The sequence below is a fragment of the Genypterus blacodes genome, unplaced genomic scaffold, assembly GCF_046128005.1.
Source record: "Genypterus blacodes isolate CSIRO-AG114 ecotype Tasmania unplaced genomic scaffold, CSIRO-AGI_Gbla_v1 ptg000141l_1, whole genome shotgun sequence".
In the NCBI taxonomy this organism is placed as follows: Eukaryota; Metazoa; Chordata; class Actinopteri; order Ophidiiformes; family Ophidiidae; genus Genypterus; species Genypterus blacodes.
In genome coordinates, this window is record NW_027466943.1 from 2,762,123 (window position 1) to 2,906,301 (window position 144,179).

A 144,179-nucleotide genomic window follows, 5' to 3' on the forward strand; every position below is an offset into this window, starting at 1 on the left:
CTGTAGTTACAAGAATCGATGACCCGCGGGTCAACATTTTTAGAAAATTTTCAATATTCCCCAATTTGTCCCAAATTTACACAAATTGATGGCATTTCTGCCTGGATGCTGCGTCTGAAATTGTAGCTCTCTATCTCCTTCCTTGTCACAGATATGGGCTTTTCAAGTTTTCTCCAGTTTCAAAAATCGATGACCCGGGGGTCAACTTTTTTCCAAAATTTTCAATATTCCCCAATTTGCCCCAAATTTACACACATTGATGGCATTTCTGCCTGGATGCTGCGCCTGAAATTTTAGCTCTCTATCTCCTTCCTTGTCACAGACATGGGCTTTTCAAGTTTTCTCCAGTTTCAAAAATTGATGACCCGGGTCAACATTTGTGGAAAATTTTCGATATTCCCCAATTTGCCCCAAATTTACACACATTGATGGCATTTCTGCCTGGATGCTGCGTCTGAAATTTTAGCTCTCTATCTCCTTTCTTGTCACAGATATGGGCTTTTCAAGTTTTCTCCAGTTTCAAAAATCGATGACCCGGGGATCAACTTTTTTCCAAAACTTTCAATATTACCCAATTTGCCCCAAATTTACACACATTGATGGCATTTCTGCCTGGATGCTGCGTCTGAAATTTTAGCTCTCTATCTCCTTTCTTGTCACAGATATGGGCTTTTCAAGTTTTCTCCAGTTTCAAAAATTGATGACCCGGGTCAACATTATTAGAAAATTTTCAATATTCCCCAATTTGCCCCAAATTTATACACATTGATGGCATTTCGGCCTGGATGCTGCGCCTGAAATTTTGGCTCTCTTTCTCCTTCCTTGTCACAGATATGGGCTTTTCAAGTTTTCTCCAGTTTCAAAAATTGATGACCCGGGTCAACATTTTTAGAAAATTTTCAATATTCCCCAATTTGCCTCAAATTTACACACATTGATGGCATTTCTGCCTGGATGCTGCGTCTGAAATTGTAGCTCTCTATCTCCTTCCTTGTCACAGATATGGGCTTTTAAAGTTTTCTCCAGTTTCAAAAATTGATGACCCGGGTCAACATTTTTAGAAAATTTTCAATATTCCCCAATTTGCCCCAAATTTACACACATTGATGGCATTTCTGCCTGGATGCTGCGTCTGAAATTGTAGCTCTCTATCTCCTTCCTTGTCACAGATATGGGCTTTTCAAGTTTTCTCCAGTTTCAAAAATCGATGACCCGGGGGTCAACTTTTTTCCAAAATTTTCAATATTCCCCAATTTGCCCCAAATTTACACACATTGATGGCATTTCTGCCTGGATGCTGCGCCTGAAATTTTAGCTCTCTATCTCCTTCCTTGTCACAGACATGGGCTTTTCAAGTTTTCTCCAGTTTCAAAAATTGATGACCCGTGTCAACATTTTAAGAAAATTTTCAATATTCCCCAATTTGCCCCAAATTTACACACATTGATGGCATTTCTGCCTGGATGCTGCGCCTGAAATTGTAGCTCTCTATCTCCTTCCTTGTCACAGACATGGGCTTTTCAAGTTTTCTCCAGTTTCAAAAATCGATGACCCGGGGGTCAACTTTTTTCCAAAATTTTCAATATTCCCCAATTTGCCCCAAATTTACACACGTTGATGGCATTTCTGCCTGGATGCTGCGTCTGAAATTTTAGCTCTCTATCTCCTTCCTTGTCACAGATATGGGCTTTTCAAGTTTTCTCTAGTTACAAGAATCGATGACCCGCGGGTCAACATTTTTAAGAAAATTTTCAATATTCCCCAATTTGCCCCAAATTTACACACGTTGATGGCATTTCTGCCTGGATGCTGCGTCTGAAATTTTAGCTCTCTATCTCCTTTCTTGTCACAGATATGGGCTTTTCAAGTTTTCTCCAGTTTCAAAAATTGATGACCCGGGTCAACATTATTAGAAAATTTTCAATATTCCCCAATTTGCCCCAAATTTACACACATTGATTGCATTTCTGCCTGGATGCTGCGTCTGAAATTGCAGCTCTCTATCTCCTTCCTTGTCACAGACATGTGCTTTTCAAGTTTTCTCTAATTTCAAGAATCGATGACCCGCGGGTCAACATTTTTAGAAAATTTTCAATATTCCCCAATTTGCCCCAAATTTACACACATTGATGTCATTTCTGCCTGGATGCTGCGCCTGAAATTTTAGCTCTCTATCTCCTTCCTTGTCACAGATATGGGCTTTTAAAGTTTTCTCCAGTTTCAAAAATCGATGACCCGGGGGTCAACTTTTTTCCAAAATTTTCAATATTCCCCAATTTGCCCCAAATTTACACACGTTGATGGCATTTCTGCCTGGATGCTGCGTCTGAAATTTTAGCTCTCTATCTCCTTTCATGTCACAGATATGGGCTTTTCAAGTTTTCTCCAGTTTCAAAAATTGATGACCCGGGTCAACATTTTAAGAAAATTTTCAATATTCCCCAATTTGCCCCAAATTTACACACATTGATGGCATTTCTGCCTGGATGCTGCGTCTGAAATTTTAGCTCTCTATCTCCTTCCTTGTCACAGATATGGGCTTTTAAAGTTTTCTCCAGTTTCAAAAATTGATGACCCGGGTCAACATTTTTAGAAAATTTTCAATATTCCCCAATTTGCCCCAAATTTACACAAATTGATGGCATTTCTGCCTGGATGCTGCGTCTGAAATTGTAGCTCTCTATCTCCTTCCTTGTCACAGATATGGGCTTTTCAAGTTTTCTCCAGTTTCAAAAATCGATAACCCGGGGGTCAACTTTTTTCCAAAATTTTCAATATTCCCCAATTTGCCCCAAATTTACACACATTGATGGCATTTCTGCCTGGATGCTGCGCCTGAAATTTTAGCTCTCTATCTCCTTCCTTGTCACAGACATGGGCTTTTCAAGTTTTCTCTAGTTACAAGAATCGATGACCCGGGTCAACATTTTTAGAAAATTTTCAATATTCCCCAATTTGCCCCAAATTTACACACATTGATGGCATTTCTGCCTGGATGCTGCGTCTGAAATTTTAGCTCTCTATCTCCTTCCTTGTCACAGATATGGGCTTTTCAAGTTTTCTCTAGTTACAAGAATCGATGACCCGCTGGTCAACATTTTTTCCAAAATTTTCAATATTCCCCAATTTGCCCCAAATTTACACAGGTTGATGGCATTTCTGCCTGGATGCTGCGTCTGAAATTTTAGCTCTCTATCTCCTTTCTTGTCAAAGATATGGGCTTTTCAAGTTTTCTCCAGTTTCAAAAATTGATGACCCGGGTCAACATTTTAAGAAAATTTTCAATATTCCCCAATTTGCCCCAAATTTACACACATTGATGGCATTTCTGCCTGGATGCTGCGTCTGAAATTTTAGCTCTCTATCTCCTTCCTTGTCACAGATATGGGCTTTTAAAGTTTTCTCCAGTTTCAAAAATTGATGACCCGGGTCAACATTTTTAGAAAATTTTCAATATTCCCCAATTTGCCCCAAATTTACACACATTGATGGCATTTCTGCCTGGATGCTGCGTCTGAAATTTTAGCTCTCTATCTCCTTCCTTGTCACAGACATGGGCTTTTCAAGTTTTCTGTAGTTACAAGAATTGATGACCCGGGTCAACATTTTTAGAAAATTTTCAATATCCCCCAATTTGTCCCAAATTTACACAAATTGATGGCATTTCTGCCTGGATGCTGCGTCTGAAATTGTAGCTCTCTATCTCCTTCCTTGTCACAGATATGGGCTTTTCAAGTTTTCTCCAGTTTCAAAAATCGATAACCCGGGGGTCAACTTTTTTCCAAAATTTTCAATATTCCCCAATTTGCCGCAAATTTACACACATTGATGGCATTTCTGCCTGGATGCTGCGCCTGAAATTTTAGCTCTCTATCTCCTTCCTTGTCACAGATATGGGCTTTTCAAGTTTTCTCTAGTTACAAGAATCGATGACCCGGGTCAACATTTTTAGAAAATTTTCAATATTCCCCAATTTGCCCCAAATTTACACACATTGATGGCATTTCTGCCTGGATGCTGCGTCTGAAATTTTAGCTCTATATCTCCTTCCTTGTCACAGATATGGGCTTTTCAAGTTTTCTCTAGTTACAAGAATCGATGACCCGGGTCAACATTTTTAGAAAATTTTCAATATTCCCCAATTTGCCCCAAATTTACACACATTGATGGCATTTCTGCCTGGATGCTGCGTCTGAAATTTTAGCTCTATATCTCCTTCCTTGTCACAGATATGGGCTTTTAAAGTTTTCTTCAGTTCCAAAAATCGATGACCCGGGGATCAACTTTTTTCCAAAACCTTCAATATTACCCAATTTGCCCCAAATTTACACACGTTGATGGCATTTCTGCCTGGATGCTGCGTCTGAAATTTTAGCTCTCTATCTCCTTTCATGTCACAGATATGGGCTTTTCAAGTTTTCTCCAGTTTCAAAAATTGATGACCCGGGTCAACATTTTAAGAAAATTTTCAATATTCCCCAATTTGCCCCAAATTTACACACATTGATGGCATTTCTGCCTGGATGCTGCGTCTGAAATTTTAGCTCTCTATCTCCTTCCTTGTCACAGATATGGGCTTTTAAAGTTTTCTCCAGTTTCAAAAATTGATGACCCGGGTCAACATTTTTAGAAAATTTTCAATATTCCCCAATTTGCCCCAAATTTACACAAATTGATGGCATTTCTGCCTGGATGCTGCGTCTGAAATTGTAGCTCTCTATCTCCTTCCTTGTCACAGATATGGGCTTTTCAAGTTTTCTCCAGTTTCAAAAATCGATAACCCGGGGGTCAACTTTTTTCCAAAATTTTCAATATTCCCCAATTTGCCCCAAATTTACACACATTGATGGCATTTCTGCCTGGATGCTGCGCCTGAAATTTTAGCTCTCTATCTCCTTCCTTGTCACAGACATGGGCTTTTCAAGTTTTCTCTAGTTACAAGAATCGATGACCCGGGTCAACATTTTTAGAAAATTTTCAATATTCCCCAATTTGCCCCAAATTTACACACATTGATGGCATTTCTGCCTGGATGCTGCGTCTGAAATTTTAGCTCTCTATCTCCTTCCTTGTCACAGATATGGGCTTTTCAAGTTTTCTCTAGTTACAAGAATCGATGACCCGCTGGTCAACATTTTTTCCAAAATTTTCAATATTCCCCAATTTGCCCCAAATTTACACAGGTTGATGGCATTTCTGCCTGGATGCTGCGTCTGAAATTTTAGCTCTCTATCTCCTTTCTTGTCAAAGATATGGGCTTTTCAAGTTTTCTCCAGTTTCAAAAATTGATGACCCGGGTCAACATTTTAAGAAAATTTTCAATATTCCCCAATTTGCCCCAAATTTACACACATTGATGGCATTTCTGCCTGGATGCTGCGTCTGAAATTTTAGCTCTCTATCTCCTTCCTTGTCACAGATATGGGCTTTTAAAGTTTTCTCCAGTTTCAAAAATTGATGACCCGGGTCAACATTTTTAGAAAATTTTCAATATTCCCCAATTTGCCCCAAATTTACACACATTGATGGCATTTCTGCCTGGATGCTGCGTCTGAAATTTTAGCTCTCTATCTCCTTCCTTGTCACAGACATGGGCTTTTCAAGTTTTCTGTAGTTACAAGAATTGATGACCCGGGTCAACATTTTTAGAAAATTTTCAATATCCCCCAATTTGTCCCAAATTTACACAAATTGATGGCATTTCTGCCTGGATGCTGCGTCTGAAATTGTAGCTCTCTATCTCCTTCCTTGTCACAGATATGGGCTTTTCAAGTTTTCTCCAGTTTCAAAAATCGATAACCCGGGGGTCAACTTTTTTCCAAAATTTTCAATATTCCCCAATTTGCCGCAAATTTACACACATTGATGGCATTTCTGCCTGGATGCTGCGCCTGAAATTTTAGCTCTCTATCTCCTTCCTTGTCACAGATATGGGCTTTTCAAGTTTTCTCTAGTTACAAGAATCGATGACCCGGGTCAACATTTTTAGAAAATTTTCAATATTCCCCAATTTGCCCCAAATTTACACACATTGATGGCATTTCTGCCTGGATGCTGCGTCTGAAATTTTAGCTCTATATCTCCTTCCTTGTCACAGATATGGGCTTTTCAAGTTTTCTCTAGTTACAAGAATCGATGACCCGGGTCAACATTTTTAGAAAATTTTCAATATTCCCCAATTTGCCCCAAATTTACACACATTGATGGCATTTCTGCCTGGATGCTGCGTCTGAAATTTTAGCTCTATATCTCCTTCCTTGTCACAGATATGGGCTTTTAAAGTTTTCTTCAGTTCCAAAAATCGATGACCCGGGGATCAACTTTTTTCCAAAACCTTCAATATTACCCAATTTGCCCCAAATTTACACACATTGATGGCATTTCTGCCTGGATGCTGCGCCTGAAATTTTAGCTCTCTATCTCCTTCCTTGTCACAGATATGGGCTTTAAAACTTTTCTCCAGTTTCAAAAATTGATGACCCGGGTCAACATTTTTAGAAAATTTTCAATATTCCCCAATTTGCCCCAAATTTACACACATTGATGGCATTTCTGCCTGGATGCTGCGCCTGGAATTGTAGCTCTCTATCTCCGTCCTTGTCACAGACATGGGCTTCTCAAGTTTTCTTTAGTTACAAGAATCGATGACCCGGGTCAACTTTTTTCCAAAATTTTCAATATTCCCCAATTTGCCCCAAATTTACACACATTGATGGCATTTCTGCCTGGATGCTGCGCCTGAAATTTTAGCTCTCTATCTCCTTCCTTGTCACAGATATGGGCTTTTAAAGTTTTCTCCAGTTTCAAAAATTGATGACCCGGGTCAACGTTTGTAGAAAATTTTCAATATTCCCCAATTTGCCCCAAATTTACACACATTGATGGCATTTCTGCCTGGATGCTGCGTCTGAAATTTTAGCTCTCTATCTCCTTCCTTGTCACAGATATGGGCTTTTAAAGTTTTCTCCAGTTTCAAAAATCGATGACCCGGGGATCAACTTTTTTCCAAAACTTTCAATATTACCCAATTTGCCCCAAATTTACACACATTGATGGCATTTCTGCCTGGATGCTGCGTCTGAAATTGTAGCTCTCTATCTCCTTCCTTGTCACAGACATGGGCTTTTCAAGTTTTCTCTAGTTACAAGAATCGATGACCCGGGTCAACTTTTTTCCAAAATTTTCAATATTCCCCAATTTGCCCCAAATTTACACACATTGATGGCATTTCTGCCTGGATGCTGCGCCTGAAATTTTAGCTCTCTATCTCCTTCCTTGTCACAGATATGGGCTTTTCAAGTTTTCTCCAGTTTGAAAAATTGATGACCCACGGGTCAACATTTTAAGAAAATTTTCAATATTCCCCAATTTGCCCCAAATTTACACACATTGATGGCATTTCTGCCTGGATGCTGCGTCTGAAATTTTAGCTCTCTATCTCCTTCCTTGTCACAGATATGGGCTTTTCAAGTTTTCTCCAGTTTCAAAAATCGATAACCCGGGGGTCAACTTTTTTCCAAAATTTTCAATATTCCCCAATTTGCCGCAAATTTACACACATTGATGGCATTTCTGCCTGGATGCTGCGCCTGAAATTTTAGCTCTCTATCTCCTTCCTTGTCACAGATATGGGCTTTTCAAGTTTTCTCTAGTTACAAGAATCGATGACCCGGGTCAACATTTTTAGAAAATTTTCAATATTCCCCAATTTGCCCCAAATTTACACACATTGATGGCATTTCTGCCTGGATGCTGCGTCTGAAATTTTAGCTCTATATCTCCTTCCTTGTCACAGATATGGGCTTTTCAAGTTTTCTCTAGTTACAAGAATCGATGACCCGGGTCAACATTTTTAGAAAATTTTCAATATTCCCCAATTTGCCCCAAATTTACACACATTGATGGCATTTCTGCCTGGATGCTGCGTCTGAAATTTTAGCTCTATATCTCCTTCCTTGTCACAGATATGGGCTTTTAAAGTTTTCTTCAGTTCCAAAAATCGATGACCCGGGGATCAACTTTTTTCCAAAACCTTCAATATTACCCAATTTGCCCCAAATTTACACACATTGATGGCATTTCTGCCTGGATGCTGCGCCTGAAATTTTAGCTCTCTATCTCCTTCCTTGTCACAGATATGGGCTTTAAAACTTTTCTCCAGTTTCAAAAATTGATGACCCGGGTCAACATTTTTAGAAAATTTTCAATATTCCCCAATTTGCCCCAAATTTACACACATTGATGGCATTTCTGCCTGGATGCTGCGCCTGGAATTGTAGCTCTCTATCTCCGTCCTTGTCACAGACATGGGCTTCTCAAGTTTTCTTTAGTTACAAGAATCGATGACCCGGGTCAACTTTTTTCCAAAATTTTCAATATTCCCCAATTTGCCCCAAATTTACACACATTGATGGCATTTCTGCCTGGATGCTGCGCCTGAAATTTTAGCTCTCTATCTCCTTCCTTGTCACAGATATGGGCTTTTAAAGTTTTCTCCAGTTTCAAAAATTGATGACCCGGGTCAACGTTTGTAGAAAATTTTCAATATTCCCCAATTTGCCCCAAATTTACACACATTGATGGCATTTCTGCCTGGATGCTGCGTCTGAAATTTTAGCTCTCTATCTCCTTCCTTGTCACAGATATGGGCTTTTAAAGTTTTCTCCAGTTTCAAAAATCGATGACCCGGGGATCAACTTTTTTCCAAAACTTTCAATATTACCCAATTTGCCCCAAATTTACACACATTGATGGCATTTCTGCCTGGATGCTGCGTCTGAAATTGTAGCTCTCTATCTCCTTCCTTGTCACAGACATGGGCTTTTCAAGTTTTCTCTAGTTACAAGAATCGATGACCCGGGTCAACTTTTTTCCAAAATTTTCAATATTCCCCAATTTGCCCCAAATTTACACACATTGATGGCATTTCTGCCTGGATGCTGCGCCTGAAATTTTAGCTCTCTATCTCCTTCCTTGTCACAGATATGGGCTTTTCAAGTTTTCTCCAGTTTGAAAAATTGATGACCCACGGGTCAACATTTTAAGAAAATTTTCAATATTCCCCAATTTGCCCCAAATTTACACACATTGATGGCATTTCTGCCTGGATGCTGCGTCTGAAATTTTAGCTCTCTATCTCCTTCCTTGTCACGGATATGGGCTTTTCAAGTTTTCTCCAGTTTCAAAAATTGATGACCCGGGTCAACATTTTAAGAAAATTTTCAATATTCCCCAATTTGCCCCAAATTTACACACATTGATGGCATTTCTGCCTGGATGCTGCGCCTGAAATTGTAGCTTTCTATCTCCTTCCTTGTCACAGATATGGGCTTTTCAAGTTTTCTCCAGTTTCAAAAATTGATGACCCGGGTCAACTTTTTTCCAAAATTTTCAATATTCCCCAATTTGCCTCAAATTTACACACATTGATGGCATTTCTGCCTGGATGCTGCGTCTGAAATCGTAGCTCTCTATCTCCTTCCTTGTCACAGACATGGGCTTTTCAAGTTTTCTGTAGTTACAAGAATCGATGACCCGGGTCAACATTTTTAGAAAATTTTCAATATCCCCCAATTTGTCCCAAATTTACACAAATTGATGGCATTTCTGCCTGGATGCTGCGTCTGAAATTGTAGCTCTCTATCTCCTTCCTTGTCACAGATATGGGCTTTTCAAGTTTTCTCCAGTTTCAAAAATCGATGACCCGGGGGTCAACTTTTTTCCAAAATTTTCAATATTCCCCAATTTGCCCCAAATTTACACACATTGATGGCATTTCTGCCTGGATGCTGCGCCTGAAATTTTAGCTCTCTATCTCCTTCCTTGTCACAGACATGGGCTTTTCAAGTTTTCTCCAGTTTCAAAAATTGATGACCCGTGTCAACATTTTAAGAAAATTTTCAATATTCCCCAATTTGCCCCAAATTTACACACATTGATGGCATTTCTGCCTGGATGCTGCGCCTGAAATTGTAGCTCTCTATCTCCTTCCTTGTCACAGACATGGGCTTTTCAAGTTTTCTCTACTTACAAGAATCGATGACCCGGGTCAACATTTTTAGAAAATTTTCAATATTCCCCAATTTGCCCCAAATTTACACACATTGATGGCATTTCTGCCTGGATGCTGCGTCTGAAATTGTAGCTCTCTATATCCTTCCTTGTCACAGATATGGGCTTTTCAAGTTTTCTCCAGTTTCAAAAATTGATGACCCGGGTCAACATTTGTAGAAAATTTTCAATATTCCCCAATTTGCCCCAAATTTACACACATTGATGGCATTTCTGCCTGGATGCTGCGCCTGAAATTGTAGATCTCTATCTCCTTCTTTGTCACAGACATGGGTTTTTCAAGTTTTCTCTACTTACAAGAATCGATGACCCGGGTCAACATTTTTAGGAAATTTTCAATATTCCCCAATTTTCCCCAAATTTACACACATTGATGGCATTTCTGCCTGGATTCTGCGTCTGAAATTGTAGCTCTCTATCTCCTTCCTTGTCACAGACATGGGCTTTTCAAGTTTTCTCTAGTTACAAGAATCGATGACCCGGGTCAACATTTTTAGAAAATTTTCAATATTCCCCAATTTGCCCCAAATTTACACACATTGATGGCATTTCTGCCTGGATGCTGCGTCTGAAATTTTAGCTCTATATCTCCTTCCTTGTCACAGATATGGGCTTTTAAAGTTTTCTCCAGTTCCAAAAATCGATGACCCGGGGATCAACTTTTTTCCAAAACTTTCAATATTACCCAATTTGCCCCAAATTTACACACATTGATGGCATTTCTGCCTGGATGCTGCGCCTGAAATTTTAGCTCTCTATCTCCTTCCTTGTCACAGATATGGGCTTTAAAAGTTTTCTCCAGTTTCAAAAATTGATGACCCGGGTCAACATTTTTAGAAAATTTTCAATATTCCCCAATTTGCCCCAAATTTACACACATTGATGGCATTTCTGCCTGGATGCTGCGTCTGGAATTGTAGCTCTCTATCTCCGTCCTTGTCACAGACATGGGCTTTTCAAGTTTTCTCTAGTTACAAGAATCGATGACCCGGTGATCAACTTTTTTCCAAAACTTTCAATATTCCCCAATTTGCCCCAAATTTACACACATTGATGGCATTTCTGCCTGGATGCTGCGTCTGAAATTGGAGCTCTCTATCTCCTTCCTTGTCACAGATATGGGCTTTTCAAGTTTTCTCTAATTTCAAGAATCGATGACCCGCGGGTCAACATTTTTAGAAAATTTTCAATATTCCCCAATTTGCCCCAAATTTACACACATTGATGGCATTTCTGCCTGGATGCTGCGTCTGAAATTTTAGCTCTCTATCTCCTTCCTTGTCACAGATATGGGCTTTTCAAGTTTTCTCTAGTTACAAGAATCGATGACCCGCGGGTCAACATTTTTAAGAAAATTTTCAATATTCCCCAATTTGCCCCAAATTTACACACATTGATGGCATTTCTGTCTGGATGCTGAGTCTGAAATTTTAGCTCTCTATCTCCTTCCTTGTCACAGATATGGGCTTTTCAAGTTTTCTCCAGTTTCAAAAATCGATGACCCGGGGGTCAACTTTTTTCCAAAATTTTCAATATTCCCCAATTTGCCCCAAATTTACACACGTTGATGGCATTTCTGCCTGGATGCTGCGTCTGAAATTTTAGCTCTCTATCTCCTTCCTTGTCACAGATATGGGCTTTTCAAGTTTTCTCTAGTTACAAGAATCGATGACCCGCTGGTCAACATTTTTAAGAAAATTTTCAATATTCCCCAATTTGCCCCAAATTTACACACATTGATGGCATTTCTGCCTGGATGCTGCGTCTGAAATTTTAGCTCTCTATCTCCTTTCTTGTCACAGATATGGGCTTTTCAAGTTTTCTCCAGTTTCAAAAATTGATGACCCGGGTCAACATTATTAGAAAATTTTCAATATTCCCCAATTTGCCCCAAATTTACACACATTGATTGCATTTCTGCCTGGATGCTGCGTCTGAAATTGCAGCTCTCTATCTCCTTCCTTGTCACAGACATGTGCTTTTCAAGTTTTCTCTAATTTCAAGAATCGATGACCCGCGGGTCAACATTTTTAGAAAATTTTCAATATTCCCCAATTTGCCCCAAATTTACACACATTGATGTCATTTCTGCCTGGATGCTGCGCCTGAAATTTTAGCTCTCTATCTCCTTCCTTGTCACAGATATGGGCTTTTAAAGTTTTCTCCAGTTTCAAAAATCGATGACCCGGGGGTCAACTTTTTTCCAAAATTTTCAATATTCCCCAATTTGCCCCAAATTTACACACGTTGATGGCATTTCTGCCTGGATGCTGCGTCTGAAATTTAAGCTCTCTATCTCCTTTCATGTCACAGATATGGGCTTTTCAAGTTTTCTCCAGTTTCAAAAATTGATGACCCGGGTCAACATTTTAAGAAAATTTTCAATATTCCCCAATTTGCCCCAAATTTACACACATTGATGGCATTTCTGCCTGGATGCTGCGTCTGAAATTTTAGCTCTCTATCTCCTTCCTTGTCACAGATATGGGCTTTTAAAGTTTTCTCCAGTTTCAAAAATTGATGACCCGGGTCAACATTTTTAGAAAATTTTCAATATTCCCCAATTTGCCCCAAATTTACACAAATTGATGGCATTTCTGCCTGGATGCTGCGTCTGAAATTGTAGCTCTCTATCTCCTTCCTTGTCACAGATATGGGCTTTTCAAGTTTTCTCCAGTTTCAAAAATCGATAACCCGGGGGTCAACTTTTTTCCAAAATTTTCAATATTCCCCAATTTGCCCCAAATTTACACACATTGATGGCATTTCTGCCTGGATGCTGCGCCTGAAATTTTAGCTCTCTATCTCCTTCCTTGTCACAGACATGGGCTTTTCAAGTTTTCTCTAGTTACAAGAATCGATGACCCGGGTCAACATTTTTAGAAAATTTTCAATATTCCCCAATTTGCCCCAAATTTACACACATTGATGGCATTTCTGCCTGGATGCTGCGTCTGAAATTTTAGCTCTCTATCTCCTTCCTTGTCACAGATATGGGCTTTTCAAGTTTTCTCTAGTTACAAGAATCGATGACCCGCTGGTCAACATTTTTTCCAAAATTTTCAATATTCCCCAATTTGCCCCAAATTTACACAGGTTGATGGCATTTCTGCCTGGATGCTGCGTCTGAAATTTTAGCTCTCTATCTCCTTTCTTGTCAAAGATATGGGCTTTTCAAGTTTTCTCCAGTTTCAAAAATTGATGACCCGGGTCAACATTTTAAGAAAATTTTCAATATTCCCCAATTTGCCCCAAATTTACACACATTGATGGCATTTCTGCCTGGATGCTGCGTCTGAAATTTTAGCTCTCTATCTCCTTCCTTGTCACAGATATGGGCTTTTAAAGTTTTCTCCAGTTTCAAAAATTGATGACCCGGGTCAACATTTTTAGAAAATTTTCAATATTCCCCAATTTGCCCCAAATTTACACACATTGATGGCATTTCTGCCTGGATGCTGCGTCTGAAATTTTAGCTCTCTATCTCCTTCCTTGTCACAGATATGGGCTTTTAAAGTTTTCTCCAGTTTCAAAAATTGATGACCCGGGTCAACATTTTTAGAAAATTTTCAATATTCCCCAATTTGCCCCAAATTTACACACATTGATGGCATTTCTGCCTGGATGCTGCGTCTGAAATTTTAGCTCTCTATCTCCTTCCTTGTCACAGACATGGGCTTTTCAAGTTTTCTGTAGTTACAAGAATTGATGACCCGGGTCAACATTTTTAGAAAATTTTCAATATCCCCCAATTTGTCCCAAATTTACACAAATTGATGGCATTTCTGCCTGGATGCTGCGTCTGAAATTGTAGCTCTCTATCTCCTTCCTTGTCACAGACATGGGCTTTTCAAGTTTTCTCTAGTTACAAGAATCGATGACCCGGGTCAACTTTTTTCCAAAATTTTCAATATTCCCCAATTTGCCCCAAATTTACACACATTGATGGCATTTCTGCCTGGATGCTGCGTCTGAAATTTTAGCTCTCTATCTCCTTCCTTGTCACAAATATGGGCTTTTCAAGTTTTCTCCAGTTTCAAAAATTGATGACCCGGGTCAACATTTTAAGAAAATTTTCAATATTCCCCAATTTGCCCCAAATTTACACACATTGATGGCATTTCTGCCTGGATGCTGCGCCTGAAATTGTAGCTTTCTATCTCCTTCCTTGTCACAGATATGGGCTTTTCAAGTTTTCTCCAGTTTCAAAAATTGATGACCCGGGTCAACATTTTTAGAAAATTTTCAATATTCCCCAATTTGCCCCAAATTTACACACATTGATGGCATTTCTGCCTGGATGCTGCGTCTGAAATTGCAGATCTCTATCTCCTTCCTTGTCACAGATATGGGCTTTTCAAGTTTTCTCTAATTTCAAGAATCGATGACCCGCGGGTCAACATTTTTAAGAAAATTTTCAATATTCCCCAATTTGCCCCAAATTTACACACATTGATGGTATTTCTGTCTGGATGCTGAGTCTGAAATTGTAGCTCTCTATCTCCTTCCTTGTCACAGATATGGGCTTTTAAAGTTTTCTCCAGTTTCAAAAATCGATGACCCGGGGGTCAACTTTTTTCCAAAATTTTCAATATTCCCCAATTTGCCCCAAATTTACACACGTTGATGGCATTTCTGCCTGGATGCTGCGTCTGAAATTTTAGCTCTCTATCTCCTTTCTTGTCACAGATATGGGCTTTTCAAGTTTTCTCCAGTTTCAAAAATTGATGAACCGGGTCAACATTATTAGAAAATTTTCAATATTCCCCAATTTGCCCCAAATTTACACACATTGATGGCATTTCTGCCTGGATGCTGCGTCTGAAATTGTAGCTCTCTATCTCCTTCCTTGTCACAGATATGGGCTTTTCAAGTTTTCTCTAATTTCAAGAATCGATGACCCGCGCGGGTCAACATTTTTAGAAAATTTTCAATATTCCCCAATTTGCCCCAAATTTACACACATTGATGGCATTTCTGCCTGGATGCTGCGTCTGAAATTTTAGCTCTATATCTCCTTCCTTGTCACAGATATGGGCTTTTAAAGTTTTCTCCAGTTCCAAAAATCGATGACCCGGGGATCAACTTTTTTCCAAAACTTTCAATATTACCCAATTTGCCCCATATTTACACACATTGATGGCATTTCTGCCTGGATGCTGCGCCTGAAATTTTAGCTCTCTATCTCCTTCCTTGTCACAGATATGGGCTTTAAAAGTTTTCTTCAGTTTCAAAAATTGATGACCCGGGTCAACATTTTTAGAAAATTTTTTATATTCCCCAATTTGCCCCAAATTTACACACATTGATGGCATTTCTGCCTGGATGCTGCGTCTGGAATTGTAGCTCTCTATCTCCTCTTTGTCACAGACATGGGCTTCTCAAGTTTTCTCTTGTTACAAGAATCGATGACCCGGGTCAACTTTTTTCCCAAATTTTCAATATTCCCCAATTTGCCCCAAATTTACACACATTGATGGCATTTCTGCCTGGATGCTGCGTCTGAAATTGTAGCTCTCTATCTCCTTCCTTGTCACAGACATGGGCTTTTCAAGTTTTCTCTAGTTACAAGAATCGATGACCCGGGTCAACATTTTTAGAAAATTTTCAATATTCCCCAATTTGCCCCAAATTTACACACATTGATGGCATTTCTGCCTGGATGCTGCGCCTGAAATTTTAGCTCTCTATCTCCTTCCTTGTCACAGATATGGGCTTTTCAAGTTTTCTCCAGTTTCAAAAATTGATGACCCGGGTCAACATTTTAAGAAAATTTTCAATATTCCCCAATTTGCCCCAAATTTACACACATTGATGGCATTTCTGCCTGGATGCTGCGCCTGAAATTTTAGCTCTCTATCTCCTTCCTTGTCACAGATATGGGCTTTTCAAGTTTTCTCCAGTTTCAAAAATTGATGACCCGGGTCAACATTTTTAGAAAATTTTCAATATTCCCCAATATGCCCCAAATTTCCACACATTGATGGCATTTCTGCCTGGATGCTGCGTCTGAAATTTTAGCTCTCTATCTCCTTCCTTGTCACAGATATGGGCTTTTCAAGTTTTCTCTAGTTACAAGAATCGATGACCCGCGGGTCAACATTTTTAAGAAAATTTTCAATATTCCCCAATTTGCCCCAAATTTACACACATTGATGGCATTTCTGTCTGGATGCTGAGTCTGAAATTGTAGCTCTCTATCTCCTTCCTTGTCACAGATATGGGCTTTTAAAGTTTTCTCCAGTTTCAAAAATCGATGACCCGGGGGTCAACTTTTTTCCAAAATTTTCAATATTCCTCAATTTGCCCCAAATTTACACACGTTGATGGCATTTCTGCCTGGATGCTGCGTCTGAAATTTTAGCTCTCTATCTCCTTTCTTGTCACAGATATGGGCTTTTCAAGTTTTCTCCAGTTTCAAAAATTGATGACCCGGGTCAACATTTTTCGAAAATTTTCAATATTCCCCAATTTGCCCCAAATATACACACATTGATGGGATTTCTGCCTGGATGCTGCGTCTGAAATTGTAGCTCTCTATCTCCTTCCTTGTCACAGATATGGGCTTTTCAAGTTTTCTCTAGTTTCAAGAATCGATGACCCGCGGGTCAACATTTTTAGAAAATTTTCAATATTCCCCAATTTGCCCCAAATTTACACAAATTGATGGCATTTCTGCCTGGATGCTGCGTCTGAAATTTTAGCTCTCTATCTCCTTCCTTGTCACAGATATGGGCTTTTCAAGTTTTCTCCAGTTTTAAAAAATTGATGACCCGGGTCAACATTTTTAGAAAATTTTCAATATTCCCCAATTTGCCCCAAATTTACACACATTGATGGCATTTCTGTCTGGATGCTGCGTCTGAAATTTTAGCTCTCTATCTCCTTCCTTGTCACAGATATGGGCTTTTCAAGTTTTCTCCAGTTTCAAAAATCGATGACCCACGTGTCAACATTTTTAGAAAATTTTCAATATTCCCCAATTTGCCCCAAATTTACACAAATTCATACCATTCCTGCCTGGATGCTGCGTCTGAAATTTTAGCTCTCTATCTCCTTCCTTGTCACAGATATGGGCTTTTCGAGGAATTGGATTTCGGGCCAAAATTGTCAAAATGACACCAAACTTGCACCAAAGAATCCTGGTGCCATGGGGATGTTGTGTGTGAATTTGGAGCTTTTTGTGTGTTTCCTAGGCCAACATATGGCCCATCCAAAAAAAGTCAAAGTGGATAAGGGTCCCCCTTACCTCCTCTGAAAAAAATGACCAAAATTTAAATTTTCTTTAAACTCATACCAATGAATCATCGTGCCTCCCAGAGTGTGTTAGGGGATTTTTTGAGCTCTTTAGTTTCTTCCTTGTCCAAAAATTTGGGCTTTTAAAGGAATTGGAATTTCGGTCAAAATTGTCAAAATGACTCCAAATTTGCACCAAAGAATCCTGGTGCCATGGGGATGTTGTGTGTGAATTTGGGGCTTTTTGTGTGTTCCCTAGGCCAAGATATGGCCCATCCAAAAAAAAGTCAAAGTGGATAAGGGTCCCCACTTACCACCTCTGAAAAAAATGACCAAAGTTTAAATTTTCTTTAAACTCATACCAATGAATCATCGTGCCCCCCAGAGTGTGTGTGTGGATTTTTTGAGCTCTTTAGCTTCTTCCTTGTCCAAGATATGGGCTTTTAAAGGAATTGGATTTCGGTCAATATTGTCAAAATGACACCAAACTTGCACCAAACAATCTTGGTGCCATGGGGATGTTGTGTGTGAATTTGGGGCTTTTTGTGTGTTTCCTAGGCCAAGATATGGCCCATCCAAAAAAAAGTCAAAGTGGATAAGTCCCCCGTTACCTCCTCTGAAAAAAATGACCAAAATTTTAATTTTCTTTAAACTCATACCAATGAATCATCGTGCCCCCCAGAGTGTGTGTGTGGATTTTTTGAGCTCTCTATCTCCTTCCTTGTCACAGATATGGGCTTTTCAAGTTTTCTCCAGTTTCAAAAATCGATGACCCACGGGTCAACATTTTTAGAAAATTTTCAATATTCCCCAATTTGCCCCAAATTTGCACAAATTCATACCATTCCTGCCTGGATGCTGCGTCTGAAATTTTAGCTCTCTATCTCCTTCCTTGTCACAGATATGGGCTTTTCGAGGAATTGGATTTCGGGCCAAAATTGTCAAAATGACACCAAACTTGCACCAAAGAATCCTGGTGCCATGGGGATGTTGTGTGTGAATTTGGAGCTTTTTGTGTGTTTCCTAGGCCAACATATGGCCCATCCAAAAAAAGTCAAAGTGGATAAGGGTCCCCCTTACCTCCTCTGAAAAAAATGACCAAAATTTAAATTTTCTTTAAACTCATACCAATGAATCATCGTGCCTCCCAGAGTGTGTGTGGGGATTTTTTGAGCTCTTTAGTTTCTTCCTTGTCCAAAAATTTGGGCTTTTAAAGGAATTGGATTTCGGTCAAAATTGTCAAAATGACTCCAAACTTGCACCAAAGAATCCTGGTGCCATGGGGATGTTGTGTGTGAATTTGGGGCTTTTTGTGTGTTCCCTAGGCCAAGATATGGCCCATCCAAAAAAAAGTCAAAGTGGATAAGGGTCCCCACTTACCTCCTCTGAAAAAAATGACCAAAGTTTAAATTTTCTTTAAACTCATACCAATGAATCATCGTGCCCCCCAGAGTGTGTGTGTGGATTTTTTGAGCTCTTTAGCTTCTTCCTTGTCCAAGATATGGGCTTTTAAAGGAATTGGATTTCGGTCAAAATTGTCAAAATGACACCAAACTTGCACCAAACAATCTTGGTGCCATGGGGATGTTGTGTGTGAATTTGGGGCTTTTTGTGTGTTTCCTAGGCCAAGATATGGCCCATCCAAAAAAAAGTCAAAGTGGATAAGTCCCCCCTTACCTCCTCTGAAAAAAATGACCAAAATTTAAATTTTCTTTAAACTCATACCAATGAATCATCGTGCCCCCCAGAGTGTGTGTGTGGATTTTTTGAGCTCTTTAGCTTCCTCCTTGTCCAAGATATGGGCTTTTAAAGGAATTGGAATTTGGACAAAATTGTCAAAATGACTCCAAACTTGCACCAAAGAATCCTGGTGCCATGGGGATGTTGTGATTGAATTTGGGGCTTTTTGTGTGTTTCCTAGGCCAAGATATGGCCCATCCAAAAAAAAGTCAAAGTGGATAAGTGTCAAAAAATGGCTGTATCAAAAAATCTGAAGAGCAAAACTGACAACGAAAATAAGATATTTCATGAAGAATGGACAGAGAAATATGCTTTCATCCTCCCCAGCTTTATAAATGCAAAGCCCACATGCCTGATATGTAACGAGGGTGTCTCTGTATGCAAAGAGTATTATATTAGACGGCACCACGAAACGAAGCATGCTAATTTCAAGGTTGCATTCCCTCCGAAGACAGAGGCACGACAGCGCAAAATCGAAGCACTGAAAGGAAGTTATGCATACAGCAGCAGGATCCTGGTGCGAGGCCTCACATCCCAACAGAAGGTAACGAGTGCATCGCTGAAAGCGTCGTGGGTACTCGCAAAGCACAACAAGCCGTTTGTTGATGCAGAGGTCTTTATGGAGATGATGGTGAAAGTTTTGGAGGAACTTGATACCGGCAAGTCGATGGATGGTGTGATCGGGTCAGTGAAACAGATGTCCCTCTCTGCGAGGACCGCTGCCGGCCGCATAGAAGTGCTGTCCGACGCAGTGCAGGGTGCAATTATCGACGGTGTCAGTCGCGCAAACTACTTCTCCTTAGCCATAGACGAGAGCACTGACAAAACAGATGTAGCACAGTTGTGCGTTTATGTTAGATATTATGATGGGAAGGATTTCAAGGAAGAGCTGCTGTCTCTAATTCCATTAGAAGGGCACACCACTGGAGATGTTGTATTTGAGAAACTGGAAGAGTTGCTTCAGTTGCATTCATTATCATTTGAGAGGGTTAACCTAATCCTAATCCTGCTATGGTGGGAAAGCACAGAGGTCTGGTGACTAGGCTGAAATAAATCGCCCCCCAAATCCATGGGCTGCACTGCCTCATCCACCAAAGTGTCCTTTGTGCCAGACTGAGTGGCGAACTAAGGGATATCATGGACAAAGTCATGAAAGTCATTAATTTTGTCAGAGGTACATCAAGCACCCAGCATAGGCTTTTCCGACAACTTGTGGCAGAGTCAGAAGATGCCACCGACGATGACTTGCTACTTCATAATGATGTGCGCTGGTTAAGCAAGGGGAAAGCGCTGGATCGCTTCTGCGTGCTATTGAATGAGATCAAGGCGTTCCTTGGAATGAGCAAGAGCATAGCAGCAGCTGACCACCTTATCCTGCTGGAAGATGAAAAGTTCATGTCCAATGTAGCGTTTTTATCTGACATATTTGGCCACCTAAACCAGCTGAACCTTCAGCCACAGGGGAGAGACAAAACACTCGTGGACATGGTTGAAAAACTGGAGTCATTCACGAGGATGCTTGAGATGTTTGAGGCAGACATATCCACCGGCAGGCTCCTACATTTCAGCACCTTAAAGAGGACAGCGGGAGAGGTGACGGAGCTGATGGTTGACTTCATCAAGAAGCTACGAGCCAACTTCAACTCTCGGTTTGATGACTACTCCATCCCCAAAGACATCATTGACTTTATACGTGACCCTGCAGTAAAAATAGCCGACAACTTCTCCTCCCTGGCAAAAGCAACGATCCCCTCTTTAGATCAGGCTGCGCTGGAAATTGAAATGATTGATTTCCGAACCACCTCAGTTGTGCGAGATCCGCTGAGAAGTGCGGAGTCTCTGTGTGCCTTTTGGGTTGGCCGACTATGCTCCGAGGAATACAGCAACCTCAAGAAAGTCGCACACTACATTCTGACAATGTTCCCTTCCACCTACGTGTGTGAGTCCTCATTTTCAGCCATGAATGCAATAAAAACGCACGAGAGGAATAGACTGACTCACAAAAATCTGGATAACTGCCTGAGGATTAAAGTGACGTCTATTTCACCAGATATCCAGAAAATAGTGACAAGCGGGAGATGCCACTTTTCACACTAGGTAAGTAATCTATACCAGTGTCTAATCTGAACTGAATTTTTAATGAATGTCTCGTAGGCTAGGCCTAATTCTTACGAAGCATACAGTAAATGTAACACTTCTGCTCTGTCGTAACAGGAGCTTCGAGCACTCCAGCCCATGGTCGAGCCTCTTTTTTGCACTGATTTGTTCCGATTTGACAGGGCAAGTGTATTACATTACATTACGATCATTTGGCGGACGCTTTTATCCAAAGCGACTTACATTACATTATCACCCTTCGCAGAGGGGGGAGCAATTGAGGGTTCGGTGCCTTGCTCAGGGGCACCTCAGCAGGGACTCGAACCGGCAACCCTCCGGTTCTTAAGCGGAAGCTCTACCCACTCGACTACTGCCTCCCTATTGTATTGTTATCAGTTTACATTTTTGGTGTAATAACTTGAGTAGGCTACGCTATGTTTGAAACTCGTGTTTTACTTTTCACAGTCTGTCTGCACCAGGGCACTGTCCACTGACTTAATTTTTTTTTTGCATGTTGAGCGTTCACGCTGCACCTCGCTGATGTGCTTATTCACCCTTGTATCCAAAAGAAACAAATAAGCATTATTGTTAGACTGAGGAAATTTTTCTGTTTTGGAAAATGAAGTTTGTAAATAAAGAGCATTTTTGAGAGTGGCAGTCTCGCCTCGTCTTCATTCGCTTATCCGGGGTCGGGTCGCGGTGGCAGCAGCCTTAGCAGGGAGACCCAGACCTCCCTCTCCCCGGCCACTTCGTCCAGCTCTTCCCGGGGGATCCCAAGGCGTTCGCAGGCCAGCTGGGAGACATAGTCTCCCCAGCGTGTCCTGGGTCTTCCTCGAGGCCTCCTTCCGGTGGGACGTGCCCTGAACACCTCACCAGCGAGGCGTTTGGGAGGCATCCTGATCAGATGCCCGAGCCACCTCAACTGGCTCCTCTCAATGCAAAGGAGCAGCGGCTCAACTCTGAGCTCCTCCCGGATGACTGAGCTTCTCACCCTATCTCTAAGGGAGAGCCCAGCCACCCTACGGAGGAAAATCATTTTGGCCGCTTGTACCCGCGATCTCGTTCTTTCGGTCACTACCCACAGTTCGTGACCATAGGTGAGGGTGGGAACGTAGTAGAGTCCGCTTCACTGCCGACGCCGCACCGATCCGTTTGCCGATCTCCCGCTCCATCAGACTGGCAGTCCGATTTCATGTTTTTTCATTTTCATTATCTAATCTAGTTCAAACAACCTCGCGGGCCAGATGTTTTTGCTCACGAGCAAAAACATAGGTCGCCTATTGCCGACCTATGCTCTATTCAGATTTCAATAGCGTTGAATAATGTGTGGATAAGAAATAATAATAATAATAATAACAATAATAATCAATATTGTAAATATTGATTCTTTAATGTATATAAAGCTATTATGATATCAATTTTAAACTACGTCAACTTTGAAGTTGAATATGTATATGTCGCCCTCTTGTGGTTAAATGGAATACTGCATTCTCAGCAGCTCTTCAGAAAACAGATAAAGAGAAACAAGTTGCTGATCACAAGGAGTACAAGTTGAGGATGTGTTTTTCGGAAACTACAATGTAAATAATTTGTATTTATTCTGAGTCGAGCAGCTGGACTGTAGTAGTGCACAGCAGGCCCTTGTAGCCACTAGACTCCGCAGAGTCTGTCCAGTTGTACCAGACGCTCATGCTTCCGATTCATGACTTCGTGAAAGTCTGGCACAACTGCTGCTGCAGGTCCTTGTAGGCAGTAGACTCTTCTGAGACTCTTTAGATTCTCCTGCATACAAGGACCAGCTGTGTGTCTGCAGGCCACCAGAGCACAGCTGAGCTGAGTTACTGGGACAGTCTGCTCGTTTGCTGTTGGGGAGGGAAGTGACACAAAGACTTTGAGGACTGTTCACTGGGTTTGACACCCCTGCTCTAGCTCTTTCCTTGTCCAAGATATGGGCTTTTCACACAATCGAACGATTTGGTCCATGTGGGAAATTTGACCAAAAATGTAATTGAATGATCCTCGTGTCCTGTAGATGCTGCGTTTGAACAATGTAGAGTTCTAGCTCTTAAATTGACCAAGATAGGGGCTTTTACCCTACCCTTTTAACCTACGCCAGGATCCTGTTTGTTGACTTCAGCTCTGCCTTTAACACCATCATCCCCTCACTGTTGCAAGACAAGCTCTCCCAGCTCCACGTGCCCGACTCCACCTGCAGGTGGATCAGAGACTTCCTGACTGACAGGAAGCAGCGCGTGAAGCTGGGGAAACACGTCTCTGCTTCACGCTCCATCAGCACCGGTTCCCCTCAAGGCTACGTTCTTTCCCCTCTACTCTTCTCCTTGTATACAAACAACTGCACCTCCAGTCATCAATCAGTCCAGCTCCTGAAGTTTGCGGACGACACCACCCTCATTGGACTCATCTCTGATGGGGACGAGTCCACCTACAGGCAGGAGATTGACCGTCTGGTGAATTGGTGGTGGGAGCCATCATCTCCCAGGACCTCAAGTGGGAGCTCAACATCAGCTCCCTCAGCAAAAAAGCCCAGCAAAGGATGTTCTTCCTGCGGCAGCTGAAGAAGTTCAGCCTGCCAAAGACATTGATGGTACACTTCTACTCTGCCATCATTGAGTCCATCCTCACCTCCTCCATCACCGTCTGGTTCGCTGCAGCCACTGCCAAGGACAAGGGCCGGCTGCAGCGTATCAAACGCTGTGCGGAGAAGGTGATCGGCTGCAACGTGCCGTCCCTCCAGGACCTGTACGCCTCCTGGACCCTGAAGCGGGCAGGCAAGATTCTGGCCGACCCCTCCCACCCTGGACGCAAACTGTTTTTAACCCTCCCCTCTGGCAGGAGGCTGAGGTCCATCAGGACCAAAACCTCACGCCACAAATCGAGTGTCTTCCCCTCTGCAGTGGGCCTTATCAACAAGGCCTGGGTCTTCCACTGACTCATAATAAACCCCTGCACATTCACTTTATTTAGCAGTATTCTTAAGTTAATTTATTACAATAATCCCCTGCACGTTTTTTAACACTCTATTCATCAGCATTCATTTAGTTGACTTAATTAATTCAGTGTGTTTTTAATTTAAGTATTCGCCGAGCTGCTGTTTGTACATGTTGTTTTATGTTGTTTTATATTTTGTTTTTTGTTGTCTTTTCTACATGTTATACGTTCGCAACTAGAACCACAGCAAATTCCTGTTAAGTGTATACTTAATTGGCAAATAAAGCAATTCTGATTCTGATTCTGATTCGTTACATGACTTTGTCATTGTGTTTTAATAACTGGTTAAAGGTTTAATCACTATCCGCCATCACACATCAATCAGTTCATCAATTTTGTATTTTTACTAACAGTTTTTCCAGAGACAAGTAACTAGGTCCCAGAGGGCGGTTTTAAACATGGCAACACACCTCACTGAGGCCAAGTTTTCTTTGCCAAGTCATGGGCTTTTCACAGAAATTACCAATATGGTCCATGGTTACACTGACATTTTGTGAGAATTTGAGTAAAAAATTAACCTCCTGAGAGCTCCACTGGATTTATTTTGCATGCATTTATAATTTATCCTTGCTGTTTTGGATTTATGGACCCAAAGTGATCTTTAGACTACTAATGACTGTCGAAAATGTTTAGACATGAGGACAACAGGTTCAAGTTAAACCCAATGGTGTATAAGGTGTAGGGTGGATTAAGTATAATGTCCATATATGAGGACACAAGGTCTTAGGAGGCTAACATTTCCCCAAACTTGCATCAATTTATCCTGATGCCATCTAGATGATGTGTTTGAAATTCTAGAGCTCTAGCTTTAGCTCTTTCCTTTGCCAAGGTAAGAGCAGCTATGTCTTTGTATCCACTTGATTGATCTCACTGATCAGTCTCACTCTGGCCTCACTTCATCTTGGGCGTGGCAGTGGCTCAGTCCATTGAGGACGCGGCGTGCCTTGGGAATCGGCACATCACATTGCAGTGCCCGTTCAACTCCAATCCACGCTTCAAGAGTCAGTCCCTTCACGTGATGTAACTGCCTCACGGGAGTTGCAGCAACTCTCCACCTGGAGCAGTTGACAGTTTGCATCGAGTCAATGCCCAGGCACCTGTACCCCCTCCAAGTGTGTGTGCGTTCAGGAGGGGGCGCACGTGTGCTAGAGGGGGTACATTTTAATTTAAAATCATGACAAGAGTCCTGCTGTTTGTGGTGTTCAGTATCATAATACTTTTACTACACTGCTCTGAGAACAACCTGCTTCAGTCAGAATTGAACCGGGGCACCGGAAACATCACCATGATAGTCAACAGTATTGCACTAATCATGCGCACCACAGATGTGTATACCAACGCATGCACTCTGTGGGCTTCTCTCTCTTTGATTTGGAGCAGCATTTTGAAAAGAAACTGTGAGCAGAGACATGGTTTGAACTCATAACCTGGTGGTCATGAGGCTGAAGCTTAACTCATTGAGCTACAGACTACTTGTGCACTTTGGTTTTCTTTGTTGATGCCATTCACATATCAAGTTGAAAGTTGCCACCTGTAGGAAACTAGCATAAGGACCAAAGAAGGAACGAAAGGAAGGATCAAAGAAACTCATTTCTCCTTAGCTCAGAGAGTAGAGCTGATGGTTGGTGATCACAAGGGGTTGTGAGTTCAAGTCCCAACCTTCACACTAACTTTGCAAAAATCCCGGTAAAATTAATCCCATTTTTTCTTTTCTTTTAGTCTTTAGGCAATACATTGAATTTGATTTGATCTTCTCCCCATTCTTTTTTATATATATTTGTGTTCTGCAGTTTCATTTAAAGAGATATGGCAACAGGAACAGTTAATCTGTGGTAATATAGGGAGGCATCTATTGCCTTAATCTAAACAAAATACCTTCACTGAAGGGCACAAAACATAATACATGGCCTGTGGTCTATATAGTTTTTATATGGAGGACCAGCTGCTAAGTCCCTGTTTCTGGCTCATTTTGAGGTCAGTTACAGTAAACAAAGACAAAAAGAAAACAAGAAAACAGGACATGGGTCACACCATGCCTACCATAGCTGAATAAGCCCATACAACATAACAAGATAACATATAAAGTTGCATTTAACTAATTTATTGAACGAATGAATTATTTTCTAAAGGAACAAAAGTGCTCCCAGTCCTCCCTCTTCCTTGTGGGCGTGGCTTGGTGCTAGGCGCTCTGTGAAGCATCCTGATAACAGAGAAACACAAGGATAAAAGATAGGCAAATTAGTTCAACATAATGTTCCTTCATTTTACCTCATCTCCTTCTTCCTCTTCAGGCATCCCCACATGCTGCCCAGTGTTTTGTTAGAAGATGACGTCATGATAATGGACCCGGTCGGAACACAGTGACTCATACAAAACTCTAATGTTTATTACATCAGATTGACGTCCCACACACACAGACCTAAACACGAAGCGTTACCATGGAGATTGGACTTCAGCTCCACTTAGGATCGAGCGATGAATTCACTTGGAAATACCAAAGCTTGATAAATGCAGCAAACATCCAGCAATCTGATGTGGAAACATTTAAAACAACACACACTCACACACACGTAGACAAACAGTCACACATACTCACCAGTCACACATACTCACCTCATATGAAGGTAAAGACCTGATGCATAACAAAGAAACAGGAAGATGGAGAGATTAAAGTACGGCGTGGCGCCTCCTCCACAGCAGGTTCAGGAAGAGTTACCAGAGCTTCATTGCTTTTCTACAATCCGCCGTGTGAATGTAAATATTTAGATGGTCCCTCCCCCTTCTTTGGTTTGCATCCCTCAGCTCGCTCCCTATGGTTGTAATACAAATAAAGAATTCATTAAAGAAATCCCATAAATCGCAACAGTTGTTCAACAAGGATGTGAAATGACAATCCATCATTAATTCATCTTTAAACTATTGATAATAGTATACACAATACTTTGGGACCAACTGATAGAAGTTTGATTATAAATAAATAAAACCTGCATCAATTTAGTGTCACATGAACAATATCGGTATGGAATCTTATTTATTATTATTTTTTTTTATGAACTACAAAAATCCATTCAAAAATTCATTTTGAATGGATTTTTTTAAATATTTCTTACTAACACATGAATTACGTCTTATATGCAACTTAGTTTATCACCACAAGGGGGAGGACTTGGTCAGCGGTCAAAGCAACTTTCATCTCTACGCTGTATCGTATCAAAGGTATTTAGAGGACTGTACACTTATATAACGCACATTTAAGACAGCAACCGTCTGAAGTAATTTTGACAATTTTTACCGAATTCCAAATCATTTAAAAGCCCATATCTTGGACAAGGAGGAAGCTAAACAGCTTAAAAATCTACACACAGCCTCTCGTGGGCACAAGGATTCATTGGCATGAGTTTGTAGAAAATTTAAATTTTGGTCATTTTTTTCAGAGGAGGTAAGGGGAGACCCTTATCCAATTTGACGTTTTCTGCTCGGGCCATATTTTGGCCTAGGAAACACACAAAAAGCCCAAAATTCACACACAACATCCCCATGGCACCAGGATTCTTTGGTGCAAGGTTGGAGTAATGTTGACAATTTTGACCAAATTCCAATTCCTGTAAATGCCCATATCTTGGACAAGGAAGATGCTAGAGAGCTCAAAGAATCCATACACAGCATCTGGGGGGCATGAGGATTCATTGGTATGAGTTTGAAGAAAATTAAAATTTTGGTCATTTTTTCAGAGGAGGTAAGGGGGGACCCTTATCCAATTTCACTTTTTCTGTATGGGCCATATTTTGGCCTAGGAAACACATAAAAAGCCCCAAATTCACACTCAACATCCCCATGGCACCAGGATTTTTTGTTGCAAGTTTGGAGTAATTTTGACAATTTTGACCGAATTCCAATTCCTTTAAAAGCCAAAATCTTGTACAAGGAAGAAGCTAGAGAGCTCAAAAAAATCCACACACAGCCTCCGGGGGGCACGAGGTTTCATTGGTATGAGTTTGAAGAAAATCTAAATTTTGTTCATTTTTTCAGAGGAGGTAAGGGGGGACCCTTATCCAATTTGACGTTTTTTTGGACGGGCCATATCTTGGCCTAGGAAACACACAACAAGCCCCAAATTCACACACAACATCCCCATGGCACCAGGATTTTTTTTTGCAAGTTTGGAGTAATTTTGACAATTTTGACCGAATTCCAATTCCTTTAAAAGCCAAAATCTTGTACATGGAAGAAGCTAGAGAGCTCAAAAAAATCCACACACAGCCTCAGGGGGGCACGAGGTTTCATTGGTATGAGTTTGAAGAAAATCTAAATTTTGTTCATTTTTTCAGAGGAGGTAAGGGGGGACCCTTAACCAATTTGACTTTTTTTTGGACGGGCCATATCTTGGCCTAGGAAACACACAAAAAGCCCCAAATTCACACACAACATCCCCATGGCACCAGGATTTTTTTTGGCAAGTTTGGAGTAATTTTGACAATTTTGACCGAATTCCAATTCCTTTAAAAGCCAAAATCTTGGACAAGGAAGAAGCTAGAGAGCTTAAAAAATCCAAAAACAGCCTCCGGGGGGTAACGGGGATTCATTGGCATGAGTTTGAAGAAAATCTAAATTTTGGTCATTTTTTCAGAGGAGGTACCCTTAACCAATTTGACTTTTTTTTGGACGGGCCATATCTTGGCCATTCACACACACAAAAAGCCCCCAAATTCACACACAACATCCCCATGGCACCAGGATACTCAGGATTCTTTGGTTCAAGTTTGGATTAATTTTGACCGAAATCCAATTCCTTTAAAAGCCCATATCTTGGACAAGGAAGAAGTGGACTATCTTACTGGTCGGCCGCAGTTTGTCAGACTGCAGGGATGCGTGTCTGACACTGTGGTGTGCAACACTGGGGCCCCTCAGGGTACGGTCCTATCACCATTCCTGTTCACCCTGTACACATCCGACTTCCAATTCTGCCCGGAGTACTGCCACCTGCAGAAGTTCTCAGATGACTCTGCAATAGTAGGCTGCATCACCGAGGGGAAGGATAAGGAGTACAGGGGTGTCGAGGACTCCTTCGTCGAGTGGTGTGAGCTGAATCACCTGCAGCTCAACACTGACAAAACCAAGGAGCTGGTGGTGGACCTCCGCAAGAAGAAGTCACCCCCCACACCTGTGACCATCAATGGGGTGACTGTGGACTCTGTGCAGGTATACAAATAGTGAAGAGGTTTATCCATGAGGCAATGTCAAGCCTGAAAGACTGGGAAAAATGGATCCCACATGATCAGACGACACGCCTGAAAGGCAGAGTAGAGAAACTGAGAGAACTCGGCAACAACCTCGAGGCCAGAAGGGCAGAATTCCTCACCGCACAAAGAATTGCAGAAGAGGAACGAAGAAGAGGAGTGCCTCAACCTGTGGCCGTACCACAACCGGTGGTACCACAACCGGTGGTTCCACAAGCAGTGGTGAGAATAAAGCCAACCAGTCTACCTAGGTTCACTGGGTTCAAGAGGAACTTCCACAGATGGAAGAGGGACTGGGGGAACCTGCAAAGGCAGGCAGAGCCGACCGGCTCAGTGGAAGTGCAGAAGTTCCAACTTCTTGACAGTGTGGACGAGAGGATTTGCAGAGACCTGCGACTGTCAACATACAACAGTGCTGAAGATGTACTTAGAGTGCTTGAAAACAGGTATGGAAACAAGCCAAGAATTGCCTTGGAAATAATTGAGGACCTGGAGAAGATCCCCTCTAAAGTCAACCCAACCGAGGAAGGTAATTGACCTGATTCAAGCTGTAGAGAAACCTGAATGATCTTACTGAACTTGAAAGCACTGGAGCAATCAATAATCCCCTGATGATCAGATTCATAGAGAGCAAACTGCCAGACAATATGAAGAGAGACTGGCTCGCATTCATGGTCAATCCAAGGAACAATGTCACACCTGACAATCACTTTGACATCCTTCTTACATACTTGAAAACTCAGGAGGACATTCTAGAGAAACTAGACCAACTGGGTGTGAGCGAAAAATCGGAAAAGAAGCCTACTTACCTGGAGAATAAGTATGCCTCCACAAAGTCTGTGGAGATGAAAGGCACCGTGAGAGGATCTTCTTTTGCAAGCGGTTCAAAGAACTAAAGCCTGGTGAGAAGCTAAATGCTGTTGAAAAGCTGGGAGCATGCAGAAGATGTCATGCAGAAGATGATGAATGTACAGATACTTACCTTTGCAGGAACAAAGATTGCAAGAGAGAAGGCTCCTCGGACCACCATTTCCTCCTTTGTCTGAAAGGAGGCTTCAAAGGGAAAGAATCTGAGAAAGTGGGAAAGCCCAGCACCAGAAAGCAAACATTCACAGAGGAGCAAGAGGAGTTGATATCTGAGCTCACCCCGGACATGGTAAAAAGATTCAGGAGAGCTTTCACAACATGGCTGCAAAATCACGCTGCACTGGAAGGAACCCACCTGGAGTGATGGACTCAAACACATGTGAGTTACCAGTTATTCTGATGCTTCTGGAAGAAACTACCAATGCAGGACATAGAATTGGAACCCTCATTGACTTAGCATCAGACACCAACTACATCACTCACAGAGCTGCCAGAAGACTGAAACTACGAAGTGAGAAGATCACGCTTATTGTCCATGGAGTTGGAGGCATGGCCATGAAGGTAAAGACCAAAAGATACTTACTCAAGGTGAGAGTCAAGACACCTAGAGGCACGGAGAGAGCTCATGAGCTGATCTGCTATGGCTTGGATGAAATTGCTAAAGTTTACAGAGTAATCAAAGCACAACAACTCAAGAAGTTCTTCCCTGACACCAACCTGGAAGACCTTCACAGGGGAGAGCATGTTGAGCTTCTCATCAGCCATCGTGAAGGAAGACTCGCTCCGCAAAGAGAAAAGGTAGTAGGAGATCTTGTCCTTTGGGACAGCCCTTTAGGAAAGACAGTTGGCGGAGCACATCCAGACCTCTGTGAAGTAGTGGACATGGCCCTGTACAATTCTGAGACTCACTTTGCACGATCGATGAGAACCACAGCAGTGAAGTATCAGGAAATTGCAGAGATTCAAGAATCCAGAGCTGAAACCAAGAGCACCGTTGCTGGGAGAGAGTTCTTAGACTGGTGGAGATGGGACAGCATTGGAGCAGCCTGCGAACCCATGTGTGGAGGATGCCGGTGTGGTAACTGCGAACCTGAAGGAAAAGACATGACTCTGAGCGAGGAGAGAGAGCTGGAGATTATCAGGCAAGGGCTCACCTATGTGAAAGCAGATGCTCACAGTCAGGAGTCTCACTATGACACAAAATACCCCTGGATTGAAGATCCAAGTTCCCTGCCCAACAACAGAAACGCAGTGGAGGCCACTTTTCTGAGGACAGAGAGGCAGCTCAAGAAAGAACCAGAGTGGCGTGTGGCATACACAACTCAAGTCCATGAGATGGTGGAAAGAAAAGCAGCAAAGAGACTCACCAAAGAGACCATTGCTGACTGGAGAGGCCCAGTATGGTATGTCAGCCACTTGGTGGCGCCAAACCCACACTCTGTCACAACACCTGTGCGGCTTGTATGGAACAGCAGCCAGAAGTTTAAAGGGCTCAGCATGAATGACCTTCTCCTGAAAGGGCCTGATGTCCTCAATCCCATCCGAGCAGTGCTACTAAGATTCAGAAGAGGAGTTCATGCTGCACTAGGCGACATCAAAAAGATGTACAATTCTGTGTGGCTTGAAGACCTGGAGATGCACCTCCACAGATTTTTCTGGAGGGACAGTGAGGATGGAGAAATTGAGGAGTACGCCATCACCAGAGTCAACATTGGCGATCGACCAGCTGGGTGCATCACCCAACTGGCCATGAGAGAGACAGCAAAGCTGCCCATGTTCACTCACCTGGAGGAGGAGCGTAGGATCCTTGAAGAGGATTCCTATGTGGATGACATCATGACATCCCATAATGACCTGGAGAAGCTAGACAAAACCACCAAGACAGTCGAAGAAATCCTGAAGGCAGGTGGATTCTTCCTCAAGCCGTGGGTCCAGTCAGGCCAAAGTGGGAGGCAGACATATGCATCAGAACATCCAGCATCGTCAGATCAAGTCTTCACTCTCCCCAACCAAATGAGAGAAGGAGACAACAAAGCCCTTGGAGTCGGGTACCTGGTCGAATCAGACAAACTGTACCTCATGACCTCGATCAACTTCTCAAAGAGAAAAAAGAAGATGAGAATGAGCCAAAATCTCCTTGGAGAAGAGGTGAGAGAAAAATCTCCAAACCCACTGACTAGAAGACAACTGCTTAGCCAAGTGGCTAGCTTGTATGACCCAATAGGCCTTGCGACACCTGCCAAACAGAAGGGAGCCATTCTAGTCAGAAAAGCATTTCAAGCTGGAGGTAAAACTCTCACACGAGACACATGGGACAAACCTCTCTCCGAAAGATTAAGAGAAGAAGCCATCCACCTGTTTGAGGAATACGCACGCCTCAACCAAATCACCTTCCACAGGAGCCTCACACCAGGCAAGAGGATTGGAGTACCCTGGGGGATAACGTTCTCCGATGGAAGCGACCAGAGCTATGGAGCTGTTGCATACTTCAGATGGGAGACTGAGCAAGGCATCCTGGTCCGGCTTATTGAGTCCAAAGCAAAGCTCACACCACTTGACCAAAAGGGAGAACCAGTGAAGGCTGAGGTCTGTGGTGCTGTCTTCGCTGCAAGACTCAGAAGATACATCTAAAAGCACAGTCGAATGCAGGTTGAATGTTGGCTCCATCTGCTGGACAGTCAAACCATGCTGGGTGCAATCCAAAGAGACAGCTATGGGTACCAGACCTTTTTCGCAAACAGAGTGGGAGAGATTCAGAAGTCCACATCAGTTGAAGAGTGGAGGTGGATTCCAGGTGAGCAGAACATTGCTGACATCATAACAAGAGGAGCAACCCCAGAAGACCTCAAAGAGGACTCTGTTTGGCAAAATGGCCCAGAGTTTCTGAAACGACCTGTGAAAGAGTGGCCGACAAAGTCAGCCAAAGATGTCGCTGCATACGCCAAAGAAGGTATAAACAAGCTCCAAAAAAAATGTTTTACAGCAGCACTGACCCGAGCCCAGGTGAAGAGAAACCAGCATGCTCCATCTGCTACTACGATGCAAATGTCTCAAACCACTGCTGCGGGTAAAACTGACCAAGGCAAGGACCTGCAAAGCAGCCCCAATGGAGAAGAACACCAAATCCAAGTCCGGAGACCACCTGCTGGTTCTGCAGTGGGAAAAATCCTTGACATCAGCAAGTTCAGCAGTTTAACCAAGCTGACCAGAGTCATTGCCTGGGTGTGTAGAGAGGCCACAAAGTGGAGGAACATGCTGGCCAGAACCTCAGCCACAAGGAAGCCAAAGAGGGAGGGAATTCCCTCAGCCCAAGAGATCAAATCCAAAGCCAAAGAAGCTGCACTTACCGTCAGGGAATGTGAAGATGCGCTCAGGGATCTCTTCCTTGCGGCTCAAGAGGAGGTAACCTTTCCAGACTCCACACTCAACAGACTTGCTGTGGTAAGGGATGAAAACACTGGACTTTGGCTCTGTGGAGGAAGATTCCAAATCTTTAATGACGAAGAAACTGCAGTAGCAATCTTACCTTGCACATCATGGACAGCCACTCTCCTAGCTCAAGAAGCCCACAACGCGCTCATGAAGAGATTGCAGGTACATTCCTCCGGATGAGAAGGAAAGCCTGGGTGGTAAAAGGCTGGAAACTAGCTCAAAAGATTGTTGACAACTGTGTGACGTGCAGGAAGGCCAAGGCCAGAAGATCATGAGTGACCTTCTGTTGGAGCGAATAACACCAGCCAATCCATTCAAGTACACAACAGTGGACTTGGTTGGACCTTACGAAGTGAAGGATGAAGTGAGAAAGAAGGTGAAACTCAAAGTGTGGGTAATTGTCTTCTGCTGCATGGTATCCAGAGCTATGCACACAGACCTTGTCTGTACATTGCATTACATTACATTACGATCATTTTGGCAGACGCTTTATCCAAAGCGACTTACATTACATTACCACCCTTCGCAAAGGGGGGAGCAGTTGAGGGTTCGGTGCCTTGCTCAGGGGCACCTCGGCAGGGGCTCGAACCAGCGACCCTCCGGTTCCCCAGCGGAAGCACTACCCACTGAGCCACTGCCTCCCCTTGTCAGTGACCAGTCAGCTGAAGGCTTCCTGTTAGCCTACCAACGTTTCACGGCATTGAGAGGGCATCCAAGGAAACTGTGGTCGGATCCTGGAAAGAACTTTGTCGGAGCCAGACCTGCCCTCAAAGAGCTCTACATGTTTCTGGACCGACTGGAAAAGTCAACGCTTGAAAATCAAGCCTCCAAGCATGGCACAGAATGGAGCTGGAGAATCCATCCAGCAGACTCGCCTCACAGGAATGGAGCCGCTGAAGCTGCTGTCCGCACTGTGAAGCGGGCTTTGCACAATCTGGGAGGTAATGGAGTCTTCACATGGGGTGAGTTTCAAACCTTACTTTATATGGCTTCCAACCTCGCCAATAAACGACCGATTGATGCCAGGACTCAAAGCCGGGAGGACTGTTTAGAATACATCAGTCCAAATTCACTTCTGCTTGTAAGAACTGGACCCAGAGGAGATCCAGGGGCCTTTGACTTTGATGGCTACTCTTACAAGAGATTAAGAGCCATCCAAACAAAAGTTGACCGGTTCTGGAGGAAATGGAGCCAGTTAGCAGGACCAAACCTGTTTGTCAGGACCAAGTGGCACACAGCACACAGGAACGTGGCCATTGGAGATGTCGTCTGGCTGGCTGACCAAAACGCCCTGAGAGGTCAATTCAGGCTTGCCAGAGTCGTCAATGTCAACCCTGACAAGGAAGGAATTGTAAGGGATGTGCATGTCAGAACCTTCCCCAGCTACCCAGTCTCAACTGTGAAGCCCACTCAAAAGGTGAAAAAGCACTCAACCAAAATACCTGCAATAGTTCTTCACAGCGATGTCAGACGGATCGTTGTCCTGCTTCCAGTTGAGGAGCAGCAACAAAATTAGAAATGGAACAACGGAAGAACAACTGAGTCCAGTACATCATGAAACTGGTGTGACCTCCTTGGGTTGAAGAACCAGGAGGTCAAGTGGGAGGTGTTGTGTCAAGTCCCATTGCATTGAGCCCATTCAGAAGATGCACTCAGGTGCACTCCAGTCCTGCAGGGGGCAACCACACGCCCTCGTTGGTGGAACTCAACTCTCAGGATGTGCTCTTAGGTGGACCATATTTGCCTGCGCACCCATGGGAAAGCATGGCATGAAATGTTTGGTAGTAGCTCAGAGAGCTCTCTCACCTGCTCCTGGACACAGAACACGACCACAGCTTCTGATCAGATGCAACTGGTAGGATAAAACAACTTTGAATGTGGATGATGTATTGATGTCATGCTTCTCCATGCCCTTTTGATTGAATTAGTAAGTCACATGCAATTTGAGTTGGATTGATTGAATTTAATTTTGCTTATGCTAATTGAAGCTATGTACTTTATTGAAACTTTAGTTAAGTATGTATATTGTTACTTTAATCATTAACTAGTTTGAAATCCTATGTTAATTTGAATGACCTCGTTTGCTTCGAGAGTCAAGTACACATTAGCATACATTTATTTTTTAGAAATACTGTAAAGAAAAGTGTTTATTGGTGTTTATTTGAGGTAGTGGAAACTAATGCATGTCTTTTCTGTTTATCTCTAAGGTTATCAACCTATTCCACTATTCTGTTTATGTCTTTGAAACTATCAAAACAAAACAAAACATCTTCAGGAAAATAAAATCACAGAATAAGAAGAATTGAGTTGTCCTTTGCATCCTTCAAAGATTGATCAAGCAGTTTTTCAAGTTTGGGCAGAATTATGGTCACATAAAACACACAGAACTTGACACTGGGAGTCCATTTGGACAACAAACTGGACTGGTCTAAGAACGCTGAGGCTGTTTACAAGAAGGGACAGAGTCGACTCTATTTCCTGAGGAGGCTTCGATCCTTCAATGTCTAATACCATGCTGAAGATGTTCTACCAGTCTGTGGTTGCCAGTGCCATCTTCTTCGCGGTCGTGTGAAGGGGAAATAGGGCGAGGTCAGCTGACGCCAACAGGATCAACAAGATCGTCAGGAAGGCTGGCTCCGTCCTGGGGACTGAACTTGATTCGTTGGAGTGTGTGTCGGAGAGGAGAATGCTGCGCAAGCTACGGAGAATCATGAACAATGACTCTCACCCTCTCCACCAGGTGCTGGCCTCATACAAGAGCACCTTCAGTAACAGACTCATTCCCCCCAGGTGTACTACTGAGCGCCATAGGAAATCCTTTCTCCCTGTGGCCATTGGACTCTTTAATAAAGCTACCTCGGGTCGAGGTGGGAAGGTGGGGACATAGGAATCTGAGCCCGCTCCCCCCCTCCCAACCTGCTTCACTGACTCTTATAGTATATTGCACTAAACGATGCTGTATGTCACATATACACATGTGTATGCTGTAGTTGTAGATTGTCATTACACATACCTCAGTCAGATGCACATTGCACTTGCACTTCCTTATGTACTTATGCTGTCATGTACTGTTCCCCCCATTGTATGTACTTCGTACCCCCTTATTGTTTGTACTTATCTTGTACTAATTATCTACTTGCATTCTTGCACTTTTTATTCATTATTGCACTAGTTGGGGGATTTCCGATTTCTGGGTCTTGTTTTTTTCATGCTGTACTGTAACTGTTGCACAGTAATTTCCCTCGGGATAATAAAATTTCATCTTATCTTATCTTATATCTTGGACAAGGAAGAAGCTAGAGAGCTAAAAAATCCACACACAGCCTCTGTGAGGGGCACGAGGATTCATTGGCATGAGTTTGAAGAAAATTTTAAGTTTGGTAATTTTTTCTGAAGAGCTAAGGGAAGACCCTTATCCAATTTGACTTTTTTTTGGATGGGCCATATCTTGGCCTAGGAAACACACAAAAATGCAAAAATTCACACACAACATCCCCATTGCACCATGATTCTTTGGTGCAAGTTTGGAGTATTTTTGACAATTTAGCCCAAATTCCAATTCCTTTAAAAGCCCATATCTTGGACATGGAAAAAGATAGAGAGCTTAAAATATCCACACACAACCTTTGGGGGGCACGAGGATTCATTGGTATGAGTTTGAAGAAAATTTTAATTTTATCCAATTTTACAAAAAGCCCCAAATTCACACACAACATCCCCATGGCACCAGGATTCTTTGGTGCAAGTTTGGAGTAATTTTGACAACTTTGACCGAATCCCAATTCCTTTAAAAGCCCATATCTTGGAAAAGGAAGAAGCTAGTGAGATTAAAAAATCCAAACACAGCCTCTGGGGGGCATGAGGATTCATTGGCATGACTTTGAAGAAAATTTTAATTTTGGTCTGTTTCAGAGGAGGTAAGGGGGGACCCTTATCCAATTTGATGTTTTCTGGACAGGCCATATCTTGGCCTAGGAAACACACAAAAGTCCCAAATTCACAAACAACATCCCCATGGCACTAGAATTCTTTAGTGCAAGTTTGGAGAAATTTTGACAATTTTGACCAAATTCCAGTTCCTTTAAAAGCCAAAATCTCGGACAAGGAAGAAGCTAGGGATCTTTAAAAACCAACACACAGCCTCTTGGTGGCACAAGGATTCATTGGTATGAGTTTAAAGAAAATTTTTATTTTGGTCATTTTTTCAGAGGAGGTAAGGGGGTACCCTTGAAGAAAATTAAAATTTTGGTCAGTTTTTCCAGAGGAGGTAAGGGGGGACCCTTATCCAATTTGAAGTTTTCTTGACCGGCCATATCTTGGCCTAGAAAACACACAAAAAGCCCCAAATTCACACACAACATCCCCATGGCACTAGGATTCTTTGGTGCAAGTTTGGAGTAATTTTGACAATTTTGACCAAATTCCACTTTCTTTAAAAGCCAATATCTTGGACAAGGAAGAAGCTAGAGATCTTAAAAAACCAACACGCAGCCTCTTGGTGACACAAGGATTCTTCGGTATGAGTTTTAAGAAGATTTTAATTTTGTTTTTTTTCAGAGGAGGTAAGGCAAAACCCTTGTCCAATTTGAATATTTTGGGATGTGCCATATCTTGGCATAGGAAACACACAAAAAGCCCAAAATTGACCCACAACATCCCCATGGCAACAGGATTCTTTGAAGGAAGTTTGGCAATTTTGATCAAATTCCAATTCCATTAAAAGCCCATATTTTGGACATAGAAGAAGCTAGAAAGCTACAAAAAACCACACACAGCCTCTGGGGGGCACAAGGATTGATTTGCATGAGTTTGAAGAAAATTTAAATTTGGTCATTTTTTCAGACCCTTTTCCAAATTTAATGTTTTCTGAACGGGCCATATCTTGGCCATTCACACACAACATTCCCATGGCACCAGGATTCTTTGGTGCAAGTTTGGAGTCATTTAGACAATTTTGACCAAATTCCAAATTCCGGGTCATCGTTTTTTGAAACTAGAGGAAACGTGAAAAGCCCATATATTGGACAAGGAAGGAGATAGAGAGCTACATTTTCAGACGCAGTATCGAGGCAGAAATGCCATCAATTTGTGTGTATTTGGGGCAAATTGGGGAATATTGAAAATATGACCAGCGGGTCATCGTTTTTTGAAACTAGAGAAAACTTGAAAAGCCCATATCTTGGACATGGAAAGAGATAGAGAGCTACATTTTCAGACACATCATCCAGACAGAAATGGTATCAATTTGTTTGTATTTGGGGCAAATTCGGGGAATATTGAAAATTTTCTAAAAATGTTGACCCGCGTGTCATCGATTTTTGAAACTGGAGAAAACTTGAAAAGCCCATACTGTGACAAGGAAGGACATAGAGAGCTAAAATTTCAGACGCAACATCCAGGCAGAAATGCCATGAATTTTGAGCAAATTGGGGAATATTGAAAATTTTCTAAAAATGTTGACCCGCGGATCATCGATTTTTGTAACTAGAGAAAACTTGAAAAGCCCATATCTGTGACAAGGAAGAAGATAGAGAGCTAAAATTTCAGACGCAGCATCCAGGCAGAAATGCCATCGATTTGTGTAAATTTGGGGCAAATTGGGGAATATTGAAAATTTTCTAAAAACGTTGACCAGCGGGTCATCAATTTTTGAAACTGGAGAAAACTTGAAAAGCCCATATCTGTGACAAGGAAGGAGATAGAGAGCTGAAATTTCAGACGCAGCATCCAGGCAGAAATGCCATCAATTTGTGTAACTTTGGGGCAAATTGGGGAATATTGAAAATTTTCGAAAAATGTATCTGTGACAAGGAAGGTGTTGTGTCTTATTTACATCACAGTTAATACAATTTACATGATTGAAATATCTATGATTGTATATTCATTTAAATGGTACAGAGAAATGTATTGTTGGTTAAGAATCGTTTTATTTGGAAAACCGGAAGTTTTTTATTCTAAGGTGCTTAACCGGAATTGTTCTTTTTTGATTACTATTCTTGACTGTTGTATTTGGAACGGCAAGTTCCAGGTCGATTCATTTTGTTCCATAAAATGTGAACAACAGCGTAAAGAGATGACTTTTCAGCATCTGTCATGATTCCAGAAGCCTTTACTTCGTAACATTTTGGTGCCGAAACCCGGGAAGTAAGGAATTACTGAACTTTTTGGAACAAAGTGAATAGCTAACGGCTCAGTTTAGCAGCTGCCATGACGGAGAAACTGGAGCGGATGCGGGCGACTATTCGCGCCACTACGACCAGGCTGTTAACCCGCCTAGAGAAGGAGGTGGGCAAGGAGAGACCAGATATTAACAAAATGCGTGAATTGCTAGCAGTTTTATCATCAAAGGAGGAATGTTTATTGGACTTGGACAAGGGAATAGAAGATGAGACGCCCACGGACGATCTGGATGCTGAGCTAATAAACACACAGGATTACATGGACCGCGTTCTCACTTGGAAGGTTCGCGCCACCACCGTCATCGGGTTACAGGAGACCGCCAGAGACACCAAGAGAGACCGTGTGAACGATGTAAGCAGCGTTTTATTTACATCACAGTCCAGACAAACTGTTAAACTTCCCAAACTAATGATAACAAAGTACGATGGTGAACTAAGCCAGTGGCAGGAATTCTGGTCACAGTATGCAACAGCTATCCATGGAAATGATGCACTATGCAAGGCGGAGAAGTTTACTTACCTCAGATCTTACCTGACTGGAGCAGCTGCCAGAGCTATCGCAGGCTTTCAAATGACGGATGCCAACTATGATGCTGCAAAAGAGTTACTCCAGAGCCGCTTTGGGAGGAAGGAGGTTGTGATAAGTGCCCATATGTCCAAACTACTGAACTTAACACCTGTTAAAAGATCTTCTGATGTTGCAGCTTTGAGGCACTTATATGATGAATGTGAGATCCAGATACGCAGCTTGGAGTCTCTTGGAGTGCAGAGTGACACGTATGGCTGCCTGCTATGTCCAGTGCTCCTACAGCTCATTCCGGAGGACATAGCACTTGCCTACACCCGCCAACCAAACTCAACCAACGAATGGAAGGTACCAGAGTTGATTAAGTTTCTGCAAAACGAGGTGCATTACATTACATTACGAGCATTTGGCAGACGCTGTTATCCAAAGCGACTTACATTACATTACCACCCTACGCAGAGGGGAGCAATTGAGGGTTCGGTGCCTTGCTCAGGGGCACCTCGGCAGGGGCTCGAACCGGCAACCCTCCGGTTCCCAAGCGGAAGCACTACCCACTGAGCCACTGCCTCCCTGCAAAGCAGAGAACGGGCGCTTCACTTTACCAGACCAGGCCACACATCGAAGGACCCAAGCCCGCAACACGAGCGTGTGGGTAAGCCGTCCTACGCCTGCGATAAACCCAGAAAGTGGAGCGTCCCTTCAGCGACCGCATTGCACACAGCTAACGCCGTGCCTCGGACCTGTGTATATTGTGACAGTAGTGACCACAAACCAGAGAACTGTCCTGAACATACAGTAAGTGCGCGCAAAGATAAACTGAGAAAACTTGGACGGTGTTATGTCTGTTTAGGCCCAAAACACATTGCAAAATACTGCAGAGTTAAGGTTTTGTGCAGCTTATGCCACCGGAAACACCACTTGTCAGTTTGTGAGCAGTCTGAAGCTAAGCCAGATATTGACACTACCAATAATGGCAGAAATACGGATGCTGTGTTGTCTTCAGTGACAAGCCCTGTAAAGGTGAAGACAAACACTCAGAACACAGTATTGCTTCAGACAGTTAAGACATGGACTGTAGGACCAAAGGGGAGAAAGATAACTCGCTGTCTGTTAGATGGAGGCAGCCAGCGTAGTTTCATTCACTGAAGCGTTGTCAGAGCCTTAGGGCAGTTGTAAGGCAAGAGACACTTAACCTCCATGTTTTTGGTTCCACCACTCCCGTAACAGAGAAACGCAATGTTGTGAGAGTTGAGCTTGAAAATATGTGGAACACTGAACAGAGACTTGAGATAGAAGCTGTAGAGACCTCTCAGGTATGTACTGCTGTAATAAAAGTGCCAACCGAGCCCATTCAAGCAGAGATAAAGAAAAGAGGGCTGCAACTTGCAGACTTTCCACTAGAGGGTGCTAATGAGCAAGAGTTGCAACTGTTAATAGGTGCAGACTATTACTGGCAAGCAGTTACTGGAAAGGTCAAAAAGGTCACTAAATCATTAGTGGCAGTTGAAAGCATTTTTGGATGGGCTTTAAAAGGACCAGTGACTACATCCAGTGTTACCGACCCCACTTGCATGCACATTAGTTTGACTGAAGACACCCAAATATCTAAGCAGTTACATGCATTCTGGGAGGTGGAGTCCCTGGGCATTGTAAACAACCAGGTAGAGAGCCCAGAGGACTCAGACATCCTACAAAGCTTTGAACAGACTACAACATTTGAAAATGGACGCTACCAAGTTGAGTTACCATGGCGATCTAACAAAGATCAACTTCCGGACAACTTTAGGGTAGCAAAGAAACGCTTTGAGAGCCTTATGAGAAAACTGAAAACCGACGCAACCTTGTTTGCCAGGTACAACAACGTAATACAGGACTACCTGCAGCAAGGAACCTGTGAAGAGGTTTCAGAGGGCAAAACTGTGGCAGGGAATGAAGAGACTGTAAAATATTACATGCTACATGCTGTTGTGAGAGAGGACAAAGCCACAACTAAACTCAGAGTGGTATTTGATGCATCCTCACATGATGAAGACAGCCCATCCCTCAATGACTGTTTACATACTGGGCCTAACCTAAACCGAAATTTGCTAGATGTGCTCGTGAAATTCAGATTGCACGAGATAAAGACAACGACGCTGTTAGGTTTCTGTGGATGCATAGACCTCTAGCTAAGGACTGTAAAAATGAGGTACGTGTCTTAAGAATGAACAGAGTTGTTTTTGGAGTCTCTCCCAGCCCATTCCTGCTTGCTGCCACCGTTAGAAACCATCTCAAACAATTTGAAACAGAACAGCCAAAGGTAGTACAGACTCTCAGGGACTCTTTGTATGTAGATGACTTTATTTCAAGCTCACCTTCTGTGCAGGAAGCTCTTCATGTGACAACCACAGCAAAGGACATTCTCTCTCAGGCAGGCACGAACCTCTGCAAATGGGCTACCAACTCACCTGATCTAAGAGCTATGTGGAAAGATACTGGAGACTTCACTGGAGATACAGAGTCCTGTGGAAATGTGCTCAAGGTGCTAGGACTCGTCTGGAGATCAGAGAGCGATGATTTTGTGTTTGATCAAAGGGGGATAATGGACATTTTAAAGGACAAGGAAAATACGAAGAGAAGTGTACTACAGACATCAGCTCGCATATTTGACCCAATCGGTTTTCTCACTCCCTTTACTGTCCGAGTGAAGTGCCTTTTTCAAGAAATGTGGGAGAGAGGGCTCAGTTGGGATGAACCATTACCCGCTGATTTGACTGAGAAATGGGAACAGTGGTGTATGGAGCTGCCACTGCTCCACCTGGTGGTTATTCCCAGGTGGTATCTCATTGAGATTCACCAAGAGTCACACACTGTAAAGTTGCATGTCTACTGTGATGCAAGTGAAAAGGCCTACAGTGCTGTGGCATATCTACAAGGACAAAACAAACGAGGAGAGACAGTTACCAGTTTTGTGGCCTCTAAGTCACGAGTTGCACCACTAAAGAAAATGACATTACCTCGCTTGGAGCTTATGGGGGCACTTATTGGAGCAAGATTAGGACATAGTCTTCTCAAACCACTCAACATGGAGAAGAACCAGCTCAACATGTGGACAGACTCGATGATCACTCTTCACTGGATCCGCAGCTCAGCCCAGCGGTGGAAGCCATTTGTGGCCAACAGAGTGACAGAAATACAAGGTCTCACAAACCCCGAGTTGTGGTCCCACTGTGCTGGCAAAATGAACCCTGCCGACCTGCCCACACGAGGTCAGCATGCACAGAGCCTTGTTGAGAGCCAGCTGTGGTGGAATGGACCCATTTCACTGTCCACAGCCGAAAAGGGACTAGACATTGATAATGACTATGTAGTGAATGAGGTGAACACTGAACTGAAATCTAAGTATCAGACTGTTGTACAACTCACTGGCACTGAACAATCTGACCCTCTGTTAAACTTAGAAAGGTACAGCAGGCTTAAGACTGTGTTAAGAATCACTGCATGGGTAAAACGGTTTGTAATCAACACAAGGTCTCGTCAGAAGGTTCAGGGAGAGTTAACTGTTGAGGACCTCACTGCAGCTGAAATGTATTGGGTAAAGGTTACGCAGGAGAGTTGTTTTAGCTCTGAAATAGCTCAACTAAGGTCAAAGCAAAATGTCAAAAGAGACTCTAAGATCAAGGACTTGAAACCATTCTTAGACAAAAATGGTCTACTCAGTGTTGGGGGAAGACTACAGAACTCTGAATTTAGTTTCAGAGAACAACACCCCTGGGTACTACCAACAAATCACAAGTACTCTGAGCTATTAGTTCAGTCATTTCATGAGAAGGTGATGCATTCTGGGGTAAGAGACACATTGATTCAAGTGAGAGAACAATACTGGATTTTGAGAAGGAGACAGCTTGTGCTGGTTGTTGTTTTCCCCTCCGCCAGCAGGGGGCTCTGTGCTTAGTTCATGCCAATATTGAGTGTAAATTGCTGTAGAGTTAGAAATCCAGCAGCACACCTTCAAGCAATGGCTGAGAGCATGTTTTCCTGGTGTAATTTACATCCATCCTTCCTTGTTGCATCACAGAAAGCATTGCTTGTAAGTATATTATGTTAAATGAGAATGCTATGCACTACATTTGTTAGAATTTGTGCATATTTATGACTGCGTTGTATACTTTGTTGCATTTAGTTTTGCTCAATGCCAGCTAGATTTAATCTATCACGTGTGCGTTAATACATTTCAATATAGTCTAAATGCTGTTTATTTCCTTTCCGTTGTAGTTTGTTGATAACTGAAGGCATCGTCATTAAAGAAGACATTCCACCTGTCAGTTGTTGAAGAATTTATCTATCTGCATAGCTGTACGCAGTTCAACAGTGAGGGCAGAATAGTGAAAAGCACCTTACTACGGGACAACCGGACGTAACATCAGCCTCAAGCTTCATCAAACATGTCTGAGGGAAGAAACGACAAAGCGTCATCTGTCCACTCAGAGAAAACGCATTTATCTAAAGGTTCAAGTAGGTCATCTGCTAACATGGCCGCCCTAAATGCTCGAGCCAAAGCCGAAGCAGCCCGCAAAAGAGCAGAATATGCAAAAAGGGAAATTGAAATGCAAGTGAGAAAAGCAGAGCTTAAAGTGGAAGAAACACGCCTAGAGGCCACGCTACAAGCTCTCCAACAGGAACGTGATGCAGAAGCAGCTAACGCAGGGGCAATCCTAATTCAGACAGCAGCTAGTGAGCTCCAAGAGGAACGTGAATGGGTGCCTCTCAACGTCCACACAAAGGAGCGCACCTGTAATTACGTAACAGACCAATTCATCCTCAAGGATAGTATAAGTCCGTTTGACAACATAGATTACAATGCAATGCCAGCACCAAACGTCCCACACCAACCAAAACAAGAACAAGCCTCATCCTCGGACTCTCTAAAAGAATACGTCCTTCCCCCCCACGGAGCAAGCACACATGGCAACACTCACCAGTCTCCCAAAAGCATTCCCACGCAGAGAAAGTCACAAGGATCGTCACCAAGATTTCAACGCAAGGTACACACACAAAAAGACGACATATCCGACATAGTCAGATTTCTCGCCAGACGTGAGCTGCTCACGGGTGGTCTCCGCAAGTTCACTGATAGGGCAGGAGATTACTGGGGATGGAAATCGTCCTTTGAAAATGCAATATGTAACCTGAATCTAAGTGCCAGCGAAGAGCTCGACTTGTTGATCAAATGGCTCGGATCTGAATCAGTCCAATATGCAAACCGTTTGAGAGCAGTGTATGTCAACAATCCCTCCGAAGGACTCTTTAAAGTGTGGGAAAGACTCAACGAGTGCTACGGCTCTCCCGAAGCTCTAGAAAGGTCACTGCTTGACAAATTGGAGCGTTTTCCAAGAATCTCAAACAAAGAGCCACACATCCTAAGAGAACTAGAGGATCTGCTCTTAGAGATAAACGCTGCTAAAGGCGAAGGGTACATCCCAGGTTTACTGTACCTTGACACAGCAAGAGGCATTTATCCAGTGGTGGAAAAACTGCCTTTTGGAATGCAAGAGAAGTGAATGAAATCGAAATACAAGGAAGATCATGGTGTGTCGTTTCCACCATTCTCCGCATTTGTGGCATTCATCAGTAGGGAATCAAAAATGCGCAATGACCCCAGCTTTCGCCATTCTCCGCAATCACCTACTGTTCCCTCCAAGATGAGTAAATATCAGGAACGTCAAACAAGAAAAGAACCCATCTCAGTCATTAGGACAGAAGTAGTCAGTACTGAGCTAAAACAAAGTCAAACAAGCATTGAGGACCCAAATAAAGAATGTCCTATCCACAAAAAACCTCAAGCACTCAAAAAATGCAGAGCATTCAGAGAGATGCACCTTGACGAGAGAAAAGATTACCCGAAGATGAATTTCATATGCTTCAGATGTTGTGCCTCCACAAACCACCAGGCCAAGGCATGTAAAGCAGAGATTTCATGTATAGAATGTGGCTCCAACTCGCACATTACGGCTCTTCATCCAGGACCTGCATCCCCGGTTAATGCTACAGAGCCTACAATGGTGCCCACAGCACAATCCGCCTCAGTCAACGGCGGGGAGAGCAACGTGCCATTGCCCACAGCCACGTCCAAATGCACACAAGTCTGTGGAAGCAAAGTCGAAAGTCACTCATGTGCCAAGATCTGCCTTGTGTTCATTTATCCAAAAAGTTCGCCTGAGAAGAAACTCAAAGCCTATGCCATCCTGGACGACCAAAGCAACAGGTCGCTCGCCAGATCATCCGTTTTTGACACCTTCGGCACAACCAAGAACTTATTCCCATATAAACTGAGAACCTGTGCTGGGTTAGAGGAAGCAAAAGGAAGGAGAGCTTACAACTTCATTGTGGAATCTGCAGATAGCAAGTCACGTCTAGAACTCAAAACACTTATCGAGTGCGACATGCTGCCTGACAACCGCAATGAGATTCCCACCTGTGAAGCTGCTCAAAACCACTCCCACCTTCAAGAAATCGCAACCGAAATCCCAGCTCTCGACCCTGATGCACACATCTTGCTTCTCAATGGAAGAGACGTCATCCAGGCACACAAAGTTCTCGACCAACGCAACGGACCAACTAACGCACCCTTTGCACAGAAGCTGTCTCTAGGATGGGTGATTGTCGGGAATGTTTGCTTGGGCGGAGCACACAAACCTGCACGTGCAAGCGTTTTCAAAACGAACATTTTGGAAAATGGTCGACCCAGTCACTTCCTACCTTGTGAAAACACGCTCCAAGTTAAAGAATACTTCAACGCTCAATACCCCTCCATCGGAGACACTGTTTTTCAGCAAACAAGAGACACTCGGTTACTCTCAAGAAGAAAGAGCCTTCCTGCAGATAATGGAAAGGAAGTCTATCAGGACAGCACAAACAGTTGGGTTGCTCCATTACCCTTTCGTTCACCAAGGCCACACCTCCCAAACAACAGGCTTCAAGCTATCCAACGCCTCACCTCAGTACGTCGCATGCTGAACAAACGTCTTCAGATGAAAGGTCAGTTTCAGGACTTTATGCAAACCTTATTTGATAATGGCCATGCAGAGATAGCACCACCTCTCAGCGAAGGAGAAGAGCGCTGGTACCTTCCCTTCTTCAGCGTGTTCCACCCTCGCAAGCCGGATCAAATACGGATTGTCTTTGACTCAAGTGCCCAACACAACGGGGTGTCTCTCAACGATGTTCTTCTGACTGGGCCCAACCTCAACAACAGCCTGCTGGGCGTGCTGATGCGACTCCGTGAAGAAAAAGTAGCTGTCACCATTGATATCAAGCAGATGTTCCATTGCTTTGTGGTTAGGGAGGACCACCGGAACTTTCTGCGATTCCTCTGGCATCAGAATAACGACATGGACCAGCCAATAGTTGAGTACCGCATGACAGTACATGTCTTTGGCAACAGTCCATCACCTGCAGTTGCAACTTATGGACTCAGAAGGGCATCGAAAGACCAAGAAAAGGAGGACAGTACCACACAACATCTCGTGGAACGCCATTTCTACGTGGATGACAGTCTCGTCTCTTTACCAACAAGGACCAAAGCAATCTCGATCATTCAAAGGGCTCAAGAAACTCTGGCCGCCTCCAATCTGAGGTTGCACAAGATTGCCTCCAACGATATTCAAGTCATGAGGGCATTCCCCAAAGATGACCTAGCCAAAGGTCTGAAAGATCTCGACCTGGGTGCAGATCCTCCACCCATGCAAAGGAGTCTCGGAATAAGCTGGGATATCGCCACAGACGAGTTCACCTTTCAAGTATCTACAATCGAGAAACCATACACTCGCAGAGGGGTGCTGTCCATTGTCAACAGTCTATACGATCCTCTCGGCTTCGCAGCCCCGGTTAGCATCAAGGGTAGAGGCCTTCTAAGGGAACTCTCCACAGACACATGCGAATGGGATGAACCACTTCCAGAAAAGCTGCTTGAAGAGTGGAGCACATGGAAGGAGTCCCTGAAACTTCTGGAAGAGGTCAAGATACCAAGAATGTATATCCTTCTGTGGTGCAGATAAAAGGAATCTCTGTATATTCTGCGACGCCTCGACCAAAGCGATTGCTGCAGTAGCCTACGTCAAGCTCACAGACTCAGAAGGGAAGAGGAAACTGGGATTCATGATCGGCAAAGCGAAACTTGCTCCTCAACAAGAAATAACGATTCCCAGACTCGAACTGTGTGCAGCCGTTCTTGCCGTTGAGATCGCAGACATCATTTCAGAAGAGATTGATGTATCATTCCATTAAACAAAATTCTTCACTGACAGCACAGTAGTACTTGGATACATACAAAACTAATCAAGACGGTTCTACATCTACGTGTGTAATCGAGTACAAAGAATCCGGAAATCATCCTGTCCAGAACAGTGGAACTACGTTCCGACGGATCTTTATCCAGCTGACATAGCTTCAAGATCCATCCCTGCAAGCGCACTTGGTTCAAGCCTGTGGCTCAAAGGACCAGATTTCTTGGCAACCTTTGCTACTCACATCACAGAAACGTTCCTTGATTCAAGACACCTCGAGTCATTCTCTACATGGGCATCGCTGCTCAGAACCGTAGCAAGACTTGTTCACATTGCCAGGAGCTTCAAGGCTAACACTTATTGGGACAAGTGTCAAGGCTGGCATATCTGCAAAGGTCTCACCCCAGAAGATTACAGTAAGGCAAGAGACGTTATTCTGAGCAGTCTTCAACCCAAGTCATATCCCGACATCTTCACATGTCTCAAGGCTCAAAAGGAGATTCCAAAACAAAATCCTTTAAGAAAACTATCTCTTTTCATAGATGAAGCAGACTGCCTCAGAGTCGGCGGCCGTCTGTCACAAGCCAAAATGCAAAGTGATGAAGCACATCCTGTCATCATCCCTGGCAACCACCATCTAACTACTTTACTTATACGACACCACCACCAACAAGTGCATCACCAAGGGCGCCACTTCACAGAGGGCGCTGTGAGGTCGGCTGGCCTCTGGATCGTCGGTGGGAAGCGCAGGATCAGCTCGGTCATTCACCACTGCATCACCTGTCGTAAACTCAGGTGGAACACTGAAACACAAAAAATGTCAGACTTGCCCATCGACCGTGTAACAATCTGCCCACCATTTACTTACGTCGGAGTCGATGTCTTTGGACCCTGGACTGTAAGCTCTCGCAGAACACGTGGAGGTCTTGCCAACAGTAAACGCTGGGCCGTCATCTTTACCTGCCTGGGCACCAGGGCCATTCATGTGGAGCTCATCGAGTCCATGGAGTCTTCCAGTTTTATCAATGCCTTATGCCGATTCATTTCCATTTGCGGACCCGTTAAGCAGCTTAAGTCCGATTGTGGAACCAACTTCTTGGGAGCATGCAACAACTTGGAATAACTTCCAAACACTGCAACAACCAGGAGGTGCAAGATTTCTTGTCAAAGAATGAATGCACGTGGATCTTCAACCCTCCTCATGGCTCGCATATGGGAGGAAGTTGGGAGCACATGATCGGAATTGTGAAACGCATACTGGACTCTATGCTTGCTACCAACCCCGTCCGCATGTTGACTTACGAAGTCCTTGTTACCCTTCTAGCAGAGGTAACTGCCATCGTGAACTCTCGACCGCTCATTCCAGTCTCATCAGATCTGGTCTGTCCATACATTCTCACACCTGCTACCCTCCTCACGCAGAAAACCGGATTGCCACCTACACCTCCCGGAAACTTCGACAAGAACGACTTGTTTGGACATCAGTGGAGGCAGGTGCAACACCTCGCGAACGTTTTCTGGCATCGGTGGAGAACACAATATCTCCCAACACTTCAAGAACGAAGGAAATGGCAGTCAGAGACTCAAAATCTACAAAGGGGAGATCTTGTTCTGCTTAAGAACAATCAAGTCAAAAGAAACCACTGGCCCATGGGCGTCGTGGCAGAGACCTTTCCTAGTCAAGATGGATGGGTCAGAAAGGTTGAAGTTAAGATTGCATCTGGAGGACCTTGCAAGACCTTCTTGAGGCCAGTAACAGAGACTGTACTCCTCCTGCGTAATGCTAACAAAGTAATTATTCCCGAGAAGTAAAGGTGACATGCTATAGATGTCAGACGGGGAGTGTGCTGGTTATTGTTTTCCCCTCCGCCAGCAGGGGGCTCTGTGCTTAGTTCATGCCAATATTGAGTGTAAATTGCTGTAGAGTTAGAAATCCAGCAGCACACCTTCAAGCAATGGCTGAGAGCATGTTTTCCTGGTGTAATTTACATCCATCCTTCCTTGTTGCCTCACAGAAAGCATTGCTTGTAAGTATATTATGTTAAATGAGAATGCTATGCACTACATTTGTTAGAATTTGTGCATATTTATGACTGCGTTGTATACTTTGTTGCATTAAGTTTTGCTCAATGCCAGCTAGATTTAATCTATCACGTGTGCGTTAATACATTTCAATATAGTCTAAATGCTGTTTATTTCCTTTCCGTTGTAGTTTCACTCTGTTGATAACTGAAGGCACCGTCATTTAAGAAGACATTCCACCTGTCAGTTGTTGAAGAGTTTATCTATCTGCATAGCTGTACGCAGTTCAACAGTGAGGGCAGAATACAGCTTGTAAAACGCATTGTTTCAGGTTGTTACATTTGCAGAAAACTAAAGGTTAAAGCAGCACAGCAGATTACTGCTCCTTTACCACGAGACAGGGTAACTGAGTCACCTCCCTTTGAAGTTACCGGTGTTGATTTTGCAGGACCTTTGTATGTTAAAGCTAAAGGTCAGCCAGTAAAAGCATACATTGCACTGTCTACATGTGCAGTAACCAGAGCAGTACATTTGGAGTTAGTTTCAGATCAGACAACAGAGAACTTCCTATTGGCCTTAAAAAGATTCATTGCTAGACGAGGGCTATGTAGGATCATTTACTCAGACAATGCTAGAACTTTCAAAAGAGCAGACAAGGAATTAAAGGAGTTATGGCAGACTATTAAAGGGTCAGAGCTCACTGAGTTTTTTACTGACAAAGGGATTACTTGGAAGTTCATTGCTGAGCGGGCAGCTTGGTGGGGGGGCTTCTGGGAAAGACTTGTGAGATCGGTAAAAACATGCTTAAAAAGGGTACTGGGGAAGGCATCTTTGAACTTTGAGGAACTTACGACTGTACTTACTGAGGTCGAGGCAGTGTTGAATTCTAGGCCTCTGTCTTATGTACTTAGTGATGCATTAGAGCCCCAGCCACTTACCCCTTCTCACTTCCTGGTTGGCAAACGCCTGACTTCCTTACCACCGAAGATTTCACCAACTCAGGTACTCACCGCAAACCGTGAGCAGCTATGTAGGAGGTGGAAATACCGGCAGAGACTTTTGACCAGCTATTGGAACACTATGGACCTGAGATCAGCTCACAAGGTGGACACTCCTACACCAACAGCGCTTAAAGTGGGAGATGTTGTCCTAATTGGGGAAGACAACACACCCAGACAGACTTGGAAAATGGGTAGAGTTGAAGAGGTCTTTCCTGGCAGGGATGGTCTCATACAGTCATGTTCTGTCGTACTTCCAAAGGTAGTTTGTTAAGGAGGCCTGTTCAGTTATTGTATCCCTTGGAGGTATGTTAAATGGAATTTCAAACCAATACGGATGAACAGTTGTTCATCGGGCGGGAGTATTTGGGAGTATTTTTTGTTCAATAAAGTGTGAACAACAGCATAAAGAGATGACTTATCAGCCTCCATCATGATTCCAGAAGCCTTTACTTCGTAACAGAAGGAGATAGAGAGCTAAAATTTCAGACGCGGCATCCAGGCAGAAATGCCATCAATGTGTGTAAATTTGGGGCAAATTGGGGAATATTGAAAATTTTCGAAAAACGTTGACCCGCGGGTCATCGATTTTTGAAACTGGAGAAATCTTGAAAAGCCCATATCTGCGACAAGGAAGGAGATAGAGAGCTAAAATTTCAGATGCATCATCAGGCAGAAATGCCATCAATTTGTGTAAATTTGGGGCAAATTGGGGAATATTGAAAATTTTCCAAAAATGTTGACCCGCGAATCATCGATTTATGAAACTGGAGATAACTTGAAAAGCCCATATCTGTGACAAGGAAGGAGATAGAGAGCTAACATTTCAGACGCAGCATCCAGGCAGAAATGCCATCGATGTGTGTAAATTTGGGGCAAATTGGGGAATATTGAAAATTGTGTCGATTTTTGAAACTGGAGAAAACTTGAAAAGCCCATATCTGTGACAAGGAAGGAGATAGAGAGCTGAAATGTCAGACACAGCATCTAGGCAGAAATGCCATCGATGTGTGTAAATTTGGGGCGAATTGGGGAATATTGCTAATTTTCTAAAAATGTTGACCCGCGGGTCATCGATTTTTGAAACTGGAGAAAACTTGAAAAGCCCATATCTGTGACAAGGAAGGAGATAGAGAGCTCAAAAAAATCCACACACACACTCATGGGGGCACGATGATTCATTGGTATGAGTTTAAATAAAATTTAAATTTTGGTGATTTTTTTCAGAGGAGGTAAGGGGGGACCCTTATCCACTTTGACTTTTTTTGGATGGGCCATATCTTGGCCTAGGAAACACACTAAAAGCCCCAAATTCACACACAACATCCCCATGGCACCAGGATTCTTTGGTGCAAGTTTGGAGTCATTTTGACAATTTTGACCAAATTCCAATTTCTTTAAAAGCCCATATCTTGGACAAGGAAAGAAGCTCGAGGGCTCAAAAAAACCACACACACACTCTGGGGGGCACGATGATTCATTGGTATGAGTTTAAAGAAAATTTAAATTTTGGTCATTTTTTTCAGAGGAGGTAAGGGGGGACCCTTATCCACTTTGACTTTTTTTGGATGGGCCATATCTTGGCCTAGGAAACACACAAAAAGCCCCAAATTCACACGCAACATCCCCATGGCACCAGGATTCTTTGGTGCAAGTTTGGAGTCATTTTGACAATTTTGACCAAATACCAATTTCTTTAAAAGCCCATATCTTGGACAAGGAAAGAAGCTAAAGAGCTCAAAAAAACCACACACACACTCTGGGGGGCACGATGATTCATTTGTATGAGTTTAAAGAAAATTTAAATTTTGGTCTTTTTTTTCAGAGGAGGTAAGGGGGGACCCATATCCACTTTGACTTTTTTTTGGATGGGCCATATCTTGGCCTAGGAAACACACAAAAAGCCCCAAATTCACACACAACATCCCCATGGCACCAGGATTCTTTGGTGCAAGTTTGGAGTCATTTTGACAATTTTGACCGAAATCCAATTCCTTAAAAAGCCCATATCTTGGACAAGGAAGAAGCTAAAGAGCTCAAAAAATACACACACACACACTCTGGAGGGCACGATGATTCATTGGTATGAGTTTAAAGAAAATTTAAATTTTGGTCATTTTTTTCAGAGGAGGTAAGGGGGGACCCTTATCCACTTTGACTTTTTTTGGATGGGCCATATCTTGGCCTAGGAAACACACTAAAAGCCCCCAATTCACACACAACATCCCCATGGCACCAGGATTCTTTGGTGCAAGTTTGGAGTCATTTTGTCAATTTTGACCAAATTCCAATTTCTTTAAAAGCCCATATCTTGGACAAGGAAAGAAGCTAAAGAGCTCAAAAAAACCACACACACACTCTGGGAGGCACGATGATTCATTGGTATGAGTTTAAAGAAAATTTAAATTTTGGTCATTTTTTTCAGAGGAGGTAAGGGGGGACCCTTATCCACTTTGACTTTTTTTGGGATTGGCCATATCTTGGCCTAGGGAACACACAAAAAGCCCCAAATTCACACACAACATCCCCATGGCACCAGGATTCTTTGGTGCAAGTTTGGAGTCATTTTGACAATTTTGACCAAATTCCAATTTCTTTAAAAGCCCATATCTTGGACAAGGAAAGAAGCTAAAGAGCTCAAAAAAACCACACACACACTCTGGGGGGCACGATGATTCATTTGTATGAGTTTAAAGAAAATTTAAATTTTGGTCTTTTTTTTCAGAGGAGGTAAGGGGGGACCCTTATCCACTTTGACTTTTTTTGGATGGGCCATATCTTGGCCTAGGAAACACACTAAAAGCCCCAAATTCACACACAACATCCCCATGGCACCAGGATTCTTTGGTGCAAGTTTGGAGTCATTTTGACAATTTTGACCAAATTCCAATTTCTTTAAAAGCCCATATCTTGGACAAGGAAAGAAGCTAAAGAGCTCAAAAAAACCACACACACACTCTGGGAGGCACGATGATTCATTGGTATGAGTTTAAAGAAAATTTAAATTTTGGTCTTTTTTTTCAGAGGAGGTAAGGGGGGACCCTTATCCACTTTGACTTTTTTTTGGATGGGCCATATCTTGGCCTAGGAAACACACAAAAAGCCCCAAATTCACACACAACATCCCCATGGCACCAGGATTCTTTGGTGCAAGTTTGGAGTCATTTTGACAATTTTGACCGGAATCCAATTCCTTAAAAAGCCAATATCTTGGACAAGGAAGAAGCTAAAGAGTTAAAAAAATCCACACACACACTCTGGGGGGCACGATGATTCATTGGTATGAGTTTAAAGAAAATTTAAATTTTGGTCATTTTTTTCAGAGGAGGTAAGGGGGGACCCTTATCCACTTTGACTTTTTTTGGGATTGGCCATATCTTGGCCTAGGGAACACACAAAAAGCCCCAAATTCACACACAACATCCCCATGGCACCAGGATTCTTTGGTGCAAGTTTGGAGTCATTTTGACAATTTTGACCAAATTCCAATTTCTTTAAAAGCCCATATCTTGGACAAGGAAAGAAGCTAAAGAGCTCAAAAAACCACACACACACTCTGGGGGGCACGATGATTCATTTGTATGAGTTTAAAGAAAATTTAAATTTTGGTCTTTTTTTTCAGAGGAGGTAAGGGGGGACCCTTATCCACTTTGACTTTTTTTGGATGGGCCATATCTTGGCCTAGGAAACACACTAAAAGCCCCAAATTCACACACAACATCCCCATGGCACCAGGATTCTTTGGTGCAAGTTTGGAGTCATTTTGACAATTTTGACCAAATTCCAATTTCTTTAAAAGCCCATATCTTGGACAAGGAAAGAAGCTAAAGAGCTCAAAAAAACCACACACACACTCTGGGGGGCACGATGATTCATTTGTATGAGTTTAAAGAAAATTTAAATTTTGGTCTTTTTTTTCAGAGGAGGTAAGGGGGGACCCATATCCACTTTGACTTTTTTTTGGATGGGCCATATCTTGGCCTAGGAAACACACAAAAAGCCCCAAATTCACACACAACATCCCCATGGCACCAGGATTCTTTGGTGCAAGTTTGGTGTCATTTTGTCAATTTTGACCAAATTCCAATTTCTTTAAAAGCCCATATCTTGGACAAGGAAAGAAGCTAAAGAGCTCAAAAAAACCACACACACACTCTGGGAGGCACGATGATTCATTGGTATGAGTTTAAAGAAAATTTAAATTTTGGTCATTTTTTTCAGAGGAGGTAAGGGGGGACCCTTATCCACTTTGACTTTTTTTGGGATTGGCCATATCTTGGCCTAGGGAACACACAAAAAGCCCCAAATTCACACACAACATCCCCATGGCACCAGGATTCTTTGGTGCAAGTTTGGAGTCATTTTGACAATTTTGACCAAATTCCAATTTCTTTAAAAGCCCATATCTTGGACAAGGAAAGAAGCTAAAGAGCTCAAAAAAACCATACACACACTCTGGGGGGCACGATGATTCATTTGTATGAGTTTAAAGAAAATTTAAATTTTGGTCTTTTTTTTCAGAGGAGGTAAGGGGGGACCCTTATCCACTTTGACTTTTTTTGGATGGGCCATATCTTGGCCTAGGAAACACACTAAAAGCCCCAAATTCACACACAACATCCCCATGGCACCAGGATTCTTTGGTGCAAGTTTGGAGTCATTTTGACAATTTTGACCGGAATCCAATTCCTTAAAAAGCCAATATCTTGGACAAGGAAGAAGCTAAAGAGCTCAAAAAATCCACACACACACTCTGGGGGGCACGATGATTCATTGGTATGAGTTTAAAGAAAATTTAAATTTTGGTCATTTTTTTCAGAGGAGGTAAGGGGGGACCCTTATCCACTTTGACTTTTTTTGGGATTGGCCATATCTTGGCCTAGGGAACACACAAAAAGCCCCAAATTCACACACAACATCCCCATGGCACCAGGATTCTTTGGTGCAAGTTTGGAGTCATTTTGACAATTTTGACCAAATTCCAATTTCTTTAAAAGCCCATATCTTGGACAAGGAAAGAAGCTAAAGAGCTCAAAAAAACCACACACACACTCTGGGGGGCACGATGATTCATTTGTATGGGTTTAAAGAAAATTTAAATTTTGGTCTTTTTTTTCAGAGGAGGTAAGGGGGGACCCTTATCCACTTTGACTTTTTTTTGGATGGGCCATATCTTGGCCTAGGAAACACACAAAAAGCCCCAAATTCACACACAACATCCCCATGGCACCAGGATTCTTTGGTGCAAGTTTGGAGTCATTTTGACAATTTTGACCAAATTCCAATTTCTTTAAAAGCCCATATCTTGGACAAGGAAAGAAGCTAAAGAGCTCAAAAAACCACACACACACTCTGGGGGGCACGATGATTCATTTGTATGAGTTTAAAGAAAATTTAAATTTTGGTCTTTTTTTTCAGAGGAGGTAAGGGGGGACCCTTATCCACTTTGACTTTTTTTGGATGGGCCATATCTTGGCCTAGGAAACACACTAAAAGCCCCAAATTCACACACAACATCCCCATGGCACCAGGATTCTTTGGTGCAAGTTTGGAGTCATTTTGACAATTTTGACCAAATTCCAATTTCTTTAAAAGCCCATATCTTGGACAAGGAAAGAAGCTAAAGAGCTCAAAAAAACCACACACACACTCTGGGGGGCACGATGATTCATTTGTATGAGTTTAAAGAAAATTTAAATTTTGGTCTTTTTTTTCAGAGGAGGTAAGGGGGGACCCATATCCACTTTGACTTTTTTTTGGATGGGCCATATCTTGGCCTAGGAAACACACAAAAAGCCCCAAATTCACACACAACATCCCCATGGCACCAGGATTCTTTGGTGCAAGTTTGGTGTCATTTTGTCAATTTTGACCAAATTCCAATTTCTTTAAAAGCCCATATCTTGGACAAGGAAAGAAGCTAAAGAGCTCAAAAAAACCACACACACACTCTGGGAGGCACGATGATTCATTGGTATGAGTATAAAGAAAATTTAAATTTTGGTCATTTTTTTCAGAGGAGGTAAGGGGGGACCCTTATCCACTTTGACTTTTTTTGGGATTGGCCATATCTTGGCCTAGGGAACACACAAAAAGCCCCAAATTCACACACAACATCCCCATGGCACCAGGATTCTTTGGTGCAAGTTTGGAGTCATTTTGACAATTTTGACCAAATTCCAATTTCTTTAAAAGCCCATATCTTGGACAAGGAAAGAAGCTAAAGAGCTCAAAAAAACCACACACACACTCTGGGGGGCACGATGATTCATTTGTATGAGTTTAAAGAAAATTTAAATTTTGGTCTTTTTTTTCAGAGGAGGTAAGGGGGGACCCTTATCCACTTTGACTTTTTTTGGATGGGCCATATCTTGGCCTAGGAAACACACTAAAAGCCCCAAATTCACACACAACATCCCCATGGCACCAGGATTCTTTGGTGCAAGTTTGGAGTCATTTTGACAATTTTGACCGGAATCCAATTCCTTAAAAAGCCAATATCTTGGACAAGGAAGAAGCTAAAGAGCTCAAAAAATCCACACACACACTCTGGGGGGCACGATGATTCATTGGTATGAGTTTAAAGAAAATTTAAATTTTGGTCATTTTTTTCAGAGGAGGTAAGGGGGGACCCTTATCCACTTTGACTTTTTTTGGGATTGGCCATATCTTGGCCTAGGGAACACACAAAAAGCCCCAAATTCACACACAACATCCCCATGGCACCAGGATTCTTTGGTGCAAGTTTGGAGTCATTTTGACAATTTTGACCAAATTCCAATTTCTTTAAAAGCCCATATCTTGGACAAGGAAAGAAGCTAAAGAGCTCAAAAAAACCACACACACACTCTGGGGGGCACGATGATTCATTTGTATGGGTTTAAAGAAAATTTAAATTTTGGTCTTTTTTTTCAGAGGAGGTAAGGGGGGACCCTTATCCACTTTGACTTTTTTTTGGATGGGCCATATCTTGGCCTAGGAAACACACAAAAAGCCCCAAATTCACACACAACATCCCCATGGCACCAGGATTCTTTGGTGCAAGTTTGGAGTCATTTTGACAATTTTGACCGAAATCCAATTCCTTAAAAAGCCCATATCTTGGACAAGGAAGAAGCTAAAGAGCTCAAAAAATACACACACACACTCTGGGGGGCACGATGATTCATTTGTATGAGTTTAAAGAAAATTTAAATTTTGGTCTTTTTTTTCAGAGGAGGTAAGGGGGGACCCATATCCACTTTGACTTTTTTTTGGATGGGCCATATCTTGGCCTAGGAAACACACAAAAAGCCCCAAATTCACACACAACATCCCCATGGCACCAGGATTCTTTGGTGCAAGTTTGGTGTCATTTTGTCAATTTTGACCAAATTCCAATTTCTTTAAAAGCCCATATCTTGGACAAGGAAAGAAGCTAAAGAGCTCAAAAAAACCACACACACACTCTGGGAGGCACGATGATTCATTGGTATGAGTTTAAAGAAAATTTAAATTTTGGTCATTTTTTTCAGAGGAGGTAAGGGGGGACCCTTATCCACTTTGACTTTTTTTGGGATTGGCCATATCTTGGCCTAGGGAACACACAAAAAGCCCCAAATTCACACACAACATCCCCATGGCACCAGGATTCTTTGGTGCAAGTTTGGAGTCATTTTGACAATTTTGACCAAATTCCAATTTCTTTAAAAGCCCATATCTTGGACAAGGAAAGAAGCTAAAGAGCTCAAAAAAACCACACACACACTCTGGGGGGCACGATGATTCATTTGTATGAGTTTAAAGAAAATTTAAATTTTGGTCTTTTTTTTCAGAGGAGGTAAGGGGGGACCCTTATCCACTTTGACTTTTTTTGGATGGGCCATATCTTGGCCTAGGAAACACACTAAAAGCCCCAAATTCACACACAACATCCCCATGGCACCAGGATTCTTTGGTGCAAGTTTGGAGTCATTTTGACAATTTTGACCGGAATCCAATTCCTTAAAAAGCCAATATCTTGGACAAGGAAGAAGCTAAAGAGCTCAAAAAATCCACACACACACTCTGGGGGGCACGATGATTCATTGGTATGAGTTTAAAGAAAATTTAAATTTTGGTCATTTTTTTCAGAGGAGGTAAGGGGGGACCCTTATCCACTTTGACTTTTTTTGGGATTGGCCATATCTTGGCCTAGGAAACACACAAAAAGCCCCAAATTCACACACAACATCCCCATGGCACCAGGATTCTTTGGTGCAAGTTTGGAGTCATTTTGACAATTTTGACCGAAATCCAATTCCTTAAAAAGCCCATATCTTGGACAAGGAAGAAGCTAAAGAGCTCAAAAAAACCACACACACACTCTGGGAGGCACGATGATTCATTGGTATGAGTTTAAAGAAAATTTAAATTTTGGTCTTTTTTTTCAGAGGAGGTAAGGGGGGACCCTTATCCACTTTGACTTTTTTTGGGATTGGCCATATCTTGGCCTAGGGAACACACAAAAAGCCCCAAATTCACACACAACATCCCCATGGCACCAGGATTCTTTGGTGCAAGTTTGGAGTCATTTTGACAATTTTGACCAAATTCCAATTTCTTTAAAAGCCCATATCTTGGACAAGGAAAGAAGCTAAAGAGCTCAAAAAAACCACACACACACTCTGGGAGGCACGATGATTCATTGGTATGAGTTTAAAGAAAATTTAAATTTTGGTCTTTTTTTTCAGAGGAGGTAAGGGGGGACCCTTATCCACTTTGACTTTTTTTTTGGATGGGCCATATCTTGGCCTAGGAAACACACAAAAAGCCCCAACTTCACACACAACATCCCCATGGCACCAGGATTCTTTGGTGCAAGTTTGGAGTCATTTTGACAATTTTGACCGGAATCCAATTCCTTAAAAAGCCAATATCTTGGACAAGGAAGAAGCTAAAGAGCTCAAAAAATCCACACACACACTCTGGGGGGCACGATGATTCATTGGTATGAGTTTAAAGAAAATTTAAATTTTGGTCATTTTTTTCAGAGGAGGTAAGGGGGGACCCTTATCCACTTTGACTTTTTTTGGGATTGGCCATATCTTGGCCTAGGGAACACACAAACAGCCCCAAATTCACACACAACATCCCCATGGCACCAGGATTCTTTGGTGCAAGTTTGGAGTCATTTTGACAATTTTGACCAAATTCCAATTTCTTTAAAAGCCCATATCTTGGACAAGGAAAGAAGCTAAAGAGCTCAAAAAAACCACACACACACTCTGGGGGGCACGATGATTCATTTGTATGAGTTTAAAGAAAATTTAAATTTTGGTCTTTTTTTTCAGAGGAGGTAAGGGGGGACCCTTATCCACTTTGACTTTTTTTTGGATGGGCCATATCTTGGCCTAGGAAACACACAGAAAGCCCCAAATTCACACACAACATCCCCATGGCACCAGGATTCTTTGGTGCAAGTTTGGAGTCATTTTGACAATTTTGACCGAAATCCAATTCCTTAAAAAGCCCATATCTTGGACAAGGAAGAAGCTAAAGAGCTCAAAAAATACACACACACACTCTGGGGGGCACGATGATTCATTGGTATGAGTTTAAAGAAAATTTAAATTTTGGTAATTTTTTTCAGAGGAGGTAAGTGGGGACCCTTATCCACTTTGACTTTTTTTGGATGGGCCATATCTTGGCCTAGGAAACACACAAAAAGCCCCAAATTCACACACAACATCCCCATGGCACCAGGATTCTTTGGTGCAAGTTTGGAGTCATTTTGACAATTTTGACCGGAATCCAATTCCTTAAAAAGCCAATATCTTGGACAAGGAAGAAGCTAAAGAGCTCAAAAAATCCACACACACACTCTGGGGGGCACGATGATTCATTGGTATGAGTTTAAAGAAAATTTAAATTTTGGTCTTTTTTTTCAGAGGAGGTAAGGGGGGACCCTTATCGACTTTGACTTTTTTTTGGATGGGCCATATCTTGGCCTAGGAAACACACAAAAAGCCCCAAATTCACACACAACATCCCCATGGCACCAGGATTCTTTGGTGCAAGTTTGGAGTCATTTTGACAATTTTGACCGGAATCCAATTCCTTAAAAAGCCAATATCTTGGACAAGGAAGAAGCTAAAGAGCTCAAAAAATCCACACACACACTCTGGGGGGCACGATGATTCATTGGTATGAGTTTAAAGAAAATTTAGATTTTGGTCATTTTTTCAGAGGAGGTAAGGGGGGACCCTTATCCATCTTGGACAAGGAAGAAGCTAAAGAGCTCAAAAAATCCACAAACGCACTCTGGGGGGCACAATGATTCATTGGTACTGGTTTAAAGAAAATTAAAATTTTGGTAATTTTTTTCAGAGGAGGTTAGGGGGGACCCTTATCCACATTGACTTTTTTTTTGGATGGGCCATATCTTGGCCTAGCGAACACACAAAAAGCCCCAAATTCACACACAACATCCCCATGGCACCAGGATTCTTTGGTGCAAGTTTGGAGTCATTTTGACAATTTTGACCGGAATCCAATTCCTTAAAAAGCCTATATCTTGGACAAGGAAGAAGCCAAAGAGCTCAAAAAATCCACACACACACTCTGGGGGGCACGATGATTCATTGGTATGAGTTTAAAGAAAATTTAAATTTTGGTCTTTTTTTTCAGAGGAGGTAAGGGGGGACCCTTATCGACTTTGACTTTTTTTTGGATGGGCCATATCTTGGCCTAGGAAACACACAAAAAGCCCCAAATTTACACACAACATCCCCATGGCACCAGGATTCTTTGGTGCAAGTTTGGAGTCATTTTGACAATTTTGACCGAAATCCAATTCCTTAAAAAGCCCATATCTTGGACAAGGAAGAAGCTAAAGAGCTCAAAAAATCCACACACACACTCTGGGGGGCACGATGATTCATTGGTATGAGTTTAAAGAAAATTTAAATTTTGGTCATTTTTTCAGAGGAGGTAAGGGGGGACCCTTATCCACTTTGACTTTTTTTTGGATGGGCCATATCTTGGCCTAGGAAACACACAAAAAGCCCCAAATTTACACACAACATCCCCATGGCACCAGGATTCTTTGGTGCAAGTTTGGAGTCATTTTGACAATTTTGACCGAAATCCAATTCCTTAAAAAGCCCATATCTTGGACAAGGAAGAAGCTAAAGAGCTCAAAAAATACACACACACACTCTGGGGGGCACGATGATTCATTGGTATGAGTTTAAAGAAAATTTAAATTTTGGTCTTTTTTTTCAGAGGAGGTAAGGGGGGACCCTTATCCACTTTGACTTTTTTTTGGATGGGCCATATCTTGGCCTAGGAAACACACAGAAAGCCCCAAATTCACACACAACATCCCCATGGCACCAGGATTCTTTGGTGCAAGTTTGGAGTCATTTTGACAATTTTGACCGAAATCCAATTCCTTAAAAAGCCCATATCTTGGACAAGGAAGAAGCTAAAGAGCTCAAAAAATACACACACACACTCTGGGGGGCACGATGATTCATTGGTATGAGTTTAAAGAAAATTTAAATTTTGGTAATTTTTTTCAGAGGAGGTAAGTGGGGACCCTTATCCACTTTGACTTTTTTTGGATGGGCCATATCTTGGCCTAGGAAACACACAAAAAGCCCCAAATTCACACACAACATCCCCATGGCACCAGGATTCTTTGGTGCAAGTTTGGAGTCATTTTGACAATTTTGACCGGAATCCAATTCCTTAAAAAGCCAATATCTTGGACAAGGAAGAAGCTAAAGAGCTCAAAAAATCCACACACACACTCTGGGGGGCACGATGATTCATTGGTATGAGTTTAAAGAAAATTTAAATTTTGGTCTTTTTTTTCAGAGGAGGTAAGGGGGGACCCTTATCGACTTTGACTTTTTTTTGGATGGGCCATATCTTGGCCTAGGAAACACACAAAAAGCCCCAAATTCACACACAACATCCCCATGGCACCAGGATTCTTTGGTGCAAGTTTGGAGTCATTTTGACAATTTTGACCGGAATCCAATTCCTTAAAAAGCCAATATCTTGGACAAGGAAGAAGCTAAAGAGCTCAAAAAATCCACACACACACTCTGGGGGGCACGATGATTCATTGGTATGAGTTTAAAGAAAATTTAGATTTTGGTCATTTTTTCAGAGGAGGTAAGGGGGGACCCTTATCCATCTTGGACAAGGAAGAAGCTAAAGAGCTCAAAAAATCCACAAACGCACTCTGGGGGGCACAATGATTCATTGGTACTGGTTTAAAGAAAATTAAAATTTTGGTAATTTTTTTCAGAGGAGGTTAGGGGGGACCCTTATCCACATTGACTTTTTTTTTGGATGGGCCATATCTTGGCCTAGCGAACACACAAAAAGCCCCAAATTCACACACAACATCCCCATGGCACCAGGATTCTTTGGTGCAAGTTTGGAGTCATTTTGACAATTTTGACCGGAATCCAATTCCTTAAAAAGCCTATATCTTGGACAAGGAAGAAGCCAAAGAGCTCAAAAAATCCACACACACACTCTGGGGGGCACGATGATTCATTGGTATGAGTTTAAAGAAAATTTAAATTTTGGTCTTTTTTTTCAGAGGAGGTAAGGGGGGACCCTTATCGACTTTGACTTTTTTTTGGATGGGCCATATCTTGGCCTAGGAAACACACAAAAAGCCCCAAATTTACACACAACATCCCCATGGCACCAGGATTCTTTGGTGCAAGTTTGGAGTCATTTTGACAATTTTGACCGAAATCCAATTCCTTAAAAAGCCCATATCTTGGACAAGGAAGAAGCTAAAGAGCTCAAAAAATACACACACACACTCTGGGGGGCACGATGATTCATTGGTATGAGTTTAAAGAAAATTTAAATTTTGGTCTTTTTTTTCAGAGGAGGTAAGGGGGGACCCTTATCCACTTTGACTTTTTTTTGGATGGGCCATATCTTGGCCTAGGAAACACACAGAAAGCCCCAAATTCACACACAACATCCCCATGGCACCAGGATTCTTTGGTGCAAGTTTGGAGTCATTTTGACAATTTTGACCGAAATCCAATTCCTTAAAAAGCCCATATCTTGGACAAGGAAGAAGCTAAAGAGCTCAAAAAATACACACACACACTCTGGGGGGCACGATGATTCATTGGTATGAGTTTAAAGAAAATTTAAATTTTGGTAATTTTTTTCAGAGGAGGTAAGTGGGGACCCTTATCCACTTTGACTTTTTTTGGATGGGCCATATCTTGGCCTAGGAAACACACAAAAAGCCCCAAATTCACACACAACATCCCCATGGCACCAGGATTCTTTGGTGCAAGTTTGGAGTCATTTTGACAATTTTGACCGGAATCCAATTCCTTAAAAAGCCAATATCTTGGACAAGGAAGAAGCTAAAGAGCTCAAAAAATCCACACACACACTCTGGGGGGCACGATGATTCATTGGTATGAGTTTAAAGAAAATTTAAATTTTGGTCTTTTTTTTCAGAGGAGGTAAGGGGGGACCCTTATCGACTTTGACTTTTTTTTGGATGGGCCATATCTTGGCCTAGGAAACACACAAAAAGCCCCAAATTCACACACAACATCCCCATGGCACCAGGATTCTTTGGTGCAAGTTTGGAGTCATTTTGACAATTTTGACCGGAATCCAATTCCTTAAAAAGCCAATATCTTGGACAAGGAAGAAGCTAAAGAGCTCAAAAAATCCACACACACACTCTGGGGGGCACGATGATTCATTGGTATGAGTTTAAAGAAAATTTAGATTTTGGTCATTTTTTCAGAGGAGGTAAGGGGGGACCCTTATCCATCTTGGACAAGGAAGAAGCTAAAGAGCTCAAAAAATCCACAAACGCACTCTGGGGGGCACAATGATTCATTGGTACTGGTTTAAAGAAAATTAAAATTTTGGTAATTTTTTTCAGAGGAGGTTAGGGGGGACCCTTATCCACATTGACTTTTTTTTTGGATGGGCCATATCTTGGCCTAGCGAACACACAAAAAGCCCCAAATTCACACACAACATCCCCATGGCACCAGGATTCTTTGGTGCAAGTTTGGAGTCATTTTGACAATTTTGACCGGAATCCAATTCCTTAAAAAGCCTATATCTTGGACAAGGAAGAAGCCAAAGAGCTCAAAAAATCCACACACACACTCTGGGGGGCACGATGATTCATTGGTATGAGTTTAAAGAAAATTTAAATTTTGGTCTTTTTTTTCAGAGGAGGTAAGGGGGGACCCTTATCGACTTTGACTTTTTTTTGGATGGGCCATATCTTGGCCTAGGAAACACACAAAAAGCCCCAAATTTACACACAACATCCCCATGGCACCAGGATTCTTTGGTGCAAGTTTGGAGTCATTTTGACAATTTTGACCGAAATCCAATTCCTTAAAAAGCCCATATCTTGGACAAGGAAGAAGCTAAAGAGCTCAAAAAATCCACACACACACTCTGGGGGGCACGATGATTCATTGGTATGAGTTTAAAGAAAATTTAAATTTTGGTCATTTTTTCAGAGGAGGTAAGGGGGGACCCTTATCCACTTTGACTTTTTTTTGGATGGGCCATATCTTGGCCTAGGAAACACACAAAAAGCCCCAAATTTACACACAACATCCCCATGGCACCAGGATTCTTTGGTGCAAGTTTGGAGTCATTTTGACAATTTTGACCGAAATCCAATTCCTTAAAAAGCCCATATCTTGGACAAGGAAGAAGCTAAAGAGCTCAAAAAATACACACACACACTCTGGGGGGCACGATGATTCATTGGTATGAGTTTAAAGAAAATTTAAATTTTGGTCATTTTTTCAGAGGAGGTAAGGGGGGGACCCTTATCCACTTTGACTTTTTTTTGGATGGGCCATATCTTGGCCTAGGAAACACACAAAAAGCCCCAAATTCACACACAACATCCCCATGGCACCAGGATTCTTTGGTGCAAGTTTGGAGTCATTTTGACAATTTTGCCTGAAATCCAATTCCTTAAAAAGCCCATATCTTGGACAAGGAAGAAGCTAAAGAGCTCAAAAAATCCACAAACGCACTCTGGGGGGCACAATGATTCATTGGTACTGGTTTAAAGAAAATTAAAATTTTGGTAATTTTTTTCAGAGGAGGTTAGGGGGGACCCTTATCCACTTTGACTTTTTTTTTGGATGGGCCATATCTTGGCCTAGCGAACACACAAAAAGCCCCAAATTCACACACAACATCCCCATGGCACCAGGATTCTTTGGTGCAAGTTTGGAGTCATTTTGACAATTTTGACCGAAATCCAATTCCTTAAAAAGCCTATATCTTGGACAAGGAAGAAGCCAAAGAGCTCAAAAAATCCACACACACACTCTGGGGGGCACGATGATTCATTGGTATGAGTTTAAAGAAAATTTTTATTTTGGTCATTTTTTTCAGAGGAGGTAAGGGGGGACCCTTATCCACTTTGACTTTTTTTCGGATGGGCCATATCTTGGCCTAGGAAACACACAACAAGCCCCAAATTCATACACAACATCCCCATGGCACCAGGATTCTTTGGTGCAAGTTTGGAGTCATTTTGACAATTTTGACCAAAATCCAATTCCTTTAAAAGCCATATCTTGGACAAGGAAGAAGCTAAAGAGCTCAAAAAATCCACACACACACCCTGGGGGGCACAATGATTCATTGGTATGAGTTTAAAGAAAATTTAAACTTCGGTCATTTTTTTCAGAGGAGGTAAGTGGGGACCCTTATCGACTTTGACTTTTTTTTGGATGGGCCATATCTTGGCCTAGGAAACACACAACAAGCCCCAAATTCATACACAACATCCCCATGGCACCAGGATTCTTTGGTGCAAGTTTGGAGTCATTTTGACAATTTTGCCTGAAATCCAATTCCTTAAAAAGCCCATATCTTGGACAAGAAAGAAGCTAAAGAGCTCCAAAAATCCCCACACACACTCTGGGGGGCACAATGATTCATTGGTATGGGTTTAAAGAAAATTAAAATTTTGGTAATTTTTTTCAGAGGAGTTAAGTGGGGACCCTTATCCACTTTGACTTTTTTTCGGATGGGCCATATCTTGGCCTAGCGAACACACAACAAGCCCCAAATTCATACACAACATCCCCATGGCACCAGGATTCTTTGGTGCAAGTTTGGAGTCATTTTGACAATTTTGACCAAAATCCAATTCCTTTAAAAGCCATATCTTGGACAAGGAAGAAGCTAAAGAGCTCAAAAAATCCACACACACACCCTGGGGGGCACAATGATTCATTGGTATGAGTTTAAAGAAAATTTAAACTTCGGTCATTTTTTTCAGAGGAGTTAAGTGGGGACCCTTATCGACTTTGACTTTTTTTTAGATGGGCCATATCTTGGCCTAGGGAACACACAAAAAGCCCCAAATTCACACACAACATCCCCATGGCACCAGGATTCTTTAGTGCAAGTTTAGAGTCATTTTGACAATTTTGACCGAAATCCAATTCCTTTAAAAGCCCATATCTTGGACAAGGAAGAAGCTAAAGAGCTCAAAAAATCCACACTCACACTCTGGGGGGCACGATGATTCATTGGTATGAGTTAAAAGAAAATTTTAATTTTGGTCATTTTTTTCAGAGGAGGTAAGGGGGGACCCTTATCCACTTTGACTTTTTTTTGGATGGGCCATATCTTGGCCTAGGGAACACACAAAAAGCCCCAAATTCACACACAACATGCCCATGGCACCAGGATTCTTTGGTGCAAGTTTGGAGTCATTTTGACAATTTTGACCGAAATCCAGTTCCTTAAAAAGCCCATATCTTGTACAAGGAAGAAGCTAAAGAGTTCAAAAAATCCACACACACACTCTGGGGGACACGATGATTCATTGGTATGAGTTTAAAAAAAATTAAAATTTTTGTCATTTTTTTCAGAGGAGGTAAGGGGGGACCCTTATCCACTTTGACTTTTTTTTGGATGGGCCATATCTTGGCCTAGGGAACACACAAAAAGCCCCAAATTCACACACAACATCCCCATGGCACCAGGATTCTTTGGTGCAAGTTTGGAGTCATTTTGACAATTTTGACCAAAATCCAATTCCTTCAGAAGCCAATATCTTGGACAAGGAAGAAACTAAAGCGCTCAAAAAATCCCCACACACACTCTGGGGGGCACGATGATTCATTGGTATGAGTTAAAAGAAAATTTAAATTTTGGTCATTTTTTTCAGAGGAGGTAAGGGGGGACCCTTATCCACTTTGACTTTTTTTGGATGGGCCATATCTTGGCCTAGGGAACACACAAAAAGCCCCAAATTCACACACAACATCCCCATGGCACCAGGATTCTTTGGTGCAAGTTTGGAGTCATTTTGACAATTTTGACCGAAATCCAATTCCTAAAAAACCCATATCTTGGACAAGGAAGAAGCTAAAGAGCTCAAAAAATCCACAAACACACTCTGGGGGGCACGATGATTCATTGGCATGAGTTTAAAGAAAATTAAAATTTTGGTCCTTTTTTTCAGAGGAGGTAAGGGTGGACCATTATCCACTTTGACTTTTTTTTGAATTGGCCATATCTTGGCCTAGGAAACACACAACAAGCCCCAAATTCATACACAACATCCCCATGGCACCAGGATTCTTCGGTGCAAGTTTGGAGTCATTTTGACAATTTTGACCGAAATCCAATTCCTTCAAAAGCCCATATCTTGGACAAGGAAGAAACTAAAGAGCTCAAAAAATACCCACACACACTCTGGGGGGCACGATGATTCATTGGTATGAGTTTAAAGAAAATTTAAATTTTGGTCATTTTTTTCAGAGGAGGTAAGGGGGGACCCTTATCCACTTTGACTTTTTTTTGGATGGGCCATATCTTGGCCTAGCGAACACACAAAAAGCCCCAAATTCACACACAACATCCCCATGGCACCAGGATTCTTTGGTGCAAGTTTGGAGTCATTTTGACAATTTTGACCGAAATCCAATTTCTTTAAAAGCACATATCTTGGACAAGGAGGAAGCTAAAGAGCTCAAAAAATCCACACACACACTCTGGGGAGCACCATGATTCATTGGTATGAGTTAAAAGAAAATTAAAATGTTGGTCCTTTTTTCAGAGGAGGTAAGGGGGGACCCTTATCCACTTTGACTTTTTTTTGGATGGGCCATATCTTGGCCTAGCGAACACACAAAAAGCCCCAAATACACACACAACATCCCCATGGCACCAGGATTCTTTGGTGTAAGTTTAGAGTCATTTTGACAATTTTGACTGAAATCCAATTCCTTTAAAAGCCCATATCTTCGACAAGGAAGAAGCTAAAGAGCTCAAAAAATCCACACACACACTCTGGGGAGCACGATGATTCATTGGTATGAGTTTAAAGAAAATTTAAATTTTGGTCATTTTTTTCAGAGGAGGTAAGGGGGGACCCTTATCCACTTTGACTTTTTTTGGATGGGCCATATCTTGGCCTAGGGAACACACAAAAAGCCCCAAATTCACACACAACATCCCCATGGCACCAGGATTCTTTGGTGCAAGTTTGGAGTCATTTTGACAATTTTGACCGAAATCCAATTCCTTAAAAACCCATATCTTGGACAAGGAAGAAGCTAAAGAGCTCAAAAAATCCCCACACACACTCTGGGGGGCACGATGATTCATTGGTATGAGTTTAAAGAAAATTTAAATTTTAGTCATTTTTTTCAGAGGAGGTAAGGGGGGACCCTTATCCACTTTGACTTTTTTTTGGATGGGCCATATCTTGGCATAGGAAACACATCAAAAGCCCCAAATTCACACACAACATCCCCATGGCACCAGGATTCTTTGGTGCAAGTTTGGAGTCATTTTGACAATTTTGACCGAAATTCAATTTCTTTAAAAGCCCATATCTTGGACAAGGAAGAAGCTAAAGAGCTCAAAAAATACACAAACACTCTGGGGGGCACGATGATTCATTGGTATGAGTTTAAAAAAAATTAAAATGTTGGTCATTTTTTTCAGGGGAGGTAAGGGGGGACCCTTATCCACTTTGACTTTTTTTTGGGTGGCCATATCTTGGCCTAGGGAACACACAAAAAGCCCCAAATTCACACACAACATCCCCATGGCACCAGGATTCTTTGGTGCAAGTTTTGAGTCATTTTGACAATTTTGACCGAAATCCAATTCCTTCAAAAGCCAATATCTTGGACAAGGAAGAAACTAAAGCGCTCAAAAAATCCCCACACACACTCTGGGGGGCACGATGATTCATTGGTATGAGTTTAAAGAAAATTTAAATTTTGGTCATTTTTTTCAGAGGAGGTAAGGGTGGACCATTATCCACTTTGACTTTTTTTTGAATTGGCCATATCTTGGCCTAGGAAACACACAACAAGCCCCAAATTCATACACAACATCCCCATGGCACCAGGATTCTTTGGTGCAAGTTTGGAGTCATTTTGGCAATTTTGACTGTAATCCAATTCCTTTAAAAGCCCATATCTTGGACAAGGAAAGAAGCTAAAGAGCTCAAAAATTCCACACACACACTCTGGGGGGCACGATGATTCATTGGTATGAGTTTAAAAAAAAATTAAATTTTGGTGTTTTTTTTTCAGGGGAGGTAAGGGGGGACCCTTATCCACTTTGACTTTTTTTTGGATGGGCCTTATCTTGGCCTAGGGAACACACAAAAAGCCCCAAATTCACACACAACATCCCCATGGCACCAGGATTCTTTGGTGCAAGTTTGGAGTCATTTCGACAATTTTGACCGAAATCCAATTCCTTTAAAAGCCCATATCTTGGACAAGGAAGAAGCTAAAGAGCTCAAAAAATACACACACACGCTCTGGGGGGCACGATGATTCATTGGTATGAGTTTAAAGAAAATTTTAATTTTGGTCATTTTTTCAGAGGAGGTAAGGGGGGACCCTTATCCACTTTGACTTTATTTTGGATGGGCCATATCTTGGCCTAGGGAGCACACAAAAAGCCCCAAATTCACACACAACATCCCCATGGCACCAGGATTCTTTGGTGCACGTTTGGAGTCATTTTGACAATTTTGACCGAAATCCAATTCCTTAAAAACCCATATCTTGGACAAGGAAGAAGCTAAAGAGCTCAAAAAATCCACAAACACACTCTGGGGGGCACGATGATTCATTGGTATGAGTTTAAAGAAAATTTAAATTTTGGTCATTTTTTTCAGAGGAGGTAAGTGGGGACCCTTATCCACTTTGACTTTTTTTTGGATGGGCCATATCTTGGCCTAGCGAACACACAAAAAGCCCCAAATTCACATACAACATCCCCATGGCACCAGGATTCTTTGGTGCACGTTTGGAGTCATTTTGGAAATTTTGACTGAAATCCAATTCCTTTAAAAGCCCAAATCTTGGACAAGGAAGAAACTAAAGAGCTCAAAAAATACCCACACACACTCTGGGGGGCACGATGATTCATTGGTATGAGTCTAAAGAAAATTTTAATTTTGGTCATTTTTTCAGAGGAGGTAAGGGGGGACCCTTATCCACTTTGACTTTATTTTGGATGGGCCATATCTTGGCATAGGAAACACATAAAAAGCCCCAAATTCACACACAACATCCCCATGGCACCAGGATTCTTTGGTGCAAGTTTGGAGTCATTTTGACAATTTTGACCGAAATTCAATTCCTTTAAAAGCCCATATCTTGGACAAGGAAGAAGCTAAAGAGCTCAAAAAATCCACACACACACTCTGGGGGGCACGATGATTCATTGGTATGAGTTTAAAAAAAATTAAAATGTTGGTCATTTTTTTCAGGGGAGGTAAGGGGGGACCCTTATCCACTTTGACTTTTTTTTGGATGGGCCATATCTTGGCCTAGGGAACACACAAAAAGCCCCAAATTCACACACAACATCCCCATGGCACCAGGATTCTTTGGTGCAAGTTTGGAGTCATTTTGACAATTTTGACCGAAATCCAATTCCTTCAAAAGCCAATATCTTGGACAAGGAAGAAACTAAAGCGCTCAAAAAATCCCCACACACACTCTGGGGGGCACGATGATTCATTGGTATGAGTTTAAAGAAAATTTAAATTTTGGTCCTTTTTTTCAGAGGAGGTAAGGGGGGACCCTTATCCACTTTGACTTTTTTTGGATGGGCCATATCTTGGCCTAGGGAACACACAAAAAGCCCCAAATTCACACACAACATCCCCATGGCACCAGGATTCCTTGGTGCAAGTTTGGAGTCATTTTGACAATTTTGTCCCAATTCCAATTCCTTAAAAAGCCCATATCTTGGACAAGGAAGAAGCTAAAGAGCTCAAAAAATACACAAACACACTCTGGGGGGCACGATGATTCATTGGTATGAGTTTAAAGAAAATTTAAATTTTGGTAATTTTTTTCAGAGGAGGTAAGGGGGGACCCTTATCCACTTTGACTTTATTTTGGATGGGCCATATCTTGGCCTAGCGAACACACAAGAAGCCCCAAATTCACACACAACATCCCCATGGCACCAGGATTCTTTGGTGCAAGTTTGGAGTCATTTTGACAATTTTGACCGAAATCCAATTCCTTTAAAAGCACATATCTTGGACAAGGAGGAAGCTAAAGAGCTCAAAAAATCCACACACACACTCTGGGGAGCACCATGATTCATTGGTATGAGTTAAAAGAAAATTAAAATGTTGGTCCTTTTTTCAGAGGAGGTAAGGGGGGACCCTTATCCACTTTGACTTTTTTTTGGATGGGCCATATCTTGGCCTAGCGAACACACAAAAAGCCCCAAATACACACACAACATCCCCATGGCACCAGGATTCTTTGGTGTAAGTTTAGAGTCATTTTGACAATTTTGACTGAAATCCAATTCCTTTAAAAGCCCATATCTTCGACAAGGAAAAAGCTAAAGAGCTCAAAAAATCCACACACACACTCTGGGGAGCACGATGATTCATTGGCATGAGTTTAAAGAAAATTAAAATTTTGGTCCTTTTTTTCAGAGGAGGTAAGTGGGGACCCTTATCCACTTTGACTTTTTTTTGGATGGGCCATATCTTGGCCTAGGGAACACACAAAAAGCCCCAAATTCACACACAACATCCCCATGGCACCAGGATTCTTTGGTGCAAGTTTGGAGTCATTTCGACAATTTTGACCGAAATCCAATTCCATAAAAAGCCCATATCTTGGACAAGGAAGAAGCTAAAGAGCTCAAAAAATACACACACACGCTCTGGGGGGCACGATGATTCATTGGTATGAGTTTAAAGAAAATTTTAATTTTGGTCATTTTTTCAGAGGAGGTAAGGGGGGACCCTTATCCACTTTGACTTTATTTTGGATGGGCCATATCTTGGCCTAGGAAACACACAAAAAGCCCCAAATTCACATACAACATCCCCATGGCACCAGGATTCTTTGGTGCAAGTTTGGAGGCATTTTGACAATTTTGACCGAAATCCAATTCCTTTAAAAGCCCATATCTTGGACAAGGAGGACCCTCAAGAGCTCAAAAAATCCACAAACACACTCTGAGGGGCACGATGATTCATTGGTATTAGTTTAAAAAAAAAAAAGGTTTTGGTCATTTTTTTCAGAGGAGGTAAGTGGGGACCCTTGGCACTTTGACTTTTTTTTGGATGGGCCATATCTTGGCCTAGCGAACACACAAAAAGCCCCAAATTCACATACAACATCCCCATGGCACCATGATTCTTTGGTGCACGTTTGGAGTCATTATGGCAATTTTGACTGAAATCCAATTCCTTTAAAAGCCCAAATCTTGGACAAGGAAGAAACTAAAGAGCTCAAAAAATACCCACACACACTCTGGGGGGCACGATGATTCATTGGTATGAGTTTAAAAAAAAAAAAGGTTTTGGTCATTTTTTTCAGAGGAGGTAAGGGGGGACCCTTATCCACTTTGACTTTTTTTTGGATGGGCCATATCTTGGCATAGGAAACACATAAAAAGCCCCAAATTCACACACAACATCCCCATGGCACCAGGATTCTTTGGTGCAAGTTTGGAGTCATTTTGACAATTTTGACCGAAATTCAATTCCTTTAAAAGCCAATATCTTGGACAAGGAAGAAGCTAAAGAGCTCAAAAAATCCCCACACACACTCTGGGGGGCACGATGATTCATTGGTATGAGTTTAAAAAAAATTAAAATGTTGGTCATTTTTTTCAGGGGAGGTAAGGGGGGACCCTTATCCACTTTGACTTTTTTTGGATGGGCCATATCTTGGCCTAGGGAACACACAAAAAGCCCCAAATTCACACACAACATCCCCATGGCACCAGGATTCTTTGGTGCAAGTTTGGAGTCATTTTGACAATTTTGACCGAAATCCAATTCCTTCAAAAGCCAATATCTTGGACAAGGAAGAAACTAAAGCGCTCAAAAAATCCCCACACACACTCTGGGGGGCACGATGATTCATTGGTATGAGTTTAAAGAAAATTTAAATTTTGGTCATTTTTTTCAGAGGAGGTACGGGGGGAACCTTATCCACTTTGACTTTTTTTGGATGGGCCATATCTTGGCCTAGGGAACACACAAAAAGCCCCAAATTCACACACAACATCCCCATGGCACCAGGATTCTTTGGTGCAAGTTTGGAGTCATTTTGACAATTTTGACCGAAATCCAATTCCTTAAAAACCCATATCTTGGACAAGGAAGAAGCTAAAGAGCTCAAAAAATCCACAAACACACTCTGGGGGGCACGATGATTCATTGGTATGAGTTTAAAGAAAATTAAAATTTTTGTCATTTTTTTCAGAGGAGGTAAGGGTGGACCATTATCCACTTTGACTTTTTTTTGAATTGGCCATATCTTGGCCTAGGAAACACACAACAAGCCCCAAATTCATACACAACATCCCCATGGCACCAGGATTCTTCGGTGCAAGTTTGGAGTCATTTTGACAATTTTGACCGAAATCCAATTCCTTCAAAAGCCCATATCTTGGACAAGGAAGAAACTAAAGAGCTCAAAAAATACCCACACACACTCTGGGGGGCACGATGATTCATTGGTATGAGTTTAAAGAAAATTTAAATTTTGGTCATTTTTTTCAGAGGAGGTAAGGGGGGACCATTATCCACTTTGACTTTTTTTTGGATGGGCCATATCTTGGCCTAGGGAACACACAACAAGCCCCAAATTCACACACAACATCCCCATGGCACCAGGATTCTTTGGTGCAAGTTTGGAGTCATTTTGACAATTTTGTCCCAATTCCAATTCCTTAAAAAGCCCATATCTTGGACAAGGAAGAAGCTAAAGAGCTCAAAAAATACACAAACACACTCTGGGGGGCACGATGATTCATTGGTATGAGTTTAAAGAAAATTTAAATTTTGGTAATTTTTTTCAGAGGAGGTAAGGGGGGACCCTTATCCACTTTGACTTTTTTTTGGATGGGCCATATCTTGGCCTAGCGAACACACAAAAAGCCCCAAATTCACACACAACATCCCCATGGCACCAGGATTCTTTGGTGCAAGTTTGGAGTCATTTTGACAATTTTGACCGAAATCCAATTCCTTAAAAAGCCCATATCTTGGACAAGGAGGAAGCTAAGAGCTCAAAAAATCCACACACACACTCTGGGGAGCACCATGATTCATTGGTATGAGTTAAAAGAAAATTAAAATGTTGGTCCTTTTTTCAGAGGAGGTAAGGGGGGACCCTTATCCACTTTGACTTTTTTTTGGATGGGCCATATCTTGGCCTAGCGAACACACAAAAAGCCCCAAATACACACACAACATCCCCATGGCACCAGGATTCTTTGGTGCAAGTTTGGAGTCATTTTGGCAATTTTGACTGTAATCCAATTCCTTTAAAAGCCCATATCTTGGACAAGGAAGAAGCTAAAGAGCTCAAAAAATACACACACACGCTCTGGGGGGCACGATGATTCATTGGTATGAGTTAAAAGAAAATTTTAATTTTGGTCATTTTTTCAGAGGAGGTAAGGGGGGACCCTTATTCACTTTGACTTTATTTTGGATGGGCCATATCTTGGCCTAGGAAACACACAACAAGCCCCAAATTCATACACAACATCCCCATGGCACCAGGATTCTTTGGTGCAAGTTTGGAGTCATTTCGACAATTTTGACCGAAATCCAATTCCATAAAAAGCCCATATCTTGGACAAGGAAGAAGCTAAAGAGCTCAAAAAATACACACACACGCTCTGGGGGGCACGATGATTCATTGGTATGAGTTTAAAGAAAATTTTAATTTTGGTCATTTTTTCAGAGGAGGTAAGGGGGGACCCTTATCCACTTTGACTTTATTTTGGATGGGCCATATCTTGGCATAGGAAACACACAACAAGCCCCAAATTCATACACAACATCCCCATGAGACCAGGATTCTTTGGTGCAAGTTTGGAGTCATTTCGACAATTTTGACTGCAATCCAATTCCTTTAAAAGCCCATATCTTGGACAAGGAGGAAGCTAAAGAGCTAAAACAATCCACACACACACTCTGGGGAGCACCATGATTCATTGGTATGAGTTAAAAGAAAATTTTAATTTTGGTCATTTTTTCAGAGGAGGTAAGGGGGGACCCTTATCCACTTTGACTTTATTTTGGATGGGCCATATCTTGGCATAGGAAACACATAAAAAGCCCCAAATTCACACACAACATCCCCATGGCACCAGGATTCTTTGGTGCAAGTTTGGAGTCATTTTGACAATTTTAACCGAAATCCAATTCCTTTAAAAGCACATATCTTGGACAAGGAAGAAGCTAAAGAGCTCAAAAAATCCACACTCACACTCTGGGGGGCACGATGATTCATTGGTATGAGTTTAAAGAAAATTTAAATTTTGGTCATTTTTTTCAGAGGAGGTAAGGGGGGACCCTTATCCACTTTGACTTTATTTTGGATGGGCCATATCTTGGCATAGGAAACACACAACAAGCCCCAAATTCATACACAACATCCCCATGAGACCAGGATTCTTTGGTGCAAGTTTGGAGTCATTTCGACAATTTTGACCGAAATCCAATTCCATAAAAAGCCCATATCTTGGACAAGGAAGAAACTAAAGAGCTCAAAAAATCCACACACACACTCTGGGGGGCACGATGATTCATTGGTATGAGTTTAAAGAAAATTTTAATTTTGGTCATTTTTTCAGAGGAGGTAAGGGGGGACCCTTATCCACTTTGACTTTATTTTGGATGGGCCATATCTTGGCCTAGGAAACACACAACAAGCCCCAAATTCATACACAACATCCCCATGGCACCAGGATTCTTTGGTGCAAGTTTGGAGGCATTTTGACAATTTTGACCGAAATCCAATTCCTTTAAAAGCCCATATCTTGGACAAGGAGGACCCTCAAGAGCTCAAAAAATCCACAAACACACTCTGGGGGGCACGATGATTCATTGGTATGAGTTTAAAGAAAATTTAAATTTTGGTCATTTTTTTCAGAGGTGGTAAGGGGGGACCCTTATCCACTTTGACTTTTTTTTGGATGGGCCATATCTTGGCCTAGCGAACACACAAAAAGCCCCAAATACACACACAACATCCCCATGGCACCAGGATTCTTTGGTGTAAGTTTAGAGTCATTTTGACAATTTTGACTGCAATCCAATTCCTTTAAAAGCCCATATCTTGGACAAGGAGGAAGCTAAAGAGCTAAAACAATCCACACACACACTCTGGGGAGCACCATGATTCATTGGTATGAGTTAAAAGAAAATTTTAATTTTGGTCATTTTTTCAGAGGAGGTAAGGGGGGACCCTTATCCACTTTGACTTTATTTTGGATGGGCCATATCTTGGCATAGGAAACACATAAAAAGCCCCAAATTCACACACAACATCCCCATGGCACCAGGATTCTTTGGTGCAAGTTTGGAGTCATTTTGACAATTTTAACCGAAATCCAATTCCTTTAAAAGCACATATCTTGGACAAGGAAGAAGCTAAAGAGCTCAAAAAATCCACACTCACACTCTGGGGGGCACGATGATTCATTGGTATGAGTTTAAAGAAAATTTAAATTTTGGTCATTTTTTTCAGAGGAGGTAAGGGGGGACCCTTATCCACTTTGACTTTATTTTGGATGGGCCATATCTTGGCATAGGAAACACACAAAAAGCCCCAAATTCACACACAACATCCCCATGGCACCAGGATTCTTTGGTGCAAGTTTGGAGTCATTTTGACAATTTTGACCGAAATCCAATTCCTTTAAAAGCCCATATCTTGGACAAGGAGGAAACTAAAGAGCTCAAAAAATCCACAAACATACTCTGGGGGGCACGATGATTCATTGGTATGAGTTTAAAGAAAATTAAAATTTTGGTCCTTTTTTTCAGAGGAGGTAAGTGGGGACCCTTAGCCACTTTGACTTTTTTTTGGATGGGCCATATCTTGGCCTAGGGAACACACAAAAAGCCCCAAAGTCACACACAACATCCCCATGGCACCAGGATTCTTTGGTGCAAGTTTGGAGTCATTTTGGCAATTTTGACTGTAATCCAATTTCTTTAAAAGCCCATATCTTGGACAAGGAAGAAGCTAAAGTGCTCAAAAAATCCACACACACACTCTGGGGGGCACGATGATTCATCGGTATGAGTTAAAAGAAAATTTTAATTTTGGTCATTTTTTTCAGAGGAGGTAAGGGGGGACCCTTATCCACTTTGACTTTTTTTTGAATGGGCCATATCTTGGCCTAGCGAACACACAAAAAGCCCCAAATACACACACAACATCCCCATGGCACCAGGATTCTTTGGTGCACGTTTGGAGTCATTTTGGAAATTTTGACTGAAATCCAATTCCTTTAAAAGCCCAAATCTTGGACAAGGAAGAAACTAAAGAGCTCCTAAAATACCCACACACACTCTGGGGGGCACGATGATTGATTGGTATGAGATTAAAAAAAATTTAAATTTTGGTCATTTTTTTCAGGGGAGGTAAGGGGGGACCCTTATCCACTTTGACTTTTTTTTGGATGGGCCATATCATGGCCTAGGGAACACACAAAAAGCCCCAAATTCACACACAACATCCCCATGGCACCAGGATTCTTTGGTGCAAGTTTGGAGTCATTTTGACAATTTTGACTGCAATCCAATTTCTTTAAAAGCCCATATCTTGGACAAGGAGGAAGCTTAAGAGCTCAAAAAATACACACACACTCTGAGGGGCACGATGATTCATTGATATGCGTTTAAAGAAATATAAATTTTGGTCATTTTTTTCAGAGGACGTAAGGGGGGACCCTTATCCACTTTGACTTTATTTTGGATGGGACATATCTTGGCATAGGAAACACATAAAAAGCCCCAAATTCACACCCAACATCCCCATGGCACCAGGATTCTTTGGTGCAAGTTTGGAGTCATTTTGACAATTTTGACTGAAATCCAATTCCTTTAAAAGCCCATATCTTGGACAAGGAGGAAGCTTAAGAGCTCAAAAAATACACAAACACACTCTGAGGGGCACGATGATTCATTGATATGCGTTTAAAGAAATATAAATTTTGGTCATTTTTTTCAGAGGACGTAAGGGGGGACCCTTATCCACTTTGACTTTTTTTTGGATGGGCCATATCTTGGCATAGGAAACACATAAAAAGCCCCAAATTCACACCCAACATCCCCATGGCACCAGGATTCTTTGGTGCAAGTTTGGAGTCATTTTGACAATTTTGACTGAAATCCAATTCCTTTGAAGGCCCATATCTTGGACAAGGAGGAAGCTTAAGAGCTCAAAAAATCCACAAACACACTCTGGGGGGCACGATGATTCATTGGTATGAGTTTAAAAAAAATAAAATTTTGGTCATTTTTTTCAGGGGAGGTAAGGGGGGACCCTTATCCACTTTGACTTTTTTTTGGATGGGCCATTTCTTGGCCTAGGGAACACACAAAAAGCCCCAAATTCACACACAACATCCCCATGGCACCAGGATTCTTTGGTGCACGTTTGGAGTCAACTTGGCAATTTTGACTGAAATCCAATTCCTTTAAAAGCCCATATCTTGGACAAGGAGGAAGCTTAAGAGCTCAAAAAATACACAAACACACTCTGGGGTGCACGATGATTCATTGGTATGAGTTTAAAGAAAATCAATATTTTGGTCATTTTTTTCAGAGGAGGTAAGGGGGGACCCTTATCCACTTTGGCCTTTTTTTTGGATGGGCCATATCTTGGCCTAGCGAACACACATAAAAGCCCCAAATTCACACACAACATCCCCATGGCACCAGGATTCTTTGGTGCAAGTTTGGAGTCATTTTGACAATTTTGACCGAAATCCAATTCCTTAAAAACCCATATCTTGGACAAGGAAGAAGCTAAAGAGCTCAAAAAATACACAAACACACTCTGGGGGGCACGATGATTCATTGATATGCGTTTAATGAAATATAAATTTTGGTCATTTTTTTCAGAGGAGGTAAGGGGGGACCCTTATCCACTTTGACTTTTTTTTTGATGGGCCATATCTTGGCCTAGGGAACTCACAAAAAGCCCCAAATTCACACACAACATCCCCATGGCACCAGGATTCTTTGGTGCAAGTTTGGAGTCATTTTGACAATTTTGACTGAAATCCAATTCCTTTTACAGCCCATATCTTGGACAAGGAGGAAACTAAAGAGCTCAAAAAATCCACACACACACTCTGGGGTGCACGATGATTCATTGGTATGCGTTTAAAGAAAATTTAAATTTTGGTCATTTTTTTCGGAGGAGGTAAGGGGGGACCCTTATCCACTTTGACTTTTTTTTGGATGGGCCATATCTTGGCATAGGAAACACATAAAAAGCCCCAAATTCACACACAACATCCCCATGGCACCAGGATTCTTTCTTGCAAGTTTGGAGTCATTTTGACAATTTTGACTGAAATCCAATTCCTTTAAAAGCCCATATCTTGGACAAGGAGGAAGCTTAAGAGCTCAAAAAATCCACACACACATTCTGGGGTGCATGATGATTTATTGGTTTGCGTTTAAAGAAAATTTAAATTTTGGTCATTTTTTTCAGAGGAGGTAAGGGGGGACCCTTATCCACTTTGACTTTTTTTTGGATGGGCCATATCTTGTCCTAGGAAACACATACAAAGCCCCAAATTCACACACAACATCCCCATGGCACCAGGATTCCTTGGTGCACGTTTGGAGTCATTTTGGCAATTTTGACTGAAATCCAATTCCTTTAAAAGCCCAAATCTTGGACAAGGAAGAAACTAAAGAGCTCAAAAAATACCCACACACACTCTGGGGGGCACGATGATTCATTGGTATGAGTTTAAAGAAAATTTAAATTTTGGTCATTTTTTTCAGAGGAGGTAAGGGGGGACCCTTATCCACTTTGACTTTTTTTTGGATGGGCCATATCTTGGCCTAGGCAACACACAAAAAGCCCCAAATTCACACACAACATTCCCATGGCACCGGGATTCTTCGGTGCAAGTTTGGTGTCATTTTGACAATTTTGACTGAAATCCAATTCCTTTAAAAGCCCATATCTTGGACAAGGAAGAAGCTAAAGAGCTCAAAAAATCCACACACACACTCTGGGGGGCACGATGATTCATTGGTATGAGTTTAAAGAAAATTTAAATTTTTGTCATTTTTTTCAGAGGAGGTCAGGGGTGACCCTTATCCACTTTGACTTTTTTTTGGATGGGCCATATCTTGGCCTAGGAAACACACAACAAGCCCCAAATTCATACACAACATCCCCATGGCACCAGGATTCTTTGGTGCAAATTTGGAGGCATTTTGACAATTTTGACCGAAATCCAATTCCTTTAAAAGCCCATATCTTGGACAAGGAGGATGCTAAAGAGCTCAAGAAATCCACAAACACTCTGGGGGGCACGATGATTCATTGGTATGAGTTTAAAGAAAATTTAAATTTTGGTCATTTTTTTCAGAGGAGGTAAGGGGGGACCCTTATTCACTTTGACTTTTTTTTGGATGGGCCATATCTTGGCATAGGAAACACACAAAAAGCCCCAAATTCACACACAACATCCCCATGGCACCAGGATTCTTTGGTGCACGTTTGGAGTCATTTTGGAAATTTTGACTGAAATCCAATTCCTTTTACAGCCCATATCTTGGACAAGGAGGAAACTAAAGAGCTCAAAAAATCCACACACACACTCTGGGGTGCACGATGATTCATTGGTATGCGTTTAAAGAAAATTTAAATTTTGGTCATTTTTTTCGGAGGAGGTAAGGGGGGACCCTTATCCACTTTGACTTTTTTTTAGATGGGCCATATCTTGGCATAGGAAACACATAAAAAGCCCCAAATTCACACACAACATCCCCATGGCACCAGGATTCTTTCTTGCAAGTTTGGAGTCATTTTGACAATTTTGACTGAAATCCAATTCCTTTAAAAGCCCATATCTTGGACAAGGAGGAAGCTTAAGAGCTCAAAAAATCCACACACACATTCTGGGGTGCATGATGATTTATTGGTTTGCGTTTAAAGATAATTTAAATTTTGGTCATTTTTTTCAGAGGAGGTAAGGGGGGACCCTTATCCACTTTGACTTTTTTTTGGATGGGCCATATCTTGTCCTAGGAAACACATACAAAGCCCCAAATTCACACACAACATCCCCATGGCACCAGGATTCCTTGGTGCACGTTTGGAGTCATTTTGGCAATTTTGACTGAAATCCAATTCCTTTAAAAGCCCAAATCTTGGACAAGGAAGAAACTAAAGAGCTCAAAAAATACCCACACACACTCTGGGGGGCACGATGATTCATTGGTATGAGTTTAAAGAAAATTTAAATTTTGGTCATTTTTTTCAGAGGAGGTAAGGGGGGACCCTTATCCACTTTGACTTTTTTTTGGATGGGCCATATCTTGGCCTAGGCAACACACAAAAAGCCCCAAATTCACACACAACATTCCCATGGCACCGGGATTCTTCGGTGCAAGTTTGGTGTCATTTTGACAATTTTGACTGAAATCCAATTCCTTTAAAAGCCCATATCTTGGACAAGGAAGAAGCTAAAGAGCTCAAAAAATCCACACACACACTCTGGGGGGCACGATGATTCATTGGTATGAGTTTAAAGAAAATTTAAATTTTTGTCATTTTTTTCAGAGGAGGTCAGGGGTGACCCTTATCCACTTTGACTTTTTTTTGGATGGGCCATATCTTGGCCTAGGAAACACACAACAAGCCCCAAATTCATACACAACATCCCCATGGCACCAGGATTCTTTGGTGCAAATTTGGAGGCATTTTGACAATTTTGACCGAAATCCAATTCCTTTAAAAGCCCATATCTTGGACAAGGAGGATGCTAAAGAGCTCAAGAAATCCACAAACACTCTGGGGGGCACGATGATTCATTGGTATGAGTTTAAAGAAAATTTAAATTTTGGTCATTTTTTTCAGAGGAGGTAAGGGGGGACCCTTATTCACTTTGACTTTTTTTTGGATGGGCCATATCTTGGCATAGGAAACACACAAAAAGCCCCAAATTCACACACAACATCCCCATGGCACCAGGATTCTTTGGTGCACGTTTGGAGTCATTTTGGAAATTTTGACTGAAATCCAATTCCTTTAAAAGCCCAAATCTTGGACAAGGAAGAAACTAAAGAGCTCAAAAAATACCCACACACACTCTGGGGGGCACGATGATTGATTGGTATGAGTTTCAAAAAAATTTAAATTTTGGTCATTTTTTTCAGGGGAGGTAAGGGGGGACCCTTATCCACTTTGACTTTTTTTTGGATGGGCCATATCTTGGCCTAGGGAACACACAAAAAGCCCCAAATTCACACACAACATCCCCATGGCACCAGGATTCTTTGGTGCAAGTTTGGAGTCATTTTGACAATTTTGACTGAAATCCAATTCCTTTTACAGCCCATATCTTGGACAAGGAGGAAACTAAAGAGCTCAAAAAATCCACACACACACTCTGGGGTGCACGATGATTCATTGGTATGCGTTTAAAGAAAATTTAAATTTTGGTCATTTTTTTCGGAGGAGGTAAGGGGGGACCCTTATCCACTTTGACTTTTTTTTAGATGGGCCATATCTTGGCATAGGAAACACATAAAAAGCCCCAAATTCACACACAACATCCCCATGGCACCAGGATTCTTTCTTGCAAGTTTGGAGTCATTTTGACAATTTTGACTGAAATCCAATTCCTTTAAAAGCCCATATCTTGGACAAGGAGGAAGCTTAAGAGCTCAAAAAATCCACACACACATTCTGGGGTGCATGATGATTTATTGGTTTGCGTTTAAAGATAATTTAAATTTTGGTCATTTTTTTCAGAGGAGGTAAGGGGGGACCCTTATCCACTTTGACTTTTTTTTGGATGGGCCATATCTTGTCCTAGGAAACACATACAAAGCCCCAAATTCACACACAACATCCCCATGGCACCAGGATTCCTTGGTGCACGTTTGGAGTCATTTTGGCAATTTTGACTGAAATCCAATTCCTTTAAAAGCCAAAATCTTGGACAAGGAAGAAACTAAAGAGCTCAAAAAATACCCACACACACTCTGGGGGGCACGATGATTCATTGGTATGCGTTTAAAGAAAATTTAAATTTTGGTCATTTTTTTCAGAGGAGGTAAGGGGGGACCCTTATCCACTTTGACTTTTTTTTGGATGGGCCATATCTTGGCCTAGGCAACACACAAAAAGCCCCAAATTCACACACAACATTCCCATGGCACCGGGATTCTTCGGTGCAAGTTTGGTGTCATTTTGACAATTTTGACTGAAATCCAATTCCTTTAAAAGCCCATATCTTGGACAAGGAAGAAGCTAAAGAGCTCAAAAAATCCACACACACACTCAGGGGGGCACGATGATTCATTGGTATGAGTTTAAAGAAAATTTAAATTTTTGTCATTTTTTTCAGAGGAGGTCAGGGGTGACCCTTATCCACTTTGACTTTTTTTTGGATGGGCCATATCTTGGCCTAGGAAACACACAACAAGCCCCAAATTCATACACAACATCCCCATGGCACCAGGATTCTTTGGTGCAAATTTGGAGGCATTTTGACAATTTTGACCGAAATCCAATTCCTTTAAAAGCCCATATCTTGGACAAAGAGATGCTAAAGAGCTCAAGAAATCCACAAACACTCTGGGGGGCACGATGATTCATTGGTATGAGTTTAAAGAAAATTTAAATTTTGGTCATTTTTTTCAGAGGAGGTAAGGGGGGACCCTTATTCACTTTGACTTTTTTTTGGATGGGCCATATCTTGGCATAGGAAACACACAAAAAGCCCCAAATTCACACACAACATCCCCATGGCACCAGGATTCTTTGGTGCACGTTTGGAGTCATTTTGGAAATTTTGACTGAAATCCAATTCCTTTAAAAGCCCAAATCTTGGACAAGGAAGAAACTAAAGAGCTCATAAAATACCCACACACACTCTGGGGGGCACGATGATTGATTGGTATGAGTTTAAAAAAAATTTAAATTTTGGTCATTTTTTTCAGGGGAGGTAAGGGGGGACCCTTATCCACTTTGACTTTTTTTTGGATGGGCCATATCTTGGCCTAGGGAACACACAAAAAGCCCCAAATTCACACACAACATCCCCATGGCACCAGGATTCTTTGGTGCAAGTTTGGAGTCATTTTGACAATTTTGACTGAAATCCAATTTCTTTAAAAGCCCATATCTTGGACAAGGAGGAAGCTTAAGAGCTCAAAAAATACACACACACACTCTGAGGGGCACGATGATTCATTGATATGCGTTTAAAGAAATATAAATTTTGGTCATTTTTTTCAGAGGACGTAAGGGGGGACCCTTATCCACTTTGACTTTTTTTTGGATGGGCCATATCTTGGCATAGTAAACACATAAAAAGCCCCAAATTCACTCCCAACATCCCCATGGCACCAGGATTCTTTGGTGCAAGTTTGGAGTCATTTTGACAATTTTGACTGAAATCCAATTCCTTTAAAAGCCCATATCTTGGACAAGGAGGAAGCTAAAGAGCTCAAAAAATACACAAACACACTCTGAGGGGCACGATGATTCATTGATATGCGTTTAAAGAAATATAAATTTTGGTCATTTTTTTCAGAGGACGTAAGGGGGGACCCTTATCCACTTTGACTTTTTTTTGGATGGGCCATATCTTGGCATAGGAAACACATAAAAAGCCCCAAATCCACACCCAACATCCCCATGGCACCAGGATTCTTTGGTGCAAGTTTGGAGTCATTTTGACAATTTTGACTGAAATCCAATTCCTTTAAAAGCCCATATCTTGGACAAGGAGGAAGCTTAAGAGCTCAAAAAATACACAAACACACTCTGGGGTGCACGATGATTCATTGGTATGAGTTTAAAGAAAATCAATATTTCGGTCATTTTTTTCAGAGGAGGTAAGGGGGGACCCTTATCCACTTTGGCCTTTTTTTTGGATGGGCCATATCTTGGCATAGGAAACACATAAAAAGCCCCAAATTCACACACAACATCCCCATGGCACCAGGATTCTTTCTTGCAAGTTTGGAGTAATTTTGACAATTTTGACTGTAATCCAATTCCTTTAAAAGCCCATATCTTGGACAAGGAAGAAGCTAAAGAGCTCAAAAAATACACAAACACACTCTGGGGGGCACGATGATTCATTGATATGCGTTTAATGAAATATAAATTTTGGTCATTTTTTTCAGAGGAGGTAAGGGGGGACCCTTATCCACTTTGACTTTTTTTTTGATGGGCCATATCTTGGCCTAGGGAACACACAAAAAGCCCCAAATTCACACACAACATCCCCATGGCACCAGGATTCTTTGGTGCAAGTTTGGAGTCATTTTGACAATTTTGACTGAAATCCAATTCCTTTTACAGCCCATATCTTGGACAAGGAGGAAACTAAAGAGCTCAAAAAATCCACACACACACTCTGGGGTGCACGATGATTCATTGGTATGCGTTTAAAGAAAATTTAAATTTTGGTCATTTTTTTCGGAGGAGGTAAGGGGGGACCCTTATCCACTTTGACTTTTTTTTGGATGGGCCATATCTTGGCATAGGAAACACATAAAAAGCCCCAAATTCACACACAACATCCCCATGGCACCAGGATTCTTTCTTGCAAGTTTGGAGTCATTTTGACAATTTTGACTGTAATCCAATTCCTTTAAAAGCCCATATCTTGGACAAGGAAGAAGCTAAAGAGCTCAAAAAATCCACACACACACTCTGGGGGGCACGATGATTCATTGGTATGAGTTAAAAGAAAATTTTAATTTTGGTCATTTTTTTCAGAGGAGGTAAGGGGGGACCCTTATCCACTTTGACTTTTTTTTGGATTGGCCATATCTTGGCCTAGGAAACACACAACAAGCCCCAAATTCATACACAACATCCCCATGGCACCAGGATTCTTTGGTGCAAGTTTGGAGTCATTTTGACAATTTTGTCCAAATTCCAATTCCTTTAAAAGCCCAAATCTTGGACAAGGAAGAAGCTAAAGAGCTCAAAAAATCCCCACACACACTCTGGGGGGCACGATGATTCATTGGTATGAGTTTAAATTTTGGTATGAGTTTAAATTTTGGTCATTTTTTTCAGAGGAGGTAAGGGGGGACCCTTATCCACTTTGACTTTTTTTTGGATTGGCCATATCTTGGCCAAGGAAACACACAACAAGCCCCAAATTCATACACAACATCCCCATCGCACCAGGATTCTTTGGTGCAAGTTTAGAGTCATTTTGACAATTTTGACCGAAATCCAATTCCTTTAAAAGCCCATATCTTGGACAAGGAAGAAGCTAAAGAGCTCAAAAAATCCACAAACACACTCTGGGGGGCACGATGATTCATTGTTATGAGTTTAAAGAAGATTTAAACTTTGGTCTTTTTTTTCAGAGGAGGTAAGTGGGGACCCTTATCCACTTTGACTTTTTTTTGGATGGGCCATATCTTGGCCTAGGAAACACACAACAAGCCACAAATTCATACACAACATCCCCATGGCACCAGGATTCTTTGGTGAAAGTTTGGAGTCATTTTGACAATTTTGTCCAAATTCCAAGTCCTTTAAAAGCCCAAATCTTGGACAAGGAAGAAGCTAAAGAGCTCAAAAAGTCCACAAACACACTCTGGGGGGCACGATGATTCATTGGTATGGGTTTAAAGAAAATTTAAATTTTGGTCATTTTTTTCAGAGGAGGTAAGGGGGGACCCTTATCCACTTTGACTTTTTTTGGATTGGCCATATCTTGGCCTAGGAAACACACAACAAGCCCCAAATTCATACACAACATCCCCATGGCACCAGGATTGTTTGGTGCAAGTTTGGAGTCATTTTGAAAATTTTGTCCAAATTCCAATTCCGTTAAAAGCCCAAATCTTGGACAAGGAAGAAGCTAAAGAGCTCAAAAAATCCCCACACACACTCTGGGGGGCACGATGATTCATTGGTATGAGTTTAAAGAAAATTTAAATTTTGGTCATTTTTTTCAGAGGAGGTAAGGGGGGACCCTTATCCACTTTGACTTTTTTTTTGGATGGGCCATATCTTGGCCTAGGAAACACACAACAAGCCCCAAATTCATACACAACATCCCCATGGCACCAGGATTCTTTGGTGCAAGTTTGGAGTCATTCTGACAATTTTGTCCAAATTCCAATTCCTTTAAAAGCCCAAATCTTGGACAAGGAAGAAGCTAATGAGCTCAAAAAATCCCCACACACACTCTGGGGGGCACGATGATTCATTGGTATGAGTTTAAAGAAAATTTAAATTTTGGTCATTTTTTTCAGAGGAGGTAAGGGGGAACCCTTATCCACTTTGACTTTTTTTTTGGATGGGCCATATCTTGGCCTAGGGAACACACAAAAAGTCCCAAATTCACACACAATATCCCCATGGCACCAGGATTCTTTGGTGCAAGTTTGGAGTCATTTACACAATTTTGACTGAAATCCAATTCCTTTAAAAGCCCAAATCTTGGACAAGGAAGAAACTAAAGAGCTCAAAAAATCCGCACACACACTCTGGGGGGCACGATGATTCATTGGTATGAGTTTAAAGAAAATTTAAATTTTGGTAATTTTTTTCAGAGGAGGTAAGGGGGGACCCTTATCCACTTTGACTTTTTTTTTGGATGGGCCATATCTTGGCCTAGCGAACACACAACAAGCCCCAAATTCATACACAACATCCCCATGAGACCAGGATTCTTTGGTGCAAGTTTGGAGTCATTTTGACAATTTTGACCGAAATCCAATTCCTTAATAAGCCCATATCTTGGACAAGGAAGAAGCTAAAGGGCTCAAAAAGTCCACAAACACACTCTGGGGGGCACGATGATTCATTGATATGAGTTTAAAGAAAATTAAAATTTTGGTCATTTTTTTTAGAGGAGGTAAGGGGGGACCCTTATCCACTTTGACTTTTTTTTGGATGGGCCATATCTTGGCCTAGGAAACACACAACAAGCCCCAAATTCATACACAACATCCCCATGGCACCAGGATTCTTTGGTGCAAGTTTGGAGTAATTGACAATTTTGACCGAAATCCAATTCCTTAAAAAGCCCATATCTTGGACAAGGAAGAAGCTCAAAAATCCACACACACACTCTGGGGGGCACGATGATTCATTGGTATGAGTTTAAAGAAAATTTAAATTTTGGTCTTTTTTTTCAGAGGAGGTAAGTGGGGACCCTTATCCACTTTGACTTTTTTTTGGATGGGCCATATCTTGGCCTAGGAAACACACAAAAAGCCCCAATTTCACACACAATATCCCCATGGCACCAGGATTCTTTTTGGGCAAGTTTGGAGTCATTTTGACAATTTTGACTGAAATCCAATTTCTTTAAAAGCCCATATCTTGGACAAGGAAGAAGCTAAAGAGCTCAAAAAATCCACACACACACTCTGGGGGGCACGATGATTCATTGGTATGAGTTTAAAGAAAATTTAAATTTTGGTCATTTTTTTCAGAGGAGGTAAGGGGGGACCCTTATCCACTTTGACTTTTTTTTTGGATGGGCCATATCTTGGCCTAGGGAACACACAAAAAGTCCCAAATTCACACACAATATCCCCATGGCACCAGGATTCTTTGGTGCACGTTTGGAGTCATTTACACAATTTTGACTGAAATCCAATTCCTTTAAAAGCCCAAATCTTGGACAAGGAAGGAACTAAAGAGCTCAAAAAATCCGCACACACACTCTGGGGGGCACGATGATTCATTGGTATGAGTTTAAAGAAAATTTAAATTTTGGTAATTTTTTTCAGAGGAGGTAAGGGGGGACCCTTATCCACTTTGACTTTTTTTTTGGATGGGCCATATCTTGGCCTAGCGAACACACAACAAGCCCCAAATTCATACACAACATCCCCATGAGACCAGGATTCTTTGGTGCAAGTTTGGAGTCATTTTGACAATTTTGACCGAAATCCAATTCCTTAATAAGCCCATATCTTGGACAAGGAAGAAGCTCAAAAATCCACACACACACTCTGGGGGGCACGATGATTCATTGGTATGAGTTTAAAGAAAATTAAAATTTTGGTCTTTTTTTTCAGAGGAGGTAAGTGGGGACCCTTATCCACTTTGACTTTTTTTTGGATGGGCCATATCTTGGCCTAGGGAACACACAAAAAGCCCCAATTTCACACACAATATCCCCATGGCACCAGGATTCTTTTTGGGCAAGTTTGGAGTCATTTTGACAATTTTGACTGAAATACAATTTCTTTAAAAGCCCATATCTTGGACAAGGAAGAAGCTAAAGAGCTCAAAAAATCCACACACACACTCTGGGGGGCACGATGATTCATTGGTATGAGTTTAAAGAAAATTTAAATTTTGGTAATTTTTTTCAGAGGAGGTAAGGGGGGACCCTTATCCACTTTGACTTTTTTTTTGGATGGGCCATATCTTGGCCTAGCGAACACACAACAAGCCCCAAATTCATACACAACATCCCCATGGCACCAGGATTCTTCGGTACAAGTTTGGAGTCATTTTGACAATTTTGACTGAAATCCAATTTCTTTAAAAGCCCATATCTTGGACAAGGAAGAAGCTAAAGAGCTCAAAAAATCCACACACACACTCTGGGGGGCACGATGATTCATTGGCATGAGTTTACAGAAAATTTTAATTTTGGTCTTTTTTTTCAGAGGAGGTAAGGGGGGACCCTTATCCACTTTGACTTTTTTTTGGATGGGCCATATCTTGGCCTAGGGAACACACAAAAAGCCCCAATTTCACACACAACATCCCCATGGCACCAGGATTATTTGGTACAAGTTTGGAGTCATTTTGACAATTTTGACTGAAATCCAATTTCTTTAAAAGCCCATATCTTGGACAAGGAAGAAGCTAAAGAGCTCAAAAAATCCACACACACACTCTGGGGGGCACGATGATTCATTGGTATGAGTTTAAAGAAAATTTAAATTATGGTCATTTTTTTCAGAGGAGGTAAGGGGGGACCCTTATCCACTTTGACTTTTTTTTGGATGGGCCATATCTTGGCCTAGGAAACACAAAAAAAGCCCCAAATTCACACACAACATCCCCATGGCACCAGGATTATTTGGTACAAGTTTGGAGTCATTTTGACAATTTTGAATGAATTCCAATTCCTTAAAAAGCCAATATCTTGAACAAAGAAGAAGCTAAAGAGCTCAAAAAATCCCCACACACACTCTGGGGGCACGATGATTCATTGGTATGAGTTTAAAGAAAATTTAAATTTTGGTCATTTTTTTCAGAGGAGGTAAGGGGGACCCTTATCCACTTTGACTTTTTTTTGGATGGGCCATATCTTGGCCTAGGAAACACACAAAAAGCCCAAAATTCACAAACAATATCCCCATGGCACCAGGATTCTTTTTGGGCAAGTTTGGAGTCATTTTGACAATTTTGTCCAAATTCCAATTCCTTTAAAATCCCATATCTTGTACAAGGAAGAAGCTCAAAAAATCCACACACACACTCTGGGGGGCACGATGATTCATTGGTTTGAGTTTAAAGAAAATTTAAATTTTGGTCATTTTTTTCAGAGGAGGTAAGGGGGGACCCTTATCCACTTTGACTTTTTTTTGGATGGGCCTTATCTTGGCCTAGGACACACACAACAAGCCCCAAATTCATACACAACATCCCCATGGCACCAGGATTCTTTGGTGCAAGTTTGGAGTCATTTTGACAATTCTGACCGAAATCCAATTCCTTTAAAAGCCCATATCTTGGACAAGGAAGAAGCTAAAGAGCTCAAAAAATCCACAAACGCACTATGGGGGGCACGATGATTCATTGGTATGAGTTTAAAGAAAATTTAAATTTTGGTCATTTTTTTCAGAGGAGGTAAGGGGGACCCTTATCCACCTTGACTTTTTTTTGGATGGGCCATATCTTGGCCTAGGAAACACATAAGAAGCTAAAGAGCTCAAAAAATCCCCACACACACTCTGGGGGCACGATGATTCATTGGTATGAGTTTAAAGAAAATTTAAATTTTGGTCATTTTTTTCAGAGGAGGTAAGGGGGACCCTTATCCACTTTGACTTTTTTTTGGATGGGCCATATCTTGGCCTAGGAAACACACAAAAAGCCCAAAATTCACAAACAATATCCCCATGGCACCAGGATTCTTTTTGGGCAAGTTTGGAGTCATTTTGACAATTTTGTCCAAATTCCAATTCCTTTAAAAGCCCATATCTTGTACAAGGAAGAAGCTCAAAAAATCCACACACACACTCTGGGGGGCACGATGATTCATTGGTATGAGTTTAAAGAAAATTTAAATTTTGGTCATTTTTTTCAGAGGAGGTAAGGGGGGACCCTTATCCACTTTGACTTTTTTTTGGATGGGCCTTATCTTGGCCTAGGACACACACAACAAGCCCCAAATTCATACACAACATCCCCATGGCACCAGGATTCTTTGGTGCAAGTTTGGAGTCATTTTGACAATTCTGACCGAAATCCAATTCCTTTAAAAGCCCATATCTTGGACAAGGAAGAAGCTAAAGAGCTCAAAAAATCCACAAACGCACTATGGGGGGCACGATGATTCATTGGTATGAGTTTAAAGAAAATTTAAATTTTGGTCATTTTTTTCAGAGGAGGTAAGGGGGACCCTTATCCACCTTGACTTTTTTTTGGATGGGCCATATCTTGGCCTAGGAAACACACAAAAAGCCCCAAATTCACACACAACATCCCCATGGCACCAGGATTCTTTGGTGCAAGTTTGGAGTCATTTTGACAATTTTGTCCAAATTCCAATTCCTTTAAAAATCCATATCTTGGACAAGGAAGAAGCTAAAGAGCTCAAAAAATCCACACACACACTCTGGGGGGCACGATGATTCATTGGTATGAGTTTAAAGAAAATTTAAATTTTGGTCATTTTTTTCAGAGGAGGTAAGGGGGGACCCTTATCCACTTTGACTTTTTTTTGGATGGGCCATATCTTGGCCTCGGAAACACACAAAAAGCCCCAAATTCACACACAACATCCCCATGGCACCAGGATTCATTGGTACAAGTTTGGAGTCATTTTGACAATTTAGACTGAGATCCAATTTCTTTAAAAGCCCATATCTTGGACAAGGAAGAAGCTAAAGAGCTCAAAAAATCCCCACACACACTCTGGGGGGCACGATGATTCATTGGTATGAGTTTAAAGAAAATTTAAATTTTGGTCATTTTTTTCAGAGGAGGTAAGGGGGACCCTTATCCACTTTGACCTTTTTTTGGATGGGCCATATCTTGGCATAGGAAACACATAAAAAGCCCCAAATTCACACACAACATCCCCATGGCACCAGGATTCTTTGGTGCAAGTTTGGAGTCATTTTGACAATTTTGAGCGAAATCCAATTCCTTTAAAAGCCCATATCTTGGACAAGGAAGAAGCTAAAGAGCTCAAAAAATCCACACACACACTCTGGGGGGCACGATGATTCATTGGCATGAGTTTAAAGAAAATTTCAATTTTGGTCTTTTTTTTCAGAGGAGGTAAGTGGGGACCCTTATCCACTTTGACTTTTCTTTGGATGGGCCATATCTTGGCCTAGGAAACACACAAAAAGCCCCAAATTCACACACAACATCCCCATGGCACCAGGATTCTTTGGTGCACATTTGGAGTCATTTTGGCAATTTTGACTGGAATCCAATTTCTTTAAAAGCCCATATCTTGGACAAGGAAGAAGCTAAAGAGCTCAAAAAATCCCCACACACACTCTGGGGGGCACGATGATTCATTGGTATGAGTTTAAAGAAAATTTAAATTTTGGTCATTTTTTCAGAGGAGGTAAGGGGGACCCTTATCCACTTTGACTTTTTTTTGGATGGGCCATATCTTGGCATCGGAAACACATAAAAAGCCCCAAATTCACACACAACATCCCCATGGCACCAGGATTCTTTGGTGCAAGTTTGGAGTCATTTTGACAATTTTGACCGATATCCAATTCCTTTAAATGCCCATATCTTGGACAAGGAAGAAGCTAAAGAGCTCAAAAAATCCACACACACACTCTGGGGGGCACGATGATTCATTGGCATGAGTTTAAAGAAAATTTCAATTTTGGTCTTTTTTTTATCCACTTTGACTTTTTTTTGGATGGGCCATATCTTGGCCTAGGAAACACACAAAAAGCCCCAAATTCACACACAACATCCCCATGGCACCAGGATTCTTTGGTGCACATTTGGAGTCATTTTGGCAATTTTGACTGGAATCCAATTTCTTTAAAAGCCCATATCTTGGACAAGGAAGAAGCTAAAGAGCTCAAAAAATCCCCACACACACTCTGGGGGGCACGATGATTCATTGGTATGAGTTTAAAGAAATTTAAAATTTTGGTCATTTTTTTCAGAGGAGGTAAGGGGGGACATTTATCCACTTTGACTTTTTTTTGGATGGGCCATATCTTGGCCTAGGGAACACACAAAAAGCCCCAATTTCACACACAACATCCCCATGGCACCAGGATTGTTTGGTGCAAGTTTGGAGTCATTTTGACAATTTTGACTGAAATCCAATTTCTTTAAAAGCCCATATCTTGGACAAGGAAGAAGCTAAAGACCTCAAAAAATCCCCGCACACACTTTTGGGGGGCACGATGATTCATTGGTATGTGTTTAAAGAAAATTTATATTTTGGTCTTTTTTTCAGAGGAGGTAAGGGGGGACCCTTATCCACTTTGACTTTTTTTTGGATGGGCCATATCTTGGCCTAGGGAACACACAAAAAGCCCCAATTTCACACACAACATCCCCATGGCACCAGGATTCTTTGGTGCAAGTTTGGAGTCATTTTGACAATTTTGTCCAAATTCCAATTCCTTTAAAAATCCATATCTTGGACAAGGAAGAAGCTAAAGAGCTCAAAAAATCCACACACACACTCTGGGGGGCACGATGATTCATTGGTTTGAGTTTAAAGAAAATTTAAATTTTGGTCATTTTTTTCAGAGGAGGTAAGGGGGGACCCTTATCCACTTTGACTTTTTTTTGGATGGGCCATATCTTGGCCTCGGAAACACACAAAAGCCCCAAATTCACACACAACATCCCCATGGCACCAGGATTCATTGGTACAAGTTTGGAGTCATTTTGACAATTTAGACTGAGATCCAATTTCTTTAAAAGCCCATATCTTGGACAAGGAAGAAGCTAAAGAGCTCAAAAAATCCCCACACACACTCTGGGGGGCACGATGATTCATTGGTATGAGTTTAAAGAAAATTTAAATTTTGGTCATTTTTTTCAGAGGAGGTAAGGGGGACCCTTATCCACTTTGACCTTTTTTTGGATGGGCCATATCTTGGCATAGGAAACACATAAAAAGCCCCAAATTCACACACAACATCCCCATGGCACCAGGATTCTTTGGTGCAAGTTTGGAGTCATTTTGACAATTTTGAGCGAAATCCAATTCCTTTAAAAGCCCATATCTTGGACAAGGAAGAAGCTAAAGAGCTCAAAAAATCCACACACACACTCTGGGGGGCACGATGATTCATTGGCATGAGTTTAAAGAAAATTTCAATTTTGGTCTTTTTTTTCAGAGGAGGTAAGTGGGGACCCTTATCCACTTTGACTTTTTTTTGGATGGGCCATATCTTGGCCTAGGAAACACACAAAAAGCCCCAAATTCACACACAACATCCCCATGGCACCAGGATTCTTTGGTGCACATTTGGAGTCATTTTGGCAATTTTGACTGGAATCCAATTTCTTTAAAAGCCCATATCTTGGACAAGGAAGAAGCTAAAGAGCTCAAAAAATCCCCACACACACTCTGGGGGGCACGATGATTCATTGGTATGAGTTTAAAGAAAATTTAAATTTTGGTCATTTTTTCAGAGGAGGTAAGGGGGACCCTTATCCACTTTGACTTTTTTTTGGATGGGCCATATCTTGGCCTAGGGAACACACAAAAAGCCCCAAATTCACACACAACATCCCCATGGCACCAGGATTGTTTGGTGCAAGTTTGGAGTCATTTTGACAATTTTGTCCAAATTCCAATTCCTTTAAAAGCCCATATCTTGGACAAGGAAGAAGCTAAAGAGCTCAAAAAATCCACACAAATTTTGGGGGGCACGATGATTCATTGGTATGAGTTTAACGAAAATTTAAATTTTGGTCATTTTATTCAGAGGAGGTAAGGGGGGACCCTTATCCACTTTGACTTTTTTTTGGATGGGCCATATCTTGGCCTAGGAAACACACAAAAAGCCCCAAATTCACACACAACATCCCCATGGCACCAGGATTCTTTGGTGCACATTTGGAGTCATTTTGGCAATTTTGACTGGAATCCAATTTCTTTAAAAGCCCATATCTTGGACAAGGAAGAAGCTAAAGAGCTCAAAAAATCCCCACACACACTCTCGGGGGCACGATGATTCATTGGTATGAGTTTAAAGAAATTTAAAATTTTGGTCATTTTTTTCAGAGGAGGTAAGGGGGGACCCTTATCCACTTTGACTTTTTTTTGGATGGGCCATATCTTGGCCTAGGGAACACACAAAAAGCCCCAAATTCACACACAACATCCCCATGGCACCAGGATTCTTTGGTGCAAGTTTGGAGTCATTTTGACAATTTTGACTTAAATCCAATTTCTTTAAAAGCCCATATCTTGGACAAGGAAGAAGCTAAAGACCTCAAAAAATCCCCGCACACACTTTTGGGGGGCACGATCATTCATTGGTATGAGTTTAAAGAAAATTTAAATTTTGGTCATTTTTTTCAGAGGAGGTAAGGGGGGACCCTTATCCACTTTGACTTTTTTTTGGATGGGCCATATCTTGGCCTAGGAAACACACAAAAAGCCCCAAATTCACACACAACATCCCCATGGCACCAGGATTCTTTGGTGCAAGTTTGGAGTCATTTTGACAATTTTGTCCAAATTCCAATTCCTTTAAAAGCCCATATCTTGGACAAGGAAGAAGCTACAGAGCTCAAAAAAATCCACACACAAACTCTGGGGGGCACGATGATTCATTGGTATGAGTGTAAAGAAAATTTAAATTTTGGTCATTTTTTTCAGAGGAGGTAAGGGGGACCCTTATCCACTTTGACTTTTTTTTGGATGGGCCATATCTTGGCATAGGAAACACATAAAAAGCCCCAAATTCACACACAACATCCCCATGGCACCAGGATTCTTTGGTGCACATTTGGAGTCATTTTGGCAATTTTGACTGGAATCCAATTTCTTTAAAAGCCCATATCTTGGACAAGGAAGAAGCTAAAGAGCTCAAAAAATCCACACAAATTTTGGGGGGCACGACGATTCATTGGTATGAGTTTAAAGAAAATTTAAATTTTGGTCATTTTATTCAGAGGAGGTAAGGGGGACCCTTATCCACTTTGACTTTTTTTTGGATGGGCCATATCTTGGCCTAGGAAACACACAAAAAGCCCCAAATTCACACACAACATCCCCATGGCACCAGGATTCTTTGGTGCACATTTGGAGTCATTTTGGCAATTTTGACTGGAATCCAATTTCTTTAAAAGCCCATATCTTGGACAAGGAAGAAGCTAAAGAGCTCAAAAAATCCCCACACACACTCTGGGGGGCACGATGATTCATTGGTATGAGTTTAAAGAAATTTAAAATTTTGGTCATTTTTTTCAGAGGAGGTAAGGGGGGACCCTTATCCACTTTGACTTTTTTTTGGATGGGCCATATCTTGGCCTAGGGAACACACAAAAAGCCCCAAATTCACACACAACGTCCCCATGGCACCAGGATTCTTTGGTGCAAGTTTGGAGTCATTTTGACAATTTTGACTGAAATCCAATTACTTTAAAAGCCCATATCTTGGACAAGGAAGAAGCTAAAGACCTCAAAAAATCCCCACACACACTCTGGGGGGCACGATGATTCATTGGTATGAGTTTAAAGAAAATTTAAATTTTGGTCATTTTTTTCAGAGGAGGTAAGGGGGACCCTTATCCACTTTGACTTTTTTTTGGATGGGCCATATCTTGGCATAGGAAACACATAAAAAGCCCCAAATTCACACACAACATCCCCATGGCACCAGGATTGTTTGGTGCAAGTTTGGAGTCATTTTGACAATTTTGACTGAAATCCAATTTCTTTGAAAGCCCATATCTTGGACAAGGAAGAAGCTAAAGACCTCAAAAAATCCCCGCACACACTTTTGGGGGGCACGATGATTCATTGGTATGTGTTTAAAGAAAATTTAAATTTTGGTCTTTTTTTCAGAGGAGGTAAGGGGGGACCTTTATCCACTTTGACTTTTTTTTGGATGGGCCATATCTTGGCCTAGGAAACACACAAAAAGCCCCAAATTCACACACAACATCCCCATGGCACCAGGATTGTTTGGTGCAAGTTTGGAGTCATTTTGACAATTTTGTCCAAATTCCAATTCCTTTAAAAGCCCATATCTTGGACAAGGAAGAAGCTAAAGAGCTCAAAAAATCCCCACACACACTCTGGGGGGCACGATTATTCATTGGTATGAGTTTAAAGAAAATTTAAATTTTGGTCATTTTTTTCAGAGGAGGTAAGGGGGGACCCTTATCCACTTTGACTTTTTTTGGGATGGGCCATATCTTGGCCGAGGGAACACACAAAAAGCCCCAAATTCACACACAACATCCCCATGGCACCAGGATTCTTTGGTGCAAGTTTGGAGTCATTTTGACAATTTTGTCCAAATTCCAATTCCTTAAAAAGCCCATATCTTGGACAAGGAAGAAGCTAAAGAGCTCAAAAAATTCACACACACACACACTCTGGGGGGGCACGATGATTCATTGGTATGAGTTTAAAGAAAATTTAAATTTTGGTCATTTTTTTCAGAGGAGGTAAGGGGGGACCCTTATCCACTTTGACTTTTTTTTGGATGGGCCATATCTTGGCCTAGGGAACACACAAAAAGCCCCAAATTCACACACAACATCCCCATGGCACCAGGATTCTTTGGTGCAAGTTTGGAGTCATTTTGACAATTTTGACTGAAATCCAATTCCTTTAAAAGCCCATATCTTGGACAAGGAAGAAGCTAAAGAGCTCAAAAAATTCCACACACACACTCTGGGGGGCACGATGATTCATTGGTATGAGTTTGAAGAAAATTTAAATTTTGGTCATTTTTTTCAGAGGAGGTAAGGGGGACCCTTATCCACTTTGACATTTTTTTGGATGGGCCATATCTTGGCCTAGGGAACACACAAAAAGCCCCAAATTCACACACAACATCCCCATGGCACCAGGATTCTTTGGTGCAAGTTTGGAGTCATTTTGACAATTTTGACTGAAATCCAATTCCTTTAAAAGCCCATATCTTGTACAAGGAAGAAGCTAAAGAGCTCAAAAAATCCACACACACACTCTGGGGGACAGGATGATTCATTGGTATGAGTTAAAAGAAAATTTAAATTTTGGTCATTTTTTTCAGAGGAGGTAAGGGGGGACCCTTATCCACTTTGACTTTTTTTTGGATGGGCCATATCTTGGCCTAGGAAACACACAAAAAGCCCCAAATTCACACACAATATCCCCATGGCACCAGGATTCTTTGGTACAAGTTTGGAGTCATTTTGACAATTTCGACTGAAATCCAATTTCATTAAAAGCCCATATATTGGACAAGGTAGAAGCTAAAGAGCTCAAAAAATCCACACACACACTCTCTGGGGGGCACGATGATTCATTGGTATGAGTTTAAAGAAAATTTAAATTTTGGTCATTTTTTTCAGAGGAGGTAAGGGGGGACCCTTATCCACTTTGACTTTTTTTTGGATGGGCCATATCTTGGCCTAGGGAACACACAAAAAGCCCCAAATTCACACACAACATCCCCATGGCACCAGGATTCTTTGGTGCACGTTTGGAGTCATTTTGACAATTTTGAGTGAAATCCAATTCCTTAAAAAGCCCATATCTTGGACAAGGAAGAAGCTAAAGAGCTCAAAAAATCCAGACACACACTCTTGGGGGCACGATGATTCATTGGTATGAGTTTAAAGAAAATTTAAATTTTGGTCATTTTTTTCAGAGGAGGTAAGGGGGGACCCTTATCCACTTTGACTTTTTTTGGATGGGCCATATCTTGGCCTAGGAAACACACAAAAAGCCCCAAATTCACACACAACATCCCAATGGCACCAGGGTTCTTTGGTACAAGTTTGGAGTCATTTTGACAATTTTGTCCAAATTCCAAGTCCTTACAAAGCCCATATCTTGCACAAGGAAGAAGCTAAAGAGCTCAAAAAATTCACACACACACACTCTGGGGGGGCACGATGATTCATTGGTATGAGTTTAAAGAAATTTTAAATTTTGGTCATTTTTTTAAGAGGACTTAAGGGGGGACCCTTATCCACTTTGACTTTTTTTGGATGGGCCATATCTTGGCCTAGGGAACACACAAAAAGCCCCAAATTCACACACAACATCCCCATGGCACCAGGATTCTTTGGTGCACGTTTGGAGTCATTTTGACAATTTTGACTGAAATCCAATTCCTTAAAAAGCCCATATCTTGAACAAGGAAGAAGCTAAAGAGCTCAAAAAATCCACACTCACACTCTGGGGGGCACGATGATTCATTGGTATGAGTTTAAAGAAAATTTAAATTTTGGTCATTTTTTTCAGAGGAGGTAAGGGGGGACCCTTATCCACTTTGACTTTTTGTGGATGGGCCATATCTTGGCCTGGGACACACACAACAAGCCCCAAATTCACACACAACATCCCCATGGCACCAGGATTCTTTGGTGCAAGTTTGGAGTCATTTTGACAATTTTGACCGAAATCCAATTCCTTAAAAAGCCTATATCTTGGACAAGGAAGAAGCTAAAGAGCTCAAAAAATCCACACACACAGTCTGGGGGGCACGACGATTCATTGGTATGAGTTTAAAGAAAATTTAAATTTTGGTCATTTGTTTCAGAGGAGGTAAGGGGGGACCCTTATCCACTTTGACTTTTTTTTGGATGGGCCATATCTTGGCCTAGGGAACACACAAAAAGCCCCAATTTCACATACAACATCCCCATGGCACCAGGATTCTTTGGTGCAAGTTTGGAGTCATTTTGACAATTTTGACTGAAATCCAATTTCTTTAAAAGCCCATATCTTGTACAAGGAAGAAGCTAAAGAGCTCAAAAAATCCCCACACACACTCTGGGGGGCACGATGATTCATTGGTATGAGTTTCAAGAAAATTTTAAATTTGGTCATTTTTGTCAGAGGAGGTAAGGGGGGACCCTTATCCACTTTGACTTTTTTTTGGATGGGCCATATCTTGGCATAGGAAACACATACAAAGCCCCAAAAAGCCCCAAATTCACACACAACATCCCCATGGCACCAGGATTCTTTGGTGCAAGTTTGGAGTCATTTTGACATTTTTGTCCAAATTCCAATTCCTTTAAAAGCCCAAATCTTGGACAAGGAAGAAGCTAAAGAGCTCAAAAAATCCACACAAATTTTGGGGGGCACGATGATTCATTGGTATGAGTTTAAAGAAAATTTAAATTTTGGTCATTTTATTCAGAGGAGGTAAGGGGGGACCCTTATCCACTTTGACTTTTTTTTGGATGGGCCATATCTTGGCCTAGGAAACACACAAAAAGCCCCAAATTCACACACAACATCCCCATGGCACCAGGATTCTTTGGTGCACATTTGGAGTCATTTTGGCAATTTTGACTGGAATCCAATTTCTTTAAAAGCCCATATCTTGGACAAGGAAGAAGCTAAAGAGCTCAAAAAATCCCCACACACACTCTGGGGGGCACGATGATTCATTGGTATGAGTTTAAAGAAATTTAAAATTTTGGTCATTTTTTTCAGAGGAGGTAAGGGGGGACCCTTATCCACTTTGACTTTTTTTTGGATGGGCCATATCTTGGCCTAGGGAACACACAAAAAAGCCCCAAATTCACACACAACATCCCCATGGCACCAGGATTCTTTGGTGCAAGTTTGGAGTCATTTTGACAATTTTGACTGAAATCCAATTTCTTTAAAAGCCCATATCTTGGACAAGGAAGAAGCTAAAGACCTCAAAAAATCCCCGCACACACTTTTGGGGGGCACGATGATTCATTGGTATGAGTTTAAAGAAAATTTAAATTTTGGTCATTCTTTTCAGAGGAGGTAAGGGGGGACCCTTATCCACTTTGACTTTTTTTTGGATGGGCCATATCTTGGCCTAGGAAACACACAAAAAGCCCCAAATTCACACACAACATCCCCATGGCACCAGGATTCTTTGGTGCAAGTTTGGAATCATTTTGACAATTTTGACTGAAATCCAATTTCTTTAAAAGCCCATATCTTGGACAAGGAAGAAGCTAAAGACCTCAAAAAATCCCCGCACACACTTTTGGGGGGCACGATGATTCATTGGTATGCGTTTAAAGAAAATTTAAATTTTGGTCTTTTTTTCAGAGGAGGTTAGGGGGGACCTTTATCCACTTTGACTTTTTTTTGGATGGGCCATATCTTGGCCTAGGAAACACACAAAAAGCCACAAATTCACACACAACATCCCCATGGCACCAGGATTGTTTGGTGCAAGTTTGGAGTCATTTTGACAATTTTGTCCAAATTCCAATTCCTTTAAAAGCCCATATCTTGGACAAGGAAGAAGCTAAAGAGCTCAAAAAATCCACACAAATTTTGGGGGGCACGATGATTCATTGGTATGAGTTTGAAGAAAATTTAAATTTTGGTCATTTTATTCAGAGGAGGTAAGGGGGGACCCTTATCCACTTTGACTTTTTTTTGGATGGGCCATATCTTGGCCAAGGAAACACACAAAAAGCCCCAAATTCACACACAACATCCCCATGGCACCAGGATTCTTTGGTGCAAGTTTGGAGACATTTTGACAATTTTGGCCCGAAATCCAATTCCTTTAAAACCCAAATCTTGGACAAGGAGGAAGCTTAAGAGCTCAAAAAATCCACACACACACTCTGGGGGGCACGATTATTCATTGGTATGAGTTTAAAGAAAATTTAAATTTTGGTCATTTTTTTCAGAGGAGGTAAGGGGGGACCCTTATCCACTTTGACTTTTTTTGGATGGGCCATATCTTGGCCTAGGAAACACACCAAAAGCCCCAAATTCACACACAACATCCCCATGGCACCAGGATTCATTGGTACAAGTTTGGAGTCATTTTGACAATTTTGACTGAAATCCAATTCCTTTAAAAGCCCATATCTTGGACAAGGAAGAAGCTAAAGAGCTCAAAAAATTCACACACACACACACTCTGGGGGGGCACGATGATTCATTGGTATGAGTTTAAAGAAAATTTAAATTTTGGTCATTTTTTTCAGAGGAGGTAAGGGGGGACCCTTATCCACTTTGACATTTTTTTGGATGGGCCATATCTTGGCCTAGGGAACACACAAAAAGCCCCAAATTCACACACAACATCCCCATGGCACCAGGATTCTTTGGTGCAAGTTTGGAGTCATTTTGACAATTTTGACTGAAATCCAATTTCTTTAAAAGCCCATATCTTGTACAAGGAAGAAGCTAAAGAGCTCAAAAAATCCACACACACACTCTGGGGGACAGGATGATTCATTGGTATGAGTTAAAAGAAAATTTAAATTTTGGTCATTTTTTTCAGAGGAGGTAAGGGGGGACCCTTATCCACTTTGACTTTTTTTTGGATGGGCCATATCTTGGCCTAGGAAACACACAAAAAGCCCCAAATTCACACACAACATCCCCATGGCACCAGGATTCTTTGTTACAAGTTTGGAGTCATTTTGACAATTTCGACTGAAATCCAATTTCATTAAAAGCCCATATATTGGACAAGGTAGAAGCTAAAGAGCTCAAAAAATCCACACACACACTCTCTGGGGGGCACGATGATTCATTGGTATGAGTTTAAAGAAAATTTAAATTTTTGTCATTTTTTTCAGAGGAGGTAAGGGGGGACCCTTATCCACTTTGACTTTTATTTGGATGGGCCATATCTTGGCCTAGGGAACACACAAAAAGCCCCAAATTCACACACAACATCCCCATGGCACCAGGATTCTTTGGTGCACGTTTGGAGTCATTTTGACAATTTTGAGCGAAATCCAATTCCTTAAAAAGCCCATATCTTGGACAAGGAAGAGGCTAAAGAGCTCAAAAAATCCAGACACACACTCTTGGGGGCACGATGATTCATTGGTATGAGTTTAAAGAAAATTTAAATTTTGGTCATTTTTTTCAGAGGAGGTAAGGGGGGACCCTTATCCATTTTGACTTTTTTTGGATGGGCCATATCTTGGCCTAGGAAACACACAAAAAGCCCCAAATTCACACACAACATCCCCATGGCACCAGGGTTCTTTGGTACAAGTTTGGAGTCATTTTGACAATTTTGACTGAAATCCAATTCCTTTAAAAGCCCATATGTTTGACAAGGAAGAAGCTAAAGAGCTCAAAAAATCCACACACACACTCTTGGGGGCACGACGATTCATTGGTATGAGTTTAAAGAAAATTAAAATTTTGGTCATTTTTTTCAGAGGAGGTAAGGGGGGACCCTTATCCACTTTGACTTTTTTTCGGATGGGCCATGTCTTGGCCTAGGGAACACACAAAAAGCCCCAAATTCACACACAACATCCCCATGGCACCAGGATTCTTTGGTGCAAGTTTGGAGTCATTTTGACAATTTTGTCCAAATTCCAAGTCCTTACAAAGCCCATATCTTGCACAAGGAAGAAGCTAAAGAGCTCAAAAAATTCACACACACACACTCTGGGGGGGCACGATGATTCATTGGTATGAGTTTAAAGAAATTTTAAATTTTGGTCATTTTTTTAAGAGGACTTAAGGGGGGACCCTTATCCACTTTGACTTTTTTTGGATAGGCCATATCTTGGCCTAGGGAACACACAAAAAGCCCCAAATTCACACACAACATCCCCATGGCACCAGGATTCTTTGGTGCACGTTTGGAGTCATTTTGACAATTTTGACTGAAATCCAATTCCTTAAAAAGCCCATATCTTGAACAAGGAAGAAGCTAAAGAGCTCAAAAAATCCACACTCACACTCTGGGGGGCACGATGATTCATTGGTATGAGTTTAAAGAAAATTTTAATTTTGGTCATTTTTTTCAGAGGAGGTAAGGGGGGACCCTTATCCACTTTGACTTTTTGTGGATGGGCCATATCTTGGCCTGGGACACACACAACAAGCCCCAAATTCACACACAACATCCCCATGGCACCAGGATTCTTTGGTGCAAGTTTGGAGTCATTTTGACAATTTTGACTGAAATCCAATTTCTTTAAAAGCCCATATCTTGTACAAGGAAGAAGCTAAAGAGCTCAAAAAATCCCCACACACACTCTGGGGGGCACGATGATTCATTGGTATGAGTTTCAAGAAAATTTTAAATTTGGTCATTTTTGTCAGAGGAGGTAAGGGGGGACCCTTATCCACTTTGACTTTTTTTTGGATGGGCCATATCTTGGCATAGGAAACACATACAAAGCCCCAAATTCACACACAACATCCCCATGGCACCAGGATTCTTTGGTGCAAGTTTGGAGTCATTTTGACATTTTTGTCCAAATTCCAATTCCTTTAAAAGCCCAAATCTTGGACAAGGAAGAAGCTAAAGAGCTCAAAAAATCCACACACACACTCTGGGGGGCACGATGATTCATTGGTATGAGTTTAAAGAAAATTTAAATTTTTTGTAATTTTTTTCAGAGGAGGTAAGGGGGGACCCTTATCCACTTTGACTTTTTTTTGGATGGGCCATATCTTGGCCTAGGGAACACACAAAAAGCCCCAAATTCACACACAACATCCCCATGGCACCAGGATTCTTTGGTGCAAGTTTGGAGTCATTTTGACATTTTAGTCCAAATTCCAATTCCTTTAAAAGCCCAAATCTTGGACAAGGAAGAAGCTAAAGAGCTCAAAAAATCCACACACACACTCTGGGGGGCACGATGATTCATTGGTATGAGTTTAAAGAAAATTAAATTTTTTGTAATTTTTTTCAGAGGAGGTAAGGGGGGACCCTTATCCACTTTGACTTTTATTTGGATGGGCCATATCTTGGCCTAGGGAACCGCAAAAAGCCCCAAATTCACACACAACATCCCCATTGCACCAGGATTCTTTGGTGCAAGTTTGGAGTCGTTTTGACAATTTTGACTGAAATCCAATTTCTTTAAAAGCCCAAATCTTGGACAAGGAAGAAGCTAAAGAGCTCAAAAAATCCCCACACACACTCTGGGGGGCACGATGATTCATTGGTATGAGTTTCAAGAAAATTTAAAATTTCGTCATTTTTTCAGAGGAGGTAAGGGGGGACCCTTATCCACTTTGACTTTTTTTTGGATGGGCCATATCTTGGCCTAGGGAACACACAAAAAGCCCCAAATTCACACACAACATCCCCATGGCACCAGGATTCTTTGGTGCAAGTTTGGAGTCATTTTGACAATTTTGACCGAAATCCAATACCTTTAAAAGCCCATATGTTTGACAAGGAAGAAGCTAAAGAGCTCAAAAAATACACACACACACTCTGGGGGGCACGATGATTCATTGGTATGAGTTTCAAGAAAATTTAAATGTTGGTCATTTTTGTCAGAGGAGGTAAGGGGGGACCCCTATCCACTTTGACTTTTTTTTGGATGGGCCATATCTTGGCATAGGAAACACATACAAAGCCCCAAATTCACACACAACATCCCCATGGCACCAGGATTCTTTGGTGCAAGTTTGGAGTCATTTTGACATTTTTGTCCAAATTCCAATTCCTTTAAAAGCCCAAATCTTTGACCAGGAAGAAGCTAAAGAGCTCAAAAAATACACACACACACACTCTGGGGGTCACGATGATTCATTGGTATGAGTTTCAAGAAAATTAAAATTTTGGTCATTTTTGTCAGAGGAGGTAAGGGGGGACCCTTATCCACTTTGACTTTTTTTTGGATGGGCCATATCTTGGCCTAGGGAACACACAAAAAGCCCCAAATTCACACACAACATCCCCATGGCACCAGGATTCTTTGGTGCAAGTTTGGAGTCATTTTGACATTTTTGTCCAACTTCCAATTCCTTTAAAAGCCCAAATCTTGGACAAGGAAGAAGCTAAAGAGCTCAAAAAATCCCCACACACACTCTGGGGGGCACGATGATTCATTGGTATGAGTTTCAAGAAAATTTAAATTTTGGTCATTTTTTTCAGAGGAGGTTAGGGGGGACCCTTATCCACTTTGACTTTTTTTTGAATGGGCCATATCTTGGCCTAGGGAACACACAAAAAGCCCCAAATTCACACACAAAATCCCCATGGCACCAGGATTCTTTGGTACAAGTTTGGAGTCATTTTGACAATTTTGACCGAAATCCAATTCCTTTAAAAGCCCATATCTTGGACAAGAAAGAAACTAAAGAGCTCAAAAAATCCACACACAAACTCTGGGGGGGCACGATGATTCATTGGTATGAGTTTCAAGAAAATTAAAATTTTGGTCATTTTTGTCAGAGGAGGTAAGGGGGGACCCTTATCCACTTTGACTTTTTTTTGGATGGGCCATATCTTGGCCTAGGGAACACACAAAAAGCCCCAAATTCACACACAACATCCCCATGGCACCAGGATTCTTTGGTGCAAGTTTGGAGTCATTTTGACATTTTTGTCCAACTTCCAATTCCTTTAAAAGCCCAAATCTTGGACAAGGAAGAAGCTAAAGAGCTCAAAAAATCCCCACACACACTCTGGGGGGCACGATGATTCATTGGTATGAGTTTCAAGAAAATTTAAATTTTGGTCATTTTTTTCAGAGGAGGTTAGGGGGGACCCTTATCCACTTTGACTTTTTTTTGAATGGGCCATATCTTGGCCTAGGGAACACACAAAAAGCCCCAAATTCACACACAAAATCCCCATGGCACCAGGATTCTTTGGTACAAGTTTGGAGTCATTTTGACAATTTTGACCGAAATCCAATTCCTTTAAAAGCCCATATCTTGGACAAGAAAGAAACTAAAGAGCTCAAAAAATCCACACACAAACTCTGGGGGGGCACGATGATTCATTGGTATGAGTTTAAAGAAAATTTTAATTTTGGTCATTTTTTTCAGAGGAGGTAAGGGGGGACCCTTATCCACTTTGACTTTTTTTTGGATGGGCCATATCTTGGCCTAGGGAACACACAAAAAGCCCCAAATTCACACACAACATCCCCATTGCACCAGGATTCTTTGGTGCAAGTTTGGAGTCATTTTGACAATTTTGACTGAAATCCAATTTCTTTAAAAGCCCAAATCTTGGACAAGGAAGAAGCTTAAGAGCTCAAAAAATCCCCACACACACTCTGGGGGGCACGATGATTCATTGGTATGAGTTTAAAGAAAATTTAAATTTTGTTCATTTTTTCAGAGGAGGTAAGGGGGGACCCTTATCCACTTTGACTTTTTTTTGGATGGGCCATATCTTGGCCTAGGGAACACACAAAAAGCCCCAAATTCACACACAACATCCCCATGGCACCAGGATTCTTTGGTGCAAGTTTGGAGTCATTTTGACATTTTTGTCCAACTTCCAATTCCTTTAAAAGCCCAAATCTTGGACAAGGAAGAAGCTAAAGAGCTCAAAAAATCCCCACACACACTCTGGGGGGCACAATGATTCATTGGTATGAGTTTCAAGAAAATTTAAATTTTGGTCATTTTTTTCAGAGGAGGTTAGGGGGGACCCTTATCCACTTTGACTGTTTTTTGAATGGGCCATATCTTGGCCTAGGGAACACACAAAAAGCCCCAAATTCACACACAACATCCCCATGGCACCAGGATTCTTTGGTGCAAGTTTGGAGTCATTTTGACATTTTTGTCCAACTTCCAATTCCTTTAAAAGCCCAAATCTTGGACAAGGAAGAAGCTAAAGAGCTCAAAAAATCCCCACACACACTCTGGGGGGCACGATGATTCATTGGTATGAGTTTCAAGAAAATTTAAATTTTGGTCATTTTTTTCAGAGGAGGTTAGGGGGGACCCTTATCCACTTTGACTTTTTTTTGAATGGGCCATATCTTGGCCTAGGGAACACACAAAAAGCCCCAAATTCACACACAAAATCCCCATGGCACCAGGATTCTTTGGTACAAGTTTGGAGTCATTTTGACAATTTTGACCGAAATCCAATTCCTTTAAAAGCCCATATCTTGGACAAGAAAGAAACTAAAGAGCTCAAAAAATCCACACACAAACTCTGGGGGGGCACGATGATTCATTGGTATGAGTTTCAAGAAAATTAAAATTTTGGTCATTTTTGTCAGAGGAGGTAAGGGGGGACCCTTATCCACTTTGACTTTTTTTTGGATGGGCCATATCTTGGCCTAGGGAACACACAAAAAGCCCCAAATTCACACACAACATCCCCAGGGCACCAGGATTCTTTGGTGCAAGTTTGGAGTCATTTTGACATTTTTGTCCAACTTCCAATTCCTTTAAAAGCCCAAATCTTGGACAAGGAAGAAGCTAAAGAGCTCAAAAAATCCCCACACACACTCTGGGGGGCACGATGATTCATTGGTATGAGTTTCAAGAAAATTTAAATTTTGGTCATTTTTTCAGAGGAGGTTAGGGGGGACCCTTATCCACTTTGACTTTTTTTTGAATGGGCCATATCTTGGCCTAGGGAACACACAAAAAGCCCCAAATTCACACACAAAATCCCCATGGCACCAGGATTCTTTGGTACAAGTTTGGAGTCATTTTGACAATTTTGACCGAAATCCAATTCCTTTAAAAGCCCATATCTTGGACAAGAAAGAAACTAAAGAGCTCAAAAAATCCACACACAAACTCTGGGGGGGCACGATGATTCATTGGTATGAGTTTAAAGAAAATTTTAATTTTGGTCATTTTTTTCAGAGGAGGTAAGGGGGGACCCTTATCCACTTTGACTTTTTTTTGGATGGGCCATATCTTGGCCTAGGGAACACACAAAAAGCCCCAAATTCACACACAACATCCCCATTGCACCAGGATTCTTTGGTGCAAGTTTGGAGTCATTTTGACAATTTTGACTGAAATCCAATTTCTTTAAAAGCCCAAATCTTGGACAAGGAAGAAGCTTAAGAGCTCAAAAAATCCCCACACACACTCTGGGGGGCACGATGATTCATTGGTATGAGTTTAAAGAAAATTTAAATTTTGTTCATTTTTTCAGAGGAGGTAAGGGGGGACCCTTATCCACTTTGACTTTTTTTTGGATGGGCCATATCTTGGCCTAGGGAACACACAAAAAGCCCCAAATTCACACACAACATCCCCATGGCACCAGGATTCTTTGGTGCAAGTTTGGAGTCATTTTGACTATTTTGACTGAAATCCAATTCCTTTAAAAACCCAAATCTTGGACAAGGAAGAAGCTAAAGAGCTCAAAAAATCCCCACACAAACTCTGGGGGGCACGATGATTCATTGGTATGAGTTTAAAGAAAATTTAAAATTTGGTCATTTTTTCAGAGGAGGTAAGGGGGGACCCTTATCCACTTTGACTTTTTTTTGGATGGGCCATATCTTGGCATAGGAAACACACAAAAAGCCCCAAATTCACACACAACATCCCCATGGCACCAGGATTCTTTGGTGCAAGTTTGGAGTCATTTTGACATTTTTGTCCAACTTCCAATTCCTTTAAAAGCCCAAATCTTGGACAAGGAAGAAGCTAAAGAGCTCAAAAAATCCCCACACACACTCTGGGGGGCACAATGATTCATTGGTATGAGTTTAAAGAAAATTTAAATTTTGGTCATTTTTTTCAGAGGAGGTTAGGGGGGACCCTTATCCACTTTGACTGTTTTTTGAATGGGCCATATCTTGGCCTAGGGAACACACAAAAAGCCCCAAATTCACACACAAAATCCCCATGGCACCAGGATTCTTTGGTACAAGTTTGGAGTCATTTTGACAATTTTGACCGAAATCCAATTCCTTTAAAAGCCCATATCTTGGACAAGGAAGAAGCTAAAGAGCTCAAAAAATCCACACACACACTCTGGGGGGCACGATGATTCATTGGTATGAGTTTCAAGAAAATTTAAATTTTGGTCATTTTTGTCAGAGGAGGTAAGGGGGGACCCTTATCCACTTTGACTTTTTTTTGAATGGGCCATATCTTGGCCTAGGGAACACACAAAAAGCCCCAAATTCACACACAACATCCCCATGGCACCAGGATTCTTTGGTGCAAGTTTGGAGTCATTTTGACAATTTTGACTGAAATCCAATTTCTTTAAAAGCCCATATCATGTACAAGGAAGAAGCTAAAGAGCTCAAAAAATCCACACACACACTCTGGGGGGCACGATGATTCATTGGTATGAGTTTAAAGAAAATTTTAATTTTGGTAATTTTTTTCAGAGGAGGTAAGGGGGGACCCTTATCCACTTTGACTTTTTTTGGATGGGCCATATCTTGGCCTAGGAAACACACAAAAAGCCCCAAATTCAAACACAACATCCCCATGGCACCAGGATTCTTTGGTGCAAGTTTGGAGTCATTTTGACAATTTTGTCCAAATTCCAATTCCTTTAAAAGCCCATATCTTGGACAAGGAAGAAGCTAAAGAGCTCAAAAAATCCACACACACACTCTGGGGGGCTGGATGATTCATTGGTATGAGTTTAAAGAAAATTTAAATTTTGGTCATTTTTTTCAAAGGAGGTAAGGGGGGATCCTTATCCACTTTGACTTTTTTTTGGATGGGCCATATCTTTGCCTAGGGAACACACAAAAAGCCCCAAATTCACACACAATATCCCCATGGCACCAGGATTCTTTGGTGCAAGTTTGGAGACATTTTGACAATTTTGGTCCAAATTTCAATTCCTTTAAAAGTCCATATCTTGGACAAGGAAGAAGCTAAAGAGCTCAAAAAATCCACACACACACTCTGGGGGGCATGATGATTCATTAGTATGAGTTTAAAGAAAATTAAAATTTTGGTCTTTTTTTTCAGATGAGGTAAGGGGGGACACTTATCCACTTTGACTTTTTTTTGGATGGGCCATATCTTTGCCTAGGGAACACACAAAAAGCCCCAAATTCACACACAACATCCCCATGGCACCAGAATTCTTTGGTGCAAGTTTGGAGTCATTTTGACAATTTTGACTGAAATCCAATTTCTTTAAAAGCCCATATCTTGGACAAGGAAGAAGCTAAAGAGCTCAAAAAATCCACACACACACTCTGGGGGGCACGATGATTCATTGGTATGAGTTTAAAGAAAATTTAAATTTTGGTCATTTTTTTCAGAGGAGGTAAGGGGGGACCCTTATCCACATTGACTTTTTTTGGATGGGCCATATCTTGGCCTAGGAAACACACAAAAAGCCCCAAATTCACACACAACATCCCCATGGCACCAGGATTCTTTGGTGCAAGTTTGGAGACATTTTGACAATTTTGACCGAAATCCAATTCCTTTAAAAGCCCATATCTTGGACAAGGAAGAATCTAGAGCTCAAAAAATCCACACACACACTCTGGGGGGCACGATTATTCATTGGTATGAGTTTAAAGAAAATTTAAATTTTGGTCATTTTTTCAGAGGGGGTAAGGGGGGACCCTTATCCACTTTGACTTTTTTTTGGATGGGCCATATCTTTGCCTAGAGAACACACAAAAAGCCCCAAATTCACACACAATATCCCCATGGCACCAGGATTCTTTGGTGCAAGTTTGGAGACATTTTGACAATTTTGGTCCAAATTTCAATTCCTTTAAAAGTCCATATCTTGGACAAGGAAGAAGCTAAAGAGCTCAAAAAATCCACACACACACTCTGGGGGGCATGATGATTCATTGGTATGAGTTTAAAGAAAATTCAAATTTTGGTCATTTTTTTCAGAGGAGGTAAGGGGGGACCCTTATCCACATTGACTTTTTTTGGATGGGCCATATCTTGGCCTAGGGAACACACAAAAAGCCCCAAATTCACACACAACATCCCCATGGCACCAGGATTCTTTGGTGCAAGTTTGGAGACATTTTGACAATTTTGACCGAAATCCAATTCCTTAAAAAGCCCATATCTTGGACAAGGAAGAAGCTAAAGAGCTCAAAAAATCCACACACACACTCTGGGGGGCACGATTATTCATTGGTATGAGTTTAAAGAAAATTTAAATTTTGGTCATTTTTTCAGAGGGGGTAAGGGGGGACCCTTATCCACTTTGACTTTTTTTTGGATGGGCCATATCTTTGCCTAGGGAACACACAAAAAGCCCCAAATTCACACACAACATCCCCATGGCACCAGGATTCTTTGGTGCAAGTTTGGAGACATTTTGACAATTTTGGTCCAAATTTAAATTCCTTTAAAAGTCCATATCTTGGACAAGGAAGAAGCTAAAGAGCTCAAAAAATCCACACACACACTCTGGGGGGCATGATGATTCTTTGGTATGAGTTTAAAGAAAATTAAAATTTTGGTCCTTTTTTTTCAGATGAGGTAAGGGGGGACCCTTATCCACTTTTACTTTTTTTTGGATGGGCCATATCTTTGCCTAGGGAACACACAAAAAGCCCCAAATTCACACACAACATCCCCATGGCACCAGGATTCTTTGGTGCAAGTTTGGAGTCATTTTGACAATTTTGACTGAAATCCAATTTCTTTAAAGCCCATATCATGTACAAGGAAGAAGCTAAAGAGCTCAAAAAATCCACACACACACTCTGGGGGGCACGATGATTCATTGGTATGAGTTTGAAGAAAATTTAAATTTTGGTCATTTTTTTCAGAGGAGGTAAGGGGGGACCCTTATCCACTTTGACTTTTTTAGGATGGGCCATATCTTGGACTAGGAAACACACAAAAAGCCCCAAATTCACACACAACATCCCCATGGCACCAGGATTCTTTGGTGCAAGTTTGGAGACATTTGGACAATTTTGACCGTAATCCAATTCCTTAAAAAGCCCATATCTTGGACAAGGAAGAAGCTAAAGAGCTCAAAAAATCCACACACACACTCTGGGGGGCACGATTATTCATTGGTATGAGTTTAAAGAAAATTTAAATTTTGGTCATTTTTTCAGAGGAGGTAAGGGGGGACCCTTATCCACTTTGACTTTTTTTTGGATGGGCCATATCTTTGCCTAGGGAACACACAAAAAGCCCCAAATTCACACACAATATCCCCATGGCACCAGGATTCTTTGGTGCAAGTTTGGAGACATTTTGACAATTTTGGTCCAAATTCCAATTCCTTTAAAAGTCCATATCTTGGACAAGGAAGAAGCTAAAGAGCTCAAAAAATCCACACACACACTCTGGGGGGCACGATTATTCATTGGTATGAGTTTAAAGAAAATTTAAACTTTGGTCATTTTTTCAGAGGGGGTAAGGGGGGACCCTTATCCACTTTGACTTTTTTTTTGGATGGGCCATATCTTGGCCTAGGAAACACACAAAAAGCCCCAAATTCACACACAACATCCCCATGGCACCAGGATTCTTTGGTGCAAGTTTGGAGTCATTTTGACAATTTTGTCCAAATTCCAATTCCTTTAAAAGCCCATATCTTGGACAAGGAAGAAGCTAAAGAGCTCAAAAAATCCACACACACACTCTGGGGGGCACGATGATTCATTGGTATGAGTTTAAAGAAAATTTAAATTTTGGTCATTTTTTTCAAAGGAGGTAAGGGGGGATCCTTATCCACTTTGACTTTTCTTTGGATGGGCCATATCTTTGCCTAGGAAACACACAAAAAGCCCCAAATTCACACACAATATCCCCATGGCACCAGGATTCTTTGGTGCAAGTTTGGAGACATTTTGACAATTTTGGTCCAAATTTCAATTCCTTTAAAAGTCCATATCTTGGACAAGGAAGAAGCTAAAGAGCTCAAAAAATCCACACACACACTCTGGGGGGCATGATGATTCATTAGTATGAGTTGAAAGAAAATTAAAATTTTGGTCTTTTTTTTCAGATGAGGTAAGGGGGGACCCTTATCCACTTTGACTTTTTTTTGGATGGGCCATATCTTTGCCTAGGGAACACACAAAAAGCCCCAAATTCACACACAACATCCCCATGGCACCAGGATTCTTTGGTGCAAGTTTGGAGTCATTTTGACAATTTTGACTGAAATCCAATTTCTTTAAAAGCCCATATCTTGGACAAGGAGGAAGCTAAAGAGCTCAAAAAATCCACACACACACTCTGGGGGGCACGATGATTCATTGGTATGAGTTTAAAGAAAATTTAAATTTTGGTCATTTTTTTCAGAGGAGGTAAGGGGGGACCCTTATCCACATTGACTTTTTTTGGATGGGCCATATCTTGGCCTAGGAAACACACAAAAAGCCCCAAATTCACACACAACATCCCCATGGCACCAGGATTCTTTGGTGCAAGTTTGGAGACATTTTGACAATTTTGACCGAAATCCAATTCCTTAAAAAGCCCATATCTTGAACAAGGAAGAATCTAGAGCTCAAAAAATCCACACACACACTCTGGGGGGCACGATTATTCATTGGTATGAGTTTAAAGAAAATTTAAATTTTGGTCATTTTTTCAGAGGGGGTAAGGGGGGACCCTTATCCACTTTGACTTTTTTTTGGATGGGCCATATCTTTGCCTAGGGAACACACAAAAAGCCCCAAATTCACACACAATATCCCCATGGCACCAGGATTCTTTGGTGCAAGTTTGTAGACATTTTGACAATTTTGGTCCAAATTTCAATTCCTTTAAAAGTCCATATCTTGGACAAGGAAGAAGCTAAAGAGCTCAAAAAATCCACACACACACTCTGGGGGGCATGATGATTCATTGGTATGAGTTTAAAGAAAATTAAAATTTTGGTCTTTTTTTTCAGATGAGGTAAGGGGGGACCCTTATCCACTTTGATTTTTTTTTGGATGGGCCATATCTTTGCCTAGGGAACACACAAAAAGCCCCAAATTCACACACAACATCCCCATGGCACCAGGATTCTTTGGTGCAAGTTTGGAGTCATTTTGACAATTTTGACCGAAATCCAATTTCTTTAAAAGCCCAAATCTTGGACAAGGAAGAAGCTAAAGAGCTCAAAAAATCCCCACACACACTCTGGGGGGCACGATGATTCATTGGTATGAGTTTAAAGAAAATTTAAATTTTGGTCATTTTTTTCAGAGGAGGTAAGGGGGGACCCTTATCCATATTGACTTTTTTTGGATGGGCCATATCTTGGCCTAGGAAACACACAAAAAGCCCCAAATTCACACACAACATCCCCATGGCACCAGGATTCTTTGGTGCAAGTTTGGAGTCATTTTGACAATTTTGACCGAAATCCAATTCCTTAAAAAGCCCATATCTTGGACAAGGAAGAAGCTAAAGAGCTCAAAAAATCCACACACACACTCTGGGGGGCACGATTATTCATTGGTATGAGTTTAAAGAAAATTTAAATTTTGGTCATTTTTTCAGAGGGGGTAAGGGGGGACCCTTATCCACTTTTACTTTTTTTTGGATGGGCCATATCTTTGCCTAGAGAACACACAAAAAGCCCCAAATTCACACACAACATCCCCATGGCACCAGGATTCTTTGGTGCAAGTTTGGAGACATTTTGACAATTTTGGTCCAAATTTCAATTCCTTTAAAAGTCCATATCTTGGACAAGGAAGAAGCTAAAGAGCTCAAAAAATCCACACACACACTCTGGGGGGCATGATGATTCATTGGTATGAGTTTAAAGAAAATTTAAATTTTGGTCTTTTTTTTCAGATGAGGTAAGGGGGGACCCTTATCCACTTTGACTTTTTTTTGGATGGGCCATATCTTTGCCTAGGGAACACACAAAAAGCCCCAAATTCACACACAACATCCCCATGGCACCAGGATTCTTTGGTGCAAGTTTGGAGTCATTTTGACAATTTTGACTGAAATCCAATTTCTTTAAAGCCCATATCATGTACAAGGAAGAAGCTAAAGAGCTCAAAAAATCCACACACACACTCTGGGGGGCACGATGATTCATTGGTATGAGTTTGAAGAAAATTTAAATTTTGGTCATTTTTTTCAGAGGAGGTAAGGGGGGACCCTTATCCACTTTGACTTTTTTAGGATGGGCCATATCTTGGCCTAGGAAACACACAAAAAGCCCCAAATTCACACACAACATCCCCATGGCACCAGGATTCTTTGGTGCAAGTTTGGAGACATTTGGACAATTTTGACCGTAATCCAATTCCTTAAAAAGCCCATATCTTGGACAAGGAAGAAGCTAAAGAGCTCAAAAAATCCACACACACACTCTGGGGGGCACGATTATTCATTGGTATGAGTTTAAAGAAAATTTAAATTTTGGTCATTTTTTCAGAGGAGGTAAGGGGGGACCCTTATCCACTTTGACTTTTTTTTGGATGGGCCATATCTTTGCCTAGGGAACACACAAAAAGCCCCAAATTCACACACAATATCCCCATGGCACCAGGATTCTTTGGTGCAAGTTTGGAGACATTTTGACAATTTTGGTCCAAATTCCAATTCCTTTAAAAGTCCATATCTTGGACAAGGAAGAAGCTAAAGAGCTCAAAAAATCCACACACACACTCTGGGGGGCACGATTATTCATTGGTATGAGTTTAAAGAAAATTTAAACTTTGGTCATTTTTTCAGAGGGGGTAAGGGGGGACCCTTATCCACTTTGACTTTTTTTTTGGATGGGCCATATCTTTGCCTAGGGAACACACAAAAAGCCCCAAATTCACACACAACATCCCCATGGCACCAGGATTCTTTGGTGCAAGTTTGGAGTCATTTTGACAATTTTGACTGAAATCCAATTTCTTTAAAGCCCATATCATGTACAAGGAAGAAGCTAAAGAGCTCAAAAAATCCACACACACACGCTGGGGGGCACGATGATTCATTGGTATGAGTTTAAAGAAAATTAAAATTTTGGTCATTTTTGTCAGAGGAGGTAAGGGGGGACCCTTATCCACTTTTATCTTTTTTGGATGGGCCATATCTTGGCCTAGGAAACACACAAAAAGCCCCAAATTCACACACAACATCCCCATGGCACCAGGATTCTTTGGTGCAAGTTTGGAGACATTTGGACAATTTTGACCGTAATCCAATTCCTTAAAAAGCCCATATCTTGGACAAGGAAGAAGCTAAAGAGCTCAAAAAATCCACACACACACTCTGGGGGGCACGATTATTCATTGGTATGAGTTTAAAGAAAATTTAAATTTTGGTCATTTTTTCAGAGGAGGTAAGGGGGGACCCTTATCCACTTTGACTTTTTTTTGGATGGGCCATATCTTTGCCTAGGGAACACACAAAAAGCCCCAAATTCACACACAATATCCCCATGGCACCAGGATTTTTTGGTGCAAGTTTGGAGACATTTTGACAATTTTGGTCCAAATTCCAATTCCTTTAAAAGTCCATATCTTGGACAAGGAAGAAGCTAAAGAGCTCAAAAAATCCACACACACACTCTGGGGGGCATGATGATTCATTGGTATGAGTTTAAAGAAAATTAAAATTCTGGTCTTTTTTTTCAGATGAGGTAAGGGGGGACCCTTATCCACTTTTACTTTTTTTTGGATGGGCCATATCTTTGCCTAGGGAACACACAAAAAGCCCCAAATTCACACACAACATCCCCATGGCACCAGGATTCTTTGGTGCAAGTTTGGAGTCATTTTGACAATTTTGACTGAAATCCAATTTCTTTAAAAGCCCATATCATGTACAAGGAAGAAGCTAAAGAGCTCAAAAAATCCACACACACACTCTGGGGGGCACGATGATTCATTGGTATGAGTTTAAAGAAAATTTAAATTTTGGTCATTTTTTTCAGAGGAGGTAAGGGGGGACCCTTATCCACATTGACTTTTTTTGGATGGGCCATATCTTGGCCTAGGGAACACACAAAAAGCCCCAAATTCACACACAATATCCCCATGGCACCAGGATTCTTTGGTGCAAGTTTGGAGACATTTTGACAATTTTGGTCCAAATTCCAATTCCTTTAAAAGTCCATATCTTGGACAAGGAAGAAGCTAAAGAGCTCAAAAAATCCACACACACACTCTGGGGGGCATGATGATTCATTGGTATGAGTTTAAAGAAAATTAAAATTTTGGTCTTTTTTTTCAGATGAGGTAAGGGGGGACCCTTATCCACTTTTACTTTTTTTTGGATGGGCCATATCTTTGCCTAGGGAACACACAAAAAGCCCCAAATTCACACACAACATCCCCATGGCACCAGGATTCTTTGGTGCAAGTTTGGAGTCATTTTGACAATTTTGACCGAAATCCAATACCTTTAAAAGCCCATATGTTTGACAAGGAAGAAGCTAAAGAGCTCAAAAAATACACACACACACACTCTGGGGTGCACGATGATTCATTGGTATGAGTTTCAAGAAAATTAAAATTTTGGTCATTTTTGTCAGAGGAGGTAAGGGGGGACCCTTATCCACTTTGACTTTTTTTTGGATGGGCCATATCTTGGCATAGGAAACACATCAAAAGCCCCAAATTCACACACAACATCCCCATGGCACCAGGATTCTTTGGTGCAAGTTTGGAGTCATTTTGACATTTTTGTCCAACTTCCAATTCCTTTAAAAGCCCAAATCTTGGACAAGGAAGAAGCTAAAGAGCTCAAAAAATCCCCACACACACTCTGGGGGGCACGATGATTCATTGGTATGAGTTTCAAGAAAATTAAAATGTTGGTCATTTTTTCAGAGGAGGTAAGGGGGGACCCTTATTCGCTTTGACTTTTTTTTGGATGGGCCATATCTTGGCCTAGGGAACACACAAAAAGCCCCAAATTCACACATAACATCCCCATGGCACCAGGCTACTTTGGTGCAAGTTTGGAGACATTTTGACAATTTTGGCCCGAAATCCAATTCCTTTAAAAGCCCAAATCTTGGACAAGGAGGAAGCTAAAGAGCTCAAAAAATCCACACACGCACTCTGGGGGGCACGATTATTCATTGGTATGAGTTTAAAGAAAATTTAAATTGTGGTCATTTTTTCAGAGGAGGTAAGGGGGGACCCTTATCCACATTGACTTTTTTTTGGATGGGCCATATCTTGGCCTAGGACACACACAACAAGCCCCAAATTCATACACAACATCCCCATGGCACCAGGATTCTTTGGTGCAAGTTTGGAGTCAATTTGACAATTTTGACCGAAACCCAATTCCTTAAAAAGCCCATATCTTGGACAAGGAAGAAGCTAAAGAGCTCAAAAAATACACACACACACTCTGGGGGGCACGATGATTCATTGGTATGAGTTTAAAGAAAATTTAAATTTTGGTCATTTTTTCAGGGGAGGTAAGGGGGGACCCTTATCCACTTTGACTTTTTTTTGGATGGGCCATATCTTTGCCTAGGGAACACACAAAAAGCCCCAAATTCACACACAACATCCCCATGGCACCAGGATTCTTTGGTGCAAGTTTGGAGACATTTTGACAATTTTGGCCCGATATCCAATTCCTTTAAAAGCCCAAATCTTGGACAAGGAGGAAGCTAAAGAGCTCAAAAAATCCACACACACACTCTGGGGGCCATGATGATTCATTGGTATGAGCTTAAAGAAAATTTAAATTTTGGTCTTCTTTTTCAGAGGAGGTAAGGGGGGACCCTTATCCACTTTGACTTTTTTTTGGATGGGCCATATCTTGGCCTAGGAAACACACAACAAGCCCCAAATTCATACACAACATCCCCATAGCACCAGGATTCTTTGGTGCAAGTTTGGAGTCATTTTGACAATTTTGACCGAAATCCAATTCCTTAAAAAGCCCATATCTTGGACAAGGAAGAAGCTAAAGGGCTCAACAAATCCACACACACACTCTGGGGGGCACGATGATTCATTGGTATGAGTCAAAAGAAAATTTAAATTTTGGTCATTTTTTTCAGTGGAGGTAAGGGGGGAACTTTGACTCTTTTTTGGATGGGCCATATCTTGGCCTAGGGAACACACAAAAAGCCCCAAATTCACACACAACATCCCCATGGCACCAGGATTCTTTAGTGCACGTTTGGAGTCATTTTGGCAATTTTGACTGAAATCCAATTCCATTAAAAGCCCAAATCTGGGACAAGGAGGAAGCTAAAGAGCTCAAAAAATCCACACACACACTCTGGGGGGCACGATGATTCATTGGTATGAGTTTAAAGAAAATTATAATTTTGGTAATTTTTTTCAGAGGAGGTAAGGGGGGACCCTTATCCACTTTGACTTTTTTTTGGATGGGCCATATCTTGGCATAGGAAACACATAAAAAGCCCCAAATTCACACAAAACATCCCCATGGCACCAGGATTCTTTAGTGCAAGTTTGGAGTCATTTTGACAATTTAGTCCCAATTCCAATTCCTTAAAAAGCCCATATCTTGGACAAGGAAGAAGCTAAAGAGCTAAAAAAATACACAAACACACTCTGGGGGGCACGATGATTCATTGGTATGAGTCTAAAGAAAATTTAAATTTTGGTCATTTTTTTCAGAGGAGGTAAGGGGGGACCTTTATCCACTTTGACTTTTTTTTGGATGGGCCATATCTTGGCATAGGAAACACATAAAAAGCCCCAAATTCACACAAAACATCCCCATGGCACCAGGATTCTTTGGTGCAAGTTTGGAGTCATTTTGACAATTTTGACCGAAATCCAATTCCTTAAAAAGCCCATATCTTGGACAAGGAAGAAGCTAAAGAGCTCAACAAATCCACACACACACTCTGGGGGGCACGATGATTCATTGGTATGAGTCAAAAGAAAATTTAAATTTTGGTCATTTTTTTCAGTGGAGGTAAGGGGGGAACTTTGACTCTTTTTTGGATGGGCCATATCTTGGCCTAGGGAACACACAAAAAGCCCCAAATTCACACACAACATCCCCATGGCACCAGGATTCTTTAGTGCACGTTTGGAGTCATTTTGGCAATTTTGACTGAAATCCAATTCCATTAAAAGCCCAAATCTTGGACAAGGAGGAAGCTAAAGAGCTCAAAAAATCCACACACACACTCTGGGGGGCACGATGATTCATTGGTATGAGTTTAAAGAAAATTATAATTTTGGTAATTTCTTTCAGAGGAGGTAAGGGGGGACCCTTATCCACTTTGACTTTTTTTTGGATGGGCCATATCTTGGCATAGGAAACACATAAAAAGCCCCAAATTCACACAAAACATCCCCATGGCACCAGGATTCTTTGGTGCAAGTTTGGAGTCATTTTGACAATTTAGTCCCAATTCCAATTCCTTAAAAAGCCCATATCTTGGACAAGGAAGAAGCTAAAGAGCTCAAAAAATACACAAACACACTCTGGGGGGCACGATGATTCATTGGTATGAGTTTAAAGAAAATTTAAATTTTGGTCATTTTTTTCAGAGGACGTAAGGGGGGACCTTTATCCACTTTGACTTTTTTTTGGATGGGCCATATCTTGGCATAGGAAACACATAAAAAGCCCCAAATTCACACAAAACATCCCCATGGCACCAGGATTCTTTGGTGCAAGTTTGGAGTCATTTTGACAATTTTGACTGAAATCCAATTCCTTTAAAATCCCATATCTTGGACAAGGAGGAAGCTTAAGAGCTCAAAAAATCCACACACACAGTCTGGGTTGCACGATGATTCATTGGTATGCGTTTAAAGAAAATTTAAATTTTGGTCATTTTTTTCAGAGGAGGTAAGGGGGGACCCTTATCCACTTTGACTTTTTTTTGGATGGGCCATATCTTGGCATAGGAAACACATAAAAAGCCCCAAATTCACACACAACATCCCCATGGCACCAGGATTCTTTGGTGCAAGTTTGGAGTCATTTTGACAATTTTGACTGAAATCCAATTCCTTTAAAAGCCCATATCTTGGCATATCTTGGACAAGGAAGAAGCTTAAGAGCTCAAAAACTCCCCAAACACACTCTGGGGGGCACGATGATTCATTGGTATGAGTTTAAAGAAAATTAAAATGTTGGTGATTTTTTTCAGAGGAGGGAAGGGGGGACCCTTATCCACTTTGATTTTTTTTTTGGATGGGCCATATCTTGGCCTAGGGAACACACAAAAAGCCCCAAATTCACACAAAACATCCCCATGGCACCAGGATTCTTTGGTGCATGTTTGGAGTCATTTTGACAACTTAGTCCAAATTCCAATTCCTTAAAAAGCCCATATCTTGGACAAGGAAGAAGCTAAAGAGCTAAAAAAATACACAAACACACTCTGGGGGGCACGATGATTCATTGGTATGAGTTTAAAAAAAATTAAAATTTTGGTAATTTTTTTCAGAGGAGGTAAGGGGGGACCCTTATCCACTTTGACTTTTTTTTGGATGGGCCATATCTTGGCATAGGAAACACATAAAAAGCCCCAAATTCACACACAACATCCCCATGGCACCAGGATTCTTTGGTGCAAGTTTGGAGTCATTTTGACAATTTTGTCCAAATTCCAATTCCTTAAAAAGCCCATATCTTGGACAAGGAAGAAGCTAAAGAGCTCAAAAAATCCACACACACACTCTGGGGTGCATGATGATTCATTGGTATGCGTTTAAAGAAAATTTTAATTTTGGTCATTTTTTTATGAGGAGGTAAGGGGGGACCCTTATCCACTTTGACTTTTTTATGGATGGGCCATATCTTGGCCTAGGAAACACACAACAAGCCCCAAATTCACACACAACATCCCCATGGCACCAGGATTCTTTGGTGCAAGTTTGGAGTCATTTTGACAATTTTGACTGAAATCCAATTCCTTTAAAAGCCCATATCTTGGCATATCTTGGACAAGGAAGAAGCTTAAGAGCTCAAAAACTCCCCAAACACACTCTGGGGGGCACGATGATTCATTGGTATGAGTTTAAAGAAAATTAAAATGTTGGTGATTTTTTTCAGAGGAGGGAAGGGGGGACCCTTATCCACTTTGATTTTTTTTTTGGATGGGCCATATCTTGGCCTAGGGAACACACAAAAAGCCCCAAATTCACACAAAACATCCCCATGGCACCAGGATTCTTTGGTGCATGTTTGGAGTCATTTTGACAACTTAGTCCAAATTCCAATTCCTTAAAAAGCCCATATCTTGGACAAGGAAGAAGCTAAAGAGCTAAAAAAATACACAAACACACTCTGGGGGGCACGATGATTCATTGGTCTGAGTTTAAAAAAAATTAAAATTTTGGTAATTTTTTTCAGAGGAGGTAAGGGGGGACCCTTATCCACTTTGACTTTTTTTTGGATGGGCCATATCTTGGCATAGGAAACACATAAAAAGCCCCAAATTCACACACAACATCCCCATGGCACCAGGATTCTTTGGTGCAAGTTTGGAGTCATTTTGACAATTTTGTCCAAATTCCAATTCCTTAAAAAGCCCATATCTTGGACAAGGAAGAAGCTAAAGAGCTCAAAAAATCCACACACACACTCTGGGGTGCATGATGATTCATTGGTATGCGTTTAAAGAAAATTTTAATTTTGGTCATTTTTTTATGAGGAGGTAAGGGGGGACCCTTATCCACTTTGACTTTTTTTTGGATGGGCCATATCTTGGCATAGGAAACACATAAAAAGCCCCAAATTCACACACAACATCCCCATGGCACCAGGATTCTTTGGTGCAAGTTTGGAGTCATTTTGACAATTTTGTCCAAATTCCAATTCCTTAAAAAGCCCATATCTTGGACAAGGAAGAAGCTAAAGAGCTCAAAAAATCCACACACACACTCTGGGGTGCATGATGATTCATTGGTATGCGTTTAAAGAAAATTTTAATTTTGGTCATTTTTTTATGAGGAGGTAAGGGGGGACCCTTATCCACTTTGACTTTTTTATGGATGGGCCATATCTTGGCCTAGGAAACACACAACAAGCCCCAAATTCACACACAACATCCCCATGGCACCAGGATTCTTTGGTGCAAGTTTGGAGTCATTTTGACAATTTTGACTGAAATCCAATTCCTTTAAAAGCCCATATCTTGGCATATCTTGGACAAGGAAGAAGCTTAAGAGCTCAAAAACTCCCCAAACACACTCTGGGGGGCACAATGATTCATTGGTATGAGTTTAAAGAAAATTAAAATGTTGGTAATTTTTTTCAGAGGAGATAAGGGGGGACCCTTATCCACTTTGACTTTTTTATGGATTGGCCATATCTTGGCCTAGGAAACACACAACAAGCCCCAAATTCACACACAACATCCCCATGGCACCAGAATTCTTTTGTACAAGTTTGGAGTCATTTTGACAATTTTGACCGAAATCCAATTCCTTAAAAAGCCCATATCTTGGACAAGGAAGAAACTAAAGAGCTCAAAAAATACACAAACACACTCTGGGGGGCACGATGATTTATTGGTATGAGTTTAAAGAAAATTTAAATTTTGGTCATTTTTTTCAGAGGAGGTAAGGGGGGACCCTTATCCACTTTGACTTTTTTTTGGATGGGCCAAATCTTGGCATAGAAAACACATAAAAAGCCGCAAATTCACACACAACATCCCCATGGCACCAGGATTCTTTGGTGCAAGTTTGGAGTCATTTTGACAATTTTGACCGAAATCCAATTCCTTTAAAAGCCCATATCTTGGACAAGGAAGAAGCTAAAGAGCTCAAAAAATCCACACACACACTCTGGGGTGCACGATGATTCATTGGTATGCGTTTAAAGAAAATTTAAATTTTGGTAATTTTTTTATGAGGAGGTAAGGGGGGACCCTTATCCACTTTGACTTTTTTATGGATGGGCCATATCTTGGCCTAGGAAACACACAAAAAGCCCCAAATTCACACACAACATCCCCATGGCACCAGAATTCTTTTGTACAAGTTTGGAGTCATTTTGACAATTTTGACCGAAATCCAATTCCTTAAAAAGCCCATATCTTGGACAAGGAAGAAACTAAAGAGCTCAAAAAATACACAAACACACTCTGGGGGGCACGATGATTTATTGGTATGAGTTTAAAGAAAATTTAAATTTTGGTCATTTTTTTCAGAGGAGGTAAGGGGGGACCCTTATCCACTTTGACTTTTTTTTGGATGGGCCAAATCTTGGCATAGAAAACACATAAAAAGCCGCAAATTCACACACAACATCCCCATGGCACCAGGATTCTTTGGTGCAAGTTTGGAGTCATTTTGACAATTTTGACCGAAATCCAATTCCTTTAAAAGCCCATATCTTGGACAAGGAAGAAGCTAAAGAGCTCAAAAAATCCACACACACACTCTGGGGGGCACGATGATTCATTGGTATGAGTTTAAGGAAAATTTAAACTTTGGTCATTTTTTTCAGAGGACGTAAGGGGGGACCCTTATCCACTTTGACTTTTTTTTGGATGGGCCATATCTTGGCCTAGGAAACACATAAAAAGCCCCAAATTCACACACAACATCCCCATGGCACCAGGATTCTTTGGTGCAAGTTTGGAGTCATTTTGACAATTTTGACCGAAATCCAATTCCTTTAAAAGCCCATATCTTGGACAAGGAGGAAGCTTAAGAGCTCAAAAAATACACAAACACACTCTGGGGGCACGATGATTCATTGATATGCGTTTGAAGAAATATAAATTTTGGTCATTTTTTTCAGAGGAGGTAAGGGGGGACCCTTATCCACTTTGACTTTTTTTGGATGGGCCATATCTTGGCATAGGAAACACATAAAAAGCCCCAAATTCACACACAACATCCCCATGGCTCCAGGATTCTTTGGTGCAAGTTTGGAGTCATTTTGACAATTTTGTCCCATTTCCAATTCCTTAAAAAGCCCATATCTTGGACAAGGAAGAAGCTAAAGAGCTCAAAAAATCCACACACACACTCTGGGGGGCCAGTGATTCATTGGTATGAGTTTAAAGAAAATTTAAATTTTGGTCATTTTTTTCAGAGGACTTAAGGGGGGACCCTTATCCACTTTGACTTTTTTTTGGATGGGCAATATCTTGGCCTAGGGAACACACAAAAAGCCCCAAATTCACACACAACATTCCCATGGCACCAGGATTCTTTTGTACAAGTTTGGAGTCATTTTGACAATTTTGACCGAAATCCAATTCCTTCAAAAGCCCATATCTTGGACAAGGAAGAAGCTAAAGAGCTCAAAAAATCCACACACACACTCTGGGGGGCACGATGATTCGTTGGTATGAGTTTAAAGAAAATTTAAATTTTGGTCATTTTTTTCAGAGGACTTAAGGGGGGACCCTTATCCACTTTGACTTTTTTTTGGATGGGCAATATCTTGGCCTAGGGAACACACAAAAAGCCCCAAATTCACACACAACATCCCCATGGCACCAGGATTCTTTTGTACAAGTTTGGAGTCATTTTGACAATTTTGACTGAACTCCAATTCCTTAAAAAGCCCATATCTTGGACAAGGAAGAAGCTAAAGAGCTCAACAAATCCACACACACACTCTGGGGGGCACGATGATTCATTGGTATGAGTCTAAAGAGAATTAAAATTTTGGTCATTTTTTTCAGAGGAAGTAAGGGGGGAACTTTGACTCTTTTTTGGATGGGCCATATCTTGGCCTAGGGAACACACAAAAAGCCCCAAATTCACACACAACATCCCCATGGCACCAGGATTCTTTAGTGCACGTTTGGAGTCATTTTGGCAATTTTGACTGAAATCCAATTCCTTTAAAAGCCCAAATCTTGGACAAGGAAGAAACTAAAGAGCTCAAAAAATACCCACACACACTCTGGGGGGCACGATGATTCATTGGTATGAGTTTAAAGAAAATTATAATTTTGGTAATTTTTTTCAGAGGAGGTAAGGGGGGACCCTTATCCACTTTGACTTTTTTTTGGATGGGCCATATCTTGGCATAGGAAACACATAAAAAGCCCCAAGTTCACACAAAACATCCCCATGGCACCAGGATTCTTTGGTGCAAGTTTGGAGTCATTTTGACAATTTAGTCCCAATTCCAATTCCTTAAAAAGCCCATATCTTGGACAAGGAAGAAGCTAAAGAGCTCAAAAAATACACAAACACACTCTGGGGGGCACGATGATTCATTGGTATGAGTTTAAAGAAAATTTAAATTTTGGTCATTTTTTTCAGAGGAGGTAAGGGGGGACCTTTATCCACTTTGACTTTTTTTTGGATGGGCCATATCTTGGCATAGGAAACACATAAAAAGCCCCAAATTCACACAAAACATCCCCATGGCACCAGGATTCTTTGGTGCAAGTTTGGAGTCATTTTGACAATTTTGACTGAAATCCAATTCCTTTAAAATCCCATATCTTGGACAAGGAGGAAGCTTAAGAGCTCAAAAAATCCACACACACAGTCTGGGTTGCACGATGATTCATTGGTATGCGTTTAAAGAAAATTTAAATTTTGGTCATTTTTTTCAGAGGAGTTAAGGGGGGACCCTTATCCACTTTGACTTTTTTTTGGATTGGCCATATCTTGGCATAGGAAACACATAAAAAGCCCCAAATTCACACACAACATCCCCATGGCACCAGGATTCTTTGGTGCAAGTTTGGAGTCATTTTGACAATTTTGACTGAAATCCAATTCCTTTAAAATCCCATATCTTGGACAAGGAGGAAGCTTAAGAGCTCAAAAAATCCACACACACAGTCTGGGTTGCACGATGATTCAGTGGTATGCGTTTAAAGAAAATTTAAATTTTGTTCATTTTTTTCAGAGGAGGTAAGGGGGGACCCTTATCCACTTTGACTTTTTTTTGGATGGGCCATATCTTGGCATAGGAAACACATAAAAAGCCCCAAATTCACACACAACATCCCCATGGCACCAGGATTCTTTGGTGCAAGTTTGGAGTCATTTTGACAATTTTGACTGAAATCCAATTCCTTTAAAAGCCCATATCTTGGACAAGGAAGAAGCTAAAGAGCTCAAAAAATCCACACACACACTCTGGGGTGCACGATGATTCATTGGTATGCGTTTAAAGAAAATTTGAATTTTGGTCATTTTTTTATGAGGAGGTAAGGGGGGACCCTTATCCACTTTGACTTTTTTTTGGATGGGCCATATCTTGGCCTAGGGAACACACAAAAAGCCCAAAATTCACACACAACATCCCCATGGCACCAGGATTCTTTGGTGCAAGTTTGGAGTCATTTTGACAATTTTGACTGAAATCCAATTCCTTTAAAAGCCCATATCTTGGACAAGGAAGAAGCTAAAGAGCTCAAAAAATCCACAAACACACTCTGGGGGGCACGATGATTCATCGGTATGAGTTTAAAGAAAATTTAAATTTTGGTAATTTTTTTCAGAGGAGATAAGGGGGGACCCTTATCCACTTTGACTTTTTTATGGATGGGCCATATCTTGGCCTAGGAAACACACAACAAGCCCCAAATTCACACACAACATCCCCATGGCACCAGCATTCTTTTGTACAAGTTTGGAGTCATTTTGACAATTTTGACCGAAATCCAATTCCTTAAAAAGCCCATATCTTGGACAAGGAAGAAACTAAAGAGCTCAAAAAATACACAAACACACTCTGGGGGGCACGATGATTTATTGGTATGAGTTTAAAGAAAATTTAAATTTTGGTCATTTTTTTCAGAGGAGGTAAGGGGGGACCCTTATCAACTTTGACTTTTTTTTGGATGGGCCAAATCTTGGCATAGAAAACACATAAAAAGCCGCAAATTCACACACAACATCCCCATGGCACCAGGATTCTTTGGTGCAAGTTTGGAGTCATTTTGACAATTTTGACCGAAATCCAATTCCTTTAAAAGCCCATATCTTGGACAAGGAAGAAGCTAAAGAGCTCAAAAAATCCACACACACACTCTGGGGTGCACGATGATTCATTGGTATGCGTTTAAAGAAAATTTAAATTTTGGTCATTTTTTTATGAGGAGGTAAGGGGGGACTCTTATCCACTTTGACTTTTTTTTGGATGGGCCATATCTTGGCCTAGGGAACACACAAAAAGCCCAAAATTCACACACAACATCCCCATGGCACCAGGATTCTTTGGTGCAAGTTTGGAGTCATTTTGACAATTTTGACTGAAATCCAATTCCTTTAAAAGCCCATATCTTGGACAAGGAAGAAGCTAAAGAGCTCAAAAAATCCACAAACACACTCTGGGGGGCACGATGATTCATCGGTATGAGTTTAAAGAAAATTTAAATTTTGGTAATTTTTTTCAGAGGAGGTAAGGGGGGACCCTTATCCACTTTGACTTTTTTATGGATGGGCCATATCTTGGCCTAGGAAACACACAACAAGCCCCAAATTCACACACAACATCCCCATGGCACCAGAATTCTTTTGTACAAGTTTGGAGTCATTTTGACAATTTTGACCGAAATCCAATTCCTTAAAAAGCCCATATCTTGGACAAGGAAGAAACTAAAGAGCTCAAAAAATACACAAACACACTCTGGGGGGCACGATGATTTATTGGTATGAGTTTAAAGAAAATTTAAATTTTGGTCATTTTTTTCAGAGGAGGTAAGGGGGGACCCTTATCCACTTTGACTTTTTTTTGGATGGGCCAAATCTTGGCATAGAAAACACATAAAAAGCCGCAAATTCACACACAACATCCCCATGGCACCAGGATTCTTTGGTGCAAGTTTGGAGTCATTTTGACAATTTTGACCGAAATCCAATTCCTTTAAAAGCCCATATCTTGGACAAGGAAGAAGCTAAAGAGCTCAAAAAATCCACACACACACTCTGGGGGGCACGATGATTCATTGGTATGAGTTTAAGGAAAATTTAAACTTTGGTCATTTTTTTCAGAGGACGTAAGGGGGGACCCTTATCCACTTTGACTTTTTTTTGGATGGGCCATATCTTGGCATAGGAAACACATAAAAAGCCCCAAATTCACACACAACATCCCCATGGCACCAGCATTCTTTTGTACAAGTTTGGAGTCATTTTGACAATTTTGACCAAATCCAATTCCTTAAAAAGCCCATATCTTGGACAAGGAAGAAACTAAAGAGCTCAAAAAATACACAAACACACTCTGGGGGGCACGATGATTTATTGGTATGAGTTTAAAGAAAATTTAAATTTTGGTCATTTTTTTCAGAGGAGGTAAGGGGGGACCCTTATCAACTTTGACTTTTTTTTGGATGGGCCAAATCTTGGCATAGAAAACACATAAAAAGCCGCAAATTCACACACAACATCCCCATGGCACCAGGATTCTTTGGTGCAAGTTTGGAGTCATTTTGACAATTTTGACCGAAATCCAATTCCTTTAAAAGCCCATATCTTGGACAAGGAAGAAGCTAAAGAGCTCAAAAAATCCACACACACACTCTGGGGTGCACGATGATTCATTGGTATGCGTTTAAAGAAAATTTAAATTTTGGTCATTTTTTTATGAGGAGGTAAGGGGGGACCCTTATCCACTTTGACTTTTTTTTGGATGGGCCATATCTTGGCCTAGGGAACACACAAAAAGCCCAAAATTCACACACAACATCCCCATGGCACCAGGATTCTTTGGTGCAAGTTTGGAGTCATTTTGACAATTTTGACTGAAATCCAATTCCTTTAAAAGCCCATATCTTGGACAAGGAAGAAGCTAAAGAGCTCAAAAAATCCACAAACACACTCTGGGGGGCACGATGATTCATCGGTATGAGTTTAAAGAAAATTTAAATTTTGGTAATTTTTTTCAGAGGAGGTAAGGGGGGACCCTTATCCACTTTGACTTTTTTATGGATGGGCCATATCTTGGCCTAGGAAACACACAACAAGCCCCAAATTCACACACAACATCCCCATGGCACCAGAATTCTTTTGTACAAGTTTGGAGTCATTTTGACAATTTTGACCGAAATCCAATTCCTTAAAAAGCCCATATCTTGGACAAGGAAGAAACTAAAGAGCTCAAAAAATACACAAACACACTCTGGGGGGCACGATGATTTATTGGTATGAGTTTAAAGAAAATTTAAATTTTGGTCATTTTTTTCAGAGGAGGTAAGGGGGGACCCTTATCCACTTTGACTTTTTTTTGGATGGGCCAAATCTTGGCATAGAAAACACATAAAAAGCCGCAAATTCACACACAACATCCCCATGGCACCAGGATTCTTTGGTGCAAGTTTGGAGTCATTTTGACAATTTTGACCGAAATCCAATTCCTTTAAAAGCCCATATCTTGGACAAGGAAGAAGCTAAAGAGCTCAAAAAATCCACACACACACTCTGGGGGGCACGATGATTCATTGGTATGAGTTTAAGGAAAATTTAAACTTTGGTCATTTTTTTCAGAGGACGTAAGGGGGGACCCTTATCCACTTTGACTTTTTTTTGGATGGGCCATATCTTGGCATAGGAAACACATAAAAAGCCCCAAATTCACACACAACATCCCCATGGCACCAGGATTCTTTGGTGCAAGTTTGGAGTCATTTTGACAATTTTGACCGAAATCCAATTCCTTTAAAAGCCCATATCTTGGACAAGGAGGAAGCTTAAGAGCTCAAAAAATACACAAACACACTCTGGGGGGCACGATGATTCATTGATATGCGTTTGAAGAAATATAAATTTTGGTCATTTTTTTCAGAGGAGGTAAGGGGGGACCCTTATCCACTTTGACTTTTTTTTGGATGGGCCATATCTTGGCATAGGAAACACATAAAAAGCCCCAAATTCACACACAACATCCCCATGGCTCCAGGATTCTTTGGTGCAAGTTTGGAGTCATTTTGACAATTTTGTCCCATTTCCAATTCCTTAAAAAGCCCATATCTTGGACAAGGAAGAAGCTAAAGAGCTCAAAAAATCCACACACACACTCTGGGGGGCCAGTGATTCATTGGTATGAGATTAAAAAAAATTAAAATGTTGGTCATTTTTTTTAGAGGAGGTAAGGGGGGACCCTTATCCACTTTGACTTTTTTTTGGATGGGCCATATCTTGGCCTAGGAAACACACAACAAGCCCCAAATTCACACACAACATCCCCATGGCACCAGGATTCTTTGGTGCAAGTTTGGAGTCATTTTGACAATTTTGACCGAAATCCAATTCCTTCAAAAGCCCATATCTTGGACAAGGAAGAAGCTAAAGAGCTCAAAAAATCCACACACACACTCTGGGGGGCACGATGATTCATTGGTATGAGTTTAAAGAAAATTTAAATTTTGGTCATTTTTTTCAGAGGACTTAAGGGGGGACCCTTATCCACTTTGACTTTTTTTTGGATGGGCAATATCTTGGCCTAGGGAACACACAAAAAGCCCCAAATTCACACACAACATCCCCATGGCACCAGGATTCTTTTGTACAAGTTTGGAGTCATTTTGACAATTTTGACCGAAATCCAATTCCTTAAAAAGCCCATATCTTGGACAAGGAAGAAGCTAAAGAGCTCAAAAAATCCACACACACACTCTGGGGGGCCAGTGATTCATTGGTATGAGATTAAAAAAAATTAAAATGTTGGTCATTTTTTTTAGAGGAGGTAAGGGGGGACCCTTATCCACTTTGACTTTTTTTTGGATGGGCCATATCTTGGCCTAGGAAACACACAACAAGCCCCAAATTCACACACAACATCCCCATGGCACCAGGATTCTTTGGTGCAAGTTTGGAGTCATTTTGACAATTTTGACCGAAATCCAATTCCTTCAAAAGCCCATATCTTGGACAAGGAAGAAGCTAAAGAGCTCAAAAAATCCACACACACACTCTGGGGGGCACGATGATTCATTGGTATGAGTTTAAAGAAAATTTAAATTTTGGTCATTTTTTTCAGAGGACTTAAGGGGGGACCCTTATCCACTTTGACTTTTTTTTGGATGGGCAATATCTTGGCCTAGGGAACACACAAAAAGCCCCAAATTCACACACAACATCCCCATGGCACCAGGATTCTTTTGTACAAGTTTGGAGTCATTTTGACAATTTTGACCGAAATCCAATTCCTTCAAAAGCCCATATCTTGGACAAGGAAGAAGCTAAAGAGCTCAAAAAATCCACACACACACTCTGGGGGGCACGATGATTCGTTGGTATGAGTTTAAAGAAAATTTAAATTTTGGTCATTTTTTTCAGAGGACTTAAGGGGGGACCCTTATCCACTTTGACTTTTTTTTGGATGGGCCATATCTTGGCCTAGGAAACACACAACAAGCCCCAAATTCACACACAACATCTCCGTGGCACCAGGATTCTTTGGTACAAGTTTGGAGTCATTTTGACAATTTTGACTGAAATCCAATTCCTTTAAAAGCCCATATCTTGGACAAGGAAGAAGCTAAAGAGCTCAAAAAATCCACAAACACACTCTGGGGGGCACGATGATTCATCGGTATGAGTTTAAAGAAAATTTAAATTTTGGTAATTTTTTTCAGAGGAGGTAAGGGGGGACCCTTATCCACTTTGACTTTTTTATGGATGGGCCATATCTTGGCCTAGGAAACACACAACAAGCCCCAAATTCACACACAACATCCCCATGGCACCAGAATTCTTTTGTACACGGTTGGAGTCATTTTGACAATTTTGACCGAAATCCAATTCCTTTAAAAGCCCATATCTTGGACAAGGAGGAAGCTTAAGAGCTCAAAAAATACACAAACACACTCTGGGGGGCACGATGATTCATTGATATGCGTTTGAAGAAATATAAATTTTGGTCATTTTTTTCAGAGGAGGTAAGGGGGGACCCTTATCCACTTTGACTTTTTTTTGGATGGGCCATATCTTGGCATAGGAAACACATAAAAAGCCCCAAATTCACACACAACATCCCCATGGCTCCAGGATTCTTTGGAGCAAGTTTGGAGTCATTTTGACAATTTTGTCCCATTTCCAATTCCTTAAAAAGCCCATATCTTGGACAAGGAAGAAGCTAAAGAGCTCAAAAAATCCACACACACACTCTGGGGGGCCAGTGATTCATTGGTATGAGATTAAAAAAAATTAAAATGTTGGTCATTTTTTTTAGAGGAGGTAAGGGGGGACCCTTATCCACTTTGACTTTTTTTTGGATGGGCCATATCTTGGCCTAGGAAACACACAACAAGCCCCAAATTCACACACAACATCCCCATGGCACCAGGATTCTTTGGTGCAAGTTTGGAGTCATTTTGACAATTTTGACCGAAATCCAATTCCTTCAAAAGCCCATATCTTGGACAAGGAAGAAGCTAAAGAGCTCAAAAAATCCACACACACACTCTGGGGGGCACGATGATTCATTGGTATGAGTTTAAAGAAAATTTAAATTTTGGTCATTTTTTTCAGAGGAGGTAAGGGGGGACCCTTATCCACTTTGACTTTTTTATGGATGGGCCATATCTTGGCCTAGGAAACACACAACAAGCCCCAAATTCACACACAACATCCCCATGGCACCAGAATTCTTTTGTACAAGGTTGGAGTCATTTTGACAATTTTGACCGAAGTCCAATTCCTTTAAAAGCCCATATCTTGGACAAGGAGGAAGCTTAAGAGCTCAAAAAATACACAAACACACTCTGGGGGGCACGATGATTCATTGATATGCGTTTGAAGAAATATAAATTTTGGTCATTTTTTTCAGAGGAGGTAAGGGGGGACCCTTATCCACTTTGACTTTTTTTTGGATGGGCCATATCTTGGCCTAGGAAACACACAACAAGCCCCAAATTCACACACAACATCCCCATGGCACCAGGATTCTTTGGTGCAAGTTTGGAGTCATTTTGACAATTTTGACCGAAATCCAATTCCTTCAAAAGCCCATATCTTGGACAAGGAAGAAGCTAAAGAGCTCAAAAAATCCACACACACACTCTGGGGGGCACGATGATTCATTGGTATGAGTTTAAAGAAAATTTAAATTTTGGTCATTTTTTTCAGAGGACTTAAGGGGGGACCCTTATCCACTTTGACTTTTTTTTGGATGGGCAATATCTTGGCCTAGGGAACACACAAAAAGCCCCAAATTCACACACAACATCCCCATGGCACCAGGATTCTTTTGTACAAGTTTGGAGTCATTTTGACAATTTTGACCGAAATCCAATTCCTTCAAAAGCCCATATCTTGGACAAGGAAGAAGCTAAAGAGCTCAAAAAATCCACACACACACTCTGGGGGGCACGATGATTCGTTGGTATGAGTTTAAAGAAAATTTAAATTTTGGTCATTTTTTTCAGAGGACTTAAGGGGGGACCCTTATCCACTTTGACTTTTTTTTGGATGGGCAATATCTTGGCCTAGGGAACACACAAAAAGCCCCAAATTCACACACAACATCCCCATGGCACCAGGATTCTTTTGTACAAGTTTGGAGTCATTTTGACAATTTTGACTGAACTCCAATTCCTTCAAAAGCCCATATCTTGGACAAGGAAGATGCTAAAGAGGTCAAAAAATCCACACACACACTCTGGGGGGCACGATGATTCATTGGTATGAGTTTAAAGAAAATTTAAATTTTGGTAATTGTTTTCAGAGGAGGTAAGGGGGGACCCTTATCCACTTTGACTTTTTTTTGGATGGGCCATATCTTGGCCTAGGAAACACACAACAAGCCCCAAATTCACACACAACATCTCCGTGGCACCAGGATTCTTTGGTACAAGTTTGGAGTCATTTTGACAATTTTGACTGAAATCCAATTCCTTTAAAAGCCCATATCTTGGACAAGGAAGAAGCTAAAGAGCTCAAAAAATCCACAAACACACTCTGGGGGGCACGATGATTCATCGGTATGAGTTTAAAGAAAATTTAAATTTTGGTAATTTTTTTCAGAGGAGGTAAGGGGGGACCCTTATCCACTTTGACTTTTTTATGGATGGGCCACATCTTGGCCTAGGAAACACACAACAAGCCCCAAATTCACACACAACATCCCCATGGCACCAGAATTCTTTTGTACAAGGTTGGAGTCATTTTGACAATTTTGACTGAAATCCAATTCCTTTAAAAGCCCATATCTTGGACAAGGAGGAAGCTTAAGAGCTCAAAAAATACACAAACACACTCTGGGGGGCACGATGATTCATTGATATGCGTTTGAAGAAATATAAATTTTGGTCATTTTTTTCAGAGGAGGTAAGGGGGGACCCTTATCCACTTTGACTTTTTTTTGGATGGGCCATGTCTTGGCATAGGAAACACATAAAAAGCCCCAAATTCACACACAACATCCCCATGGCTCCAGGATTCTTTGGTGCAAGTTTGGAGTCATTTTGACAATTTTGTCCCATTTCCAATTCCTTAAAAAGCCCATATCTTGGACAAGGAAGAAGCTAAAGAGCTAAAAAAAAATACACAAACACACTCTGGGGGGCACGATGATTCATTGGTATGAGTTTAAAGAAAATTTAAATTTTGGTAATTGTTTTCAGAGGAGGTAAGGGGGGACCCTTATCCACTTTGACTTTTTTTTGGATGGGCCATGTCTTGGCATAGGAAACACATAAAAAGCCCCAAATTCACACACAACATCCCCATGGCACCAGGATTCTTTTGTACAAGTTTGGAGTCATTTTGACAATTTTGACTGAACTCCAATTCCTTCAAAAGCCCATATCTTGGACAAGGAAGATGCTAAAGAGGTCAAAAAATCCACACACACACTCTGGGGGGCACGATGATTCATTGGTATGAGTTTAAAGAAAATTTAAATTTTGGTAATTGTTTTCAGAGGAGGTAAGGGGGGACCCTTATCCACTTTGACTTTTTTTTGGATGGGCCATATCTTGGCCTAGGAAACACACAACAAGCCCCAAATTCACACACAACATCTCCGTGTCACCAGGATTCTTTGGTACAAGTTTGGAGTCATTTTGACAATTTTGACTGAAATCCAATTCCTTTAAAAGCCCATATCTTGGACAAGGAAGAAGCTAAAGAGCTCAAAAAATCCACAAACACACTCTGGGGGGCACGATGATTCATCGGTATGAGTTTAAAGAAAATTTAAATTTTGGTAATTTTTTTCAGAGGAGGTAAGGGGGGACCCTTATCCACTTTGACTTTTTTATGGATGGGCCATATCTTGGCCTAGGAAACACACAACAAGCCCCAAATTCACACACAACATCCCCATGGCACCAGAATTCTTTTGTACAAGGTTGGAGTCATTTTGACAATTTTGACCGAAATCCAATTCCTTTAAAAGCCCATATCTTGGACAAGGAGGAAGCTTAAGAGCTCAAAAAATACACAAACACACTCTGGGGGGCACGATGATTCATTGATATGCGTTTGAAGAAATATAAATTTTGGTCATTTTTTCAGAGGAGGTAAGGGGGGACCCTTATCCACTTTGACTTTTTTTTGGATGGGCCATATCTTGGCATAGGAAACACATAAAAAGCCCCAAATTCACACACAACATCCCCATGGCTCCAGGATTCTTTGGTGCAAGTTTGGAGTCATTTTGACAATTTTGTCCCATTTCCAATTCCTTAAAAAGCCCATATCTTGGACAAGGAAGAAGCTAAAGAGCTCAAAAAATCCACACACACACTCTGGGGGGCCAGTGATTCATTGGTATGAGATTAAAAAAAATTAAAATGTTGGTCATTTTTTTTAGAGGAGGTAAGGGGGGACCCTTATCCACTTTGACTTTTTTTTGGATGGGCCATATCTTGGCCTAGGAAACACACAACAAGCCCCAAATTCACACACAACATCCCCATGGCACCAGGATTCTTTGGTGCAAGTTTGGAGTCATTTTGACAATTTTGACCGAAATCCAATTCCTTCAAAAGCCCATATCTTGGACAAGGAAGAAGCTAAAGAGCTCAAAAAATCCACACACACACTCTGGGGGGCACGATGATTCATTGGTATGAGTTTAAAGAAAATTTAAATTTTGGTCATTTTTTTCAGAGGAGGTAAGGGGGGACCCTTATCCACTTTGACTTTTTTATGGATGGGCCATATCTTGGCCTAGGAAACACACAACAAGCCCCAAATTCACACACAACATCCCCATGGCACCAGAATTCTTTTGTACAAGGTTGGAGTCATTTTGACAATTTTGACCGAAATCCAATTCCTTTAAAAGCCCATATCTTGGACAAGGAGGAAGCTTAAGAGCTCAAAAAATACACAAACACACTCTGGGGGGCACGATGATTCATTGATATGCGTTTGAAGAAATATAAATTTTGGTCATTTTTTTCAGAGGAGGTAAGGGGGGACCCTTATCCACTTTGACTTTTTTTTGGATGGGCCATATCTTGGCCTAGGAAACACACAACAAGCCCCAAATTCACACACAACATCCCCATGGCACCAGGATTCTTTGGTGCAAGTTTGGAGTCATTTTGACAATTTTGATCGAAATCCAATTCCTTCAAAAGCCCATATCTTGGACAAGGAAGAAGCTAAAGAGCTCAAAAAATCCACACACACACTCTGGGGGGCACGATGATTCATTGGTATGAGTTTAAAGAAAATTTAAATTTTGGTCATTTTTTTCAGAGGACTTAAGGGGGGACCCTTATCCACTTTGACTTTTTTTTGGATGGGCAATATCTTGGCCTAGGGAACACACAAAAAGCCCCAAATTCACACACAACATCCCCATGGCACCAGGATTCTTTTGTACAAGTTTGGAGTCATTTTGACAATTTTGACCGAAATCCAATTCCTTCAAAAGCCCATATCTTGGACAAGGAAGAAGCTAAAGAGCTCAAAAAATCCACACACACACTCTGGGGGGCACGATGATTCGTTGGTATGAGTTTAAAGAAAATTTAAATTTTGGTCATTTTTTTCAGAGGACTTAAGGGGGGACCCTTATCCACTTTGACTTTTTTTTGGATGGGCAATATCTTGGCCTAGGGAACACACAAAAAGCCCCAAATTCACACACAACATCCCCATGGCACCAGGATTCTTTTGTACAAGTTTGGAGTCATTTTGACAATTTTGACTGAACTCCAATTCCTTCAAAAGCCCATATCTTGGACAAGGAAGATGCTAAAGAGGTCAAAAAATCCACACACACACTCTGGGGGGCACGATGATTCATTGGTATGAGTTTAAAGAAAATTTAAATTTTGGTAATTGTTTTCAGAGGAGGTAAGGGGGGACCCTTATCCACTTTGACTTTTTTTTGGATGGGCCATATCTTGGCCTAGGAAACACACAACAAGCCCCAAATTCACACACAACATCTCCGTGGCACCAGGATTCTTTGGTACAAGTTTGGAGTCATTTTGACAATTTTGACTGAAATCCAATTCCTTTAAAAGCCCATATCTTGGACAAGGAAGAAGCTAAAGAGCTCAAAAAATCCACAAACACACTCTGGGGGGCACGATGATTCATCGGTATGAGTTTAAAGAAAATTTAAATTTTGGTAATTTTTTTCAGAGGAGGTAAGGGGGGACCCTTATCCACTTTGACTTTTTTATGGATGGGCCACATCTTGGCCTAGGAAACACACAACAAGCCCCAAATTCACACACAACATCCCCATGGCACCAGAATTCTTTTGTACAAGGTTGGAGTCATTTTGACAATTTTGACTGAAATCCAATTCCTTTAAAAGCCCATATCTTGGACAAGGAGGAAGCTTAAGAGCTCAAAAAATACACAAACACACTCTGGGGGGCACGATGATTCATTGATATGCGTTTGAAGAAATATAAATTTTGGTCATTTTTTTCAGAGGAGGTAAGGGGGGACCCTTATCCACTTTGACTTTTTTTTGGATGGGCCATGTCTTGGCATAGGAAACACATAAAAAGCCCCAAATTCACACACAACATCCCCATGGCTCCAGGATTCTTTGGTGCAAGTTTGGAGTCATTTTGACAATTTTGTCCCATTTCCAATTCCTTAAAAAGCCCATATCTTGGACAAGGAAGAAGCTAAAGAGCTAAAAAAAAATACACAAACACACTCTGGGGGGCACGATGATTCATTGGTATGAGTTTAAAGAAAATTTAAATTTTGGTAATTGTTTTCAGAGGAGGTAAGGGGGGACCCTTATCCACTTTGACTTTTTTTTGGATGGGCCATATCTTGGCCTAGGAAACACACAACAAGCCCCAAATTCACACACAACATCTCCGTGGCACCAGGATTCTTTGGTACAAGTTTGGAGTCATTTTGACAATTTTGACTGAAATCCAATTCCTTTAAAAGCCCATATCTTGGACAAGGAAGAAGCTAAAGAGCTCAAAAAATCCACAAACACACTCTGGGGGGCACGATGATTCATCGGTATGAGTTTAAAGAAAATTTAAATTTTGGTAATTTTTTTCAGAGGAGGTAAGGGGGGACCCTTATCCACTTTGACTTTTTTATGGATGGGCCATATCTTGGCCTAGGAAACACACAAAAAGCCCCAAATTCACACACAACATCCCCATGGCACCAGAATTCTTTTGTACAAGTTTGGAGTCATTTTGACAATTTTGACCGAAATCCAATTCCTTAAAAAGCCCATATCTTGGACAAGGAAGAAACTAAAGAGCTCAAAAAATACACAAACACACTCTGGGGGGCACGATGATTTATTGGTATGAGTTTAAAGAAAATTTAAATTTTGGTCATTTTTTTCAGAGGAGGTAAGGGGGGACCCTTATCCACTTTGACTTTTTTTTGGATGGGCCAAATCTTGTCATAGAAAACACATAAAAAGCCGCAAATTCACACACAACATCCCCATGGCACCAGGATTCTTTGGTGCAAGTTTGGAGTCATTTTGACAATTTTGACTGAAATCCAATTCCTTTAAAAGCCCATATCTTGGACAAGGAAGAAGCTAAAGAGCTCAAAAAATCCACACACACACTCTGGGGGGCACGATGATTCATTGGTATGAGTTTAAGGAAAATTTAAACTTTGGTCATTTTTTTCAGAGGACGTAAGGGGGGACCCTTATCCACTTTGACTTTTTTTTGGATGGGCCATATCTTGGCATAGGAAACACATAAAAAGCCCCAAATTCACACACAACATCCCCATGGCACCAGGATTCTTTGGTGCAAGTTTGGAGTCATTTTGACAATTTTGACCGAAATCCAATTCCTTTAAAAGCCCATATCTTGGACAAGGAGGAAGCTTAAGAGCTCAAAAAATACACAAACACACTCTGGGGGGCACGATGATTCATTGATATGCGTTTGAAGAAATATAAATTTTGGTAATTTTTTTCAGAGGAGGTAAGGGGGGACCCTTATCCACTTTGACTTTTTTTTGGATGGGCAATATCTTGGCCTAGGGAACACACAAAAAGCCCCAAATTCACACACAACATCCCCATGGCACCAGGATTCTTTTGTACAAGTTTGGAGTCATTTTGACAATTTTGACTGAACTCCAATTCCTTCAAAAGCCCATATCTTGGACAAGGAAGATGCTAAAGAGGTCAAAAAATCCACACACACACTCTGGGGGGCACAATGATTCATTGGTATGAGTTTAAAAAAAAATTAAAATTTTGGTCATTTTTTTCAGAGGAGGTAAGGGGGGACCCTTATCCACTTTGAAATTTTTTTGGATGGGCCATATCTTGGCCTAGGAAACACACAACAAGCCCCAAATTCACACACAACATCCCCATGGCACCAGGATTTTTTGGTGCAAGTTTGGAGTCATTTTGACAATTTTGACTGAACTCCAATTCCTTTAAAAGCCCATATCTTGGACAAGGAAGAAGCTAAAGAGCTCAAAAAATCCACAAACACACTCTGGGGGGCACGATGATTCATTGGTATGAGTTTAAAGAAAATTTAAATTTTGGTAATTGTTTTCAGAGGAGGTAAGGGGGGACCCTTATCCACTTTGACTTTTTTTTGGATGGGCCATATCTTGGCCTAGGAAACACACAACAAGCCCCAAATTCACACACAACATCTCCGTGGCACCAGGATTCTTTGGTACAAGTTTGGAGTCATTTTGACAATTTTGACTGAAATCCAATTC

At 41.3% G+C, this 144,179-nt stretch overlaps 1 protein-coding gene across 1 annotated transcript; it reads left to right on the forward strand.

The window, feature by feature from the left end:
* The first annotated feature begins 19,279 nt into the window (after positions 1-19,279).
* LOC143012074 (SCAN domain-containing protein 3) lies at positions 19,280-21,206 on the forward strand. The gene is made up of 3 exons (XM_076165125.1): positions 19,280-20,001; positions 20,220-20,986; positions 21,202-21,206. Exons 1-3 carry the CDS (start codon positions 19,280-19,282, stop codon positions 21,204-21,206), a joined length of 1,494 nt encoding a protein of 497 aa, XP_076021240.1.
* The last annotated feature ends 122,973 nt before the right edge of the window (positions 21,207-144,179 follow it).

What these genes read in the sequence shown, in the direction of transcription:
- LOC143012074 (XM_076165125.1), top strand. Translation starts at nt 19,280, where the DNA reads ATGGCTGTATCAAAAAATCTGAAGAGCAAAACTGACAACGAAAATAAG. An exon ending in GTATTTGAGAAACTGGAAGA is followed by an intron (nt 20,002 to 20,219) that starts GTTGCTTCAGTT and finishes TAATTTTGTCAG; the next exon opens with AGGTACATCAAGCACCCAGC.